We start from the raw sequence: 115,365 nt of genomic DNA, 5'->3' as shown, positions 1-115,365 counted from the left end.
TATATATATATATATATATATATATAAGAACCAATTTTTTGGGTCCATATTTTTAGAGATTGCAAGTTGTTTTGGATAACGGGTCATCCAAAAGTTTGCTTAGGGGACAAGTATTTGTGTCAACGTCCCAATGAAAAAAAAAACAAATAAAGCCAAAGATCCAATAACAATCATATGATAATATTAATGACACTATGATATAAATTTGTGGACCGTCACAGAATAACATGGTGCCACGTTCTGCTTTTGCCGTGGCCTCAACGTGTTTGCTTCACATCTTTATGATTTTCTTTTTGTTCTTTTTTTTTTGGTATTTTCATGTGATTACGTCTGCTTAGAAGCTTTCAGAAGATTGTAAATGAAAGGCCATTTCTTTGGCCTATGAATATTAGCAAATATAGTTTGTGGTTAAGGTCAAACCTACTCATGATTTTAGTTGTGAAGACAAATTAAACCAACAAAACCGAAAATAATTTTGTTGTTTCTAAAATTTACGGTTGATAAATATTTCATTTTTCTATTCATATTCCACGTTTGATCAAAGTTTTTACAAAAAATATATTATATTATCATTATTACTACGACAATATATTTTAATAGAAATTAAGATATATTTGATACTTTTTACCATTTATTTGAATATATTGTACATTTTTATATCCAATTCCCATGTAAAATCTTATCTCGAAGTCAGGATGAAAGCGGCGAGAGAATTTGCAATATGGGGGTGTTTGTGATAGTTTTACAAATTTAGGGAATATTCAATAAACTTTAAAAGTGTCCGTAGTAAACTAAAAAAGGCAGGAATTTTGGGCCTTGAAGTAATCCGTGGATCCCTAGATTGGGCTCAACTGAAAAATAACTGCAGTTTAAGCCTTTTTCTTTGTTGCTTCAATGAACCCTCTAGAAAAAGGCCCATAAGCTTCCGCCTAATCACCGGATTGCCATCTTCTTCTTCTTCTTCTTCTTCTTCCCAGAATCATTCGATGAGGAACAGCGGCGGCGGCGCAGAAGCAGAAGCAGAAGACGTTGTTTCGGAGGGAAGAATAGAATGGTTTTACTTACTTACAAGTGACAGCGGCAAAAAAAGCCATAGATTCTGATAAAGTTGCAGGAAAAACCTCAGATATCATTCAAAGCTACCTAATGATCAAATCCTTCATGGTTTCCGGAGAGAGACCAGACATGGAAATTAAGGTTTTTCTTGAATTTTCTCGATTGTTTTAGGCAAACTCAAATCACACGTCACAATCAGCAAAATGATTCGACGTTTTTTAGAATTTCTTTTTGGTTGAACTTTGAATATGGCAGATGGATCTTGATCTTCGAAGTCATCGTCTTGGTCGTCTCTGTCTCAGAGTAACTGGAGATCTGTTACTTGTGACTGAAGGACAAAACAGAGGGTAGTTGCCTGCAGTACAAGGAAGAAGAAGAATTTCTTAAGCTGCAAGAAAATCAGTTGTGTTCTTTCTTCATCTGTATATAAATTAATTTATTTATTTCTATAAACAGTTCCTGCTGTTATGGTCAAAGTCAACTCTGGTCCCTTTCTCGGCAGAAAATGAAGACGTGTGGGCCTCTATGCTTTTCTGCTTCCGGCGTACGTCAATGGCGATCAGATACTCTCTTTCCATGCTTTTTCCTATTCTCGGTAAAAGAGATACACCCAAATCCCAAAATCAGCCGACAAGTCTCACTACTGTCTAAGTATTCACATCCCGAAATTGGAGGATTCCCCTGAAATCTCGCGAGAACCTTCTCTGATCTTCAATGGTGGTAGCTTTGTTCTGCTCAATCTTCGCCTTCTTTGTAATCGTAGCCGGACTTCGTCGTCTTCTTCGATTTCGGCGGAGATTTCCTCAGCCTCCTCCTCCAGTACCGACCTCAGCTCCTCCATCGTCGTCGCCATCGCGATCTCTGTGGACTTACGACGTTTTTCTCAGCTTCAGAGGAGAAGACGTGCGGAAAGGTTTCCTCAGTCATCTCTTCAAAGCTCTCACCGACGACGGGATCCATGTCTTCCGCGACGACAAGGAACTCCAGAGAGGGAATTTCATCGGGCCGGGACTATTGGACGCGATCGAGGAGTCGCGATTCGCCATTGTCGTGCTCTCGGAGAACTACGCCAACTCTCGGTGGTGCTTGGAAGAGCTCTCGCACATCACCGAGTGCGCCGTGAAGAAACGCATCGGATTGATTCCGGTTTTCTATGGCATTAACCCGTCTGATGTGAAGAGGCAAAGCGGGAGCTTCGAGAGGGCCTTTGAGGAGCATGAACAGAGATTTGATCTCGAGACGGTGGAGAGATGGAGAAAAGCTTTCGCTCAAGTCGGGAAGATTTCCGGATGGGATTCCAGAAACTGGTGAGCGTAATCCTTCATCCTTTATCAAATTCTACGAAATGGGTACTCGTTTTCTTCTGTTAATGATCAGAAATTCCACTCTTGAATTCCGTACTCATGGCTTCTGAACTAGCCAGGGCAAGAAGTGTTGCGGCAGCTATGGCGTCCTCATCAACAGATTCTCCATTTTTGAGGATTTGAGGTCTGATTCTTGGCGTGTCTGATGCAGGAACGAGGAGTCAAAGCTTATCGAGGAACTGGTTCAAGATCTGTCGGATAGATTGTTCTTGCCGACATCAAGCGAGACAGGGGAATTAGTCGGAATGAGCTCCCACATGAGAAACATATATCCTCTGCTATGTTTCGACTCCGATGATGTCCGGATGGTAGGAATCTGGGGAATGGGCGGCATAGGTAAAACCACCATTGCAAAGTTTCTTCATAAACGCCTGATGGGTAAGTTTCACGGAGCTTGTTTATTAGAAAACGTGAAAGGAAAGTTTAAGCAACACGATCCCTCGCATTTACGGGAGAGGATCTTGTCGGAGATCTTTCGTAAGAAGGATCTGAACACTTGGGATGGGGATTCCGACGCGATGAAGCGAAGGCTTCAAGGCAAAAAGGTTCTTCTTGTGTTGGATGATGTCGATAACATAGAACAGATACAAGAACTGGCCAAAAGCTCGGAGTGGTTCGGACAAGGAAGCAGAATAATTATAACCACTAGGGACAAACGTGTTTTAGACCAGCATGATGTAGAACACATATATGAAGTCAATCCTCTGAGAACTACTCAGGCACTTCGGCTTTTCAGTAGGCACGCCTTTAAACAGCCACGCCCACTCGAAGATTTTAGAGAGCTCTCGATCGATGTTGTCGAGAGACTTGGAGGAATTCCATTAGCTCTTCGAGTCGTCGGTGCGTCTTTATATCGTCGGGACATATCCTACTGGGAAGACAAAGTACTTGTCCTGAAAAACAATCTCGATAACTCTGTCTTGAGGACATTGAGAGTAAGTTATGACGCACTGGACAAGCAAGAAAAGATGGTATTTCTTTACGTTGCATGTTGTTTCAATGGGGAGTATATGGATCGGGTTAGAAAAGTGCTAGACCTTTTCGTCGTGTCTTCTGGGCGCAGGCCGTTACCTTCGAGGCCGAGCATCATAACTCTGATGGAGAAATGTCTAATTAGCTGTTCGAGCAGAAAGAGGCTGTGGGTTCACGGCTTGCTCCAAGACATGGCCAAGGATGTAATCCGCGACGGAAATGACGACAAACCATGGAAACGCAAGATGCTGTGGGATTTCGACGATATCTACAGTGTATTCTCCGGAAACATGGTAGGGCACAAATTTCTTGTACTCATTCTTCTACTAGTGAATGTCTGTTAGTCTTGAACAGGATTTACGCTTTGTTAAGCAAGTTATTGCAGAATCTGTGAGTTTTTTGGATGATGAACAAATCCTCTCCAACTCGATCGAAGCTTCTCTCGTGCTCGTCTGTTTCTTCCTGTTCAGGTTTAGGCACCTCTTCCCGAGGCTTTCAACCCCGATTACTTGTTTCAACCTCGCCATCCTCTTGGAGCCGAGCGTCTATAATGCCAAAGGGTTTATTCTCTTCCATTGCTAGCATGATATGAGTTGCCAAAGGTCATTGCTCTTGTCGGTAAACTGGCACGACTGGAAGTACTCGGGATTTACATATCCCGGCAGTTCCTTGACAAGACAACCTTGTTCAAGAACCCTTTCCGAGCTGAAGTCTTCGGTGGCTTTCTCCAACTCTTTCGAGCTGAATATCTTCGTTTTCTCTGATAGTTTTGAAAGGAAAAATACATGGGAAGCAACACAACGGAGAGCTTATAAAAGAAAATCTGGAGAGAATTCTCTTAGATTGTTGTATTACTCAGAGAGCACCTTACAACTTTCAAGCCAAAGAAGGTCAAAACAATGAATGAAGAACCTCTTCGCCAAATTTCAAACGGTTATAAATAATCCAATCAAAGAAATAGCCAAATGGTCAGATTTTGCTGATTGAAAGAGCTTTGCATAAGGCCTACGGTTTTCGAGAGAATGCGCAATCTCAAACTGCTTAAATTTTACCAGAATCACTCTGTCGGAAAGAGAATGACTTCCATGCCAGATGGTCTCGACTATCTCCCTATGCTGAGATATCTTCACTGGGACGCTTACAGTCTGAAATCGTTGCCTTCTCGCTTTTGTATGATCTATCTGGTTGAGCTGAATCTCTCCAACAGTTCAGTCGAAACACTCTGGAATGGATCTCAGGTACCGATTCTATCCCTTTGCAGCAATCTTCAAGATGATTCTGCTAAAAGAAAAAAGAGAATCAGCTTTGATCCAATTTTTAATACCATGTAATAATGCTTTCTCGCCTTGCCGTTGTTTTGCCAAAAGGGTATGGACTGATCCTTCTTCTTCTATGTGGCAGGACCTTGAAAATTTAAGGCGTATGAATCTCACCAACTGTAGGAGCCTCGCCGAAATTCCAGACCTTTCGAAGGCGACGAATCTCGAGAGCTTGAAGCTGTCCAACTGCGAAAGCTTGGCCGAGCTCCCGTATTCTCTCGGGCATCTCAATAAGCTCGAGGAGCTGAAACTGAGAAACTGCAAGAACCTCAAGAATCTGCCGGATAACATCAACCTGAAATCCCTTAGGTTTCTCTACCTCGATGGATGCTCGGGTTTAAAAGAGTTTCCGTTCGTCTCCGAGAATATCGAGAAGTTGACTCTGAACGAGACTGCAATCGAAGAAGTGCCGCCGTCGATCGAGCGCCTCTCTCGCCTCTCAGAACTGCGGTTCACTGGATGCAAGAGACTGAAGAATCTCCCCGACACCATTGCTAATCTGGAGTCACTCGGACATCTCGGGCTTGCGAACTGTCCGAACGTCGAGTCGTTTCCGCAGGTAGGAAGAAACATAAGATGGCTGTACCTGAACGGAACAGCCATAGAGGAAGTGCCATCGACGATAGGGGAGAGATCTGAGCTTATTTACCTCAACATGTCGGGTTGCGAAAGGCTTGAAAACCTTCCTCCCGCGTTGAGGAAGCTGACGCAGCTGAAGTATCTGTACCTTCGCGGCTGCTCAAGAGTCACACAGGCTCCCGAGGTCGGGGGAACGGTGAAGGCGCTGGATCTGCACGGGACATCGATAGAGAGAAACCGTCCGTGGGTTGGGACTGGAGAAGAGGAGGAACATGAGATGCCCCGTTGTGAAGTGCCTGTCATAAGGCGGTTTTTCCTCCGGAATGTGAGGGAACACATCAAGAGGAAGAAATCCAGCAGATGAAAGAGTTGCCCCGCGCGCGGGCGAATCAACGGACAAAACAGTCTCCATAAAGCCCATGGGCCTTTTTAAATGGCCCTTTAATTATGACTTACCAATCAAATGGTACTGTTACTGGTACAGACAACTCATTTCGGTTAATAACCCAATAACTGTTTATATATGTACATATAAAAACCCAATGTTCATGATTTTTTTTATTACCCAAAAAACTGAATTCGAACAGAAGGAAACCTTTTTTTTTTCTTCAGAAAATAAGTATTTTATCAATAGAATCTAAAAAAATACCCATGATTATAATTTTTTAAAAATCCAAGAATGGTCCTGTCTAATAACTTATGGATCAAATCCAATAAATTTATCCACTCCACCGCGAATCCGACATTTACACTACAGTATGGCATTGCGAAATCCCTTCTTGTGTTGCAAATTCACGTTCTTTTTGGAGTTGTCTCATTGATAAAATGTGGTTGGTCAAGTTCCACGAAGCAACGCCCACTCCCACTGATATGTTCTTTTTTACCAATCGGTACGAGAAATGATTGAAACTTCTTCAGTACAAAGGAACATAAAACTATCAAAGAACCCTTAGATTCTGACTACTCCCCACTGTTTCTGTAGCTCCCAAATATGGCTGAATTTTGCATTCCCGTGAATCCCCAGAAAGCCCGAAAACATCCATCTCGGATTTTTTCGAGCTTTCTCATTCCCCGGGCCGAAACATTCGTTGTATTTATGTACACAGCTACTGCAAACTACATAATACAAGTGCTGAAAGTAGATTAGTCGTTGGAGATACTTAGCTGTGGTTTCGAAAACTTCCTCTTCTAGAAACACGAGTTGGATCGGCTGCAATTCAAGATTTGTAAGCTTTTTTTTAGCTCAGGAATGCGTAGACCAACGAGTATTAAAAGATTTATCTGATATTACCATGGCGTTGCTCACCATCGCCATCACCATTGTCATCATCATCATCATCATCATCATCATCACCGTTATTACTTGTGAAGAATGGTGTTAGGTAGTTCCTGTCTAGTTCTGTGAAGGAAGCGGCACTGCAGATACACGTAAGAATGGAATAAGTAAACATCTAAAGAGAGATGGTTTCATATGCTCTTCTCTTTCCACCCGGAGATTATATTACCTCTTATGGAACTCTCTTAGCTTTGTTCTGAACCCATTTCCCGAGGATGACACTTCATCGTCATACCGTGTCAAAGTGTAACGATTGTTCATCACTTCAAAGCCCTGAAAATACGCATCAGTGACAGGTAAGTTGAGGAGGAAATTAACATCACACACTGACTCTGCCTATGCAGAAACTATTTTCCCGTTTACTTACTTCACCAAGGGCAGCATCATGGTTATCGCCTACAACCTCTAGGGCTTCTAGCATTGTACCGGTAGATCCTCCAATTAGCAAAACCTGAATCAGTTCCAAGCCAACATAACAAGAACCATCAATATCCAACACAACAAAGCAAAGTGGACTAGAACCATCTCATCAGGAACCATTTCTTCTGGAGAAGGATAGATTACCGTCAGAACAACAATGGTTGTGGTTGCTGAGAATATGGTTTGGCCATGTCCTTCTGGGAGATCGTGAATAGATTGCAAAGCAAGCGCAAATGCCATAGCCCCTCGAAGTCCTACATAGTAATTCGCATGTATCACACATCAATTACAAGCAGGTACAGAAAAAAGATTATCTAAAAACTTGAACCAAGTAATGGTATCTTACCGCTGTACCAAAGTGCTTTTTGATGTTTAATTGGAATTTTCCTATGTGAAGGTCGCACCAAATTGACCAAATATGCACATCCAAAGACATTAGCGGCCCTGAACATACCGAATGATATGACTGTCAACAACTGGCACATCGCTTCTTAAAAATGAAGACTTAATAGTGATAATGTAAAGAGAGCAGAAAAGCAAACATGCCCACCTTGCAACTCCGATAAACAGCTGAGGTTAGTCACAAAGCAGATAAAGCAGGTTAAGGAATAAAAACAATTATAGGCAGTGAAGTAACGATTGAATCCTAGTACTCTGAAAAAATGAATGAGGATACAATGGAGAAAAATATGAACCCAAGATGTGACCAACTATGCCTTTCTATGGCAATATCAAAGCCCATGTAAATAAACCTGCAGAATTGAATGACAGAGTCAGGTATCATCACAACTGTTAGAAAAATCAAGTGTCGATACGCATGACTATAAGAAGTGGATGCTTACGTAAATGTCTCTGCGAGTGATGATATCAGATGAAAAAATGCAGAAACAAATCGTTGAGAATTTTCAGACAAGTTTGAGTAGGTGTAATGCTTCATGACCTGAAAAGGCCAGCAGTTCCTATCAGAGCACTTAAGTTTGACTGAGAATTATATAGCAGAATATCTATGTTATTAATGACTACTTACAATTCCAGTAAACAGAATAGATACAATGCCAGATAGGCCGACACCTTCAGCAAGCATGTACCTAGCACAAGTAGAAGGAAGTTCAATAAGAGAGAGAGACTGTACAAGTACAATCTCTAAAAGATTAAACTAAACGACACAAATAATGGCTAACATGGCGGAAAAATCAGCTATGGATTGCTTACGAGAAATATGGAAAAAGCACAAAGAGGCAGCACTCCAAGTTCTGCAGGCTGAGAAAAGAAGAAAAGCAAAGGGAGTCAGCGAAAGCCAGCGATTGGCATCCAAAATCAAGACATTGTCACTTACTTGTCAATATCTAGAGCAGCATACTTGAAAAGGTGCTTTGCATTAAGGCTAACAATTCAGCCAATGACACAGAATGTAAGTGAAGAAGATTTGATTGTGAAAAGAAACAGTGAAAAAAGGATATCAGAGCAGAAGTGAATCCAACTCCAACCCCTGCAGATTTCACATGAAATGCATTTCAATAATCCACGAAGATACACTTATAGAAATATATATAATAAATGGAAGCACATCATGAGGACGCTTAAAAGGGCAATTGACTTTCTTTTCTCGGGCTTGTTTAACTAGATTGAAACTTTCAGAAGAACTATAGGTTACACATTCTACATAAAGAATATTGTTACTGCATGATCAAACTCAAGCAATACCACACTATTTCAAGCCGATATAGAGCTAATAGAAACAGACCTGCAGATAACGAGCCAATAAATGTCTCGAGAAACCTGACTATCACGATAAGGAAGTTTTGCTCATATGAGTGGCTTCTCACCAAGGACATTGTCCTGCATCCCAGTGCACGAATTAGCTAAGAACATTACCATGTGATACAATCGAATTCTGAAGCCAAACATAAACTAGTTTACATACCTGTACAGGGATATTGCCATCTGTTAATCAAGTAACATGCCAAGGAGATAAAACACCATAAGATTGAATCTTTTCCTTTCTTACATATCCGATATCAGCACTGGGAAATATTTATTTAAAGACTACAACTTACAGCATCGTTTAAAACAGATTCCCCAAACACCAGTGCATACAAGTTCACATCTGTGCCAAGCTCCTGCAAGTTGACACTGTTATACATGATAACCGATACTACGACAAATATAAAATTCATGAAAACATATTGACTGAAGCCCACAGAACGTTCATAAAAAAACAGAACCATCCCAGAAAACAGTACCTGAAATATGGACAAGACAGTGACAGGATCTGTAGCTGAGATAAGCGAACCAAACATGAGACACTCAACTAATGGAAGTTTGTAGATGAGGTACATCGCACCGCCAAGGTACCTAAAACAGAAACAGAAGAAGAGAAAATCAGGAAACCGGAAAAAAGTGAACATATATATCCATTCAGAGATGTCAGAAAACTTACACCAGTAAGCCAGTAACAATGGAAGCTACAAAGGTTCCAAGGATGGCAAAGGTGACAATGGCCCCAAAATTGGAAAAGAAAGGTTTCTGCATCAAAAAAACCCAATGGTTACAAGAGCATTGTCACGAATATGAAAGCAAGCCTCTGATCTGAGATAGTAAAACTGCAAAAACAAAAGCCAGAGATGAGAGCAATTTGCACTTACGGGTTGTAGGCTGAACCCTGACTGAGTACAAACAAGTGCGTCAAGGAAAAAACCACATCTTTTTTGGGGATTATGAATGGATGACAATAACATAAGGGCCTAAGTAGAACGACACACAGATGCACATATTCATTCACATATGAACTGAAGTAGGATATAATATGATCGGTGGAAGCAGAAACAGAAAGAAGAATTCTTCATGGAAATTGAACCATGCCCTGGAAAGGAAATTAATCAAAAACGCGAAAAATGATTAGAAATTAAAAATACCAAAACATATATATATTAGGGTGTGTATACATACAAATGCAAAAAAAAAAAAAGCACCTTTGAGTTTCCAGGTCATGGAAGAACGGGTTAGAAAACTAGAAATAAAAACAAATGAGAATGTACTAAAACAAATTAAGAGCTTTCAAGAACCTTATGCTTGTCTCCGTGTTCGAAATGTTTGCTAAACCACCGACGATCAACCCTAAATTCCACGAATTTTGCAAGGAAACAGAATCAAAAGAAGATGAAGACCAAAGATGGAAGTGAAGACGATCACAATGCGAGCAAAGAAGAAGAAGAAGAACGAACCGATGAGAAGAGAGGCACTAGCTTCGGGAAGATAATAGAACTTGTGACGGCGAAGGACATGTCCGAGGACGAAGGAGAGCACGAGCATCATGATCTGCAGAAGAATCCCGACTCCGGCGGCCTGCTGCTGCTTCACCTGACCTTGAGGGTCGTGATCCGACGGCGAAATCTGCAGCTCTCCCAACACCGCCATTTCGGCGCCTCCAAAACAAATTCTAGGGTTTCTCTCACTGTTACTTGGTCTCGATTTCTCTCCTCCTTCTAGGTCTTCTACTTCGTCTTCGTTTCCGCAGAATCACGGAACTGAATTGATGAGAATTCTTCAAACTCGGAGATCAGTATGCTTTTTTTTTCTTAAAAAAAAAACTCAGAACGCGTTTTATAATTTATGGGCCTGATAAAACACTACCCAATAGGCTTGATATTTGTGGCCCATGTCATTTAATTCAGCCCAAATAAATTTTGTTACAGATAAAAAAAAAACCCATAAATATCATAGTTTTTTTAAATTATTTCGGGGCAACCAAACTACACCATTTTCTAAATTTTAAATTTAAGAACTCTATTTGCAGCTTTTGTAACCATAATTTGCTTAAAAACGTTAAAAGTTTTTCCATTTGAAATCATAAATTTTTCAAAATGGTTAATGTCATTTTCAATCAATAAAATAATTTTGTTAAAGTCTTCTTTTTTAAGTTACGATTGGTAAATTAAAATGAGTTGCCGTAATGTCGGAGACTTCTTTTTTGGCTGCATCGTACCCACCCGTTTTCAGCATGAGAATCGCCCAATAGAAGGCAGCCACGTGGCGTGTCCTAAACGGGGAGGAAATCCATATATCGAATGTGAATGTGATGTTATCCAACAGCGAAATTCATACATTTACAGAATCCGTCATCCATTGTTGTTCTCTTCTTCCCTCGGATAGAATCGGTTGCTTACAGTGATTATATGGGTCGTGAAAAATCATTTTAAAATAACATAATTATGTAATACAGAATTCTAAAAATATACCGAAACAATGAATTCGATGATTGCAATTAAAAAACACATGCAGGCATTTATCATTTGTATGTACCTTATTTTTATATCAAAGACAACTTTGAGTATGCTGAAGATGCACCACGCATTCGAAAAATCTCATCATTTCCTAAAGAATAAACCATTTTTTTCCTAGCCCCTTCATGTATATTGTGTCACTCCAGCGTAAAAAAAAACAATAACAACGGAAACATTATACAGTAATTGCCGAAATAAACCACTATAATATGATAGAATAAAATTGGTAAATGAAATTTTACCCAACTTTTATTTTTGTATCCAGGTACCTGGACTCACAAAGCCTCAGCTGTTGTTCTCTCCGGTTCTCACAGACAGGTTTTAAGGTGGTCGGAACCGTGCCCTCTTTCGCCGGCTTTGTAACCCGACACGACAGAAATCAGACCTGGAATGTGTACAGTTACAGGGTTAAGGATTCCTGTGTGGAAACGTTGAAAAGGATCAGAGAAAGACGAGTTTTAGAACCGAAGCTTTTACTTGGGCGTGTTCCGTTTTGTATTTCTGAAGTTCCTCCTGGACGCAGACTAGTCTAGGAAGACGACAAAAAACGAAGCTAAAAACCCGAAAAAAGCTAACGACTAACAACATATTCTTACAGGTGGATGATTTGACGAAATGTACCTCCATTGAAGGTCGGTGATTTCGTTGAGCAACTCTTTCTCCCTCTCGTTTGCTGCTTCGAGCTGAGAGATTCCACATAAAGAACAATTCCGTGTTAGTTCCCAGCGATAAGGTAATCTGAAGGACACATTTGAATGAAGAATGCACCAAAGGTTTTTAAAGGGACTGCATACAAATGATTTCTCTGTAGGAGGTAGGCTTGGTTGTTGTATACTTCCTGAGTCGATTGGACGACCATCTACCACGCAAGATAAAACAGAGATGTAAATCACTCGGGACGAAAATTTTCATAGGGACAGAAACAGAGATGTCGAGCGAACAATCGCATGAACCAACCTGTAGATTCTCTAGTGGCGAGTACCTTCATCATATGCAGGATGTTATCCTGTTTAAAACAGTATAAAATGTGCATTGAATGATACCGTTGTTAACAACAGTTACGAAGAAAAGAGAAGAATCCAAGCAAAAGGCATACCCTTTCCAAAATATTTGTCTGCAGAATAGGATAAACCAACTGGTACACGTATGAGGTTGCAAGATTCGGTGATGCGGCATCAGACCCTGAACCAGGCGAGGGATGTTGGCAGAGCACCTACATGACCCCGAAATGTTTGCCCTTAAAAAATCCCGGATGAACAGTAGCGGTAATAGACAGTTGCATTGAATCTACAGCTGATCATGCTGGCCTCAGAACTACTACCAACCTGCATGCTGTGACTCTTTTGTAGAATCGGAGAGGGAACCGCCTGAAAAAAATATATAATGTGAATACGAGAAAGCCAACCAGATGAACATTAAGGAGAATGAGACAAAATTCTTTTCCCACAAGTCACCTTGTCTATTTCAAGATTTTCTGAAGTTACTTTGAAACGTCCTCGTAGCTGCACAACTGGTGGCTTTGATTTGCCGTCAGATTCATCAATGGGCACTCCTGCCAACACCATCTTATTTGCTTAGAAACACGGGTCAGCAGGCATTAAAAGAATGAACTTCAAGACATATAGAAATCCCGGGGGTTAAACGCACCTGATGAGTTAGATGCTTTCACAGGCAGCTCTGTAAGCATTCCATCTCCTTCAAGCGTAGAGACTACTGCATTGCTGGTTGGGACATTCTGGATCTGGTCTCGTGCTTTATCTCTGAAGAATCACACATTAATTAAATATTTCAAAATCATGTGCACTGTATGTCATGTTATCGCTGAAGACCACTATTCAGCGTGTTTAAAGCCTTTTAGGAGGTGAGCATGTGATATAACGGTTAAGCAACAAGAGCTAGAAATTCAGATCAAACAAAACTTGAACTGTAGCTATGTGTTAGAAGACTAACTTTTCTTCTTTAATGGGAGCAGAATTGCTATCTGGTGAAACTGCACTGCCTGCTAAAACCACTGTTCCCAAATTGGAGGGAATTGATGCAGAATTTGAAGACTTCTCAGAGATTGCGTGCAAGCTCCCACCATTTGTATTGTTTACAGATTGATCGTCAAGACGAGGAGAAGAAAAGACGTAGTTATCATAACTGGGGCTGGCAAGGCTTGAATCATCATCAGATTTATCTGATCGGACCCTGATAAATCATAGTATTCTTTGTTCAGTCTAAGTTCAGTTCTAAATAGTTTCTAGTCATAAGAATGAGAATTCATGCCCACCTCGTCATACTTAGATTTCGGTCAATCAGGTGTTGAAGAGGTCTATTTGCGACATATTCATGATCTTCCTGCAGAGACAAGATTATAAGGAAATGTAAACGACCTTGAATAAATAACAAGCAAAGATAATAAATATTTCTAGCACCAAGCTCTGACAAACAAACATTTCTGAGCTACAAGAAGCCACCTGGGTCTCTGATTGCACATCCAGTGAATCTAGTGCCGGAAAATAACTTGAGCTACTGTTCTCAGCTAAGCAATCGTCAAAGTCCTGGATCTGATGAAAAATAAAATCATCAAGGTATGACATACGAAGAACTTTACTGTGACAGCTATATAAGGATTAGATGAGACCAAAGTTGTACCAGTGATGCCTGGGCTTTCATATCTTCAAGATTGAAATTCCACCCACTAATACCTCTTTTATATTCATTCTGCATGTTATTATGATAAGAGGTTACGGGCTAAATACATATGTATATCAAACAACAATGTGTACTTGGAATTCAAATCCAAATAAGAGTAAAAACAGGTTTCTCTTTCTAGTAACGAATAAGAATAAAATCAGAACTAGTAATGGAAAACATGAACCTGTGACAATTCCTCCTTCTCCCCATCTGGCATTTTCTTTTGTGCGAGCATATCTTCTTCCTTTCTCTACATTTGGAAAGTATAGCACCCATCAGTATAGCTATATGATGCCATGGGTAGTTTTAAAATAAAACCATGAACTCATAGTAGGTTCGATGGGTCTAACCTTTATAGCCTGCACGCGATCAACAAGATCTGGCAACCCCTCCAGAACTTTCCGCGCAATGTAATCGCTAGACCTTGCTTGTTTGAAAAAGGAATGCTTTAACAGCTTCTTAGCAGTGGGTCGTTTGGTAGGATCTTTAACCAGACAGCTGGCAATCATCTGCTTGAAAGACTGAAGAAAATACCAGGAAAAGAGACGAAGTTGGAATCATGATGGGCAACAATTCGTACCAGAACGTTAAATTTTCTAGTGGGAAACAAAAAATGGAGCGCTAAGGTTTCCATATGGAACATACCCTAGAAAACTTTCTATCTCTTTCATAATCCAGCCCAGGCGGTGCACTTTGCAAGGTCATAAGCAGAACCTGGAACCGCATCTTTGTTTTAGATTGGATATGTTTATGTGAATCTCTTTCATGTTGAAATGCAAAACTTATAAGGCCTATGAACCTTCATTGGTGGATACTTGGAAAAAGGAGCATGACCATGAGCAAGCTCTAAAGCGGTTATACCAAAAGACCAGATATCAGCCCTGAAAGGGAAGTTTAAAAATAAAGTGTACCGACTGTTATCCTTCCTAATCAATTAAAAAAAAAGTCGAATGAGATAAATCTGCATATGGGGGATAAATAACTTGAAGTCATAACCATGTAACTGCTCCATAACCTCTGGAGCCATCCTGTGTAAACGAGAATTTAAAAGATACAGTAGGTCATGAATATGAAGTCCGAATGTATACACAGTCGGCACACTTCACGGTAATAAGAAATCGAGTCAAGCCCTAATGAATTTGAAAGCACTTACCAGCAAGGTGTTCCCACGAATGTATTCCTTGTCCGTTGCCTATCACCTGAGTCAAAGAGGCAGGCAGATACACCAAAGTCTCCTAATTTGATTCCACCTCGAGCACCGATCAGAATATTACCAGCCTAAATGGATAAACATAATAAGATCATTGTGACCGAATAAAAAGAAAATGAAGATGGTGAACAAGTTCTATTACTGGAGGTTAGAATGAATCATTTGTCTCGCGATAACCAAAGTGTTTACAACAAAACTTCTCCAGTCATTCTGATAGTGAACATGGTTGGAGCATCATGCACAACTAAGATATAACACGAATTTAATAAATGCTAGCAGATAATTGAAAAAACACAGCATATCTGAAAGGATCAACAACTGACTTTCACATCCCGATGTATGAGGCCATGTTGATGAAGATACTCTAAGCCCTTCAAGGCTTCGCGCAATACTGTAGCTATAACAGCCTCCTCTAAACCATCTTGATACGCGGCTTTTAGTATATGAAGACAAGAACCACCAGACATGTATGGCATGACAACCCATAAGTTGTGATCACTAACAAAGGAGCAATGTGATTTCAGCAGATTGGGATGGTCAATCAGCATCATCGTCTGTGCTTCACGAGAAATGTTGTTCTGCGATAGAAAACGTATAAGAGCAGAAACCATATAAATTCAACAACTTGACGACGAAACTACCCTTAATTATCCAGAGGGTAAGGCAAGCAACAAGAATCACCAGATCACAGTTATCGCGTTCAAAATCAAGAATCTTGACTGCGACGATTTCATTGAACGGTATGCACAAAGCACGATGAACCGAAGCACTGACACCTTGCCCTACCGCCTCGTAAAGCGTGTAATGCTCCGGTCCGATCGGATATTTCTTCTTGTCCATCTTTCAGATCCCTGCCTCTCTACATTCAAAAGCAGGATTTCAAAACAAATACAAAATACGAATTTCCACAGCAACAAAATGGGAAAATGTACCTTCGAATTCCAAACAAACGATAAATCCAATGGCACTTTGACTTAAACGTACTCGCAGGACCTCATGCGTGGATATGGAGGGAAAAAGTACGATAGGGCGCACTAAAAGAGAAGCTTTTGGAATAACCTTTTTAGTGGACAAAAAGAGAAAGGAGAATCAGAGATTGCCTGGAATTCGGCGGAGACAACGCGGATGCAGCTGAGAAAAGATGCAGGAGTCCTAATGCCAATTCAGACGCTTCTACAAAGAAAATTCAAATACGTGATCTTGTCGAAATCATAAACAATAATTATACCTAAACAAAAAACCGAAAGAGGCGGGGGAGAAAAATCATCGAACAAAGGAAAAAAAGATTACGTGCGTGGAAAAGGAAAGAGATATATCGTGAGGACGAAGATGTTTGATGACGATCGTAACGTTTCCTCTGCTAGTTTGCGCACTTTCTATTCGAATTTTCCCGAGAAAATCATCGAAAAGAAAATGTGAGAAAGACAGAGAGAGATGCAGTCGGACAGAGCCGTCTCATAAAATTTTGGGGCCCGTACATATCATACTTTTAAATTATTAAAATATATTAATTTATATATTAAATAATAATAATATTTAAATATAATTAAAATAGTTTTTTTGTTGAGACTCCATACACATAATTATTAAAAATTACATTTAATAATATATATTATTAATAATTTTTAAAATAATTGAGGCCCTATATTTTTTGGGGCCCTGTTCGATCGCACCTTTTGCACGTGCTATTAGACGGCTCTGCAGTCGGATCGCCGCTCAAATCCCGCCACTTCAAGCCTTCATTTCTTTCCTTTTCTCTTCTTTTCAAATACGCTCCTGATTAATATAAAGCCAATATCAAACTTCAAAACAAATGCACAAATTTTAACCCACAAACGTTTCACGTCTTTTTTTTTCCAAATTCTTAAAAAATATGATTTTATCTAAAAATCTGAAAAAAATTATATTTTTATAAATTTCGAAATTCTTTTATTAATATGAAAATTGATAATAAATTATTTATATAAAATTTTCTCTAATGATTGTTTTTGAATAATTTAAAAATAAATTTAAATAAAAAAAAACTACAACTTTCAAAGTAATAACAAATACAGAAAACCATATAAACCGATCGGGCATAAGATAATAAATAGCTCGTGTGAGTGCCAGAGAATCATGTGATCAACGCACTCTTTTTCATTGCTGGTTAAGACCCAACATGATTATATATCCAAATAATTTTCACCACAAAGTAAGAGCTACAAGAACATAAAACAAAACGCCTCTAAAAAGGATTTTTTATGGAACGGCATGTGCAATATAAATGGACCTAAACCTAAATAATATCCTTTCGGCATATAAATGGACCTAAACCTGATACGCTTGGCTAAGGCCCAAAAAGGGCACATAGAGAGGCCCATTAAAAGCCCGATAAGTGTGTTTGTTAACACCGAGACAGACCGGCCCAACTAAGGCCCAATAGTGTCTTTGTTAGCTGGAAAAACCGCGTGCTCCGCCTCGAGCCGTGACCGAACGGAGATAGGTTTGCTCGGGGAGGCCGCTGGAGAGAGAACGCGTAGAGAGTCGTGCCGGCGGAGGAGAATTCCGACGAGATTCAAGGTTGTTTCGCCCATTTTGGGTGTCGGAGCAGTTAGAATCAGCTGCTGTTTCTTCAGATCTCTAGTTAAGCGTCAGCTCGTCTGTTTCACTGGTTCGTAATTTGTGTTCCTCTTTATTTGCTTCGATCTGTGTTGATTTCGTCCCGATGATATTTCTCCGTGTTTCGTTGGTTCTCATCATGGAATTTCTCTGCCATTGATCGTAAATTATAGTTAGTCTTTGAATTTCGTGGATTTTCTCTCCTCATGTCTCTCGGAAATTGTTTTTGGAAACTATGATTAGAGACCCAGCTTCATCGTAATGCCAATGAAGGATGTATGCTTTTGACGTCGGTAAACATCGTGGGAATCGATCAAAACGACATCTCATTTGCCACTCATATGCTGTTCTTGGGTCCTGTTTCTTCTCGCATTAGTGGCCTCACCTTGAAATTTCATCAGTCATGGTGGAAGATTGTTTGAACGATTTACCTCATTTAGATCTCATCCTGCCCACATCCTGACTTTTCAAACGGGTTTTCAAATGATTGTGTAACATTGCAGGTTTCCATCATGGTTCATGATGGGACCGTGTCTTCGCCGGTAAGAAGGTCCCAATCTATGAGGAAGCAGTATGAGTTGGGTAGCTGTTCGACGCTTGTCCAAAGGCATCGGTTCCTCCTAACGGCTCTGGTTCTATTGGTGTTCCTCTGTACCATTTATCTCTATTTCGCCATAACCATAGGCTCTAGGCACTCATGTACTGGATTGACCGGAAAAGACAAGGCAATTTGTCAACTTGAGCATGCCCGTTCCAGTGTCTCCAATGGGAAACTGAAATTCTTGTAAGAATGGCAATGGAGGCTGTAACCATTGTTCTTTGAGCCAACCATTCTTTCTCTGTATACATGTGTGTATGTGTTGGAATGATGAAATCAAATCATGCCCAGGAGCGTTCAATTCGTCTTGCATCTCGTTAAGATATTGAAATATTTGAGGCTTGATATAATCACGAATCTCAAGGTAGGGGTGGGCGTTTCGGGAAACGGTTCGGGTTTGGGACGGGAATTGATCGGTTCGATTCTTTCGGTTTTACAAAAATAGGTACCAATTGGTTTTTATATTGTATTCGGTTCGGTTCGGTTTCAGTATCAGTTCGGTTCGGTTCCGGGTTTTATTAAAAAAAGGATAGATTTTTTTAAAAAATATTCGGTTTTTCGGGATTTTTTTTTTGGTTTAATGTGATTGTTATATTACTACCAAAAAATAATCCGAAGGTTTACATGAATTTAACATGTACCACAGATCCCGAGAGATAATGATTCCTATTACAAGTGAACAAAAATAACGAAGACTTAAATCTCAGTCATAATACATAAGGCGATACCATTGTTGGAGTTGGAGGGGGTCATTTGATCCGGTAGAATCCGGCTTGTGCAAGGATATGAGTATGTTCCGCATTATCCTATCGATCTTGAACCGCAATTGTTGTGGCGAGTTTGCGACGTCTTTATGTGTCCGTCCATTACGTTCCTTCCAAATCTCGTATACTACTAGTTGCAAGAGAAGACTCTTGATTAGCTTTGTTGTCCGTTGGGTTGTCGTGAGATGTTGATTAATCCACGGCCCGGCGTCCACAACCACTCTAGGGGGAGAGTCTCCAAGATTTCCTGCAAGGGAGAGCCACACATCCGCACTATATTCGCAGCAAAAGAATAAGTGAGATAGGGTTTCAACTTCCTTCCGGCATAGTATGCATCGACTCGGCCCTTGTATCCCCCAGCGAGCCACTCTATCCGAAGTCGGTAGTCTTTGGTGAAGGACCTGCCATAAGAGGAATGCATGCCTGGGTATGGCTTTCTCAAACCATACCAGGCCAAACCATGAAACCGGAGCAGCCGGGGTTCTGATTTTGTCCCACGTAAGTCTTGAGACAAATGTCGGATGATAGTTGTCGTCATTCTTTCTCCAAAGCGGTTGGTCAGAGCCGTTGTCCGGGCTTGGGGGTTCCATTCTCGAGAGTATGGTCTGTAGTTGTTGAACCCGCTCGTTCCTTGCTCCTCGGATTAGCCAACTTCCCTCGTGGACTGCATCCTTAACTCTCGCTGTCTTCGGTAACCTCAGGAGGCGAGGTCCGACCATCCCGATGAACTCAATGAGAGGTCCAATCTCCAACCAACTGTCATACCAAAAGGATGCGTCTCCTCCATCTCCAAGCTGGATCCTAGTGAACTCCCTGGCTCGTTCCTTCAGCCGTAGCAACTTCTTCAAATTCCATGTTGCCCCGACGTTTTGTGGGCATTCCCAGTAAGTCCTCCCTTTGAAGACGTTTGCTCTGATCCATGCGACCCATATAGAACCTGCTTTACTCAAGAGCAACCATATTAGTTTTAACCGAAATACCGTGTTTTGTACCTCCATCCGCCGTAAGCCTAAACCCCCTTCACGCTTAGGTTTGCAAACCGTGTCCCATGCTATACGGTGGCTAGGTTTCTTTTCTGGTCCTTGTTGCCAAAGAAAGCTAGAGCAGAGGCTGTCGATCTCTTTTAGTAGAAATTTTGGAAGAACAAAAGTCATCGCCCAGGAGTTAACGATACCAAATATCACCGAGGTCACTAACTGGATCTTTCCTGCAGCTGAGAGGAATTTTGTTGTCCAACCATCAAGCTTGGCCCTAATCCTTTGCAATAACGGCTGAAAATCAGCTTTCGTTAGGCGCGATGGACTTAAAGGAACACCCAGGTAGCGCACGGGGAGGCATCCCAACCCAATACCGAAGGCCGCCGAGATAGATCTCTTCTCACCATCGGATAATCCCGCCAAGAACAGCTCTGATTTATCTGGGTTGATCCGTAGCCCCGAGATTACTCCAAACTCAGTTAGAATGTTCTGGACTTCGGACAACGATGATAGGTCTCCTTGGGTAAATATCATGACATCATCTGCGAATAAGAGATGAGTGATCATCAGATTAATACAGCGGTGGTGCAGGGATAGTCGTCCATCTGCAACAGATCTGTCCAATAGTCGAGTAAGAATCTCCATTGTCATGATGAAGAGATAGGGAGACAGGGGATCCCCTTGTCTTAATCCCTTTCGACCTTTAAAGTACCCCGTTAATTCTCCATTGATGGCCACCGAGAATTTAGGAGTTGTAATACATGTAGCAATCCACTTGACGAACACCGTCGGAAGATTAATGGCTCTCAAAAGTTGGATTATAGTTTTCCAATCTAGGGTGTCGAATGCCTTTCTTATATCTAGCTTTAGCATCACACTCTTCCTCGATGAAGTCCTGTTGTACTCTCGTATGATCTCCGATGCAAGCAAGACATTCTCAATCATCAATCTACCTTTGAGGAAAGCATTTTGATTATGAGAAACCATCTCTAGAGCTACGTGTCTAAGGCGACGTACAAGAATGGTGGAGATTATCTTGTAGATGGTATTGCAACAACTGATAGGACGGTACTCTGATAACCTCGTCGCTTCTGTCTTTTACGGGATCAGAACTATAGTGGTAGCATTAATCTGGCCTAATAGGTTCCCGGAGCGGAAGAAATCCCCAACAGCGCTTACCACTGCACCACCTACAATCTCCCAACTCTCGGTGTAGAACTCCTTGGGGTAGCCATCGGGCCCGGGAGCTTTATTGTCCGGTAAGGAGAAAACTACACTCTTGATCTCATTGTCGGATGGAATAGCGGCCAAGTCTATTGCTGAATTCCTGTCCCACCTGTACGAGACTAGACCCTGCAACCATGCTAGTGACGGAGTGCGAACACTTATGTCTCGTTCCCCAACAAGTCCAAGTAGAAGTTCAATGCATGCTCTTTAATCTGATTTCCCTGGTTCAGTCGATTTCCTTGGTCGTCTACTAGGAAGTGAATATGGTTCTTGGCTGCCCTTTCTGCTGCACAGTGGTGGAAGAAGGAAGTGAATACGGTTTTTCGGGATTTTTAAAGTTCGGTTCGGTTTCGGAAAAATTAGGTTCTCTAAAAATGGTACCGTTCAGAATTAAGAACGGTTTCGGATCGAGAAAAATACCGTTTTTTCGATTCGGTTCGGTTCCGAAGAACCGAAACGCCCAGCCCTAACTCATGGTGCGTTTTTTTTATGGATGTTCAAGGCTAATGCTCCAGGTGCAACACATCATGGCAAGGTACACATGCATGCATAGAGTGGTCGATCCGACACAAATGAGCATTTTTATAAGGCACCACAGAAATCAGAAAGTGCAAGAAACATTACTACCAAACACGCATTCTTTGTTTCTTTTTGTTCTTTTTAATTGAATCTTGAATCTATATATAGTTTTTTTATTTTTATATTGCCGTTATATCTTGTTCCTTTGTCCTCGCCGAGAAACCGCGTACGAATCGACCCCCCTCGAGACGTAACGGAACGAAGGAGAGATCGTATACATTCGGACCGGCGGAGGAAAATCCCGGCGAGATTTGAGGTTTCTTTGTCGGCCTTTGGGCAGCGGAGGAGCCAGAATCCGCTGTTCTTCTTCAGATCCGTAGCTGATCGGGAGCTGTTCTGTTTCCGCCGGTTCGTATCTTCTGCTCTTCTTTGTCTGATTCGTTCTGCGAGGATGATTTCATGACTGGGTTTGGTTTGTTTTTCTTTGGATCTCGCATTTGGAGTCAATTCTGGTTGAGTTTTTGAATCTCTCCAGCCACGGCTATGGAGACAGATTGGATTTTCACATCTGCTTTCTCTTTCTATGGAAAATGTTCAGATTCTCTAGAAAAATATGTCCTTTTTGCGGCTTTAGCTGTTGTTTCTATAACTCGTTTTCATCTTGAAATTCAGTTATCCGTTTAGAAAGGAATGTCGTGTAATGGTTTCATGATGAACACAGCTCAGAACTCACCTCCAACCCGTTGGATCTCTTGTCAAGACCCTTACTTTCTCGCAGGAGAAGGTCTTGTCTTCTGCACAAATGCTTACATTGAACTCAAAAACGCATGTGTCATTACAGGTTTCTTGATGCTCTGTCATGTCTTCGCCTGTAAGAAAGCCGCAATCTCTGATGAAGAAGCAGTGGGATGAGTTGGGAAGCTGTTCCAAGGTTGTTCAGAGACACCGCTTCCTCTTGACAGCTTTGTCTCTTCTCGCCTTCCTCTGTACCGTCTATCTCTATTTCGCCGTCACCTTAAGCGCGAGCCTTCCTTGTACGGGCCTCACCGGAAAAGACAAGGCAATGTGTGAGCTTGAACATGTCCAGAAGACCACAGCCTCCAAAGGGAAACTCAAGTTTTTGTAGAGTTTTAATCATTGTTCTTCTTGAACTTATCATTCTTTTTTTTTTGTGCTCTTTCTCTACACGATTTGCGTGTACTGAATGGCAGATAATATATACAACGGCGTTCTCTCTCTCTATATATATATCGTTTGAACTTTGAAGCTTCCTTGTTTGCAGGAGAGTGAACCCTTTTCGTCGTAAGCAAGTTATTGCAGAATCTGTGAGTTTTTTGGATGATGAACAAATCCTCTCCAACTCGATCGAAGCTTCTCTCGTGCTCGTCTGTTTCTTCCTGTTCAGGTTTAGGCACCTCTTCCCGAGGCTTTCAACCCCGATTACTTGTTTCAACCTCGCCATCCTCTTGGAGCCGAGCGTCTATAATGCCAAAGGGTTTATTCTCTTCCATTGCTAGCATGATATGAGTTGCCAAAGGTCATTGCTCTTGTCGGTAAACTGGCACGACTGGAAGTACTCGGGATTTACATATCCCGGCAGTTCCTTGACAAGACAACCTTGTTCAAGAACCCTTTCCGAGCTGAAGTCTTCGGTGGCTTTCTCCAACTCTTTCGAGCTGAATATCTTCGTTTTCTCTGATAGTTTTGAAAGGAAAAATACATGGGAAGCAACACAACGGAGAGCTTATAAAAGAAAATCTGGAGAGAATTCTCTTAGATTGTTGTATTACTCAGAGAGCACCTTACAACTTTCAAGCCAAAGAAGGTCAAAACAATGAATGAAGAACCTCTTCGCCAAATTTCAAACGGTTATAAATAATCCAATCAAAGAAATAGCCAAATGGTCAGATTTTGCTGATTCCTTGCTTGTCGTTGTCCATGCCATCCATTTCAACATCCTCGACGTTTCCTTCCGTCGCGGTTAATCGCTGCTGTAGCAGTAATCCCTCGTTACGGTTGAAGAGACCCTTCGCTCGGTTCATCTTCTTCTGCCTTCTGATAAACTTGTACAACCACCAGGCTCCAATGGCTGAAAGCAGTACGCCGAAACCTACACAAACACCAGCATAAACCATAAAAATGGCCCCCCAAAAAAAAATCACGGGCCTTTGCCTTTCTCATCGTGAATTCGAAAGCGAAAAACCAGATGACTTACCTAGAACGATCGGCCACGTTTTCTTGCCCTCGCACGTGTAGTATCCCTGATGGTTCACACACCTCTTTCCCCGACATGAATTGCGTACTTCTACCGTATTTTCCTCGCACTCATCGATATCTACCTCGAAGAACAATGGGATATTAATTTCATTTTACGGATCTTAGTTTGATTTCTCGAGGCTTTAGGATAGTGAATGAAGCATAAATAAAAAAATACCTCTGCATTCGCTTGAAAGATATGGGTTTCCTCTGTAACCATTGTTGCATCTGCAGCTTCTATAGCTACGCTCGGAATAGTAACCGTAAAAACAGATGCAACCCGTTTCGCTACTGTAACTTCCAGCTTCCGTCACGTTTAAGCAACCTTCGAAGGAGTTTTCAGACAGATTATCTGACATATCGACGAACCATCCTAACTCTACCACCGCTTGTCCCTTAGCATAGAGCAGTTCCGGCTGAGTTATGTTCGACGGGGAATATGTCTCGTCTGTTAAGAAGGCAACTCTGCAGGTCTTTCCCGTTATGTTACCATCGACCCTCTCTATTCTGACACCGATTAGCTGAAGACGAGCAGTTGGTATTTTTGCTTGGCAACATCTGTAACCATTGCAGCCCGTGTTTTGTCCTTTCGAGTCCAGCCCTTCATGGCAAATGGACTCACACCCTCCGATCTGTGGCTCGACATTCGTCATCACCGCCCTGTTGTTGCAACCGACGGCTACGAGGCTGTTACGGCCTGTGAGGAAGAAGGGACTGCCTGTTACGTTCAAAGTCGAGCTAGATTCTTCGCCATCAGAACAACCCGAGGAAGTTATCGGAGTTTTGATTCGCACCGATCCAAACTCGTAGGAAAAATCACCCCGAAGAGAAATATTCACCACTTCTCTGTTCATCCTGGAAAGGAACAGGACGGGATTTCCCGAGGTGTTGTTGCAAATGATTTCATACCACTCGCTGAGATAGCAACCCTTCCCGATTCCAAAGGGATACGGAATCGCTGTTTCTCCACAATGGCTCTGACAAAAACTCGAAATGGTGAGATCTTGAGCTGTCGTTGTTGTTGCTGCTGAGACATGGAACAGGAGAAGAGGCAGCAAAGAGAGTAAGATACACACTCTTCTCATGTTGCAGCTCTTTTGTAGTTTTTGTTTTTTGGTCTTCCGAGTTTTTTCTGAGCTACAGCACCAGTTTTTACGGGAAGAAAGCGAAGAAATGTCAAAACAATGTGTCAGTCGCCACTTTTGGACCTTTTCCTTTGCTGAAGTTTCCGTTGAAAACAAGTTTCATGGTGGAATATTCAGAGAAGATTATTATGCGTACGAGGCTACGAGCTCTGTTCTTATTGGTTTCTTTTCAGAGGACAAAAAGGTCTAACCATGTCTCCATCTTACGCTGAAACTAAAATTGGTAACGGTAGATTCTGAGGTTTTCTAGAAACCCTCTTCGAAATTTCAAATCTTGTGAAGTGAAATGATCAAATTAGAGAGATTCAGAGTTTTCTTAAAGCCAAGGACAAGAAGTCTACTTTCGTCCAGTCTTGGAACAACCAACGGTGAAAAGAACATACCCTCAAAAGAAAAAACCCATCTGAGATTGATGGAACAAGATTCGGAAGCAAGAAGATCATTGAGATGCAGAGATCGAATAGATGAGATCTGGGCATTACAGAGACCTTGTCTCTGTCTCAAGCAATCTGTCACTTTCTCATTTTCCAAGAGTGAATCTTTGTGTTATCTCAGCGGAGGAATCACGATAATAATATTTTATTTGTAAAATATCACGAGACTAATCACCAGTCGTGTCATCGTTGATACAGATCCTCCTCGCCAAAGATATGGATCAATGATCATGAAACGGGTCTCCTTCAATTTCAGAGCAATCGGCAGATGAACACTGGAGACAGTGGGAGAATAGCTCAGAGGGAAGGCGAAGGGTTTTTTACCCAAACAACCCACTTCGGTCGCATCTATTTCACCTGTACACCACCAAAAACATAACACATTTTTTTTCCTGTAAAAAGACAAAATTACCCTTAATGAATCACGATATTTATCCATTCAAAAACAACTTCGTTATTACGACTTCGTAATTAAGTCTAAATATAGTTACAATTGATTCTTAAAAAGGTGGCAAAAAAATTATCTGCCTTATTTTAGTTGTATATCAGTTATATGTTAGTCGTAATAAAGTCGCAAAAAATAAAATGAAAAGGGTATTTCGGACTTTTCCACCCGAAAAGTGGGTTAAAATTGAAAAAAAAAAATTTTTTTTTTTTTGGTGGTGTACATTGAAATAGATGTGAATGAAGTGGGTTATTTGGGAGATTTTCCCGAAGGCGAAAGACAAGGAGAGAAAACCCACTTTGCTAGTTTTCAACATATATTTTTTGTTCTATAAATATCGCACTTGCAAGTCATTTACACATTCAGACAAACAAATACAGAAGGGTAGAGAGAGAGAGAGACCATGGCGGGCGAACCTGCAAGGGAAGAGCACATTGACGTTCTGACCAAAACCGGAGAGAAGACTGGCGTCTCCAAACCCAGGCATGCGATACGAAAGATTCCTATTTGGCTTGTGTTTTCGTACTTTGACTATATAGTCGCGAAATCCTGTAAATCGATTCGTACAGAAGTAAATTGGGATGAGATATTTGGTCGAATCCTTGTCCCTACGGTGAAAGTTCCGGTCTTTGTCGGAAATTTCATCCTTTTTTTCCCTTTGATCTGATGCTTCTCGGACCCATCAACCAATCAAGCCCCATGAAGGGTTTTACTTCTGAGTTCAGACAAATAGCCAATGCACTTTCTGTCACAATCCATTTCTGGGTAAACATGCGGTAGAGGATTATAGACAACTATTCCTTATTGGCCAATCAGGCTTGTAAGCAGATAAACGACACTGAAAAGGGAATCGAGAAATTGAAAACACTCAACTAGAGTAGAGAAATTTGGTTCACTTGTTGCATTTATGAAAGGGTTCCTCAGCTTTTTATGGTGATGGTGTTTGATTGTCCTGTGAATAACCTATGCCATTTCTGATCTGTAACTGATAGGTGTTTTATTTTACTTGTACATGGCTTGTATGCTTTGCTTCCTTCTTGTCTTTGTTGTCCTGTGATATACACTCTTTTCATGTTGCACTCTTGTAGGGGAGATATTCATCGGGATGGAGATTACCACCGTGCAGTTCATGTCTGGATTTTCGTAGAGAGTACTCAAGAACTGCTCCTACAACGTCGGTCTGATAACAAAGATTCATGGCCAGGGCAGTGGGATATCTCCAGTGCTGGTCATATATCGGCTGGTGATTCGTCGCTCATATCCGCACAGTAAGTAAATCTAGTTTCTTCCATGCTTGTTCGCCTATATTTCGGATAAGAAATGAAAGGTCTTCCCTTTTTACAAAAATTTTTCGTGGTTTTGTTCAGGCGAGAGCTTCATGAGGAGCTAGGCATAAAGCTTCCAAAGGATGCCTTTGAAAAGATATTTGTTTTTCTCCAAGAATGGTTTGCACTTTCGATCTCTTTTCAAATGCTTTTCTAGATATATTCTCTCTTGTCATTGAAACCAGATAATGTCTTTACATATTTGTGGCCATATCAGGTAGAATAGGATTTAGTTAAATCACTGGGATCCATATCAGACGATTAATATTCTGCTTTCCTCTTCGTGACTGCACAGTGTCATTAATTATGGGAAATTCATCAATAACGAGTTCAACGACGTGTATCTGGTGACAGTTCTGCATCCAATTCCACTAGAGGCCTTTACTCTTCAGGTCAGAATTATCATTCCCTTGTGTAGCCGGAAGTTTATGTAACTAGAACGTTATGGAGTTTATCATAACCTTTCCATTATCTTAAATCATGTTTGTTATAGGAAGAGGAAGTCTCGGCTGTAAAATACATACCTTATGAAGAATACAGAAGCCTTCTGGCTAAGGAAGATCCTGCTTATGTGCCATATGATGTGGATGGAGACTATGGACATATATTTGACATAATCAGGAAGAGGTACATGTTTTGTTCCTTTCAGATGTATTTCATGATTTAGGGGTAACATAAATGAGAATTGTTCTTATTGTATCTTACATGGTTCGTTCTCCTGATTTTGATAAAGGTACCAAGTGAACACTGAGGCACGTAGTTTATCTCTGCAGAAGCAACTCCAGAGATATGCTCATGTCACCCTTGAAGCAAAGGTCTCAACTTTGGGATATTTCTCGTATATATTAGAGTTATTACGTAGATTCAGTATCTATTGATTAACTCCGTATTTTGAGATAACGTTTTTTTTCGTATTCGTATATCCAGTTGGCAGAACTTTCTGAGGGAGATCAAAAAGCGTTGGGTCTAATTGTTAAGGCTGCAAAAATTGTCGATGAGATATTCTCTGAGCAGGTTTTGTGGATCTGCACTCTTTAAGATATCTTCTGTTTTGTTTTGTGATTATAATGTTTTTACCATCGACTTCATGTCAATCGGGAAAAACGAAATGTTAATGCCACCCCTTGTTATGGCTTTCTCCTTGATCATTCTGACATGTTCTTATCCTTAATCAGGTTTGGTACAGCAATCCAGCTTTAAGAGATTGGCTGAAGGGGCATGCAAATGCATCGGATCTCGATAAACTAAAATGGGCATACTTCCTGATCAATAAGAATCCATGGTGATTATGATCTCACTTGTTTCAAGGAATGCTTTGATCACTATAATTTTTATTTGTGCAATGGGTTTGAACTAAACCATAAGACTGCATTCCCGGAATGGCGAAACTCATCCAAACTTCAAAAATGCTCTTTGTTTGTAGAAAAAAAAAACTATGTAGTACTATTACAATAGAAACGAGATTCTGGATACATGTATTCTGTATATAGAAAGGTAACACTAATTATACGAAATGTGCACTCAACATTCATATTTCCTGTAACATTTGTAGGTCTTCTCTCGATGAAAATGAAGCATTCTTGACTACTGCAGATTCAGCTGTAAAGTTGGCTCTTGACGCAACAAAGCCAATTGCTGGTTGGAAGGGCCTTGAATATAGAGTGGCATTTCCTGTGATCAAACCGCCTGGTGCTAACTTCTATCCTCCCGATATGGATAAAGCGGTACCCAACATATACTTGACTACCCAGAACAAAAAAATTGTCTTTCTTCCATTTTTTTTTTGTTCCTGCTCTTTCTTATAACCCGTAGCGATTGTGTTCTTAAAATCTTATAGGAATTCACGTTATGGCTCAACAGTCTCACGGAAGAGCAAAAACATGATGCCACCGGATTTTTCAGTGTTATAAGAAGGCGCAATGAATCTCATCCAGATTCTTCTCTATCTGCCCATCTCGCAGGCAGCACAAATGAAATGCCAGGCTCTGTTTCGGATCTTTATAGCATTCCATATTCGCAAATATATCGCCCTTTCCTCACAAAAGCTGCTGAACTATTGCACAAAGCCGCGGAACTAGCTAGTTCACCGAGGTATAGTGTTTTGTATTTTGCGGTAGCAAAACAAAAGAAAGGAAAAAAAAGAAAATTCACTCATCGAGCTCTTTAGTCTTTGACATGTTTTCTCGTTCCCTTATTATAGTTTGAAGAAGCTGCTACACAGCAAGGCCGATGCCTTTCTTTCAAATGATTACTATGAGTCGGATATCGCATGGATGGATTTGGTAAACCTATTTTGTAGACTATTTCTGCTCATAGATTAGCTGTTTGGCTTTGAGAAAAACTGCAAGAAATCGAGCACTGTTTGGAAGATGAGATAATTACTATTCTTCTTATGTAGGACTCGAAGTTGGATATTACTATTGGTCCCTATGAGACATATGAAGATGAACTTTTCGGGTATAAGGTAAATATCTTTCGCATTATTGTGATTCCATACTAAGATGCAACTCCCTTTGCATGAGAGATCTTTTTTTCTTTTTGTGTGTGTTTTCATCTAAGGCTACATTTGAAGCATTCATCGGAATTCGAGACGATAAAGCGACAGCCGATCTCAAACTCTTCGGTGACAATCTAAGGGTTGCTACTCTTTCCATAGCTTACTTCACAAAAAGTTGCAAACTTCTGTTTTTTTCTTCTCCGAGGCAAACCCTTTCTAACTTTTTTACAGCTATTGGAAGAAAATCTTCCACTTGACAACGTTTACAAATCGAAAGATGTATCTGCTGCTCCAATTCGGGTCATCCAGCTGATTTACAATGCAGGAGTAAGTTCCCCCTTGAATATCTCGAAATCTCCATACTCATTTTTGCAAGAAAAACTTTTGATTTTCCTTTGATGGTTAATTTGTAAAAATATCACTCCCAGGATGTAAAGGGCCCTCAAACTGTTGCTTACAACTTACCAAACGATGAACGGATTGTTAACGACCGAGGAACATCAATGGTTATGCTAAAAAATGTTCAAGAAGCAAAGTAATTTCATTTCTCGTCCTCCTCCATATTTGACCATGTTCATCATTTTGATCATGATGTTAACTTTAATTATCATTTCCTTTTCAGGTTTGAGCATATTCTTAAGCCTATAGCTGAAATCTGCATCGGCAAAGAACAGAGAAAGCTCGTTGATTTCGACTCTTTCTTCACACATACCATTTGTCATGAGTGCTGCCACGGGATCGGTCCTCATACCATCACACTTCCCGATGGCCGGACATCTACAGTAAGAAAGGTTAGTTTGTTTCTGCAGGCATCTCATAAGGCTTTTTCATTCACAGATCATGTACAATGAAAAAGTTTTCAAGTGTAATTTTTTTTTAATCTATTTTCTTTGAATTTCCGTTCCGTTTTTTTAAATCAAGGAACTGCAAGAACTCCATTCTGCCTTGGAAGAAGCAAAAGCGGATATAGTTGGTCTCTGGGCATTGAAGTTTCTCATCACCAAGGTCCATTGTCAATTTTACCGGTTTACAGAAACTTTTTACATCTAATTCCAACTTATATGAACTTGTACAATCTTGGAGAGTTGAATTCTCTCGCTTGGACCGACGTTTCTACTTCTACATGTGATTGACAGGGTTTGCTTTCAGAGGCTATGAAGGAGACCATGTATGTTTCCTTCCTAGCAGGGTGCTTCCGCTCTGTCCGGTTTGGCCTTACGGAAGCTCACGGGTAAATTACACAATTTTTTCGGTATTCTGATCTATCAACCTGTCTGTATAGCTGCTGATATTGTTATCTATGCTCTCTTTTTTTGCTGAAAACATGTCAGAAAAGGGCAAGCTCTGCAGTTCAACTGGTTGTACGAGAAGGGAGCCTTCGTTTTCCACCAAGATCAAACGTTCTCGGTTGATTTTGCAAAGGTATGCAAACGCTTGTTCTTAATGCGAGAACTTCCCACCTAATCCCGAGACCCTGAATCGTAAAATCTTGTTTATGTTCCAAAAGGTCGAAGGTGCAGTCGAGAGTCTAAGCCGTGAGATACTCACCATTCAAGCGAGAGGCGACAAAAATGCAGCATTGGCACTTCTTGAGAAGTACTGCACAATGACAGAGCCACTGAAAGCAGCCCTAGATAAGCTTGAAAGTGTCAAGGTACAATCTTTGCTCCACCCGTCTGATGAAATTTCTCTGGCGATTCCAAATGCTTCACGGTGATTTTTGTTTTTAATTCTTGGGTTTTTTTTTCAGGTGCCGGTTGATATAGCTCCCACATTTCCAATAGCGGAGTCATTGATGGACTGAGAGGTGCAGAGCCTAATCTCAAACTTGTCACTGTATCTGAATAAGCTGTTATGAATGATGAATAAAAAGCAAACTCTCTGAGTTTTGTTCTTTGTTTTTGTGGATGCAATTGTGGAATTCTGTACGGAGGGGACATCACTCAGGTTTCTTCTCTGTTAATGATTTGATGAACAACTCTGGTTTGGTTCTGTTGATTCGTTTCTGGTTTCTGGGTTTGTGGTAAAAGGCTTCTGAGTTTCATCACAATTATTCAAGAATATGGAGACTATTAAATTTGAATCCATTTTGTATTCCTAAAGCACTTATATATGAAATGATTTATGTTTTATTCCCACGGGTTACATGCATTCCATGCCGCTTCAAGAAGATGCTATCTGTTATATCTTAATCGCCGTTAATATTATGTTCCTTTCTTCAATCTGACGGCCAGTAGATGGGCAAATACGGAATTGTCGTGTACGCCGTCGCACTTAATCAGAACCTCTTTCAGTTTCGCTGTGAATTTGATAGCATCGGCGCTAAAGCTGAAATCTTCACGGGAAATCAAGAGCCGACATTCTTCCCAGAATTTGTGATCTATTTTTCTTTCCATCCAAACAGATGATCCCAATTTCCCATATGTAATTCGGAATACCTGATCATCAAGTTCCGGATAAAGGTACGATTTTGGGTTGGATAAATATGGGATCGGAGCTCAAGGATATGAACTCGAGTCCGCCGTCGAGCAAAGAGGAACGTCGGTTGCTCAAATCGGATTCCGACACCGCGGCTTCCATCGAAGAGCTCAACAAAAAGTTCGCGCCTTTCGCGAGGAATGATTTGTACGGGACGATGGGTCTGGGTCCTTTGCCGGTGATGGAGAAGATTAAAATCGCGGTGGCGATGGTGACGCTTGTTCCGGTACGGTTCGTCTTGGCGATGGCCGTTTTGCTTCTGTATTACTTGATATGTAGGGTTTGTACGCTGTTTTCGGCCCCGAATCGCGGGGCAGAGGAAGAGGAAGAAGAAGGCGGAGTTGTGGTCCAAGAAGATTATGCTCACATGGGAGGATGGAGAAGGGCTGTGATCGTCCGATGTGGGAGGTTTCTGTCTAGGGTTTTGCTCTTCGTGTTTGGATTCTATTGGATTCACGAGAGCTATCGAGATTCACCCATGGATTCTAAACCAAAAACATCTTCGGTATGTATAAATGCTGATAGTTGCACGGAGCAAAGATATCAGACATTGTTGTTAAAAAAAAAAAATCAAGCTTTCGAGCATTTATTGGTAGAATCTGTACTGCAAGAAAATTAGGCAGGAGAAAATAATCTAGGATGTTGTACAATTTATTGAGATGGGAAACATTCTGGTCTTTCCCTTTTTAATCCCTGTTCTGTTGTTGGTGAAACTGACTTTTAAGGTTTTGCTTCTACTGATCACTCATATGTTCCTCTATTCTTGCCATTGGCGGGCAGAATGACAAAGCTAAGGAACCTGAAAGATCGGGAGCTATCGTATCTAATCACGTGTCGTATCTGGACATTTTGTATCATATGTCCTCTTCTTTTCCGAGTTTCGTTGCTAAGGTTGGTTCACGAATTTTCAAATCTGGATGCTGTGTTTAAGTTCTTTTTCTCTGGAACTTTCTTGTTTTGATTCTCTCTAATGTGTTTTGGTATTAACTTTTCACCATTGTGCTCTATGATTTTTCTGCTGAAGAGATCAGTGGGCAAACTTCCTCTTGTTGGCCTCATCAGGTTGGTTGTGAATAACTCAGATTGAGATTTTTGTAGAAATCGATAGAAGTTATGGCAACTTCATTTTGTGTCAGCATTTTCTTTTGGTTTGATATTCGAAAGGATATGAGCTAGTTTTATAATTAGCTCAACATTTCTTTTTTAAGAACTTTCAAGATAAACTCTTATAGTACATCAACGTGTTTCATTTCTGCATTAACATTTTTAACACCTCTTTATATCATGCTCATTATCTCTTGACTCTTGTTTCCTTTCTCTGGCAGCAAATGTCTCGGTTGTGTCTACGTCCAGCGGGAAGCAAAATCACCCGATTTCAAGGGAGTATCTGGTATGTAATTCAGATGAAGTGAATTAAAACTAGTTGCCTACATGTTTCTGAGCACCAGAATATACTTGTTGTAACTAGTGAGTGTGTGCTTGCCTGATTTGTTGATCTTTCATGACCACTTTGATAGCCGCCTTCCCGTTAGCAGATTACAATTCAAATGTTCTGTCGATCTCAATTACTGCTCTAGATGTTCTTTAAAGTATATTTCTGATAGGTGTTTTGTTTTCACAGGCACTGTAAATGAAAGGGTCCGAGATGCGCATCAGAATAAGTCTGCTCCAACCATCATGCTTTTCCCAGGTTAACTTTGCCCTTAATCAATTTGCTCGCCACTGATACCACTAGACCACTAGAGAGGATCCCTTAATTTTCTTATATTGAATAGCTGACCGATACACGGGCTTTAAAGACAGAGTATATATACTTTGTTAGCAGGAAAATATATCTTATAAATTTGTTGGCCAGATGCATAGTTTGATCCTTAAACTTGTTGATTGGTTTCATTGCAGAAGGGACAACTACCAATGGAGACTACTTGCTTACATTCAAGACAGGTGCATTTTTGGCTGGGACTCCTGTTCTTCCAGTGATTCTTAAATATCCTTATAGCCGTTTCAGCCTTGCATGGGATACGATATCTGGGGTGAGGATCTTTTTTAACGAACCCATTGTTTCTTGAAGTTCATACCAGAAAATCAGCTAATGTTACAATTGTTCTGGTTCTTAACTTTCATTCATTCATGTACTTTGCAGGCACGGCATGTGATTTTTCTTCTCTGTCAGTTTGTAAACAAAATGGAGGCGATACACTTACCTGTATATTACCCGTCACAGGAAGAGAAAGATGACCCCAAACTCTATGCTAGTAATGTCCGGAGATTAATGGCAACAGAGGTATTTTTGCTGCAATGGGTTAAAGTAGAAGTATGACTGCTGTTTGTCTCTTTTTTTTGTCGATACCCACTTTGCTCTACTTATCTTGTGCCTGCAGGGTAACTTAATTCTGTCAGATTTGGGACTTAGTGACAAGCGGATATATCACGCGACTCTCAATGGTAATCTTAGTCTGCGTAGTGTTTTCCATCAGAAAGAAGAATGACATATCTAATTCAATGAATTTGCTCTCTGCCTGTCAAGTCTGTAATGTAGTGATTGTCAGAAAACCATGAGCTGTGATTCACGGGTCGGATCTCCGATAATAAAACAAAAACTAAACTTTGATAGACAAAAACAAAAGCTTCTCAGAAGCTTTTTTTTAACGTTGTGTTGTGTATATAGTTTCAATAGTCAAGAGAAGTCTATAGCCGGGAAGCAGGATGGATGGGACCTTGTGCTTGTGAATCTGAAGCATCTCTTTCATGTTCTGTCGTGCAGGTTTGTTATGCAAAAGCTAATATGGGTTCGATTTCTTCGACTGTATATTTCTTTTATTCATAGGCAAATACTTAGTAATACATATAGCAAGCGAAGCGTATTCATGATCCATATTATCCCGATATCATCATCGTCTCTGAAACGTGTATCGCCTCTCCCTCTGAGTCCTGATGAAGCATCTCTCCACGAACCCACCATTGGTTACCGCTTCTATTGTGGTTCTGCCGAGTCTCGTCTTGGCTGATAACTTCAATGTTAGAATTCACTAGTTGTGTCTGTCTGGATTCAAGAAGCAGAGGATGGTTTCACGTTTTTTGGGTATTTTTGGCGGCTGAAGAAGATGGGGTTTTATACAAGTTCTGTTCATTCAAACATTCCTTGTCTGAATATATATTACAGAATCGACTTGGTCTAAGAATGTCTCATTTTCTTGCCTTTTTTCCTGTCTTCTAACAGGAGGAAGACTCTATGACCAGAGTAGGTACATTAGGAGCTAACCTTGTCCTGTTCTCATTTTCGTTTCTTTGTTTTCCCCCATTTGGAAGAATGAGTTTGCAAAGGAATAAAACAGAAATCAAGAAGTCAAATCTTGACAAAGGTGGGGTTCTTCTGGTCCTTCATCTCCCATGGCCTCTTCTTCGTGTAACTTAGCATTTTCATCACCATGCCAACCTGCTCTTTTTCAACATCTCTCTCTCTCCCCCCAGCAGAAATGCGATAAAGAACACTGCAAAACGTATTCAAAGCCAAGCAAAAACTTGCGCGTGAGTTTTGTTTTTGTTAGAAGTCATTCTCCTCATCAAAAACATTTCAGTCCACTACTTGATCCCTTTTAACCATAGAAAATGGGCTAAAAGCCCATTTACCCTTTTTACCTTTTTAGCCCATAGAAAAATGGAACACCGCCTTAACATAACCAGGGCCCAACAAAAAAGTTCAAATGATTTCTCTCTGTCGTCATCGATCTCCTTCCTTGCGGACTCAGATCTCGTCGGGGGACTCTCGTTTAGGGTTTGCAGTAGAAATCAAGGGTTTTTATCTACTCCTTTCTGCTTTAGTGTGTTGTACGAAAAAATTGTTGCTTTTGATTTGCAATCGCTGTTAGGATTTTGGTTTTGTCCGAAATTTCATCCATGGGGAGACATGATAGTTCTTCAGAGGAGGACGAGAGAGTGAGAGCAAGAGATAGGAGGCGAAAAGAGAGAAGCCCAGATGATGATAACGAAGGTAGGCGATCTAAGATGGAGAGAGAGGAGAGCCGTCGGGGTAGGGTCTCAGGGGAAGAAGAAGAAGATAAGAGTTCACGTGGAGACAGGCGAGGAAGAGGGCGTGAGTTTGGTGATGAAGACGACGGAAGCAGAAAGATGAAGAGAGATGGGAGAGAAAGGGATGATGGTGAGAGGAGGGATAGAGAGAGAAGCCCGAGAGATGTGAGAGACAGACGTGACAGAGGAAGAAGCCGTAGGGACAATGTTAGGGCGGATACGTCTTCTGATGATGAGGAAGAGAGATGGCCGAGAAGGGAGAGAAGAGAACGTCCTCCTAGTTCTGACGAAGATGACGATGGAGAGAGAAGGAGAATAAATAAAGATGGTGGTAATGAGGTTATGGAAAGAGAGAGCAGGCGTAAGGATCAGGTTAGAGCAGATACTCCGTCTTCTGCTGAGGAAGAAGAGAGGAAAATGTCTAAGGATGCAGAAGAGAGGGAACGGATTCGTAAAGTCCATCGGGGTTCAGACGATGAAGAGGGTGAGCTTAAGGGAGATAGAAAAATGGAAACAGAAGAGATTGAGGATGGTGATGAGAGGAGAGAAAGAAATAGAAGCCCCCGAAATAGGGAGAAACATGATAGAGAGAAGAGTCGTAGGGGTAGGGTGAGAGCAGACACGCCTTCTGATGAAGAAGATGATAGGCGGAAACGTGGGAGAGAGAGACGAGAACGACAGGGAAAACGTAGAGATGATGAAGATGAGGAAGGTGAGATTAGGAGAGACAGAAAAGAGAGGGAATATATGAGACGTGTTGCTGATGAAGTTAAGAGAGATAGAAGGGAGAAAGACATGGCTGATGGGGATCGTCGTTCAGGACGAGATTCAGAGCGAGACAGTGATAAGAGACTTAGAGATGAAAAGGAGAGGAGACACAAAGATAGGTATGATGATCAAAAGGTCAATGAAAGAAAGGAAAGAAAGGAAGACGGCAGGAGTTCTAGGAAAAGAGAAGGGAGAGATGGTGCACGAGAAGAAGATTCAAAGCCCAAGGGTCAGGGGCAAGAAGCCAATGCAATTGATAACACCGTGGCTTTGGGAAGGAGTGGTGGAGTTTACATTCCTCCTTTCAAACTTGCCCGGATGATGAAGGAGGTCCAAGATAAGAGCAGTGTTGAATACCAGCGTCTAACATGGGATGCTCTTCGTAAAAGTATTAATGGGCTTGTGAATAAGGTGAATGCCAGCAACATCAAGAATATAATCCCGGAGCTTTTTGCAGAAAATCTCATCAGGGGAAGGGGCCTTTTCTGTCGTTCTTGCATGAAGTCTCAAATGGCATCACCTGGTTTCACTGATGTTTTTGCAGCACTAGTTGCAGTTGTCAATACAAAATTCCCTGAAGTAGGTGATCTTCTGCTAAGAAGGATTGTCTTACAGCTTAAAAGAGCTTACAAACGTAACGACAAGGTTTGTCTTTGTCTCCAATCTCTACAATGATTGAGAAGTATTGATCTATTTCGTAATTTGTTTATTTATGGATAAGATATATTACCTTTTGATTTTGCAGCCTCAATTACTTGCTGCTGTCAAATTCATAGCACATTTAGTAAACCAGCAAGTAGCTCACGAGATCATTGCTTTGGAGTTACTCACGGTGCTTCTAGAGAACCCGACTGATGACAGTGTTGAGGTAGCTGTTGGATTCGTGACAGAGTCTGGTGCAATGCTTCAGGACCTTTCACCAAAAGGATTGCATGGTCAGACTTTCTCCCTACATCCTTTTTTATATTGCTGTTTAACATTTGTTCTCTAGTTGCTACAGTTCTCATCTACTTCACCTAGTTCAGTGATTTGTGATTAGTCAGTTAGTGAAATAAGACTTTATTGCTTTTATCAAGTGTTAGCTCAGCATGATTAATTTGTGACGAAAATCACCTCGATATGGGTAGTGATATGTGTCAATGGTTTGCTGCTTACATTTGAAGATCTAGCCATTGATTCTCTTTTAGAAAATGTTATCATGTAGCTGTATATCTGTCGCTATATATTTCGTGCTGTAACATTCTTTTTTTCTTATATTCTTTCCGATTATTGGTTGTTGATACAGGGATCTTTGAGCGGTTTCGTGGTATTCTTCACGAGGGAGAGATAGATAAGAGAGTTCAGTTTCTGATTGAAGGATTATTTGCTATCAGGAAAGCAAAATTCCAGGTAAATAATTAGATTTGACTAAAATGGGTGTAATTTACATGCTTTTCTGTGTCCTCACAAATATCAAAATCCTCATCTAATATTTGTATAAATGCCCTTTTCTCAGGGTCACCCAGCTGTTCGCCCTGAATTGGATCTTGTGGAGCCAGAAGATCAATTGACACACGAGATCTCTCTCCAAGACGAGATAAATCCAGAGATTGCTCTTGGTATGTCTTTAATTTATACCTCAATTTACTCTTTTCCTGTGACATTTTGGGACAACTTTTAAACAACTATTATCTGATGTTGGTTTCTCTTCTCTTATTGTTTGCAGATATTTTCAAACCTGATCCTGACTTCATCGAGAGTGAAAAGAAGTATGAGGACCTGAAGAAGAGTATACTTGGTGATGAATCTGAGGATGAAGACGGATCCGATGATGATGGTTCTGGGGATGAAGAAGACGAGGAAGAGGAATCTGATGAAGAAGACGAAGAAGCTATGAAAATAAAAGATGAGACAGAGACTAATCTTGTGAATTTGAGGAGAACAATATATCTGACAATAATGTCCAGTGTTGACTTTGAGGAAGCAGGGCACAAGTTGCTCAAGATAAAACTAGAACCCGGTCAAGAGGTAATAATCCTACTAAACCCTATTAATCTTTTTTAGATAATGGATTATATTTTACTCTCTATCATTCTGTCCTTCATTAGCAATATCTGAGGCTCTGTTTCTCGTTTCTAGCTGTCTTTTGTTTCAAATTGTTTATGTTTTTTCATGATATGCTTTACTGTTGCACGTTATATTACCGACTTGCTTTTTGCATATTGAATTCAAACCTGAATTTGCAGATGGAGCTATGCATTATGCTTCTGGAATGTTGCAGTCAGGAGAGAACGTATCTGCGGTACTATGGACTTTTAGGGCAACGTTTCTGCATGATCAACAAAATTCATCAAGAGAATTTTGAGAAGTGTTTTGTTCAACAGTACTCCATGATCCATCGGCTCGAGACAAATAAGCTGAGGAATGTGGCTAAGTTTTTTGCTCATCTTCTGGGCACAGATGCTCTCCCTTGGCATGTCCTCGCTTACATTCGGTTAACTGAGGAAGACACCACTTCTTCCTCCCGTATTTTCATCAAAATACTTTTCCAGGTACGTAACTTTCTTCCCAATTCCGTTGAGAAATACTTTTTCAATCTCAACCATTTGATTTAGTACGAGAAATCACAGTTATCTGACTATAATTCCAGCTTGTGAACTGGTTGACTCGTTAGTACTATTACATCATATTTTGAAACTCTGCTGGGAAAGAAAAGGATCTTCCTTGAAATCTGCGGTGGATTCATGTGTTGTCGGATTTAGTGTTCATCTTGTTTACGTGTTTTATGACAGGAACTGTCAGAGCACTTGGGGATAAGGCTGCTGAACGAGAGACTTCAAGATCCGACAATGCAAGATTCTTTTGAATCTATCTTCCCCAAGGACAATCCGAAGAACACAAGATTCTCAATCAACTTCTTTACTTCCATTGGTCTTGGAGGCATCACAGAGAATCTTAGAGAATACCTCAAGAATATGCCCCGCCTTATCATGCAACAACAGAAACAAGAGGCTTCCGAATCTGAATCAGATTCCGAGTCAGAATCTGGATCTTCATCTGGCAGCTCTGGTTCTGAATCAGATACGGAATCTTCCAGTTCTGAGAGCGAGAGAGATGACAGGAAGAGGAAACGACGAAGAAGAGGCTGAGGGAGGCATCTTTCTAATTTTCACTGAAACTCTTGTTTCAAGCCAGTTGCTGTAATCCTACAAGTTTGCAGAACTATTGCTCTTTGGACTTCCTCTCAGTTTTGAAAAACTTCTGTATGAATTGTTAGAGCTGGAAAATTTGTTCAGTCTCTGGAGATCAGCTTTCTTGTCTGGTGGATGATGATGATGATGGTTCTAAGTCAAGACCATGTTCCTTTCCTTCAGATCTAGTAAGAAAACGATTGAATCAACACACAGGACATGTAAAGGAACATTGATGATGAACTTTTGACTTCCATGCAACAAAGGTAGCTGCATAGGCCGAAACGGCGATCACATAAACAAAACAGAACATCCGTCCGACAATTCTTCATTCCCAAGTTTCCATCTGAATTATTACAGTTACTTGTCTGAACAATCTTGTCGATGAGGCTGTGTATTCAAGTATTCAACAGAGATTACAAAATAAAAAAGAATATAATTTGTGACAGAAACCTTGGTTGCATGAACAATTCTAAGGACGTACAAATTCAGATTCTGCAAACTTCTCCAAAACTTTTGCAGACAAGAGAGCTCCATCTTTTTCTTCTGGGTATTGCCGTCGTGGTGAAAACTAGAACAAACACTGCATATGTTTTCTTCAGTCCTGTTTCATTACACAAACCTTAATCCATCGAGAATGTTCCGCTGCAGTATCTGAACGAATCACACAACACAAGAAAGGAGAAACAACTTTGTTAATTTTTTTCACGGATTAGATCAGAGGAAGATTTAAGGATTGGTTTGATGCAACGTAATATTCCAAGTAGTAGAAGTTAGTACCTGTTGCTGAATCTTTCGAGTGGCCAATCACCATATTTAGTTAGGTTCACTTCATTTTCTTTTTTAATAATGGTAAATATTTTAATATGAACAAAAATAATCTAGAAAAAAGAAAGCTCTAATTAACTTATTTTAAAAAAGAAAAACACAACATAAAATAAGGGGAAAAAGTGATCGAGAAAGACCACTTTCCCTCTCGTCAGCCGAGCGATCACCCATGCATTGTTCTTCGCCCTGATGCATATTTCCATGTCTTTCTCGGGCCTTTCCTTATCCTGTTTTGCTCTGCTCTTTTCTGAATCCACTTCTTCCCTGAGTTTGTTCAGTGCAAGCAACGATTCCTGTCATCCGACAAGCATATTAACGAAACGTGCTTTGTTTCTCAGCAGAGCACTGCAATGAATATAACTGTATGATGAAGAAGCTCCACCTTTGCCAAAGTTGCCACCTTTCCCGAAGGGGAAGCCCGGGAAACTTCCATGTCGTTATCAACGAGCAAGTAACGGTAGCCGCTGACATGGTAGGCATTCTCACCGCCCCACCCTTTTGAAAGCTTCTCTTCTACTTTTAGAATCTTTAGAGATGCCTGACAAAAAAACAAAAAAAGCCGAATTTTTTTTTCAGAGGGTCTGTTTCGAAGGAATTCATAAACTGTAAAGGAAGAGACCGAAGGTGGAGAAACTGACGTTTTCAACTATTTGCTGCTTCACCGCCAAGATTCCTTGCTCTCCATCGGAAATGGAAGTGGTAGGCACGAGAAGAACCAAGGTGAGACTTTTATACTGATAAGGGAGGAGATACACTCTCTGTTGATTCTGATGGAGCCAGATTGTCGGGACAGGACAATTCTGTGAACCAACAGTCTCGGTACCCCAAATTTCGGTTACAAGAAAACTGTCCTTCCCTTTGGACCATTTATCCTTCTGTAATGGCCTAATAACACGATGAGTGCTGTTACCATTTCCAGAAGGCATTGTATCACTTGAATTTACGGGTCCAGAAATAGCTTGAGATGAACCCGACCCCTTGCGTAGGTATGACCAAGAACTTGAACCAGATGACAGTGCATGTGCTGTTAGCCTCATAACAGAATATGTAAATATGCTGACAGTGTCATCCTGAAAAGAACAAGATATTCAGAGAAAAGGATTGAGGTCACTTGCTTTTGCATCCATTTAGTATAGATAGACCGAGATCAAGCAAGAATTTGACAAAAAATAAATAAAATGGGTCTCCCGATAACTCCGATAAACCTAGAATAACGGAAGAACAGAGAGAAAAAACATACAGCCGAGAGACTTGTAGACACCAGTAGGTCTTGAAATAAAATCAGGGATTGGCATCGTACAGTCCCAGCACATGATTCTAGCACTCCTACAAGAGACTGTTCATCCGAAAAATACAGGTCAGAAATACTAAAAATATTGAACTTCTGAATTATTTGCTACGAAGATTATCAGATTGAGAGAAGACGAACCTGAACTTCTAGTGCCACGTCCCTTCGTATGGTGAGCATCTGAACAGTACCTCGCTCCTTTAAGGATTCACGGAAAGATGGTAAGTGAAGTGTCTTCCCAGCAAAAAGATCTGCCTCAAAGAGAAAAAAAATAACCTTTCATAAGATATTACACATACATAAACTTGATCAAATGAGAGTAATTTGACACAACAACTTCATCATTTACCACAGCAGCAGATTTCCAGGGGAGACCGTTTTTGATATGCTGGCAAATTAGTAACATAGATGCATTGAAACTAGAACAGAATAAAACGTATACAGGAGAGCAAATGTCTATATGCTCAATTTGATCGGCCAACTCACCACTCAAATAGTCCATAATGAATGGATTCAGCTGTGACCGTGTAACCCCTCCAGTCGGTTCCTTTTCAAGTAATGCCCTAACCGGTCCATGAAACATCAAGAAGAGGGAATGCATTTCCTTAAGCACCTTCCTTAACGCATCAACCCTCCATATGGCTTCCGTGTCCTTATTTTTCTCTACTACCTGCAGGTTTCTTGATCTGATTTTGGTTGCTGATATGCATGGAATAAAGTGAAATATATATAGCGGAAAGAATAATTTCCGTAAGATCACATAGCTATACAACATCGTTTGAAAGACGAGGGTTTCAAGCTTTGTAACAGATCAAAGTAGATGAAGCCTTACCATCACCATCCATATATCAGGTTCTGCCTCATAGAAAACATGTGAATGCTTCTCAGCTTCTATTACCTCACAAGCTGCTTCCGGCGAGAAAAGTCTGCCAAAAATTCACACTATGCCGCTCAGATACCTAGGAACTCACACAGAATGTCAAGGCCTAACCAGATTTCCATAAGCCAAACTTGAATCATTGACCAAAATACATAACAGAAAACAAAAGAAATCTCTAACAAGCTGACCTTGTAAAGGTAATGAGCCCTTCACTGAGGCCGATAACCGATAGCTGAGACGAGAAGAGTAAATCGGGGGGATAGAAGAATAAAATCTTATCCAACTCCTGCCCTTCGGTTTGGCCTCGCCTCAAGTCAAACACGCAAAGTCGAAAGCTTTCACTGGGAGAGCTCATTGACGCCATCCCCATCCCTTCTACGAACTCATAACACCCAAACGTACAACCAAAGATATGCTTCATAAATCAAAGCAATACTTGGACTTGATCATTTCTACAACTGATTCATTTAGCTACTAATATTAAATTCACGACCAATATTGAGTTTCTGGGTCAGATTGAAGTTAGCAGACGCGCAACTCAACAATAGCTCACAAACCATGAGAATCATTCCTCGTACAGTCGGAAATTCGAGTAAAAACCCATAATCCGAGTAGAAAATCATAACTTGAGGGCTCAGAACATATCGTCAGGCAGCTAATTCGTCGTGTGTACACATGCATAATCGCAGAACCCATGAAAATTAAAAAGCGCAGCACCATGAGAAGTTGGAAAATTTATTACCTTGAGGTCGATTTCTCGAGCAAGACCGAAGAAGCTATCGACCTTCGGCGATTCCGACAATAGAAGATCAGAACGAGAAACAACAAAAAAAAAAGGCGAACTTCAAATGATTCCAAGCTCAGATTAACCAACCCTTCTCTCATTCAGGGCGAGAAAACATTTCGATTCAAGGGAAAAGTTTGTTCAGCAGAAAAATTCTGCTAATCTTTGGAGAGTAGGTAGGAGGAGGGAGAGAAGAGAACGGTGGGTCGCGAAATTTGGAGGGCAAACGGGTCGAACAATGAACCGGGTCGGGATCCGGAGAGATTTGGGTTGAGATCTGAAACGGGTCGGATTTGGGCAGATCTCTAGATTCTGCTTTTGCTTACGTGCTCTGTCTTTTTCATTTGTAATCGCACACGTTCTCCAAATCTCAAATCATTCGTTTTGGTTCATCAGATTCTTCCAAAAGTTTTGATTTTGATTCTTTATTTCTCTCTCTACAATTGCAAAATCGGTTTTTTTTGTTACAGTGGATGATACGATATTTACTGCTTAACCACTTCTTGGGAAAATAATATAAAAGGAAAATTTACGCCCAGTAATGTTGTTAATTGAAATTGATTTTTGCTAATCACACGGATCCTCGTACTAATTAAGCTTAGCGGTTAGATTAAATCGGTTAATATGAGTCTAAACCAAAACAAATTAGTTACGGGTCGGTTTGCATTTCCCCCACGAGGCCCATTTCGCATTTACTCGCAATCATACAGCTTTGCGTGGTGTTCGTCGTCTCCGTCGCTTCTTCTTCAGCCATATTCAGAACGAATTCGGGATTTCGAAATACTTTGGGTGATTCCCAGAAATCCGAGTCGATCAGTTGAGTCCAATCCTAGGGTTTCTTCATCGGCCTGATTCTCTCTCGTGCCTGCTTGGGATTGAGTTCAGTTCGAGTGATGAAACTCGTCCTCGCCCCGGAGGTGAATCCTGCTCTGAAATTTCAAATTTTTTTAGCTTTCTGGGCTTTTGCCTTCGTTTTTGATCCATCTGATTCTAGGTTTTGTTTTCTGTTGCAATCTGCAGCTGTTCGATTTGGTATCTGATGGGTATTACCGGGTCAGCAATCCCGAAATAGCTGCCGAAGTTCCGATTCTGTTGTAATCTGCGTCGTGTTTCTGTACGATTCTTCTTGTCTAATCTCTTTTTCATTTCTGAATTATCGGAAATCTTCGGTTCATGATCGGTGTCTGAGATTAGTTCGCAGTTTTCTGATCACAAATTGGTCTGGATAAAGGAAGAACCTTGAGATCGTTCTTGATACCCTATGTGATATAACGTGTTCTAACCGTTGAGTGAACTTTTGTAATGTAGCTGATTAAAGTTTGAATATCTAGAAATGTTGTAGATGTCTCCAGCAACTAGTTGCAGAAGTTATTGGCATAAGCTTCTCGTTGTGAATTTGATGTCCTAAATTAGCCTGCAAGTGATCACAAGTATATTCATCCGTCTGTTTATTCTGGATTCCAGTATCTGGAAATTGGCACCAATGGCTGAACTGAAAGAACGCCTGCTTCCTCCAAGACCCGCTTCAGCCATGAACCTGAGAGATTCGGTGTCAAGACCTTCTGCTTCTGGAAGACAACCTTTGCAAGGGCTTGATGTTTTGGGTCTCAAGAAGCGCGGACAAGGGCTTCGGTCATGGATTCGTGTCGATACTTCTGGCAACACCCAAGTCATCGAGGTCGACAAGTTCACAATGATGCGTCGGTGTGATTTGCCAGCCCGTGATTTACGGCTGCTTGATCCTCTGTTTGTGTATCCGTCAACCATCTTGGGCCGAGAGAAAGCTATTGTTGTGAACCTGGAGCAGATCCGTTGTATTATTACAGCGGACGAGGTTCTGCTCTTGAATTCCCTTGACAACTACGTGTTCCGGTATGTGGTTGAATTGCAGCAGAGACTAAAGACCAGTTCTGTCGGTGAGCTTTGGCAACAGGACAGCTCAGAACTGAGCAGGAGGAGGAACAAGAGTTTTGACAATGGTTTTGGGAATTCATCCCCTGATTATTTGCCTTTTGAGTTCAGAGCTCTTGAGGTTGCCTTAGAAGCTGCTTGTACCTTCCTTGATTCCCAGGTCAGTAACATAAACTGAAACTATAATTTAGAAGCTTCTGTTTTCAATGGGTTTTCTTCTCTGTTGTTTACAAAGGCATGCTGGTTTTACATTTGACATATGTGCAAATAACTCGATCGGCTTTTGTCCTTTTGTAAAGGCTTCTGAGTTGGAGATTGAGGCATATCCATTATTAGATGAGCTCACATCAAAGATCAGTACCTTAAACTTGGAACGTGTTCGTAGACTAAAAAGCAGACTTGTAGCTTTGACGAGAAGAGTTCAGAAGGTGCGTGATGAAATCGAGCAGCTAATGGATGATGATGGGGATATGGCAGAAATGTATCTGACAGAGAAGAAGAAAAGAATGGAAGGATCTTTTTACGGTGACCAGTCATTACTTGGGTACCGATCAAATGATTGTCTATCTGTTTCTGCACCAGTTTCTCCTGTCTCTTCTCCACCCGATTCTAGGAGACTCGAGAAAAGCTTGAGCATTGCGAGAAGCCGGCATGACAGTGCAAGGAGTTCAGAAGGTGCAACAGAGAATATAGAGGAGCTAGAGATGTTGCTGGAAGCTTATTTTGTTGTCATCGATAGCACTCTAAACAAGTTAACATCGGTACATAAACAGTTCATTCATTCATTACCTTTGCATCAGTTCTCTTTTCTACTGTTCTGAAGCAGTTAAATCATCTTTGTTTCTCTCTTACTTTTCAGTTAAAGGAGTACATCGATGATACCGAGGATTTTATTAACATTCAATTGGTACAAACTCTCTCTCTCTCACTCCTCATTTCAGTTTAATCTTAACCAAAGATCATGAACCAAAGACTGGATCTTTAAAATCCTACCTTAGTAGCTTGCTATTGAAAATGGGTAGAAGTTAGAGTTTGGGTAATTCTCTTCTGTGATGGATGTATTTTTTTTTGTTAAATTCTGTGATGAATGTTATCCAGACTGACGATACAAGATCGAAATATCGGGTTTGCAGGATAATGTTCGGAATCAGCTGATACAGTTCGAGCTGCTGCTGACTACTGCAACCTTCGTTGTAGCCATTTTCGGGGTCGTGGCTGGAATCTTTGGGATGAACTTCGAGATAGACTTATTCCACCAGAGAGATTCTTTCAAATGGGTTCTGATAATAACTGGTGTCTGCGGCCTCGTTATATTCTTGGCATTCGTCTGGTTCTTCAAGTACAGAAGACTCATGCCCCTGTAAAACAATTGATGCTCACAAACAGTGGCGATTGCTTTTATATTTTTCTTTTTGTTGTATTTCTATCTATTCTGCTTCACAGATGAAACATTAATTCGGAGAAAAAAAGAAGAAGAATATACATATATATGAGAAAGAAGCTCCAACTTGGGGCAGTTCATTCAAACTCAGTTTCCTGTGTTTGAGTTTCTTTACATAACATCTTGGTGGAGCTGTGTTAACTATAGCTGAGTATGTGACTATAGTTTATGCACAGAGAGCTTTTTATACATTGTTTTAGCAGTTGAGGGGATGGTCTTTCTCCTGGCTAAGCCAGAGCCAGAGAGGCTTCAAAGATGTGCATTTCATTTTTAACAGCCTCTGCATCAATATCTGCTAGCTTTCCTGTCTTTGATGCAACTATGATGCATTTCTTCTCTTCTGCCTCTGGTACGAACAGTTTCCCCTTCTCTTCCGAACAGAATAACCCGATGCTGCAGAGACAGAACACAAGAGGTCAGTTCTTGAAAACATTCAGATCATCTCCTAGAGTCATGGTCTTATGTTTTATAAACCTGGGTTTCTGCCGTGCGTTTGCTAGTTGTATTGCAGCTGTATTTGTTGCTATAACTCCAGCCGAGTCGTTGATCAGAGCAGCCAACTGGATCAAGCAAGCAATTCCGATTGTTTTTTGTTGTTTTCACTGACAAGAAGCAAATACAGATCATGATCAGGAGTAGTTACATACCTGGCCAGGTGTTGTGATGAACACTATAGCTGCATCGTCTCCGACTTCTTCTTCCACATTTTCCCTCTCTTTCTCGTGCGGAATCACGAAAACTGGCGTGAATCCCCTGTTTTCCGCCAAACGGGTATTTCAAGAATCATTGAAAAGTCGAAGTTTTCGTGTAATTTTCTGAAACACTTTAGAGGTTCTTTACCTGATACCCTTAGCTATTTCAGCCCATGCTTTGATAGGAAGCAAACTATCTGTATCTCCTCTAGATTGCATTGAAGCCTTTGAATCTGATTCTATCCCATGAATCACTATATACTTCCCTGTCTCTGCTCCAGCTTTTCGATATTTCTCAGCTACAACCTCCTTGACCTTTCTCGAGATTGATACCCTTAGTGGCTGGACCGGTGTCCTTGGAACGCTTCTGAATGGTCGTCCTAGCCAATCCACCATCTGATGGTACCTGCGCCATCCAAACTCGATTCAGACCCACAAAAAATGTTCGCGTTTTGGATTTGATTGGCTCACTCAGCAAGGGATCTTAGTGCTGACATGCTATAGCCTCCTTCTGAAAGGTTCATGCTTTCTGGAGTAAACGTCTTGGACAATAGCAGTCCGGCCCCTGCAGAGTTCACATTCGGGTAAATGTAACTGACCCTGTCACGAGCTGTCGTCATGAACAAGAACGATGCATGGCCTAACCCCGCCAGCTTGGTCGAAAGAACCATGTCATAGTACCTGTTCTGCAACATCCCAAACAAAAAAAGATAAGGGTCATATACAATGGAGGGTTTAGCTTTGGGACAGAAGCAATCCGACAAGAAACATAGATCCAAAAGCTACCGACTTTGAGAAGTCCGATCATGTCGGTGTATTCAGCGGGCTCAGGCCATTCATCATCTGGGTCATACACATTTGCCCACCTCACGTTCTTGTTCAACTCGTATGTCTGTTTTCCTCTATCAGACGCCAATATATCAATCTGAACTCCCGGATACCTTAAGCAACACCGTCCCGACATCAAAATTTTACCTCTTTCTCGCCGAATGGACAGAATTACAGTCCCGTAACTTACTTACCTGTCCTTGATCAACTGGATTGTGGGGAAAAACAGCAAGTTCTCGTACACGCCACCGGAGATTACGCAGCAACAGCGTCTAACATCTCCTCTGATCTTCAATGGCAACGAAGCAATCTCGACGGTATAACCCTGTGGAAACTTCAAGAACCCGTAAGGGTTATCTGGGTTATCCGGCGGTCTTGGATCCTCTTCTTGTTTCCCGTCGGCAAACAAGGAGCCGTACTCCATATTCGGGTCCTCGCCATCATCAAACGGGTCCAACCACGGGTTCTTCTTGGCATTGACAGAGACATCTAAAGGTTTTGGTTTTAGGGTCTGAAGGTTGAAGAAGACGAACGGTTTGGTTGAAAATGGCGGCGTTTTGAGGAATGGGGATATGGGTTTGGGTAACAGAGGGAGTGAAGCCATTGGAGGCTAAAGGGCGTTTCTTTTTCAGGGAGAAATGAAGTTGGGATTTCTGAATAAGCACAGAATGGAAGAGATAGCTCGGATAAGTGGGGCTCCCTTTTCTGGTTCCTTTTCCACCTCAAACAACTTCTGTTTTTTTTTTTCACTCTCACCAAAAAAAAAATCCACTTGTCATATATAGAGATAGCATTCAATTCTTGTTTTTTCACTAGGTAAATATATATGTTTCATACATTATATCTATATATGTATATATATAGAATGATGAAGAAGAGAACAGAAAAACATATGTATAGTCTTGGACAAACTACACTGAAGTCGATTTCGTTTGCAAGTTCATCATTGCTTGCGCGTGAAGCAAAGGAATCGATCTGGACAGTCGTAAGAACTGAATAGTACTGACATGAACCTAATCTAACAGAAAGTAACTAAAGATCTGTCCTATATATATGAACTATTTCTCTGCTGGGTTTTGTTGATACAATCTCCCTGAAACAGCTGCCGCAAGAGCTGCGGTGAATTTAGGATCTCTCGTCAAAGAAGAAGCCATCTGTTCCACCAAGTGTTTCCCAACTTCCGGGAGGTGGATTCTTGAGTTAGGGTTCTTGGTGTTACCACTGAGCTTCTCAGATTCGGTGAGATCAACGGTTATCAATGGCTCAGGCCCGTTGACTGCAGATGAAGCTGAAGCAATCGAGATATAGCGATTCAAACCGGCGTTTGCTTCCATCTGAGAAGGCATTGGATGGTTATGCTCTCCCTCGTAGGTTGCAACCAACACAGATTGGTCTTCTATGCTTCTCTGCACCTGAAACCCCATAGAGAAGATCGCAAATCAGATTGAGTTTAACCTAAAGTATGGCAACTTCGAATCTGAATTCAATGCATGTACCTTCTTTTTGACTGGACAACTCGGAGCAAAAGCGCATTTGAAGTAAGCTCTTGGAGAAGGGTTGTCCCTTGTGATCTTTTGTCCGTATTTCCTCCAATGGTACCCATCTTTCACAACCTAGAAATTTCACAATCTAATTCAGTATATTCAAAAATATAAACATCTCGATCAAAATCATAACCCATCAAATTTATCGGGCTAAAGCTCCCAACTTGTGGATCAACTCATCAAATCGAACAACATCTAATGTAAAAGTTTCCATCTTTAACCACTAAAAGACAAAAAAATCTGATGGGCTTACAAGGCTAGTATCAGAAGCTTCAGTCTTGTAATAAGCTCTAGAGACCTTCTCCTTGATGAAAGTATCTTCCCTCTGCTTCTTACACAACTCATCTTGTTCGGTGGAACTGCTCTCCGATAATCCGATGGCGTCGCGATCTTTCACCGGAGACTTGCGTTTCTTCGACGGACTCAGCTCTCTCTCCATGTTGCTGTTGCTGTTGTTGTTGTTGACGTAATCCATCAACTGGTTCTTCAAAGCGTCGTAGTTGCCGCACATCACAGTAAGCATCTGCGCGAGTTTCTTGTTCTCTGCGGTCACTCGGTTTAGTTCCTCGACCAAAGCACTCGTCTGCAAGACAACATATAAGGTTATAATAATCTTCACGTGTTATTGTTCTTTGTGGTATAAAAATCGAGTTCTTGGACATTGTAATCCAGGATCTTGGTCGGAAAACAAATGAAAAATACGTAAAGTCGATGAAAACATGAAATACCCACGAATTCTTTTACGATATCTTCAAACCAAATCCATAAGTTTTGTCAAAAGTATGGTATTGTATGATATATACAATTCGTCAACTGGGGAAATTGCAAGATAAACATACCGTGGCTTCATCTTGGACTTGCATACGATTTACACCGATGCTGAGATCCAAAGAAGTATCAACCCAAGACGAAGAATACTCCATCTACGTATAAAACTCGATCTAGGATCTCGCAGTTGTAGATCTCCCTCTTATGAGTGTGTATGTATGTGTGTGTGTGTGTATGTATGACTTCCAAAGCCGAAGGAAGAAGTTTTCAGATTCAGAGACTTGTGTTCTTTCCGTGAGAGATTGAAGAATAAATAGAAGAAGAGGAAACTCGGTGGAAAGAGAGGCAAAGGCAAAAGGCATGTGCTTTTCAATGTACATACATGCAATAAACCAATTAATGCATTATACTATATATGGACCCCCTTCGAGAAACTCTCTCATGGTGGGTCCACTTCTGTTACCCCATTGAAAATAATAATAAAATCATACCTAACACACATATACGACGGAAAGGTTTCAATACATAATTATGTATATGTAAGCGAATACTTGTTGATTTATTATTATTTTTTTGACATTTTGTTTGTCAACCCTTGAGTTATATATGACTGTTCCATCGATTCAATTTTTAGTTCCACGTTTTTCCTCCATGCATGAGATTTAACATTTATTTATCAATATTCCATTTATAATAATGTATGCATGTAGGGAATAAGTGTTGGGTGGTAACTAGATGTGCCCATTTTGATAATTACGGTGTCTATTCATATTTATTTTTCCCGAAACAAATATAATTACTCTATATATATTAGATATAATTATTTAGTACTGTAATTAATCGGTTTTTATAATAGTATTATATATTTAGGAATTGGGTCAATATCCCCATTATCTATTTTTTGTTTAGTAATTCGGAAGTTAACCTTCAATTACATCTCTCGTTGTATCGAAGAAGAAATATGAATGAATACTCATTTCTACGCTTGAATTTAAATCTGAATAAAAATATATTTTATATATTCTTTTATCACTAGGTCATTCAATCTTAGATTTATCTATTTAATTGGCGTGTCATTGTATTTCATAAATGATCTATATGATTGGAAATGGATGATCTTTAACTATAATTTATAAATAAAAGTAATATACCACGTGTTGTTAGAGTTTATATATATACATATATATAAGATTAAGGATAACGAGAGAAATGTGGGGTAATTAGTTAAGGATTATAATAGTGACTTCAAGTGTGCTAATGAAAGATTCTAAAGTAAAATAGTTGGGAGTGTAGAGTATAATAGTTTGCGGAACGTGGTTTTTGTGTCCGCGTCTGTTAGCTATAAATAATTCATCATTAAATAATAATTAATTTAATTAATATAAGTAATTTAGCCTTTTTGTGGTCAAAGTCAAGCCCACACGGCATTTCAAAAGCCACAGGAACATATTGACGTATTGGGATAATACGAATTTTATGGAAACCTAATTATTCCTTTTCCTCTCATATTCTACTTCGACTTCCATTTTTTTTTGTCTTTATATTTATTTATTAATTTATTTAGATATTTGTTGGGTTGGTCTTCAGCTCGAAGAGTTCCGAATTGACCCGATACGTCTTCTTCTCTATAATCTCGTCCTGTCTTGTCTTTTCTCTTTTTTTCATGAATTAAAAAATGTCTCCGCCACAAAAATATTACACTCCATAATTCCACCCAAGAAATTTACGTCATAATATATATATATATATATATATATATATATATATATATATAACAGAGTAAAATTCGTTCTCAAGTTCGAGTTTTCATTTATTCAATGACAATCACATGAATTTTTTCAATGTATATAATTAAATTAAAGATCCGTTAAATTTTTAGATTATAAAAAAATATAGAGTTTTGATTGAAATTTACTTAAATTATTGGGAATATATTGACTTTCTACTAAATATCATTTTAATTATCTTATCACATTTATTTTTATAAGAAAATAAATAGAAATTGAATACTTAAAATTTATCTAAAATAAAAAAAAATACTAAAGTGAGATATCAGAACCAAGGATCAAAACATTAACCTCTAACTATAATTATAGTAGTCAAAAACTTGTGGATTAATACTAATAAGATCATAGATATATAATTTCCAAAAGAAGGCGGCATTTATAGTTTATTTATAAGAGACTTAGAATGAGCAGCGGACCGATTTGACTTTTTCATGCATTAGTGAATATATAGATTCCTTTCACATCGATGACAAAGCAAACCCCTTACTAGGACATTTCGGTTTCCATTTGGGTTTGATTATTTCGGTTATAAAAAAATTATAATTATTTGGTTTTTATATATTTTTTTGGTTCGGTTCGGTTCGATTCGGGTTTGGTAAAAAAATTTATTTTTCAAAAAAATTATCGGGTTTTTTGGTTATTTTTTTATTCGGTTTGTTTCGGTTCGGTTTTGATTTTTTCGGGTTTACAGAAATCATAACTGTTCGGTTTTGATATCGGTTTTGGTTTGGATACAGTTATGTCTTATTCGATTATTCGGTTAATAACTCAAATGACCACCCCTACCCGACGACTCCAAATTCTCAAGATTTGTTCCCACACGATGTCGTATCCTCTCCTTTTTTTTTCAAACTTTAATTGGAACAATATTTCGACCTAATATGTTTTCCTTCAAAATTATATTTCAATTCGAAGTCATCCATATATGGTATAGTTTTAAATTGTTCTTTGTATTAAAACATGTCAATATTAGACAAACCCGTTTAATTAGTCTTTTTATGACGAACAACTTGATTGAAAATTATGCATACATTGATTGACCTTTTTTTTGTTATAAGTTTAAATTTTATATATACGAAAGCGGATCTATATATGCTGAAAGGAGAAGTGCAAGGCCCTATGAAATGTATTATATGAGATTTTGATAATACAAAATATAAAAAAAAAATTAGTTAACGTAAGAGAAACGACGTCCTTTTTTTTGTAAAGAAACGTCTTTTTTGCTAAATACTGAATGTGGGATTTGGAGATATATTTAAATAAAATATAGATATGATATATATGATGAATACCAAATTTGGAAAGAGTTTTATTAAAATTGGAAGGAGTTATATTTCTTTTCTTTTTTTGGTAAAGAGGAGTTATAATTCAATTAATTAGTAGAGAAATTATTCTCTTGTAAAATACAAAAAGATAATATAGGCTGATAAAGTTGTGTATTTTCAATAAAATCAAACTGGTGCATCGTACCATTAATATTTTCAATAATAAATTTATTTAGAACCGAGTGGTATGTACGTACATATATACAATAAAATATTTAGATTGAGAAAAATAATAAACGAAGAAACAAAAAATGGTCGGCGATGGAGTCAGTGACGATGAACTCTCACGTGTGGTACCCATTTTGGACAAAATTCAAGAATGCAACACTTACCATCCATTCACAATGCATTATATTAAAAAAAAAAGATTTGACTTGTTTGACCGTTGACCACATGACTCTGAAAAATATTACACGAGTGGTCGATTCGTTTCGGTCTATTTCCACCCACACGAAAAAACGGTCCATTACTAACGTATTAAACATATACTAAACTATAACATTGGCCACTGCGTTAGAAAACCACGAAATCGCTTATATTTCATGATAATTAAATAATATAAAATCATAAATAAATAAATACATACATACTTACATAATTATAATACGGCAGAACATAAAGTTCTGGTGATATCGTATGACTACCTGGTAGGTAAATGTTTTTGGGATCGCATGAAACCGCGTGGATCTTAAAGAACTTTTGTTGCAGAAATCTTGATTTTGCGTTATTACATGACACATATGGGATAAATCTTCTTTAAGGTTGTACCCTTTTGGAAAAACTTTGTATCATATATACTTTTCGATATGTTGTGTTATTACGCAAAAAATAAAACCATTTACCGATTATTTGTCCGATATATAAAAGCATGGGCATTTTATTATATATTGTAACCCATGATGATGATGATTGGATCATATGCATGCTGGCCATACTTTGAGCGAATTATAGAATTCAAATGACATGAAAATTAAGATTATGAATATATAATTTGTCCTACCACTGTAAATATAAATCAACTTTAACATATGGCATTTCAAATTATAGCACTAAATTACATATTTATATTCATGTTTAGTGTATGTGTGTGTGTGTGTGTGTATCGTTGTTGACGTGGTTTTGTTATGGATGTCCATGTCCAAGTTCATTGTACGACCATTATCTGAAAACCAGCGACCCATCCATGAATAATCTCGTGTCTGTTCAATTATTTTTTATTATTAATTTGACTTTGTAACTTTTTAGAATTGCCACGTTACAAAATCATAGATTTCATTGAAAAAGACACAGCGTCACGATGATCCGAAATTATTAAATCCAATCAGTTATTGGCTCAACTGGTTTATACAAGAACACAAAACTATTTCATTTTTTTTTTATTTTAAAAACCAAAATTTATTTAATAATTTTTTACACCGCACAATTTATGTTTTATTTTATACCTAGTAAAAGCTTCAAATTTTCAATGTGTAACAAAGAATACGGAGGAATAAATTATAACAATTGTTCAAATTTGTATGTAAAAATATTTATTTTATAAGCCCATGATTCGGATATTCCATCCGGTGTTTGAACAGTAGGAATTCGTGAAATACACGTTTTCTCCTCCATTTATTTATAATCGAATATAAACCAAAGGTTCGATGTAGGTTGCCGCTTCTTGTCATTTTCTTGAATTTTTTAATTTCTCGTAATGTATTTTATTATTTGGTCTGTTTGTTTTTTTTGGTTAAGAGGATCTTCTTTTCGGTAGCTGACCGACCAACAAAGAGGAGGCCAATTCATGGTTTGATCGAATTCTATGAATTTACTAGGCTGAATTATACCATTGACCAGTCGTGGATTGCAGTACTAAAAATAGATTGAAAACAAAAATAAATAGAAAACATGTATTTTAATAAATAAAACGAATAGAACGGGAATCAAATTGAAAATCGGTATAAAAAAACTACGGATAATATAACTTTTTATAAAATTTAATCTATAAATAAAATAAATGAAAACATAACCAAAAACCTAGATCTAAAATGTTGTCGGCCGAAGGCCCAAAGCTACAGAAAAAGGTACAAGAGCTCGAGCTTGCTACCCTTGGACAATTAGCATAACAAGTTTCCAAAAAAAATAATAATTATTGATATGTTGCATAACCGTGTTATCCCCTCAAAAAAATATTTAAATTAATCTTTAACTATATTTCAAATTACATTTAACAGGGAAAGGAAAACTCTCATTTTGGACAGTTTTGAAAGAGATGGCAAAGTTTGGTCTACTTGATTTTTTTTTAGAATTAACGTTTTTTTAGAATTTAAAGGAAATATTTTATTAAAAATGAATTTTAAATATCAAAATATAAAAACCATGAAATAATTGAAAGATAAAATTGATTTTCAAAAAAACATTAAAGATGAATTACAAGAAGATCACAAAACCTAATTTACAAAATCAGTCTTGAACCACAACAATTTGGAATCGCTATTAAAAACAACTCAACCAATCAACGTCAATTACTCGCATTCATCATTTTCTGACGTCAACATTGCAAACATTCATGAAGTTTGCCGAGTCGAGTTGCAGGTTCTGAGTTACTGTGCCGAGTTAATCCTAATTAAGAGACAAACAAAGACAGGTACTTCAGTTTCCAAAACTCGACAAGAATGATCTGAAACATAGACGAGAGTTGCAGGTTGGACGGTTCATCATGCCCCTAAACAGATATCCATACGATACTTTGCTAAGCTTATTTCGCAGATTCAGGCGCATGACCATAGATTGTACGGATGCATAAAGCATACGTTTCAGAACGTTGACATTAAAACAACCTTGCATATATATTGTATAATGCTAAGGATGTTTCAGGATATCAGCTTCTAAAGGCTAAGAAGACTCGATTTTAACGGCGTCTTGGTTGGATTGCTGGGGAGGTGGAAGGTGTCCCTTCTCCTGCAAGCTCTTGACAGTGTCGTAGAAGCATTGCTTGATCGGTGTGAACTCCATTCCCAAGTCTTTGATCTTCTGGTTCGTGAACTTGTACGGCTTCGCCCTCGGATTCTTCTCGTCCGAGCACCTGGCACATGGTAGCTTCACCGCTGAGTAAAATTTTCAAGGAGATATGAGAGACATATACACAAAGATCTGTCTATATATCTTTCTATGAGACCGGTCGATTATATTGATACCGGACCAGCCCGAATTGCTAAGAAAAGTTATGCAAATTCATGATATAGATAGAACGTATGCAGGTGGCAAAGACCCAAAATTTGGATCAAGAGATGAATCTAAATGCAGTACTCAACCATAAATTTCATATAGCGAAACATATTTTGTGAAACGGGATGCATGGTATGTTTCTTGTAGTTATAACATGATGTAAGAAGAACGAAAAAGTGACGTAAGCATAATAGAACGGTCCATGCAGATTTCACAACCGAGCATGGTTGATAAAAAATACGAGACATAAAATTTGTCAAATGGGAGGCCGAAGTACAAGCTTTACCTCCATTACAACAACTTTGTTTAATTATTTTATTTAAATAATATTGATACTTGAAATATAATCCAAAGGGATATATATATATATAGAGAACGTTATAAATTATAAATCATAGAACGTTATTTTCTCCTAAATTTACACGTCATGACAAGTGTAGAAGTGTAACTTCATAATCCGATATAATAATAAATAATATTACTTACTACTATAACAAGTTTTGTAAGACTAATAATGCAGGGTTGCTAAAACAACATATCAAGGACAAGAGCATGATGTGTTTAGAAGAGATACTTACTTGGTCGGAAGCGGATACTCAGGGAAATACTTGGCCAGTATCTCAACGACCTCCCCTTGGTGAAGCGCGCTCTCGGCCAGGATGTAACGGCCCGAAGCCGAGGGGGCCTCGAATACTAGAATGTGGGCCAAGGCCACGTCTCGGACGTCCACGTAAGCTTGGGTCGAGTTGGCATATGTCTTGGCTGAGCCGGTTAGGTACTTGAGGATATGAAAGAGACTGGCGTTAACCGTGGGCTGAAGCGGTGGCCCGTGGACCAGCACCGGGTTCAGCACCACGAGGTCCACGCCTTTCTCCTTTGCCTCCTCCCATGCCGCCCGCTCTGCCACCGTCTTCCCATAACGATACCAGTTCTGCCCAAATCTCTCTCTGTATTAGAACTTTCACGTAATCGTATTCCAGATAGAAATAGTGGGCATGGCCAATTCGACTAATAATTCAAACCGAATAACACGTAACCAAATCCGAATCGAATTCGATATAAAAATCAAAGAAGACGACCTTAGCGCTCTTGCAGAAGTCAAGATCACTCCAACAATTTTCGTCCACAACGGCATCAGGGTCACGGTTCGGGTCCACGTGGACGGCTGCGATGGAGGAGGTGGTGACCACACGCTTGACCTTGGCTTCGGCAGCCGCTCTGACGACGTACTTGGCTCCGTTCACTGCCGGCTCCAACATTTTTTCCTTTTAGCCATTCAAAAGCAAATAAAAGTAATTACATATAACTAGAACTAGAAATAAATGTTTTTATCAGACAAATCATTTACGCGAACTGAATACTAGAAGACAAAAAATGCAATAAAATTATACATTAATTACAAGTACGTTAACAGGAAGAAATTATTGAGCATATAATATTTTCCCAAACTCATGGGACTCGACTCTTTCAGAGTCAACGGTTTGACCCTACATATGCCACAATTTTCCTGCATTTTACTAACGTTTTTATTTTATCAAACATTTTATTATTTTTTATGTTTTAGTGTTTACATATATATATATATAAGAAAGTTACTTTCCCAAGAAAGTTTTTTTTGGTTAAATTCCCAAGAAAGTTCATTTTCCAGTTACTCAAATAACTTGAGCCTTGAGGTCGGATTCAATTACGTTATGTTTTACACCCTATTTGTTTTGGTTAAGTGTAAACCGAACCGGAATCTGCGCCATAACCAGCTATGACAGGTTTTCGGTAACCTTAGCCGAACTCGGGCAAGATTGTGTGGGTCCCACTTTTTCCACCTTTCTGTGAAAAGAATTGTTTTCTAGAAATCGAGGAAGAAGAGAAGAAGAAGCTTACGGGATCGTCGGTGATGGGAGAAGCAGTGTGGAAGACGCCATCGCAGCCTTCGATCGCCTCCTTGAGAGCACCGTAGTCCTCCAGATCCGCTCTGCACAGGATCAGCCTCTCCTTCGCTCCTTCGAGCTCTCTCAAATGGCTGTTCTTCGGATCATCTTCATCCACACACACATGCAAAACCCTAATGAGTCGATCCGGTTCAATTCGAGCTACACATGTATATGCATGTACGTGTATAAATACCTGGGTTGCGTACGGTTCCTCTGACGACGTAACCTCGCTCCAGGAGCAATTTGACGATCCAAGAGGCGATATATCCGCCGGCCCCGGTGACGCATACGGTTTTTCCGACCGGAGGAGAGACGCCGACGGGCATTGTCCGGCGATACGTAGAGAGACAGAAAGTATCCTAATGTGACGAACTGGGAAATTATGATGTACGGGTACGGAGTGTGTTGGTGTTTGTGTATATATAGAGACAGAGAAGGACGTTACCATGGTCACCTAGCCATGGTAAAGAGTTGGTGAAGCAAAAAAATATATGAGAAAAACAAAATTAAGAATTAATTAATTTTTAATCTTTTTTATAGAAAGTTCGTGGGGCTGGTGAAAGGATATGTTCTTTGAAATTTCTTTATGTGAAATTGTTGGGAATTTAATAATAATTCTAAAAATGGGAACAAGAGTACAATATTAACAACATTATCATAAATAATTTGTAAAAAAAACGGTGGTATATTCTTAATACTGTTTAATCTTATCCAGATATATAATTTTTTTTATAGGAAAGAAGAAAAACAAGGAGAAAGAATTAACCTTAACACAAAAATTCTGAAAAAAAAATAATCTCAGTTGTGAAATAACCATAATATTTGGATTCCGACATGTAATGCTGTTCGATGATTTACTGAGACTCGAGGTGCTTCCTCACCACATTGAGTGCGGTTGTCTCCTCACCATAGTCCTGTAAGATGAGAGACGACCAACCAAAAACCGACAAGTTAAAGATGGCAGAAAGAACAGTACAAGGATAGGATGGCAGTTAAGAGTGCAAGATTATATACCTTCACCACAATGCAGGAGCATCCAACAACTTTCCTGGCCCCGCCCTCCGAATCAATCTTGCATAGCTGCAGCCATAGTTGTAAACTCAAACCCAATTCACAGGGGAACTTTTCATAATCAGAGTATTAATTAATCATGTTTACCGATAACCACACGTTGAGTTTGTTTGGTTACTCTCACTTCCATGGGAAGGATGAGAACAAGGACCAACTAAACGCATCTCTATCATTACAAGGGAAACCCACATTTGCTGAAAGAGAGCTGAAGTTCAAAGACTTACACCGGCCCATTCACCGAGTGTTTTGGCATCTTGAACAGTTAGCAAGTTAATGTTGTGGTCGGTACAAAGTGCTTTGACAAGCTTGACGTAATCGGGTTGGTCACAACTTTCAGCCAACCCGATTAGGGCATAGCCATTTGAATTGGTTCGATTTTGATTTTTGTTGATAAAAATATTTATATTTTTAAGAAACTCAAGTTTTATTTTTATGTTTTATTTAATTCAGTTCAATTTTATTTGTTTTTCACTGGTTTGTAATTTTTTTTTCTTTTGAGATGGTAACATGTTTTTCTCACTAAAATTGGAATATTTTGAAGTCGAAATATTTGAAAATAATTGAAAGAATGTTAAGAAAAACGGAGAGCTGAAAGCAGGAGAAAAGAGCGTATACGATGGGAGTGAATACTAATATTTCTCTGTAATGTTTTTTTTTTTTTGTTCTATGGATATGGGATATATCTTTGGGTTAAGTTAGATTTTATTTCATATTGTAATTAAAAAAACGTATTCAATAAATACTGATGCGACAACGGAAGAAATGAGGCTCTAATAATCAGAAGCTGCTCTTGAGAGGGATATAATGAGACGCAGAATTGCAAAAAACAATCACACGGCACCACCAGAAGATACCCAACGAAAAGGGAAGAAAAATAAAAAGATCAATCCAAAGGGTTATGATACAGAGAGCATCAGAAGCATATAATTAAATAGGAGAATAATAATAATAATAATCATCTGAAATGGGTTTTCAGAGTGAACGACGTAAGAACCGCTGCTTGGTAGCATCATCCTCCCACTCAGCTCTCTCTGCCCAACTTCTCTCCACCCGCATCAATCGGATACCCTTCTTGGCGCTCTCAGAATCCAGGGGAAGCCTTCTCAGCTCCGGACAGTGCCATACCTCGATATGGTTGAGGTTTGGAAAAGGCAGAGTGCCCGGACAGATGCTCTTCAGCTTTTTCAATTGGAGCAGCTCAAGGCGTTCAAGTTTTTCAAAGGGCGTGATGGGTGGTTGCCCATTCCTAATAGCTTCCGCTTTTTCTCCGTTTATGATCTCCTCCACTTGCGGCGAGTCCCATACTACCAGTGAAACAAGATTTGGGGCAAACAACAGCCACGTCAGATCCTTCAGACTCCTGCAGTTGAATATCAAAACCTGGGAGAGGTTACTGAAGCGTGGGGTGGACAGACTGTCGTCAATGGGAACCTTTATCTCCCAGATATCAGAGTCTTCAATCTCAAGCCATCGTAGACTGCCCAAAGCTGCAGGGTCAAATACTAAAACTGATGCCGACGATCTTTCAATTCGTAATTGTCGAGTAATACTTGTCAAACGGCGGATGCCTAGAAATCTTTCCGCAGCCTCACCGTTTACAGTTATTGTCAAGTCTGCTAAATGCTCCAGCTGTTGTATTTCCTCCAGTAGCTGTAGATCGCACTTAACACCATACGAGAACAATCTCAGCACTTGCAGATTCCGCAGACTTGATATCCTCCATCCAATACCTGCCAAGCCGCACGTAAACTCTAAGTTCAAGTGTGTTAGCTCTCTCAGCTCTTGTAAACCAGCCGGTAACTGCTTAATCGCTGTAACAGATAAGTCGAGATATCGCAAGGAGGCTAGCTGCGATACTTCTTCTGGCAATTCCACAAGATTGTGGTTCCACGATAGTTCCAAGACCATAAGTTTCCGCATACCCCGAAAGAATTCGCCAGAAATCTTCTTCACTTTGTTTGTCTGGAGGAATAAGGTTGTAAGCTCAGGGCAGTTGGCATCTCCATCTATCTCCTCTATCTCATTATTCATCAGCGACATCTTTCTCACTTCTTTCCGGTTTTGGATGTCAGGAACCCGACGTAATCTCTCACGGGCTTTCACGATATAGCACTCTTCCCGCTTCCCACAGTCAGATGCTATCCAAAGGGCCATCTCACGAATCACATCATGCATTTTCGCACAATTTCCTGGATCATTGTCCATCAACAGATATGCAGAAATTAACGTACTGATTATATCATGACCCTCGTCAAGAGCTTTGTCTCTATCTCCGGAACCTTTTGTGTTTATATATCCTTCACATATCCAATAATCTATCAGCTGCTCTCTGTCTATTTTATGATCTTCCGGAAACAGAGCACAATACAGAAAGCACATTTTGACCTCTTCGTTCTCTAAGTGATCGTAGCTAAATCTCAGAATTTGAAGAATCTCACTTTTCATACCAGGAAACTTAGGGCTAGATGAATCCAGGACATTGATTGCATGACGCCATTGCTCTACCGAGTTTTTAGGAGCCATTGCCTTGCCAATGACGTTGAGCGCAAGTGGTAAATTACCGCATTTTTCAGCAACTTGTCTAGCAAGGTTGGGAATTTCTGGGTGACTCGTCAATGCCATTTCTCCGACTATCCTTTGAAACAAGTCCCACGCATCAACATCTGACAAACATTTAACTTCCATCTTGTCATCAGCATTCATCCGAATGCATATTTTCTCCGAACGAGTGGTGAACACTACTTTGTATTTATTTTCTTCGGTCGGAGATGGAACTCCTATCTCACTCAAATCTACTTCACTCCATAAATCATCCAAGAACAAAACGAATCTCTTTCCACTAAGAGCATTACGTATGTCGGAGCCCTTTGCCTGTTCACCAAAGCCTAATCTTGCCCCGATTTGCTTTTGGATACTCTCGATGGGTGAAACCCGAGACACCACGACCCAAATCACAATGTCGAATTCTTTTTCGACTTGGGAGAAGTTGTTATTGATGTGTTTAAGGAGGGTGGTCTTACCTACTCCCCCCATGCCGTAAAGCCCAAAGATGCCGACTTCATCTTTCATTAGACCATCCCAAGCCCTTTGCCTCAACGAGTCCAAACCGACTAGCTTGGATTGGATATCCTTTGTCTCCACCGTAGGTGTCGGAGGTTTGTCCACCAACCCATCGAAATCCCCTTCCTCTTTTTCAAGGCCTGCAATTTCTTTCAAATTCTTCTGCACCTTCTTGCCGTAATCATAACTGGATTTGAGCTTAGTGGAACAATATCCATACAAACACAGTCTGTCGAGTTCGGTCGCCTTTGCATCCAGCAGCTTTCCTACTTTGACTTCAATTTTTTCGACCCTCAAAAGCCATCCTCCAACTCGATTGCGCCGTACGAAACCTTTTTTTTCTTCGTCGGAGATCGTTCTCAAAACGTCGGCCCGTTTGTCTTTGAGCCTTTGGATCGCAGTCTCCAAATCTTCGACATGTTCGTTGAGATTGCTGATGTAACATTCCTGGCTACAAAGACATTGGGAGAGATGATTTCCCACGAGACCCCATAACACCTTGAATACAAACAAAAAATCCATCCTGGAAGAGAAATCTGAGATGGGTTTAGGGAATCAGAAAGGAGGACAGAAACGATGGAGGGACAGAGAGAGGAGCAGTAATCTCTCTTCGTACAAATGGCTAAAATAATAATACAACCTTAGAATTGCAAATGGCGCCACGACAGCTGTCTCCTACAACACCCCCTCCTAAGGGTGGGCAATTCGGTTCGGGAATTTAGTCCCGAACCGTACCAAACCGATTAATTCAGGAACGGTTCGGTTCGGTATTATATAAAAATACCGAACGGTACAAAATTTAAGATACCGAACGGTTCGGAAACGGTTCGGTTCGGTTTGGGAAATACCGAACGGTATTTCGGTATTTTTATTTTTTAATTAAAAAATATTTAATATTAATAATTAATTATGATAATTACTAAATATTAATAAATTGTTTACGTCATGTATTTAGATTTATGTTTATTTTATTTATTAATAATAATTAATAGTGATATTTATTTTGTTTAGTATTGTCAAAGTTCAATAAATTATTTATTTTTATTAATTTTGATTATATTTAATATAAGTTGTCTATATTTTATTTTATAAATATTTTATTTTTATCTCTTTTTATTTATTTTTTTATATTACAGATACTTTATTTTATTGGTAAAAAAAATTGATTTCTACATATTATATGATTTTTAAAACGTAATTTAAAGTTTTGATCATATTTATAGAAAATTTCAAAATTATTATGTTAAATTTCTTTACGGTTACATCAAATTTAAAACTTTTATTTTTGTTGTCTAAATTATTATGTTAGATTTTTTTATTTTTATACTATATGAATTATATGAACCGTCTCGAACCGTCCCGAACCGTTTTTATTTCGGTTCTTATTTGGTACTTATTTATTAGTACCGTTCCGTCCCGAACCGTCATAATACCGAACCGAACCGAACCGAATAATATACGGTACTAATTTGGTACAAATTTTATAATACCGAATAAAACGTTTCCGAACCGAACCGTTAAAATTCCGAACCGAATCCCGAAACGCCTACCCCTCTCAAATTTTAAAAGACACAATCACGTTGCCCATTTGACAAAGATGGTCACTTTTGTCAAAGATGAAGAAATTTTCCAAAAGAAAAAGAATAAAGTGAACCAAAGTCACTTTTGTCAAAAAAAAAAATGGTCACAATTGCAATTTTTTTTATTAATGTCGGTTCCATAATTTTTTGTTTTTATCTTACCTTTTTTCCTATATAAACGGCGTGAAAAGGGGATCTGTAATTATATATAAAATATAAATAAAATAACCCTATACTCTGTGAATTATTTACCGAAATATTTAAGATTTTTATTTTATTTCTATAGAGGGAAAATCCCAAAAATATTATCGAATTTGGAGACATATTAATATCGAACTTTTTAAACTTCGAAATTAAATATGAACTCGTCGATTTTGACATAAAAATTATTGAACTTGTAAATTTTAGACAAAAAATCGACTAAGGAGTGATCTGACCTGACGGATAACTCAACGTCTCGTAATCCGCCACGTCAAAAAAAATTTTAATTTAAAACAAAAATAAAAACAAAATAAAAACAAAAATAAAAATAAAAATAAAAATAAATAAATAAATATAAATTAAAGATAAAATTAAAATAAAAAATAAAATAAAAATATCAAAATGAAAAGTTATTAAAAAAACAAAAACAAAAACAAAAACAAAAATATACAATGTACAATGTGCAATATACAATATATATATATAAATATATATACATAAAATAGTAAATATTAAATGTAAATATTTATTAATATATACATATATGTATATATATACATATATATACATATGTATATATATATATTTAATAGTTACTATTTTATACATATATATATATATGTATATGTAAATTTTGAAATGTTTATTATATTTTTAGTTATTTTTAATGTAATTACAATTATTTTAATATATATATATAGTTGTGTATATATTGCATATATATTATATATTTTTCATATATCTATCTATATACATAAATACATATATATTTATACATGTATATATATATTCATATGAATTTGTAAATATAAGTATATATATATTTTTGTATATATGTATATATGTAATATTAAATATTAAATTTGTATATGTATAAATATATATATATATATGAATATATATAAAAATATACATATTTAATTTTTAATAATAATTTGCATATATATTGTATATTTTTTTGTTTTCATTTTTTATTTTAATTTTAATTTTATTTTTATTTTTTTAAAATTTTTTATTTTATTTTTTTTGTTATTTTTGTTATTTTTTTTATTTTTTATTTGATTTTATTTTTATTAATATTTTTATTTTAAATTAAAATTTTTTCTGACGTAGCAGATGACGAGGCATTCCGCCACGTCAGATCAACCGTTAGTCCATCTAACGTCGTTTAACGTCGATGAGATTTTCGTCAAAAATTTACAAATTCAATATTTTTTATGTCAAAATCGACGAGTTCATGTTTAATTTGAAAGTTTGAAAAGTTCGGTATTAATATGTCAGTTATCTCCAAGTTCAGCAATTTTTTTGGGATTTTTCCTTTTATCTATACCTAAACCATTTTGTTTTTGTTTTTTTTTATCTATTGACCTAAAAAAAATTCTAAAAATATATACATATTATAATATTTTTAAAATTTTTAGATCTTAATTATATTTTTCATCAAATATATAATTTTGTTGGTAATTTAACTTGTTTTTATATTTACAAATCTTGTCCATACAACTACAAATCTCAATCACATATATCCAATCGATTGATATACGGTTGTTATAAGATAAAAGATAATACTTTTATAAACCCATGAAAACGAAAAACAGATATTATGAAAATATAGATATTCGATTTGTGTTCACCTTTATTCAAGATTTTTACGGTATATATTTTAAAATTCTAAAACAAAAATTTAATGAAAACACAATATATAAAATAATATATAAAAATTGTAATCAATACAGATATAAATTATAACTAAAACAAAAAAGTAATTCCATCATTTTTCTTCAAATTCTTGATGTAAACTCCCTGCCCATATAGAAACTTGAAGACATGTCCCGCCGTGAACTTCCATAAAACCTTCAATGGCAAACACATATCCATCCTCGAAGAGCAATCAGAGATGGGCTGGAAGCAGCAGAAGAAAGAAAGCGAACGAGGGACAGACACAACACGAGTTGGAATCTCGTTTTTTGTACAAATGGCTGTTATAATACTACCTTATACTCTCAAATGGCGAGTTGACTCAGTTAATTCAACACAAAAAAATGGTGACATCGCATTCGGTATGCGCAGTTTCATCATAACACGTTAATGCCATATTATTACGAAATTACAAAGAAACAGTCATGTTGCCCATTGACGAATTCAGCCAATAGAAAAAGAATAAAGTGAACCAATGTCACTTTTGTCAAAAAAGTGGTCACAAATGGAACTTTTTATTTTTATTTTATAATTGTGGTTCCATTTAATTTTTGTTTTTATCTTACCTCCCTGCCTTTATAAACGGCGTGGATAGTGTATATAAATAAAAGGGATAATCGCATAAAAATAACCGAACTTTTACAAAAATTCCAAATAAATACCCGAACTATAAAATTGTCATATAAATACCTGAACTTTTCAAAACTCCCACATAAATACCCAAACTTTTAATTTTTTTCCAAATCAAACAAACGCAACTGTTGACTCAGCAAAAAACTGCTGACTCAGCAAAAAAAACTGTTGACTCAGCAAAAAACTGATGACTCAGCATTCAAAAATATTATTAAATATCTAAATATTCATCTACATATATTTAAATTAATATATACATATAAATTCACATATATATACTGAGTCAGCAGTTGCTTTTAACGACATTAACGGATGAGTGTTTGATTTGGAAAAAATTTAAAAGTTTGGGTATTTATGTGGGAGTTATGAAAAGTTCAGGTATTTATATGACAATTTTATAGTTCGAATATTTATGTGGGATTTTTGTAAAAATTCAGGTATTTTTATGCGATTATCCCTATATATATTGTGGTTATGTGTATATGTGTTTTATTAATTATAAATAATTTTATTTTTAATATATATATATATATATTTGTATATATATGTGAATTTATATGCAATATTAATTTAAATATTATGTAGATAAAAATTTGGATATTTAATAATATTTTTTTTGCTGAGTCAGCAGTTTTTTGCTGAGTCAACCAGATTTTTTTACCGAGTCAGCAGTTTTTTTGCTGAGTCAGCAGTTGCTTTTAACGACATTAACGGATGAGTGTTTGATTTGGAAAAAATTTAAAAGTTTGGGTATTTATGTGGGAGTTATGAAAAGTTCAGGTATTTATATGACAATTTTATAGTTCGAATATTTATGTGGGATTTTTGTAAAAATTCAGGTATTTTTATGCGATTATCCCTATATATATTGTGGTTATGTGTATATGTGTTTTATTAATTATAAATAATTTTATTTTTAATATATATATATATATATTTGTATATATATGTGTGAATTTATATGTATATATTAATTTAAATACATGTAGATGAATATTTGAATATTTAATAATATTTTTAAATGATGACAGCAGTTTTTTGTTGAGTCAGCAGTTTTTTTTGCTTAGTCAGCAGTTTTTTGCTGAGTCAGCAGTTGCATTTGTTTGATTTAGAAAACAAATAATTTTATTTTTAATATATATATATATATATTTGTATATATATGTGAATTTATATGCAATATTAATTTAAATATATGTAGATGAATATTTGAACATTTAATAATATTTTTGAATGATGAGTCAGCAGTTTTTTGCTGAGTCAGCAGTTTTTTTGCTGAGTCAGTAGTTTTTTGCTGAGTCAGCAGTTGCGTTTGTTTGATTTAAAAAAAATTTGGAAAGTGTGGGTATTTATGTGGGAGTTTTGAAAAGTTCAGGTATTTATATGACAATTTTATAGTTCGGGTATTTATTTGAGATTTTTGTAAAAATTCGGGTATTTTTATGTGATTACCCCTAAATAAAAATAACCCTACACTCTCTCTCTGGAGTTATTGACCAAAATATTTAAGATTTCTATTTTGTTTCTATCTATACCTAAACCGTTTTCACTTTTTATCTATTGGCTTTTAATTTTTTTTTTCCTAGAAATCTATACATATTATAATATTTGAAAAAAATTCACATTATTTTTGAATATATCTTAATTTTTTTCCCTATAAATCTATACATATTATAATATTTGAAAAATTTTCACATTATTTTTGAATAAAAATATATATGATTTGTTAGATGTTTGATTTATTTTTAGTTTTATAAGTCTTGTTTATGGAGATATAAATCATCTCTCAGTCATGTATATTTAACCGGTGGATATTCGGTTATTACGCGATAGAGAAAAAAAAATAATACTTGTATAAAAGCTGCCTCTTGCAATTATGGCAAAGAGAGAAGAGAAGTGATATTACGGGCATAACCTAATGTCACATAAACGCGGGTATTTGCTCAATTTTTGTTAATTATTATTGTGGGTTTCATTTAATTTTTGTTTATATCTTACCTTTTAATGATCACTACAATAGTTAAATGAAGAATATGAACGAACCAGACATAAAACATGGTATTCAATGAATAAAAAACCCAAATCATCAAAGAAGAGAAGCAAACACACGCAACAAGCTGATCAGAGAAAAAAAAAACCCTATACATTGGAAACGCGACCCATCAATCAGAAACAAAATCATAACTCGACAAAGTATCCAAAGTCGAAACACAACTCATCCAAGAAAACCAATAGTCTGTGGGCGAGCAGTTGGGGGCAAAACACTCAGAAGTTCACATATTGATTATTTTTCTGAGAGTTGTAGTTGGACAAAAGGGTTCAGTGAATTTTTCGATTATAAAAAAAACACAAAAGAAACCCTAGAAAAAGAATTTTTCCGCCAAAAAGAAGCAGAGAGTGTAATGAAAGCATAACAGAGCCCATAACCGAATCAGCAGACAGACGACCAAAGGAGGCTACGACAGGAAAGACACTTACCCAGACATATTGTCTCTTTCAAATGCCTTTGAATAAACGAAACAAATAATCAGAAGCTGCTAATCTCCCGAGAGACATGAAGAGATGCAGAAGAATTGCAAAAAAAGAGCGCCAAATGAAGATGAAAACAATCCAAACCCAACAGAGCTTCCACCGAAAAGGATCAATCCAAAGGGTTATGATACAGAGAGAGAGAGAGAGAGAGAGAGAGAGCCTGAAATAGAGATGGGGAAAAAGGTTCCTCCTCGCTTCACGATCGATCCTGATAGACGAACAAGGGTAAGAACCGCTCCCTTGCAGCATCATCCACCCACGCAACTCTCTCTGCCCATCTTCTCTCCGCGCGTATGCCTTGGAAACCCCTCCTGGCGCTCTCAGAATCCAGGGGTAGCCTTCTCAGCTCTGGACATTTGCTTATACTGATTTTCTTGAGGTTTGGAAAAGGAAGAGTGCCCGGGCAGATGCTCTTCAGCTTTTTCAATTGGAGCAGCTCAAGGCGTTCAAGTTTTTCAAAGGGCGTGATGGGTGGTTGCCCATTCCTAATGGCTTCCGCGCTTTCTCCGTTTATGATCTCCTCCACTTGCGACGAGTACCACACACCCAGAGACACAAGATTTGGGGCAAACAACAGCCACGTCAGATCCTTCAGTCTCTTGCATCCTAATATCATGACCTCGGAGAGGTTACGGAAGCATGGAGTGGACAGACTGTCGTCAATGGGAAGAATCGTCCTGCTTGCTAAATCTACCTTTATCTCCGAGATATCAGAGTCTGTAATCCCAAGCACTCGTAGGCTGCCCAAAGCTGTAGGGTCCAATACTAGAACTGATGCTGATAATTGATCAATTCCGAAGCGTCGAGTAATACTTGTCAAGCGGCGGATGCGTAGAAACCTCCCCACATCGTCACCATTCACACTTATTGTCAAGTATGCTAAATGCTCCAGCTGTTGTATTTCCTCCAATAGCTGTAGATCGCAACTAACGCCAGACCTCCACAATCTCAGCACTTGCAGATTCCGCAAGCTTGATATCCTCCATCCAATACCTTCCAAGTCGTTATGCTCTAAGTTCAAGTGTGTTAGCTTTCTCAGGTCTTGTAAACCAGCCGGTAACTGCTTAATCCCTGTCCATGCTAAGTTGAGATATTCCAAGGAGATTAGCTGCGTTATTTCTTCTGGAAAATCGGTAAGAGTCATGTTCTTCGAAAGATCCAAGACCACAAGTTTCGGCATACCTCGAAAGAATTCGCCAGAAATTTTCTTCACATTGTTTTTCTGGAGGAATAAGGTTGTAAGCTTACGGCAGTTGGCATCTCCGTCTATCTCCTCTATCTCATTACTCATCAGCGACATCCTTCTCACTTCTTCCCAATTTTGGATATTGGGAACCTGGCGTAATCTCTCACCGGCTTTCACGATATAGCATCCTTCATGCTGTCCACGTTTAGGTACTATCCAAAGGGCCATCTCACGAATCACGTCATGCATTTTCACCCTCTCTCCGGATTCATCGTCCATCAATAGACATGCGGAAACTAACGTACTGATTATATCATGACCCTCGTCAACAGCTTCGTCTCTGTCTCCGCGACATTTTGTTTTTATAATTCCTTCACATATCCAATAATCTATCAGCTGCTCTCTGTGTATTTCGAAATCTTCCGGAAACAGAGCACAATACAGAAAACCCATTTTGACCTCCTCACTCTCTAAGTGATCGTAGCTAAATCTCAGAATGGGAAGAATCTCGTTTCTCATACCTGTAAACTCATGGCTAGAAGAATTCAGAACACGGATGGCATGCCGCCATCGTTCTACCGTCTTTTTACTAGCCATGGCCTTGCCAATGATGTTGAGAGCAAGGGGCAACTCACCACATTTTCTAGCAATCTTTCTAGCAAGTTTGGGAATGTCTGGGTGACATTTCAATGCCATTTCTCCGACTTTACTTTGAAACAAGGCCCATGCATCATCCCATGACAGACATTTAACTTCCATATTGTCATCAGCCTCCATTCCAATGCATATTTCCTCCGAACGAGTGGTAAACACTACTTTGCATCCATTTTCTCTGGTCGGATGCAGAACTTTTATCTCGCTCAAATCCACTTCACTCCATAAATCATCCATGAACAAAACAAATCTCTTTCCACTGAGAGCATTGCATATGTCTGAGGCCTTCTCCTCTTGAGTTTTTCCTCTCCATTCATCGTCACGAAAGCCTAGTCTCTTCCTGATTTGCTCTTGGATACTGTCGATCGGTGAATCCCGAGACACCTCAGCCCAAATTACGACATCGAATTCGTTTTCGACGTGGGAGAAATTGTTATGGATATGTTTAAGGAGGGTGGTCTTGCCCACTCCCCCCATGCCGTAAAGCCCGAAGATTCCGACTTTCTCTTTCATCAGTCTCTCCCAAGCCCTTTCCATGAACGAGTCCAAGCCAACTACCGTGGATTGGATATCCTTTTTCTCCACCTTAGATGTCGGAGGTCTCACCGCCACGGCACCAAAATCTCGTTCCTCTGATTCAAGGCCTTCGATTTCTTTCAACTTCTTCGCCACCTCCTTACCGTAGTCATAACTGGATAATGGTTTGGTGGAACAGTATCCACACAAACACAGCCTGTCGATTTCGGTTGTACTTGCATCCAGCATCGTTCCCACTTGGATCTCAGCTGCTTCGACCCTCGAAAGCCATCCTCCAACTTGAGCGAGCCGTTGTAACCCTTTGTTTTCTTCGTCAGACACCCTTCTCTTAACGTCGTCCCGTTTGTCTTTGAGCCTCAGCATCGCGGCCTGCAGAGCTTCAACATTTTCTTTGAGACTGCTGATGTAAGATTCCTGGCCACAGAGACATTTGGAGAGACGACTCCCGAGATCCCATAACATCTCGAATAGAAAAAAGAACTCCATTGTGGAAGAGAAATCAGAGATGGGTTGAGAGCATCAGAAAGAAAGACAGAGATGAGGGACAGACAGAAACATGAGTGGTAGCCTCTCTTTGTACAAACAGCTAAAATAATAATTCAACCTTCCAGGACTTTTCAAAACGCAAGTGGTACCACGACAGCTGTCCCCGACAAACTCTTATAACCAATTTCCTCGTAACACCTTGACGAAATATTTTAAACTTTAAATTTTTCAAAGAAACGTTCATGTTGCACTTGCACAGGGGCAACTGCTCGAAATTACCCTTTAACTGTGACATGAATTTGTCTTGTACACCCCAAAAAACGTAAAAGGACTAGATATACTTAAAAACATAAAATAAAGTAAAAAAATCAAATACAGTATTAGGTGCTAGTTATCTATCAATCGCATGCATGTAACAAGAATCGTATACGTCGCTCTATCATTCTTTTTTTTTAAAAATGAATTTGAGGTTTGTTTGATGAAAGAAACTGGAATAATGAAAAATGTTGAAGCCAGAGGCTTGAGCAGCTCGACAAAGATGGAAACTTTCAGGCTTGTTTTTCACGAATCCATTCCACAAAGTTGTCGATAATCAATGGCCACGCAAGCTCGGGATTGTAGTTGGTCATGTCCGGGAAACTCATCTGTCGATAAGGGTAACAGGACCATCGATGGATCGGATGAAGCGAGCAAGCTTAAAAGCGACAGAACTACGGGATGTACCTCGTTGCAGAACCGGTAAAAGCCCATCCACTGGTCCATGTTTATGACTTTGTAATCACTTTGGATCTGCGTTAATGGAGAAAGAGAAAACATGGGAATGATAAGTTTGCACCTCGCAGAGAATTAGATAGAGAGATTCAGAACTTGTAAAGGGAAAGATGCAGTCTTTGAAGATAAAAAAGGTGATCCAAACCTTAAGATATTCGACAATGTAATCAACTTGGGCTCGGAACGTGGATCCCAGTACGATATCGAGGAGTTGGCAGATAGTTTCGATGTCTATGCTCTTTTGTTTTTTCTCTGCAACAGACAGTTAACCCAAAGGGTCACACAAGCACCAGAGGTGAAAACCAAGTATCTCATGCATTTTCACCCTGAAATGGAATCTCGTGGTACCTGTCAAGCAATATTGGAAGGCATACGCATAGAAATCCGCAAAATTTGACGGCCTTCTGACCTTAAAATCAATACGGACTTCCGTATAAGAGTATCAGTAAATCTCATTATACATTGCGAAAATAGAAAACCGAATATAGAAGCTCAAACCTCTTTCGCGAGCTCCAGAAGGGTTTTCTTCAATTTACTAATAGTATCGGCCCTCGATGCATTCAAGCCTCTTCTCCACTCCTACAAGTGCACAACAAGTTGAGATTTAAAAAAAAAAGGATCAAATCAATTAGTATGAACCTCAACTTAAATACAGCAGGAGACGTATACATCTCTTTGTCACTCAGAAATTAAGATCATGATCCTTGCCAGTGTAAAGTAACCTTGTTTCTCAGATTTCATTTTCCTGCCATGTGGAGTTAAAAAGGTAAAAGGATATGCAGCTGCACATAGAATCAACAAAAACATTAAAATTTTGACAGTATGCAACACATCCAAATCAGAGCATAATTCTTCGATTCCTTCCGGACGGTTCAGAAAATTAGAACCTGTTCCCGAACAACCAACAAAGGAAGAACGTATGCCTAGTTCTTCGATTCCTTATTCAAAGTTTTAGCACAAAAAAAGAGAGACTTGACATAGATTGCAATATATCCAAACTGCGGAAAGAACACGTGCCATCCCGTAGAATCCAAATCCGCTGAGTTTACATTGCGCGTTAAAGTACCTCGTTGAGAAATATGATTCATACAATAATGGATGCTTACTCAATCATGTTGGAAGACCTATTGGCATATTGGTAAAGCAAGTTATCTATTCGTTCCATCTCCTTGGATGAAAGCTTTACTCGAAGCTGGACCGACAACAACTAACATAAAGACGTAGCAAAGAAGAAGCAACAGCAAACTTCACCGGCACTGAGAAAGATAGAGAACACCATGACATAAGGAGCCTCCTGTTCAATAAGATTAAGCAGAGAAAAAAAATAACGAATCCATAAGTCAATTCCAAGGTTTGATTTCAAAAGTCAAATGCTAATTTTTGCCAACGTCAATTATCTTGGTTTCTCTTCATCATCACGAGCAACGAGTTTATCGGCTTATCGAAATTCACCTCAATTATGAATTTAAAGCTCAAAAGCACAAAGAAGTATAACACAGCGGAGCAGAACCAAAGTTTAATCTTGATTACATGAACCCTAAGCGAATTCCGATCGAGAATTCAAATGGATTAGGCAGAGAGATAAGAGACACATACCGGAGCGAAAAAGATCCGTGGCTGAAGATGCGATCAAACTGACGGTAGAAGGTTGACTCGATTTCTTCGATGCAGAACGACGCATCTGCACTAAGCCCAGAATTTAAGAGTCGATTTTTCGAATAAAACAACACAAGTGCATGCAAAAAACAAAGCGATAAACTAATCTTAACAAGAAAGAGTGAGAAGACAAGAAGAAACACCACGACAGAGGTCTACGAAGCCTCGAGCTTGAGAAATCTCAGAGACAAAGTGGCTGGTTTCTTCCAGGAGAGAGACGAAAAAGATGAGTTTCGCCGCCGGAGCATTTTTGAAGTGCGAGTTAGTGATCATCAACACATTTTTTTTGGCTTTTTTTTTCGTCTCTAGATTATAGATTTTCTTTATTTGATTACAAATTATACATTCTCAAAAAACAATAATAACAAATACCTTTCCATTTGTTTTTAAAAAAATATCCAAAATATTTTGTCAATGGTAAGAGAGATAGACAATGAGAAGAATTCTCAAAATTTAAAAGATTTTAAAGAAAAAAACATGACAGTATGGTAGGAACAAATAAAGGAAGGAATTTTATGAGAAAAGTAAATATGTTTTTTCCGAACATATAAAGATTAAGAAAAAGAGATAATAGGAGATAAATATATGAATTTTTATAAAATTTTTAAATAAATACTTAAAATATAAAATTTATAAATAAATATCTAAACTTTTTAAAATTTCTATATAAATATCCAAACTTTTAAAATTTTATCAAATAGAATAACTTTTGTTAACGTGAGTTATCATTTTTATAATTTAGATATTTATTTGAGAATTTTGTAAAAATTTACTTATGTATGATTATCTTTAAGAAAAATGATAAAAAAAGGTTAATAAAAGGAAAAAAAATATTGAACAAAGAAAGTAGGGTATAAAGAGAGATTTGTCCAACTGAAAGAAAATTAACGAAGTAGAGAGAGTGTTTGAGTCGTGTATAAAATTAAGGAAAAAACGTCTATATTTAGTTATATCAATATATATATATATATTGCGTATTTAATTACCAAATATCGTTAACAATAATGGGCCTCCGCTAAAACATAATATTGGGCTTTAAAAGCCCAATTAAACCTTTTGGCGGAATGCCGTCCGTACAATACAATGCGTCCGATGGACGCTCACCGTGCGTCAAGTCTTACGCTTAAGATCCTCCTCCGTTGGGCTTCTCCTCCTCTTTCACTGCAAACGTATCAAGTTTCCCTGTTCTTCTGAAATCGGATAGTGAAATCCCCATCGCCGTCGTAAATTTCATCTTGCTTCTCCCCCCCCCTCTCTGTCTGAATCTCGATCATTCTCTTCTTGAAGCTGATTTGATTTCTCTGTTTTTTCTTTGAGCTTTTGTCGTGTGACTGTTGCGTTCTGACGCGTTTCTCAACAGGTATCTGCTTTGGTTTTGGCTCTTGCAATGGCTACTTTTGGTTCTCCGGCTACTTCGAGTTCGAACCCCAACAAATCCTACGAGGTCTTGTTGCTTGCTTCTTCTGTTTTTTGTGTGTGTTTCCATGGCGATTTAGTTCTGGTTTGATGTGCCCGCTGAGATTACGTGTTAGAATGTAGTTTTAATCTCTGATAGTTGAAGGAGTTGGGTTTTCTATTTCAGTCGTTTCTTGTCGAGATGCTAATTGATCCGCTTATCTAATCGCTGATATTTAATCTTTGGCTGCTCTTGTTCTGGAATTGTTCCTTCCATCTGGATGGATTCCATTTTCTGCTTTCTATGGGTTGTTAGATTCTTGTAGCGAGTTTAAGTGGGTTACTTGCTTGTGGGATTCAATAAATCGAATCTTCCTTACTAAATCCTTGCATATGCTTAGTCTCGTTTTTTTGTACTCAGATTCTTAGAAATAAAAACTTCTTCGGTAGTGAACTTGTGATATATATTTACAGTGCCTTTTCACAACTATTTGCATTTGCCTGCAGGTAGCTCCATCTCCCGGCGACTCCATTTCAAGCTTAAGTTTTAGCCCGCGAGCCGATATACTTGTGGCAACTTCATGGGATAATCAGGTCCATGTCATTTCTTTTATTCCAAAGGCTCTTGTCCGACTTGTTATTTGTGCAAAAGAAATGTTCATAAGTGTTATCTGTTATCAGTTTATAAAGTTTTCTCTGTGGGATGTGCATTCAGTTTAGGTCTCCTAATCTATTGTCTGTGTTCTCTGTCCTTTTCACCATCTGATGGGGGCATATGTCATTTGCATATTTGTCTTTAATGGTGCAGGTGAGGTGTTGGGAAGTAGTCCGTAGCGGAACCAATATAACCAGTACTCCGAAAGCATCAATATCTCATGATCAACCGGTAAGAAGTCGTTACTTTGTGGCTTCCCATTTCCTGTTCTCTCTTTGCTCAAAATCTGGTGAGAGTATACATTTTTCTCCTTTCGTGGTGAAGGTGTTATGCTCTGCTTGGAAAGACGATGGAACAACAGTCTTTACAGGAGGATGTGACAAGCAAGCAAAGATGTGGCCCCTGTTGTCGGGTGCTCAACCTGTTACTGTCGCTATGCACGATGCTCCTATCAAAGAGATGGCTTGGATACCGGGAATGAATCTCCTGGTAACTGGAAGCTGGGATAAAACACTGAAGTAAGATTGTTTGTTATCTTCTATTTCCACGAAGATATTATGTGAATCAATTGTCATGCTGACTCTTTTTTCATTTAAATTGCTCTAGCTGACATCTAACTTTGCATACTGATTTCCCTGATGTAGATATTGGGACACAAGACAGCCCAATCCTGTTCACACCCAACAACTTCCAGAACGCTGCTACGCAATGACTGTAAAACATCCTCTGATGGTCGTCGGAACTGCAGACAGAAATCTGATTGTCTTCAATTTGCAGAATCCTCAGGTTATCTTTTCTTCTCGGGCAACAATTAATTAGCTTTTGCACTTGTGTTGCACCTTTGGGCAATAAGAGCTTTGAGCATTGCATGGTTCCAGGTATTTGTGAACAATTTAGCTCCACCAATGTGGGATTAATTGGTGGAACCTTCTTTAGTCTTACAAAGAATGAATCTCATTATCGTAATCATGAATTCCTTTTCTGACACATTTCTAGTTTTTTCTTTTAAAAAAATCTGAGTATCCTAAGTTCAATTATCGGAATACTGTAGACGGAGTTCAAGAGGATCTCCTCACCACTCAAATATCAAACGAGGTGTGTTGCTGCCTTCCCTGATCAGCAAGGCTTCTTGGTATGTGATCTTATATCTTTGCTTCGATTGTTTCTGATGTACTAACATTCAGCTAACCATTTTTTAGTGCTCTCTGTAATCAGGGTTTCAATTCCTAACACTTATCGAATACCAATTTCTTCCTTTTTAATCTTGTGAATGTCATATAAGATGATAATCTAGGACAGAATTTGTATGTTATAGGTTGTTTAAGAGGCAATCATTCTTTTTGATGATTGCCTCATCAGTTTCAGCTTCCTATCTTTCTGATAAAGTATAGCCCATATAACATGCAAATTGCTCTCCCTTCTTTATCTCTTTATATATCCTATTTCCGTTCACAACAAATTAATTCCGGGCAAAACAATGTGTATCTAATTATCTCACCAGGTTGGTTCAATTGAGGGAAGGGTTGGTGTTCATCACTTGGATGATTCACAACAGAGCAAAAACTTCACATTCAAATGCCACAGAGATGGCAATGAGATATACTCTGTGAACTCTCTGAATTTCCACCCGGTAAGCCTTATGGTTAAAGTTACACTGTACATTGGTGGGCCATTGACTTCATTTCCCATTGCGTTATTTCAGATACATGGCACATTTGCCACAGCCGGATCTGATGGCGCTTTCAATTTCTGGGACAAGGATAGCAAACAGAGGCTCAAGGTATTTACGGAATGCCATCTTCATTGCATCTGTACTTTCAATCATTTTTCCAGCTTCTTCGGTGTGCAATATCTTTTTCCCGGTCTTTATATTTTCAGGCCATGTCGAGGTGCAATCAGCCAATTCCCTGCAGTACATTCAACCATGATGGCTCAATATTTGCTTATGCGGTATGCATTTTGGGTGTTCTTTGTTATTTATTTATTTTTTTGTTACTGTGGGAGTGACTTAAAAAAACAAAACTGATAAAAAAAAGAAACCCATCTACATTCTACACACATAGACACCATTGGAGCATATAACAATTGCTGAACAATGTATTTAGAATAGAACTACAATTTCATTTGCTATTACTATTAGTTGCAAGATCAATAGGTATAATACTTAGGCTGTAAACTAGAGATGGCTTCACAAGCCATTTCCATTCATGCTGTTTTGTGCCTTTTGAGTTGTTATTTTGCATTTGCCTTGTACGTTTCATGACAACAACGCATATTAGGTGTGCTATGACTGGAGCAAAGGTGCAGAAAATCACAACCCGGCAACCGCCAAGTCCAACATCTTCTTACACCTCCCTCTGGTCTGTTTGTGTGTCTCTCTCTTTAGCACTAACCTTCACTCGATCACAGAATCATGACAAGAGACAATGAAACATCATGTTTTTGTTTGCTCAATGCAGGAAAGTGAAGTTAAAGCCAAGCCGAAAGTCGGAGCTTCGGGCAGAAAGTGAGTTCCCCCTGTCAGGGAACGGAGCTCTCTGAACTTTGGCATTGTATCGGTGCTTAGCTTTTTAGGATATCTGTTTTGAGTGTATCTGCTTTCTCTTGTAATATTTTCTCTCGTTAGGATCCGTAACGTAATTGCGTCAAAAGATGAATACGTTTTCAATGCTATAAATAGTCAGTATCTTCTTTTAAATTTAGAAAAATCATAATCATCGTTCGGATGATTCATCTAATTTTCAGCATCGAGCTCTTCATGTTATAAACAAGATCTTCATCTAACTCACACTATGCCACTAGACAAAGCTTAATCCAAGTGAAGGACCCATTTGCTTAAGATACCAGAGCGCTCCTTCGGCTGCATGCTCAGCCGCAGTTTTCTTGTTAGGCCGAGGGTCCCCAAAACACTCCAAAACAGTTGTACCCGAGTACCCTTTGATCTCGATCACAACTTTAAACGTAAACCTGGAAAGATGCCGAGATTATATCCATGCAACAACAGTAGCAAACCCTAAAAGACACAAGTGCATAAAACTATGTTCACTTACATTCTCATGTGGCATGGACCCTCGTCGCTGCAGCACTCGTACTCCGGTGGTTTCCAATGCCTTGCAGAACAAATGTTATGCAATTGTGATTTGGCTGATTCTCTCTTAGGTTCATCTGAACATTCACACAACAGAACCAACGAATTAAAGTGGCTGCAACGATTCCTGCGATACCCGAACCCTAGAGATAGATTTTCATCCTGTGAAGACCTGAACCCTAGAGATAGATTTTCATCCTGTGAAGAAAATGTCGAATCTTTCGTCGAGATTCCCATTAGGGGTCCCTTTAAAACCGTATAACATTAGCTCTTAATGCGACACTTGCACGACAAAGCAACAAATCCATCACTGAAATCATCATTCCATACTTGAAGTGCTTGGATTTTCAGGCTTGGAAAAACTGAAAAGGTCCATCCAATCACAATCACAGGAAAAGCCTAACAGGTGTGAGATCAGTGAAGTTAAAACAGGGAAAGAAGACACTACGAAAGCCAAAAAATCATCAAACTCCATCCTTTGATTGCTCATACCATGATTTAACCTAAACTAAGCTACATGCCAAGAAAAGTGTCGTACCTTCGATTCTGTGACTTGTGTTGCACACCAAACCTTTCTCTGGTTCTGGAACAAGCTTTCTGTCCTGAGCCATGTCTCTGCCTATTGTACTGTTAGGATCCATCTGTATAGTGGACAAAGAGGAGTTGCCATCATCTTCTTCAACTTCATTCCTCTTCCTTTCCCTCATGTCGCTTTTCCCTTCCAACCCCTGCTTTGCCCCACAAACTGGCACCATCCAAGTTTTGGGTTTCTGATAAATTAGAACAGATGCATGAAGGGAAACCAAATCAATTGGGCACAGAAAAAGAAAAACAAAATTCATTGAATCCGCTAGAATTCTGAAATGATGACATTGAAGAAGAAAAGAAATCATGGGACTCGTTAACAAAAAAAAAGAGTCATGGGATCAAAGTTGGGACATATTCCCTAACGAGTAACGAGATAAGAAAAAGCTGGTTCTTTTCCCTTTAAAGTCCACTAACCCATGACAAATTTCCAGTTCGTATACTGTAAATTGAAACGCGGTGATCAATCCGTACCAAAGTTTCTTCTTCTTTTTTTCACATCACAACATCCTTTAACCCTAACAACTCTCTTCTGGGTTTCTAGAGAGAGAGAGAGAGAGACCCAGGAATCGATTCGGAAAACGAGAGCACGGAAGAACAGGAATTTGGATTCCGTTCTTTGAATTCTTATTACCGCGCAAGAGATATCGGGGATGGACGATGGATCCAGAGGGGGTATATCTTTGAGGCTGATGAATGATTTTGATGGGTTTTTGCTCATACGCTTCGTCTCCTCCATCTTTCCCTCGGGTTCGTCGCTTCTCGCTTGGCCTGTTTGGGAACCGAGAAAGTGCAGGAAAATTAATTGTAGCGTGGAATGAGAGAGGCATGCAAATATCGACGGATAAGACGCTTTAATTCCTAGCCATTTCCATACGACGCTTGCAATCTAATGATCTATTCTATGCCCTTGTTATCTAACCAGAGGCCAAATCCCGCATTTGTCTGATATCTTTAAAAGTCAGTTTTTAGATTGCAATTGCTCCTGATCTCGGTTTCGGCCTAAAGGGTATTGGAATGTTTCCAATATTTCCGTTTAAAAATGTAATCTTTTCTTCTTTTCAGCAAAAAAATGTGATCTTTTTATTAAAAAAACAAGCATGGATCTTGTCCATTATACGTTTGTACACGTCGACCAAGAGCGTTGTATCAAACATGAACACACAAATAGCCCAAGAAAACAGTGAAACGAGAGCCAATTCTTCGTCTCCAAATTGGAAAACGTTGGCATTCGTGTCACGCGCTCAAGTAGCGAGTGTAGACACGAACATGGCATCGTGCAGACACGTGGTTTTTGTACTTTCGGGCCGAAGGATGACTACTTTTGCTGTAGCCAAGTGTGTGCGAGAATCCTTCAAGCCCAAGCCCCTAGGGTTTTTGCTATTATATTATTATTATTGTTGTTGTTTGGTTGAATATTATATTATTATAACTAATTTTACGAATCTATGATATATAAATATATGGATTGATATAAGAGAATAATATAATTTGCTTTAAATGATAACAATTCAGATCTGTTCGGGAGCAATTTTTTCCAGTCAATAATGTAAATGGTAAGATATCTGATATGGCACATACATTACATTAGTATAATATATAGTTATAAGCATATAAATATGTATACACCACCCTCAGTATGGGGCGCGTGTGGTCCAGACGCTTTCCAACTAATCCAAAACACTGCAACAGACGGTCTTTGCCACGTGTGTACCCTCAATGGGTCCCACTTTCATCAACAGAGGAGGAATAAAACGAAGGTTTAAAAACAAAAAAAAGGGGAAAGGAAATATAACAAATCCCAATCTTAACTGTGTGTGTATATAAAATCCGTCCACACTTTTGCCACACAGATTTTCTTCTTCCTCGCCACCATATCTCTCCTCTTCGCTTTCTCTCTCTACGACGACTGAGACCTATGACCAACGAAAACTGGATCGGCGCCGCCATGTCGGACGACGCGCTCGTGGTGGAGATCCTGCTCCGACTCCGCCACTCCGAGCCACCGGTTAAGAGCGGCGGAGTATCGGCTCCGACGCTGGACTGGAGGGTGCGTCAGAGGCGATCGAAGGCGGGGAAGAAGGGGGACCAAGCGCGTGCTAGCCCCACCACTCCGCTCTCTTGGAGCTGCGCCACCTCCTTCAGCGGCGGCGTCGAGGAGTCGAGTGGCGCCATAAAACCGCCAGAGACCGTTAGATCTAAGGTTTGTACCGTCGCTTCCTTCCCACGATTTCTCGATTGCTCGAAATTTGAATTTGGTATGACGAATATGCCCCTTGAGACGCTGCGTTTTACGCCTGGTCGGTGGCGTCTCGCCGCCGCTGGGAATAGAACCAGCGTCATTTTCTTGAGTTTCCTTTTTCGCGTAGTTTATGTCAATAATGCCCTCGATTGCACGTCCACTCCTCGTCGCGGTCATAAGGGTATTTACGTCATTTCGGATAGGGGATCGGCGGCTTCTCCGGTCCCGTAACCTTCCGCTTTCGATCGGCACTCCGATTCACGTTTGACCGAAATACCCCTGTAGTCGACTCTGCGGCTAATCTCTCCCAGAGAAAAAAAAAATCATCATTTCAAGTCTTTGTTTTTCTATCTTTCAACACACACGATGTCTCTCAGGTCAGCATGCGTGTCACCTCTCTATCTCTCTTACGAAAAGACCAAAAGACCCTCACGGAGGTGTTTTTGGTCATTTCACGGTTCGGATGGGAAACTGTCCGCTGAATTCAAGCCTCTTGTCGGGTTTATTTTCTTCTTTAAATAAAAAAAAATTTCCCATCAATGGTGGCGATTTTATTTTGCATGCGATGACGGAAACCACCCCTCCCAACAGGCAGGGGCATTTCGGGTAATTCAAGAAACACGCGTGGCGTTTTCATTACAAAATTGCTTATCATTATGATGTGGGGGTTTGCCTCTTTTATGGGTAGTGAGGCGTTTTCTTGGCGAATTAGGTCTCTCTTTCTCCGTTTGGGGTTTTGGTTGGGGGAGTTATCACCTGCTTCGCACCACACCGCATAGCATCGGTTGCTGACGTGTCATCTCTCCCCTCTCGACAGCTTGACCGCAATCTCCTTTTTCTGGTCAAAGCCCCCCCTCTCTCTCTCCCCTTTTGAGGGGATTGGTCCGTGGAGCTTGTGTTAGTGACAGTCTGTTGGGTTACCATATTGTTGGTGAGTGCTTTATGGTTTATGCTGACTTTTCTCGCTTCCTTCTACTGATTTTTTTTTATAATTATTTTCCTTCCTACCAAATTCGAACCCACAAGTTCGTCAACTAAACAACACATCAGTGGGATTTTTCGGGGTTTGATGAAAATCATTATTAAAAAAGTTAATGCAAACTGTATATAATAAGTTAAGGGTCGAGTTGTTATGTGGATAATACGTGACATACGCATGTTTAAAAGGATCACGTAGTATGAAACAGTTGAAGATGATTCAACGCGGTCACGCCTCTAGTCACGTGATCCTATTATTCTTTGAAATTGGGTGTGTCTCGATGTAGGGGAAATAAAGGGGGGCTAGCTGCTGTTCATATTGCTTTTTTGGCCTAAAGTGGTTGACCCAAAAGATTCTTTTTGTTGTTTCTTTTAAAAGCGTGATTAATTCTCAAGGACTTGGAATTTCAAAGATTTGATTTTTTTCCCCTTCCTCCAATGGGCAGCTTCAATAGATTATATGAGTATCTCTGCCCGATCCAATGATATCTTATCATTGATTCTTCTTTCCATGCTTGCGATCTTTGCTTTATGCCAAGTCTCTCCGTTTGATCTTGTGATATAATTGCATAAATGGACCTATATATACATGTTATGTATAGGGGGTTTGATGCTTCCTGTTTAGGTTTATTGCAAGTTGTGCCTAGTATCCCTTATACGTAAATGTGAGGATTGCGTGATTCATTTTAGCGTTTTTTTATTGTGTCTCAGAGATGGTAGGTTTAAGTAAATTCATTAACTAGTGTTGTTGGTAGGTTATGGTGCTCCCATGCCGAACGATTTTCTTGGATATTTTATTAGAATAGTTTCATCATCATCAGCATCAGCATCATCATAATCATCATCATGAGTTGTGCTATTAGTTTGGTGTGAAATTACTGTATCTTGAGCCCTGCTTTATTTGGTGGTGAATACCTTCTGTCACATTCTTGATATATAGTTTGGTGGTGTATGCAGATTTCTCGGATGATCAAAACAACCCCGTTCAAGAGATCGAGAAGGAAGAAGGTAAAAAAAAAAACTCAAAGCAGATCCTTTGCTACTATCCCTAATCGGTTATGTATCTACTGATGAAACCATGGTTATCTTTGTTTTCATATCATAATGTCATTGCTAATATCTCTTTAGTTAGCATGACTGTTTTCTCAAGTCTCAGTCCTTTGTTCCTTTCTGTTCTTCTCAGACACTGACTGAACTCAAAGAGGAGGAGAGTCTGCTCTTGAAAGAAAGAAATAGCCTGAGAAATGTACCTTCCCTTTTGCATTCTTCTGATAATACCCGAATCTGTATGCGAAACAGAGATGGATAGATATTCATTTATTGATCTTGTTCCTGTATCAGGAACTTGAAAGCGTCCAGGCTTTGCTTGAGCAACAAAGAGCGAGAAACAACGCTCTAAAGAAGTTGAAGGTGAACCCATCTTCCACATTATTAACTCGTAAACCTTTATGTATCATGGAGGATATATATAACTCTAATCCATCATCCATATGTATATATTCACAGGCTGAATCACAAGCCTCCGTCCCCTGCAAAGTCGCTGCAACGATGATGATGATGACACCCGCGTCCTCTTCACATCATATCTCATCATCAAAAAGAGAGGAATCCGACTCCGACATGAGAAAAGGTTCCTCATTTTCGCTACCCGACCTTAACATACCTCTTGATAACGACCCGAGCCTTGAAGTTCTCTGCGGAACCGCCTGCTAATGAAAATTGCCCCAAAACAAACGACCTTACCTTACCAAGCATCATTCTTTTTTGTTTTTCCATCTGCCGGAACAAGCCTGGTTCTATACCTACCAAAGAATCAGATGCATCATATGCTTTTAGCCCAATATATGCATTAACTGTAACTACGAATACATAGATACCGTACCTCAATCTCTCTGCCTGGATCATGTGGCTCTTCAGCAGCAGAAGAAGAAGAAGAAGAAGAAGATTTTCATGGAGTTGAGATGATTAGGGTTTAGGGTTGAGACTCTTCTAACATATCTTAGATTCAAAAGTAATATTTGGTGCTCTCTACCATGTATTCGTATAAAGATGAGATGTAATTACCTACATAGATTCAACTCTATCTTTTTCTTCATTTGTTGTTGTTTTTTCTTCTCTACTTTCTTTAATAGGAAATATTGCAAAGGTTACATTCGACTGCCGTATCTCCATTTTTCCAACGAGAGTGGAACCAAAATGTTGTCTGAATCTGTCTCTCTCTCTCTCTGTCTATAAAGTATCAACCCATCTCAAAAAATTGTGTTAAGTTTACTTAATACCTTGTTTCTTGAAGTGAAATCGAATCTCTCACATACTAAATGTATAAAGATATTATTAATAATATTAAAAAATTAACTTTTTTTCCAAATTGAACGAAATCCGAATGGAAACTAAACCAAAATCGAACAGCGGTTCAAGCGGTATTATTAAATATAATTTTTTTTTGTAATTGAATAAATATAGAAATCGAATCCCGAAAGTCACCCCAAGGTTAATCGGCAAAATATCCAAAATACCTTCCTTTTGCTAAAACTAATTCTACATATACCCTTCTTCAGTTGTGACCATGTGACAAAAAAAACGGTATGGTCACATGATGGTCACATTGGTCACAACGTTAAATTTATGATGATTTCACCATATGATTAGTGTGATATATAAGGTGTGATCATGATGATTTGATGTGATCACTATAAATTTAACGTTATGACCAATGTGACCATTATGTGATCAGACCGTTTTTTTGGTTACATGGTCACAATTGAAAGAGGGTATGTGCAGAAATAGTTTTAGTAAAAGGAGGGTATTTTGGATAATGACTCAGTTTAACCATTTGCTTTTGGGGTAAGCAAAATTGCTCATTTAATTAATCAACACGTATATATAAATATATGTGGAAAAATGCCTCTCAAAGAGCATAATATATTAAAATCTTGTTTTAAATTACAAAACGTGTGGTGTTAGATACACGCTCCACGGAGAAACCCTAACATTTTGATTTGCACAAACAGGAACAGCTACTTATGGACATGTACCGCATGCCTTTTGTCTTAAAGACATTACAAGAAATTAGAAACGGTAAACGCAGTCGCAGACCAAATGGCGTCTCTGGGCCACGTCACCCTCCGCCACCACGCGCCGCCGCCGGAGACAGGCATTCTCCGCCGTCGATTCGACCCGCAACTTAGGACCCATGTCAGATTCAACGGCAGGATCCGGGCGAGCGGCGCGTCGGTCGACGCGCTGTCGGAGGCCGTGAAAGTGGGCGAGAGCAAGGAGGTGATGGAGGCGGAGGGGAAGGTTCTTGTGGGTACGTACGCGCGTGCTCCGGTGGTGCTATCCAGTGGCAAAGGTTGTAAATTGTTCGACCTTGAGGGAAATGAGTACTTGGATTGCTCTTCTGGGATTGCTGTGAATGCCCTTGGCCATGGCGATCCTGATTGGCTTCGTGCTGTCACTGACCAAGCTTCTGTTCTTGCCCATGTCAGCAATCTCTACTACACAGTCCCTCAGGTTTGATTCCTCTATAAATGATATGATTCTGATGGGAAATCTCCCTCCTGCTTGTGTCCTTTATGCCATTTCAATGGAATTTCCTGTTTTTTGTTTTATGTTAGCTTCATCAATTCAGGAAAAAGCGCAGAACTTTTGTTCTTTTGATTCAGCTGTGTAGTGTGTACTATGTTGTGTTATATATTGAATGATATCGTCCTGCGTTTGGAATTTCACGGAATTACTTGCTGGTTGAGATGTTCACCAAATTGCATAGTGTAATGATCAGATGGATAATCATTGATTCAACTTCATTTCTGCACATGCCCTGTTTGTATAAAGGTTGCTACTTTTTCACATCACATGGATGTATTATTCAGATCTTGTTTTGGCCACACTTCAGAACAATTCTTCCTTCTTTCACATATTTTTCTTACCCTATTCTGTTTTCACAATATGGTAAAATATGAAACGGTTTTCGCTTCTGCAGATAGAACTGGCCAAACGCCTGGTGGCATGTTCTTTCGCCGACCGTGTCTTCTTCTGTAACTCTGGAACGGAAGCCAATGAAGCAGCCATCAAATTCGCGAGGAAGTTCCAGAGATTCAATCACCCTGACGAGAAGGAAGTTGCGACTAACTTCATCGCCTTTACGAATAGTTTCCATGGTAGAACCTTAGGAGCTCTTGCTCTGACAAGCAAGGAACAGTACAGAACTCCCTTTGAACCCATCATGCCTGGTGTCACCTTCTTGGAATATGGCAATGTTCAAGCCGCAACTGACCTAATCAGCTCGGGAAAGATTGCCGCAGTGTTTGTGGAACCTGTTCAAGGAGAAGGCGGTATATACACCGCTACAAAGGAGTTTCTTGAATCTCTCCGGTCTGCTTGTGATGCCGTGGGATCCCTTCTTGTCTTCGATGAGGTAAAAACATCGCTTTCTTCCTGAAAACCCGTATGACCCATCGGGCCAATTTAGAGATCATGCTATCGGTACTTCTTCATTGATCATTGCACGCACATATATTTAGCATTCTTCGAAACATTCTCTAAGAAATTGTGAATTTTATTTTTTGTCCCCATTTCTGGCAGGTTCAATGCGGATTGGGACGAACAGGCAATCTATGGGCATATGAATTATTCGGTGTGACTCCAGATATAATGACGCTGGCAAAGCCTCTAGCCGGTGGTCTTCCCATAGGAGCTGTGCTCGTAACCGAGAAAGTTGCGTCCGCCATAAAATACGGAGATCACGGAAGCACATTCGCAGGCAATCCCCTCGTCTGCAATGCAGCCATTGTGGTTCTCGACAAAATATCGAAACCCTCGTTCTTGGACAGTATCTCGAGCAAAGGCAGATACTTTAGGGACTTGTTGGAGAAGAAACTCGGAGGAAACCTGCATGTGAAGGAGGTACGAGGAAAGGGGCTCATCATCGGAATCGAGCTTGATGTTCCTGCAAACCCATTGGTGGATGCTTGTCGGAATTCTGGGCTTCTGATTCTGACGGCAGGGAAAGGCAACGTGGTGAGGCTTGTTCCGCCATTGATCATCTCCGAGGAGGAGATCGAACGTGCGGCTGAGATTATCGCCCAGAATATGCCTGCTCTTGATCACCAAGATTGATTGATGCATTACGACAGCAAGTGTAGCTTTTTTTTTTCCCTCATGGAGCTATGGTGTCCTACAATAATGGCGGTTCGAACGACAATGAGAAAACAGTGAATATATGTATCATTTTAAAGTGATTTGATCTGTGATCTCTTAATTCGTCAGTCGATTCATGAGGGAGTTGAGAAGTTTCAGTGTTGGAATTCGAGCAGTCGACTGAAAGAGGGAACTTTTACAGTTTTACTGGTTTGGTCAGTGAAACTAATGCTTGAAACAGAACAAGAAGCCGTTGCTGTAAGCTCTAAAACTGAAATCTCCTTGATGTTCTTCTGACAGCTCTTCCTTGCCCTAGTTGTCGCCGCCATTAGCAACTGTATATGTCGGGATTATTGGAGCAGCTTACACTGTCCTTTTACAGCATCACTCTTAACCGTCCGCCGCTCCTTCTGATCGTTAGGAACGTCTTTCAGACATAAACTTGGGGGATAATAAATGCAATCTGTTAGGTCTTGGAGTTCATAAATTGTAACTTATGAAAGTTAAATCTAACTTAGATTGTTACCGTGTCTTTTATTTTTTATTTTTATAATTCGAAAGTTTATCTATCTTCGATCCAATTATATTTTTCAAATTAAGAAAATATTTTTTATATCACAATTAAATTATACATCCAACAATCACTCGAACTTCCCATGAGATAAGGACACCTCTATTCTCTTCGATTAAATACATCGCTCGACCTACGGGAGTTCAAAATCTTGTGAATCAGAATGTAATAATATCATATAAATAGATAATTATGTTGTCTTTTAATTGAAGTAAATGTGAGAAATAATAAAATACTTATATTCCGTCAGCTTTATAAAAAAAATAACTAAAACCAAGGGACTTTTGGAAAGCAAATTAAAAAAAAAAAAAAAAAAAGAATAGTCGGCATCATGAGTAGTATAGGATGAAAACTATTTAAAGGATACGTGTGGAAATTGTTTGTCCACGTTATATTATTTTATAAATGTATGTTTGAATTTATTTTTTGGAAGAACGGTACGAGCGAGTAAACATTAAATGTTTTGTAATAAAAGAAATGTTTAATTTAATATCGTCGTATCCCCTGACAACCGACAACGTATCCCGAGAAATGGATTAGATTTTATCGCGAGGTGGGTGGAGGAGATATTGAATGATATCAAGATAGAGAGAGAAAAAGCCATTACGCTCCGTATCCGAACGTGTAAAGGCGGAAAGTGACCAATCGCCAACACTAATGTTCTTCACTTGCTAACAAGTCAACATGCATATATTTATCACTTTTTTCCTATTTATTATTATTATTATTATTATTATTATTACTACTCAATTTTGTTTGGTGGTGTAAATACATAAGGCAAATAAAATAAATTTAGATCTGAGTCATTTATTTCATACGGAACCAACTACTGTGAAAATGACCCAACTATATGCTAGAACTGAAGATAATATGTGTATATACATACATATACACTAAATTACATTTTCATACTTTGATTCTATATATAAATTTATGTGTATAAAAAACCTGCATTTTACTCTTTCTATGTTGTAATACCATCATTGTATAAATTTTGAGAATTAATAACAAAAAATATCTTAGTCTCCAAATATGTTAGATATGATGATTTTGAATAAAATTTCACTTCCAATATAAGTTCTTGATTTATATGGTATAATGGAATATAGTTTTTTTTTGGTAAGGATAATGGAATATAGTTTTGAATTAAAGAAACAATGTTTTAAAGAACCTATACATAATCATGAAATATTAATATTAATGATTTTATAAACGAGTTAATAGGATAATAATCTTCAATTTTTGGCTTTCAAAAATAACAAAAAACATGAAATAAAATAAAATAATAGTATTATCATTCAACGTTAATATCGATAATTGGAGGATGAGTTTCCTACGTAACTTTTCGTATCGCGAGATTACGACCTTAGCACTATAACGTAATCCGGAGTTTATTGTCTCTCGATATATCGCTTAATGGTAGACACCGTAATATTACAGAAACTCGAGGGTTAAGCTTTGTCGTGTCATGAGGGATCTCAGTCGACCCTGCGACGATGTGACGCAGCTACTTTACACACTTAATCGAATATTGACCGTTGGATTTCCTTCATCGTAGTCATTGGAGTAGATCGACGGTACTCCATTCTCAGTGTGAATCCACCGTGACACAGAGGATTATAGCTTGGTTGAGTACAGCTGGCAACTATAGATTCCGAACATATGAATTCGAGAAATTTAATCTGATAAGTCGTCTTCCTTGTTCTCACTGTACCTATGGATAAGTACACCTAGTTATCAACTCTACTTATTACAAGTAGAGAATCTTATTGTGTAATAGGTACTCCTGCTTATCAAATCCATTATCAGTCACCTTCTCTTATTAAAATCGCCATTTCTGCTAGGTTTCACTTCACGTCCCTATAAATACTTTGGAGAGAGAGAGAGAGGGGGGAAAAGAGTCCATCATCACCAATTTCTCCTTCAACTCTTTCGTCTCTGGAGAGAGAGAAACTTGGTCTTCCATCCGAAGATCGATCTTTTTCTTCATGGTAAATAAGCTTCACGATTCTGTGTCTCTGCCCCTTTTAATGGAATCTAGCTGTTTGGATTTATTCTAATTTATTTCAGATTTTTGTCGTAGCTTTTCTGGGTTTTGCTTTTTCCCCCCTTGTTAATAATTATTTTTGCTTCTCCTTTCATGGGGTTAAAAGATTCTCTTTAATAGCCATTTAATTCGCTCGCCAATACGAGAAAGACCTAAACTTCTGGATTGTTTTCTGCCTTTTGTTTTTATCTTAATTATCTGTCGAAATGGGGAGATATCTGGAGAAAATTTTCTGAAGACAGTTTAAAGATCCAGTTGCAGGTACCAATTTCGTGTCCCCTTTTTTAAACTGTTCCAATTTAGCCGAAATTTGAACCCATTTCAGCTGATTTCCGCCGTTTGCGTTTGTATTGGCCATTGATTTTTGTAGATCTGTTGATGGTTTTTGGTGGGTCTTCTGCATCTGAGTTGAAATAGTGTCGGAGTTACGAAACATGTCTTCTCTCAGTAGAGAGCTCGTGTTCTTGATCTTACAGTTTCTCGATGAGGAGAAGTTCAAAGAGACTGTTCACAAGTAAGTTGTGTTGTGTCCGGATTCTGCATTACACGCATTTCCGATCGAATTACTCAGGCTGAGATTTCAATTTCCCAAAATTTTTGCCCTGAACTTTACTAGCAGAGACGATTCCATATGTTTTATAATGTATCGCTTCCTTGATGAAAACAGGCTTGAACAAGAATCTGGGTTTTACTTCAATATGAGGTATTTTGAGGAAGAGGTGCAGAGTGGCAATTGGGATGAAGTGGAGAGATATCTCTCTGGATTCACGAAAGTGGACGATAACCGATATTCGATGAAAATATTCTTCGAGATCAGGAAGCAGAAGTATCTTGAGGCCTTGGATAAGTAAGTCATGGATTTTGTTGTTGTTTTTTTCCATTTATGATCAATGTAAACAACAAATGAAGACCTGTGTTTGAATTGTGATTTGCATGGTGTTTCTTATAGGCATGATCGTTCCAAAGCTGTGGATATTCTAATGAAGGATTTGAAAGTATTTTCTACCTTCAACGAAGAGCTTTTCAAGGAAATCACAAATCTCATGACATTAGATAACTTCCGGTGAGAAAATATCGGGTTTATGCAGTTTTTCCGGGTTTTAGCTGTAATTCAAACGAGAATGCAATGAATTAAATGTTTTGAAGTTGTTGAATCATAGGGAGAATGAACAGTTATCCAAGTACGGGGATACAAAGTCGGCTAGAGGTATCATGTTGGTGGAACTCAAGAAGCTTATTGAAGCGAATCCATTATTCCGCGATAAATTGCTGTTTCCTTCCCTCAGAAATTCAAGGCTGAGGACTCTGATCAACCAGAGGTGTGATTCGTTGTTCGTTATCACTATTTTTGTTCGATTCAAGTTTTTCGGCATCTTGTTTCAGTGTTTTACGTATGTAACCATTCAACTTCTTACAGCTTAAATTGGCAACATCAACTTTGCAAAAACCCGAGGCCGAATCCTGATATCAAAACCCTTTTCGTGGATCATTCGTGTGGCCCACAGAATGGTACGAGGGCACCATCGCCCGTGAACAATCCACTGCTTGGCTCGTTACCAAAACCCGGGGGATTTCCTCCTTTAGGTGCACATGGGGTATGCTAATCTCTACCTTATTTGGCGTTCACATTCATCACCTTCAAGAAACATGCTTTGACTTGTCTCTGTGACTTTAGCCTTTTCAGCCAATGCCTTCAACTGTTCCAACACCTCTCGCCGGTTGGATGTCTGGCCCTTCGACGGTCCCTCATCATCCTGCTGTGTCTGGGGGATTCATTGCTCTCGGCTCTCCATCTATCCCAGGTTCTTGCTTTATTGAATTTGTGTGTTGTCTTTATACATGTTATCTCTACGATGTGTCTCTTTTGCATGCTTTACCCATTCCATCTCCATGACCTTAAACTTAAAGTTTCACTTGTGATGTGCTTATGTCGAGATTTCTTTCGTGTTTTGATATAAGCTTCCTTGAAGCACCCGAGGACTCCAACGACGAATTCTTCTGTGGACTACCCATCCGGGGACTCTGACCATGTTTCCAAAAGAACAAGATCTATGGGGATCTCTGACGAGGTAATGCAATCCAAGTGAGATACATGTTTTTTCCCCCATCGACTTGTGTTTCCTTTTGTGGTGATTAGCTTGCTTGTTTTCTTTTCCTTTTGTGAGCAGGTGAATCTAGGTGTTAATATGTTGCCGATGACTTTTCCAGGGCAGGCCCCTGTTCATACTCCGGCTTTCAAAGCATCCGAGGACTTGCCCAAGACGGTTGCACGATCTTTGAGCCATGGCTCGTGTCCCATGAGCATGGATTTCCATCCATTAAGACAGACTCTACTACTCGGTATATTTCTTGATGCTGTGTATGCATTCCATGTAATCACCGGTTTCTAACTTGGAAAACTGCTTCTGTTGTGTTTTTTTCTTCTTCCAGTTGGTACAAATGTAGGGGATATCGGCCTGTGGGAAGTTGGTTCTAGGGAACGTCTAGTGCATAAGACGTTCAAAGTTTGGGACTTGAGTAAATGTTCAATGCCCCTGCAGGTTATTGTGCTGAGATATCTTTATGAAACCGACGACTGAATGTCGATAATCAGTGTTTATATTTGAATTGTCAGTGACCGAAAAGTTTTGATCTTCAGGCTGCTTTGGTGAAAGATCCTGCTGTTTCTGTCAACCGCGTGGTATGGAGTCCTGATGGTTCATTGTTCGGTGAGATTTCACATTTAAAATTTCGGCTATCTGGCTTAGGAAACCCTCCCAGGTTTTCCATAATTGCGAAAGACTGCCTTTTTTAGATCATAACGTTGTTGTTCTAAACTGCAGGAGTTGCTTACTCGAGGCATATCGTACAAATATACTCTTATCAAGGCGGTGATGACATGAGGCAACACCTTGAGGTGCGTCACCGGGTTACAAAAGCCCACAGGTCTTTTATTACAACGTTCTTTTTGGTTTACCGAATTGTGATGATCTCATCAGATGGATGCGCATGCCGGTGGCGTTAACGATATTGCATTCTCCACTCCAAACAAGCAACTCTGTGTAATAACGTGCGGAGATGACAAGACCATCAAGGTTCAGTCTTTGTTGTTTCATTTTCTGGTTCGGGTTTGATAGTCGGTAGACTGACTGGCCCCGGGCATTGTCAACTACAGGTTTGGGATGCGACCACAGGTGCGAAACGGTATATGTTTGAAGGCCACGAGGCTCCTGTATACTCTATCTGTCCTCACTACAAGGAAACCATTCAGGTATCGTCCTGTGCATATAGAGTGAATTTGAGCTTGGAACCACGTTTAAATTTATTCGGTTCAGTGTTCATTCAATCTCAATCCATGCCGCAGAATCATGACCTGTTTATAGATGCTTTAGTGCCTTTTTGTTATTGACTTGTCATTTGTTTTTCTTGTGCTCTAGTTCATCTTCTCAACAGCGCTCGATGGAAAAATAAAAGCATGGTTATATGATAATATGGGTTCTCGGGTTGACTACGATGCTCCTGGTCGGTGGTGCACGACGATGTCTTATAGTGCTGATGGAACTAGGTTAGAGTGATGATCTTAGCCGTTATTTGTCTAAGCCTGGTTCAGTTTTGTACCATGAGGCGAATAATAAAACTTAAAGATTTGAGCTTTTTTTTTATATGGAACAACCCTCTGCAGGCTTTTCTCTTGTGGAACGAGTAAAGAAGGGGAATCGTACATAGTGGAGTGGAACGAAAGTGAAGGAGCTGTTAAACGAACTTATCAAGGATTCAACAAGCGTTCCCTCGGAGTTGTACAGTTCGATACGACCAAGAACCGATATCTGGCTGCAGGTGACGACTTCTCCATTAAATTCTGGGATATGGATAGCGTTCAGCTCTTGACAGCCATTGATGCCGATGGAGGTCTCCAGGTCTGTTAAAAAAATTATCTAAAATTGGCATTTTTCGAGATATTTTCGGAGCTTTTGATTGAAGAGAATCGGAGGCTCTCCTCTATGTTATATAGGCAAGCCCGCGTATCCGGTTTAACAAGGAAGGTTCTCTCTTGGCTGTCTCTGCTAACGAAAATGTGATCAAGATTTTGGCAAATTCTGATGGTTTGAGGCTTCTCCAGACTTTCGAGAAAAGTTCAGCCGAATCCTCCAAGGTTTTGAAATCGGATCTTCAAACAAGCATTTTCTACTTTACGTTACCTATTAAAAGCTTCTTCTCTGAAACTACATTTTCCACGTTTTTTTTTTTCTTGCAGGCTGCAATTAACTCCATTGCAGCGACAACCGCTGCTACTACTAGTGCTGTGCTTACAGAGAGATCGGCTTCTGTGGTTTCCATACCGGGAATGGTGCGAGAGGTCTGTTTCTTCCCCTCGTTTGAAGGTTTTCTACGTTGAATTTTTCATATTCTCGGGTTTTGGGATTGAGCTTCATCATTTGTGTTTTTACAGAATGGAGAATCTCGAAATATGGTGGATATGAACCCGATGAATGTAGAAGAATCGAATGATAAGTCTAAGAAATTTAAGCTCACCGAAATCAACGAACCCTCTCAATGCCGGTCGCTAAGACTCCCCGAGAATCTGAGAGTTACCAAGGTATATACACACGTAAAAGCACATGCGCATGAATGTATTATGTATATATATGTGTATATATATGCACACATTTTCTGATCTTGTACGTTACCATACGGTCACGGCTTGATTCTGGTTTTTACAGATATCAAGACTGATTTTCACAAATTCGGGCAATGCTATCTTGGCTTTGTCATCAAACGCTATCCATCTGCTATGGAGGTGGCAGCGAAGTGAACACAACACAACTGGAAAGGTATATATATCTCGGAAAGCATTTTTCCGCAATCTGCCTTTACGATTTTACCAAAAAACAGACAGATATCTAAATATCTGTTCTTATCCTCTTTTTCGATCAAACTATATTTCGTCCGGAAAAGGCAACTGCCAGTGTACCGCCTCTGCAATGGCAACCACCGAGCGGAAACCTCATGACAAACGTCGTGTCTGAAACTAACCCTGAAGAAGCTGTACCGTGTTTTGCTTTATCCAAGAACGACTCGTACGTGATGTCGGCTTCTGGAGGAAAGATCTCCTTGTTTAACATGATGACATTTAAGGTAATATACTCGAGGATTATCGTTTTTTAGCTTTTCTGGTTTTCTGTATACATATCTGAAAATGTTAATGAGAATGAGCACAGACAATGGCTACGTTCATGCCGCCGCCGCCTGCTGCAACGTTTCTTGCTTTCCACCCTCAAGACAACAACATCATTGCCATCGGGATGGATGATAACACGATTCAGATTTACAACGTCCGTGTGGATGAGGTAAGAAAAACAGGAAAAAAAACTTCCGGAAATGGGTATGGCGTGAAGAAAGAAACGTCGTTAATATGAATTATGTTCTTCGGCTGGAGCAGGTTAAGAGCAAGCTCAGAGGTCATTCTAAGAGGATAACCGGCCTCGCCTTCTCTAACGTACTGAACGTTCTGGTTTCGTCTGGAGCAGATTCTCAGGTGCCTAAACCGTGTTTTCTCGTCGATTTTACGGGAAACCATCGTCTTATTATTATGGTTTTAACGGGTTTATCTTCTTCTTCTTATCAGATTTGCGTTTGGAACACGGATGGATGGGAGAAGCAGAAGAGCAAGGTTCTGCAACTTCCACTGGGAAGAACAGTGGCCACAGCACCATCAGACACTTGCGTTCAGTTCCATCAAGACCATGTTCACTTCCTGGTCGTGCACGAGACTCAACTTGCCATCTACGAAACTACCAAACTCGAATGCGTGAAACAGGTAACGTTCAGAATCTCTCTCTCTCTCTCCAATATTTGACGATCAATAACGATGTTTTTACGATCGGATTCAGTGGGTAGTGAGCGAATCATCAGCGCCAATAACGCATGCAACGTTCTCATGCGATAGCCAACTGATCTATGCGAGTTTCAAGGACGCAACAGTCTGCGTTTTCACCTCTTCAAACCTCAGGTTGCGTTGCCGAGTGAACCCGTCAGCTTATCTTCCTTCCAATCTGAGGTAACATAACAACGACCCGAACTGAATTCATTCAAGGAGGAGATCTTGAAACATATATGTATATAGGTTCTGACAAAACTTGTCTGAAAAATGCAGCAACTCGAATGTACATCCAGTGGTGATAGCTGCACATCCGCAGGAGCCAAACATGTTTGCGGAAGGTTTATCGGACGGAGGCGTCCACATATTCGAGCCGCTTGAGTCGGAAGGCGGATGGGGCGTCGCTCCTCCGGCCGAGAACGGCTCCGACCAGCCCCAGAGATGATGATCTTTGGAACCGAGTCGTCATCTTCTTCATCTCGTCTCTCTTTGTTTTTTTGCTTTCCTATACCTTATTTAAGGTAGATTGATTTAACATATACCTATAATCACTAATAAGATGACTGTCGTTAATGGAGGGATCCATGTAGGTCAAAAACAAAAACACAACAAAACTATATGTTTTTGGTATAAACTATCTTAAATATTTCTTTATTTAGAATATTCTTAATCTTATTTTTTTATTTTTTAATTCTCACTTGATTTTTTCCGCCTTCAATCGTCGATCCATTAAGTTTTAGTCTTTTTTGTTTTCAACGAAAAAATATCTAATAAGAAAATCTTTTAAGTTAGATTTTACTTAAATCAGCCTTTGAAATAAGCAATCTTCTATTTTCAAGAGATAAAAAATCGTAGATAAATATTTATTTTGACTAAGGTAATTTTTTTTGATAAATATAGTTTTAGAAATTGATTTGTGAAGAAGATAAACACCAAAGAATTAAGTCAAAACATCGTGTAAGATTAACGCGAATATTCATGCATACGACATCTATATTAATGTTGTGTTTTTATCTTGTATTTTTCGTCTTAGATGGTTAACATATATTATTGCATAAAATATTTTTGAATAAAATTAAGGGAAAAAAATCTTTCGAGCGAAAAATCTAATTCCACAAAAAAAAAAAAAAAAAAAAAAAAAAAAAAAAAAAAAAAAAACAAAAAAAAAAAAAAAAAAAAAAAAAAAAGCAAAAAAACAGGGTTTATGCGTGCTATATCCACAATCGTCATCTCCAGAGCTCTCGTATCCGAGTCTCGTTTCGTTCGCCTTAAACCCTGACAAAAAAAAAATGGCGACTCTCTCCAGACTAGACATAGCCACAACCTTCATCTCTTTCACTTCTCGCCGCGCCGGGACCGCCTTTAACCGTCGGTTCTCTTCCGCTGCTGTTCCGCTTTTTTCCCGGCGCAGGGGAGCCACCGTCACCGTTGAAACGACGCCATCTCCGTTCTATTCGGCGGTCGTCTATCCCGATCGTCGCCGGAGATATTTCTCTGCCTCTGCTTCTGCCTCTGCCTCCGCGACGGAGACCGAAGATTCCGGTGTTGCGACTAAGATTCCGCCCGACAACCGGATCCCCGCGACTATAATTACGGGATTTCTGGGTTCCGGCAAGGTGATGCCTAATGGTTTATATGACTAGGGTTCCTGAAATTTTCATGCTTTAGCGGAATGTTGTGCCCGAAATGGACACGAATTGGGTCGTTGAGTTCCCTGTTGAATCATGAATATGGCGTACGTTATTAATAATTCGATCAGTCTGTAGCAAAAAGAATCGTTGTTGAGTTATAAAGTTCTCAAATTTAGTTGATAGATTATGGTTTTTTGAAGTCGTATTGTCTTGTTTAGTGTTGCTGATGATGCTTGAGCTTTTTGTAATGAGCAGACAACATTGTTAAACCATATATTGACAGCAGAGCATGGGAAGCGCATAGCTGTGATTGAGAATGAGGTATGACTTCTAAATCGGCATTTGACTTCGTAATAAACCGATTTGAGATGATTTCTTAACCGTGGTGGTTGATTTCTGCTGAATGTGAATTTGCAGTTCGGTGAAGTAGACATTGATGGGTCGCTCGTCGCGGCTAAAGCTGCAGGAGCAGAGGATATAATTATGCTCAACAATGGCTGCCTCTGTTGCACAGTCAGAGGTGATCTTGTGAGGATGATTTCCGAGTTGGTCAAGACGAAGAAGGGAAATTTTGACCATATAGTCATTGAGACGACAGGTTGAGAACTAAACTACCATTTTATTTTCTAAGTAACCTTATTTGAACGTCATAAAGCTAAGGCCCGTAAAATATTCTTGTTTCCTTAGATAATCTCGGAGTGAAACTTATTATGTAATAATTTTCCTTTTCAGGTTTAGCCAACCCGGCCCCGATTATTCAGACGTTTTATGCGGAGGATGAAATTTTCAATGATGTCAAACTGGATGGTGTGGTCACTTTGGTTGATGCTAAGCATGCTCGATTGCATCTGGATGAGGTCAAGCCCAAAGGTGTCGTCAACGAGGCAGTGGAGCAAATAGCCTATGCAGATCGTATTATAGTCAATAAGGTACCGAAAACTTTTGTTTCTGCCCGTATTTGATGTAGATGCTTGTAAGAGGAATGGGAAGTTTTGGGTAATCTAGAGAGAATTTACCATGTTCATGAGATATGGATTAATCGTCTCTAATATAGTGCATGCTCATGAATGTACCATGGACACGGATGGTGTTGCTTCACCGGTTTCATTTCATCCCATATTGTTGAATAATGATAACCTAAGGGTTACAGAAGGATTTCCATTGACCAATGTGTATCGTTCTTTATGGAGATATTGTATATGCCGCTCTTGTTGTAAGAAGTAAGAACAAAGTGCTTCTACTTTTTTTGCAGACTGATCTTGTTGGCGAGCCAGAGATAACTTCAGTTGTGCAGCGGATAAAGGTTTGATTCTGCTTCTTCTGCATTTTCATTTCCGTCACCTTTTGTTTCTCCCGTTCTATTTTAAGTTGCTTGCTATGGTTATTTGCAGACTATCAACGGCATGGCGCACATGAAGCGGACAAAGTTCGGGAAAGTTGACTTGGATTATGTTCTTGGGATTGGAGGTTTTGATCTAGAAAGGTCTACTTCTTCCTCTTCTATATTGTTTTGCTGGTTGCCTAGTGTAGTTCTTGCATGGTTAGTCATGCGAAATGCTTTACCGGGATAATTTCCTAATATTCCCTTTTGTTTCTGCATGGGATTTCTTCCCAGAATTGAGAGCACTGTCAATGAAGATGAGAAGGAGGATCACGAGTGTCATGATCATCACCATCACCATGATCACGATCACAAACATGACCACCAGCACCACCATGAGCATGGTCATGAACATGGTAATTTTTTTTTGGTCGAGAACTGTGTGTGGTGGTGACGTAAAGAGAGCGTATTTTACGTGTACAACCGGCTGCATGCACACCAGTTGACCGAGATATTCTGGTTCAAGTCCTCACATCGTAAATTCATAACCTAATTAATAATCTGCTGCTTATAAAACTGCAGACCATCACAATGATCACCACTCTCATGATCATACTCATGACCCCGGTGTCTCTTCCGTTAGCTTAGTTTGCGAAGGAAGCTTAGACCTCGAAAAGGTATTATTCGACTATTCTGGTACATGATTATTTTCTCCGGAAAAAAAAAACTGTTTTCGCCTAAAGCTGGGTTCTCACAATCCTTCAGGCCAACATGTGGCTCGGGACGCTGTTGCTGGACCGCAGCGAGGATATCTACAGGATGAAGGGTCTCCTCTCTGTCCATGGCATGGACGAGAGATTCGTATTTCAGGTTATATTTTTAGATTTTTCACATACTTTCATCTCCCTGACAGACAAAAATCAAGCCAAGAAACATTATATTGGCATTCCTTAACAAGTTTTCTTATTATAATCAGTACTAGACCCCGGTCAAATAATCATTTATGATCTATATAAGCCTATGATTTAGGAGGCAAGAACTGTAATGGTAAAATTTTTAATAAAAAGATCATTTTGATTGCATAATTCGGTTTCGTGGATCGATTTGGTCGGTAAAGCAATATTAAGTGATTATTTTTTTTTTGTGATGTTGTGACAGGGAGTACATGACATATTCCAAGGATCACCCGACCGGTTATGGGGACAAGACGAACCGAGAATCAACAAGATCGTGTTTATCGGCAAGAACTTGAACAGGGAAGAATTAGACAATGGTTTTAAGGCTTGTTTGATTTGAAATTCCCAGTCAGGTTCCGTCTTAAATACCTTTTATGCGGCCGTAGTTCCCTAACATGGACAATGCACAATGGCAATTGATGACGCATGCATTTGTTTCCTAGTTGGCGTTCTTATCAATAATTCATACTATAACAATCCATTCGTCTTCACTGTCTTGATGATTTTTTTCCATTTACGGCCCCATGGATACAAGGTAAAATTGACTCAAGCGTCCTAAATTACATTGTGACTTGGCTGTTATTTCATGTATTTCATATAAAATCTTTCAATTTCTTTGTTTTGCATTCCCATTGTATTAGTATTTGAATCGGATTTCAGATGCTCAAGAATTGTATAACTTAGTTTATCATTAAATCTTTTGAGGTCGTTGTTGTTTAATATAAATTCTTTGTATAATCAAAATAATACCCCGCGATAATTTGAGTTTTTATATGCTTTTTACGTAAATATTCAACGTATATCACGTGTATATATTTATGCGGTTAGCGTGTTTTTTACGTAATTCATTATCACGATTATCACGTGTATCTCTTTACGTAGTTAACGTGTTTTTTACGTAATTATTCGATAATTATCAGGTTATATCGATTTAGATCAGTATCAAATTAATAATCATAGAACATCATTCTTTTATATATATATATATATATTGCAAGAAAGGATTTTTTTAATTTTTTATTTTTACACCATCAATGATTTAAGTGAATAAAATCTTCAATAAATTTAAAGATACATATTTTACTTCGAAAAGGGTCAAAACGCAATAAATTCAAGTCGCATTTCTTCTTGTTACCAGCTATAGAGAGACCAAACCAAGAAAAAAACCCTCAAAAATTTTCACTATATAAGCCACGAGATTTCCCTAGTTATACCACCCATCAAACCAAATCTACCACCTATAAACACACACATACACATATACATAGATCTCATATTTGTCTGCTCAAGACAATACTCTTGTTGTTCTCCTCCCTCTCCGACGTGTTTTTTCCCGGATCTTCTCCACCATATGGCCCATCTCGATTCCCTCCTTGGCCTTCTCTTCATGGTATTTTCAATCTCCACACTCAGATTCTTACGTGTCGAGTTTTTGGTTGGTTTCCACGTGTTTTGGTGATTGTTTACGGTTGAATTTACGTGGGTTCATCTCATTTTTGTCCGGATCTAATCGTATTATACACATCGTTGGTCGCATGAAAATGTTATGGTCTTAATTCTTCGATAGATCTGATAATATCAATTATTATATATAGATATTGGAATCTAATTTTCATATGTATACGTGTTGATACCAATGGATGGTCTTGTTGTATACACATCGATCATGGTTTATATATATTGATTTATACATATACAATGATACAGATGATGCCACCCTTTGATCTCAACCAGACAGCGGACCCTGCAGGCAACCGCCCCGACAAAGGAAAAGGGTATATGAATTTTTCTTTTTACCCTTTATCCATCTAATCTTTTTTTTAAAATATATTTACCAACACTTTTTACGTTCATTTTCGTGATAAAATGTGAATCTTTACATGGTTGTTAACACACACACGCACATATATATATATATATATGTATATGGTTTGGACATTAATTCTTGAGTAGAGTATTGGGAGATCCGATTGACCTTGAAGGAGGCGGTAGCGGTGGCGGTGGCGATAGCGGCAGCGGTAGCGGTGGCGCAAAGGATAAGGGTAAGGCCATAGCTATCGACGATGGCACAGAGCAGAAGGGAAATTATTTTGATCGGATGGACATTGACGATTTTGATTTAGAAGAATATGATGATGATGACATCGATTATGATGAGGAGACCAGTTCGGATGATGATGACGACGACGACGATGAGTTAGATGATGATGATTATGATTATGGGTTTCTAGAAGATTATGCGGAGGTCGATGCCGAGAAGAAAGACAAAGAGATGCAAGATTCTCATGAATCTCAAACCCCTCCTAAACCCGAAGGAGGTGATGCTTAGGAGTCTACTATATCCGTCATCATCATCACCATCCATCATCCATCATCCATCATCAATCATCCATCATCCATCATCCAATAGACCTCCCTTTTGGAATCTTGCATCATTTATGACTTATTAGTTATCTTTTTTAATAATTAAGAACTATATTATATCATCGTAGTAGTGTTTTATGTTTTTGTCCTTTTCGTGGTTCTTGAATTATATATGAGACATGCAAGATTTCCTTTCTTTTTGTCTTTGATTTATGAGATGGATGGATATTTCGTTCTTCTCTCTTCTTGATACTTTCATCTTCAACATATACATATGTGTATATGATAACCACCCAAAACAAAAATTCTTTTGTTTTCTTAACACTTTTCAATCTTCTTTATAAATTGAAATATGTCATTTTTGTGGCATACACTGTTGAAAAATATCACTTAATTTTAAGCATTTAGAGGACTAAATTTTGATCATAAGATAGTAATTGTTTTGATATAAATGGTAGAGAATCCAAAAATTTTAAAATATTAATCGATGGATTTGAACTAGGGTGTATATGGGTTGGGTAACCAAGCTATAGAAACCCGAATTCGAATACCTTAGATTATATACATCAAGGTCATGTTCGATTCCACTCGCGGGGAGAATGAGATGCAATTAATTAAGTGAATAAATGTTGATTCTAGATCCGAAAGATTTAAGTGGGTTGAAGATCTAGTGAACCTCTTGGTTATAAAAAAAAATAGATGATATACATCATCACATGATCTTGTATTCGTGTTGGCATGTGAATTCGAACAACAATATTCGAATCCAAATATTTTGAACTATTTTTTTAAGTTTGTAAACATGTGTCATTATACATATTTAAACTTATCTAAAATCATTTCAAACATATTTATATCCAAAACCATTACAAAAATTTACAAAATACATATTAATTATGTTTAGTACATCCTTTATATTTATTAAAATAAAATAACATTATACAATATCTAAAAAGCGCCATTTATTGTGAATAAATGTTATAAATTTATCTTTTAAAAAATATATTAAAAAAAAAGTTGAAGCTTGTTAATTTAATTTGAAATTCCCCGTCAGATTCTGTTTTTAAATTCCTATTATATGGCCATAGTTCCCTAACATGGGGGATATAATACAACAATGCACAATGACAATTGATGATGCATTTGCTTCCTTATTGGCATTCATACTATAATAATCTATTTGTCTGCATTATCTTGTGGATTTTTTTCCATTTAGGGTTCCATGTACATGGTAAAATTGACTCAGCCTCCTCAATAGCATTGTAACTTGGTTGCTGTCTCATGTATTTGATGTAAAATCTTTCAATGTCTTTATTTTGCATTTCCATTTTATTAAAATCAGATTTAGACACTCAAGAATTGTGTAAATCAGTTGATCATTAAATCTTTTGAGGTTCTTGTTGTTGTTTAATATAAATTCTATATATTATCAAATCATAACCCGCGGTAAGTAGAGATTTTTTACGTAGTTAACGTGTTTTTTACGTAATTATACAATGGTTATCACGTGTATATATTTTCGTAGTTAACGTGTTTTTTATGTAATTAATTATCATAATTATCACGTGTATTTTTTTATGTTGTAACGTGTTTTTTATATAATTATACGACTATTATCACATGTATATATTTCCGTAGTTTTTTTTTTTTTTTTGATAATCCGGAAGTTCACCGGACCTTTGGCCCAACTACATCTCCCAGAGAACCGAGGAAGCCCATGTGAATGCCCCTCCCCACGCTTGGGTTTGAACCCAGGGTGAGAGGATGCTTTGCATGTTCTCTCACCTATATTTCCGTAATTAACGTGTTTTTTTATATAATTATCACGATTATCACGTATATTGTTTTACGTATTAACGTGTTTTATTATATAATTATTCGATGATTATCACTATCAGGTTAGATATATATATATCAAATTTTATAATTTTGCGTATATACGTGTTGATACCAATGATCTTGTTGTACACACATCGATCATGGTTTGTATATATTTGTTTTTGTTTTTTTCCTTTATCCATGTCTCATTTTTCTAATATATTTACCAACATTTTTCGCAAAGTTCTGTACTTTATGGTCTCTCCATTCGATAAATGAAAAGCTTCAACACGTTTTTGTATGGCACTCCAACTTTGTCATGCCTATGTTGCATTGGAATCAGAAAGAAGTGGATGGCTTCTGCTTCCCCGCAGATATGGGCACAGAGAGAACGAGAAGCTTCAAATTCAGACAGAAGCAGAAGAGCAACAGAAGCACAAGTCTCAAAAATTCAGGATGTTTTTTTTGGGGGGGGGGGGGGGGAGGATTATCTCTGCTTAGTGCTTGCTAATAAGTTCTCTATGGACCCCCTTTAATTTATTATTTTCGATATAAATGAAAAATTATAAATTATCTATTTAATTAAATTCTTAATTAAAGCAGTTTAGAAAGAAATCCAAGTAGACCGACTTGGTCAGACGGGTCGAGGTCAAGAACAGTCGGTTACAACCCGACCCGAAAACATAATTCCTCCTCCCAGTTGGGTCACTAATCCTGGGGGGGTTTCTAGAATCTAAAACGGGAAAACATCTCCTTAACGAGCCCATCAAAAAAGGTTACCAGAGGGCCCTGAATCAACATTCTTCATCATCATCTTCTTCAAAGGTGGGGTTGAGTTCAGAAGATCTTGAAGAGGAGGCCACCATGGGTGGCGAAGAAGGGAGCAAAGACGAGAGACTCGACGGCCATGAGCTTGATGAGGATGTTCAAAGACGGACCGGATGTGTCCTTTAGTGGATCTCCAATGGTGTCTCCTATTACAGCCGCCTTGTGTGGCTCTGACCCCTTTGGCCCAAGGCTCTTCGCATGCTCCGATACCCCCGCCTGCTCGTATTTTCATACATATCCCATGTTTAACCAAATATCTCTTGGATATACGTTTTTTTATTTGAGCCTTTCAGGCACTACATACCTCAATGTACTTCTTGGCATTGTCCCAGGCACCACCAGTGTTAGATGCAGATATCGCAATCTGTAATAAAAGAGACCGCAGATTATGATGTTTTTGTACTAATCTCAGAAAATCTTGAGATCAAAGACCCATTTTTTCAAGTGATTATTACCTGGACTCCAGAAACAAGGGAGCCAGCCAGGACACCAGATAGGGTCTCGACGCCAAAGAGGGTTCCGACAATGAGAGGAGTGAGCATGACGAGGGCACCGGGTGGAAGCATCTCCTTGATGGATGCGTCGGTGGAGATCTTGACGCACGTGGCATAATCAGGTTTAGCAGTACCTTCCATGAGTCCCGGGATGGTGTTGAACTGTCTCCGCACTTCTTCGACCATCTTAAGAGCCGCACTTCCCACACTCTTCATTGTCATGGCAGAGAACCAGTACGGAAGCATGGCTCCCACCAGCAGTCCGATGAAAACTTTAGGGGTCAATACATCGACGGTTTGGATCGCTGCCCGGCTCACGAAGGCGCCAAAGAGTGCAAGAGACACGAGAGCAGCAGATCCGATGGCAAAACCCTGGAGACAAGACAACATACATGTCATGCATTTGATTGTAACTCATGCCATGTGAGGTTGAAGGGGTAGCAATCAAAAAGGTCATACCTTTCCAATGGCGGCAGTGGTGTTTCCGGCTGCATCAAGGGCATCGGTTCTTTCACGGATGCGGTGGCTCATGCCAGCCATCTCAGCAATACCCCCGGCATTGTCACTGATGGGACCGTAGGCATCAATTGCCAAACCAGTGGCAATGGTGCTGAGCATTCCAAGAGCAGCAACAGCAATGCCATACATTGCAGCAAAGCTGAAGCTAACAAAGATGCTGGCAGCAATAGCAAAGATCGGAATTATGACAGATTTGTATCCCAGAGCAAGTCCAAATATCACGTTGGTCGCTGCTCCAGTCCTGCATGAATCTGCGACATCTTGGACAGGGCTGCAAGAAAGGACGGACATAAGATGTAAGATTTGAAGCCAGATAAAAGTTGGTACTCTGATATTTCAGTCAAAGTATTACTCTTTACCTGTACGCATTGCTAGTGTAGTACTCAGTGACAAAACCAATGATGAGTCCAGCCCAAAGTCCAACACCAACACACAAGAATAGCTGCCTGGAACCCAAAATTAGCTCACAACTTAAGTTTGCTTCTTGTCAAAGAAACTCAAATATATGAACCACAATTTGAACAGACAAAATCATCCACCCAAATCTATTGCAAGTGTAAGGATCTTACCAGTTCTTCACGACTTTCTGCGTTCCGAAGTTGTAGATGGTGAAGGATGACGGCAACCCAACCCATGTCACTATAGCAATCCCTATAGTCATTATAGCGGTTGAGATGATGAGTTGCCATTTCAAAGCCGGTTCAATCTCCTTGACAGCCTTGATCTCGAAGAAGTCAGTTGCAAAGAGTGTTGTGATCAAACAAACCAAGATTCCCATCGAACTGATGAGCAACGGGTAGCACATGGCAGTAAAATCATGGTCCAATCCAAAAGATGAGATTGAAGCAACGACAAGAGCAGCACAAGATGATTCGGCGTATGAACCAAAGAGATCGGAGCCCATGCCGGCAATGTCTCCGACATTGTCACCAACATTATCAGCAATAACCTGTAACATAGCAGCTTCATGATGTTAACTTCTAAAAAAAGGAATCAACTGATGTAGTTTAAACTAAGGATACTATGCTTACAGCTGGATTTCTCGGGTCATCTTCTGGAATATTCCTCTCTACTTTCCCAACAAGGTCAGCACCCACATCCGCTGCCTTAGTGTAGATTCCACCACCAACCCTACCAAAGAGAGCCATGGACGACCCACCAAGACCATATCCAGTAATAGCCTCGAAAAGACCCTCCCAGTCATTGCCATAGTACAACTTGAAGAGATTTATAGCAATGTAGAGCACCAAAAGACCATTTGCTGCGAGAAGGAAACCCATCACAGCACCAGACCTGAATGCAGTAATGAATGCCTTTCCAACACCTTTCCTTGCTTCCAAGGTGGTTCTAGCATTGGCATATGTGGCAATCTTCATCCCGAGAAAGCCAGAGAGGAGAGAGGTCACGGCACCGAGTAAGAAGGAGATAGTGCTGAAGGCTGCAGTGGCGAGGGCAGGCTTGCACATTCTTGTTTTGTCATAAGTGCAAGGCTGGCTCTTACTGCTGAAGCCCTCCACAGAGCCAAGGAAAAGGAAGATAAGAATGGCAAAGCCAACCATGAAGGCTCCAACATATTTGTACTCAGTGAAAAGGAAAGAGGTTGCACCTGTTTCACACAATGACACACATAAGTTCAAAGGAGTTTGTGAGCTAAAGATACCAGAATACTAACACAGACAAATGATGTACTCATCAATTCTGAACCCGACAGAACCGAATATAATCCCATGAATAGTGTTTAGCTTCAATAACGTAATGCTCCAAACTCGAAATCCATTTTCCAGAGGCTGGCGTAATTTTGTAACTTGAGGTTAAAAAGCTCAACATTTCAAGATCCAAAAAGATCCTTAATCAAGAAACGCAGTACCATCTAGGACTACTAGCATAGAGAGTTCACCTCGAATATCACCGCATTTTAATAGACCCAAAAGGCGAAAACAAATATCTTTTACCTATCCGATATACAATAGGAAGTTCACTTGGAACATCGGTAACGCAGAATCGCGCCACCAAAAAAAAGATAGGTGTCACTCAGCCGTTAAAGTAACAAACTTTAAGACAAAACTATCAAGCAATCAAACACAATATGGACTTTAAAATTTGACAATGGAGTTTAAAGTAACAAACTTTAAGCCGAACCCATCATCAACACCCACACAAACACAAGATAAAAGTTCTTACAACTGAGAAAAACACAAACACTACTAATGACTAGTGAGTAAACCAACCATATACACAGCACATGCTTGTGTCTGAATTTGTGTGCACATAACAACCACTCGGAGAAAACAAAAGGTTCAAACCCCAGGGAAGTGAGTTTTAGATGCAGACGACCAAATCTAAGATTTTGAAATTCACTTTCCCACCAGCCAAACAGGCGATTTCAAAAATAATAACAGTTTTACCAAGGAGACAACGACCCAGAAACAGAGCAGATCTAAGAACAGAACCGTGAGATCTGATACTGTCTCGCGAAGCCTCACCTTCAGATATAGCGTTCTGTATCTCGGCGCACTTGGCAACAACGCTCTGGTCGTTGCCCCCTTCCTCTTCCTCGATGAGGTAGTCGTCATATCCGTTCTTGCCCTTGTTGGCTCCGCCGGACGACGAGCCTCCGTCGGTAGTAAGCTTCACGCGCGAGACAAGGAACCACTGGACGAGCGAGAACACGATCCCGATCACGGCGCACAACGGCACCACGACCTCCGTCCCAATCTCCGGTAACAACGCCACCTCAACCATCCCTCTCCGGCGTCCGTACACTCCTGAATCAGAGGAGAGAGAAAGCTGCACCGAGCGGATAGAAAGAAGGAGAGAGATGAAGTAGAAGAATGGCACTGAAGCTACTCGGTGAGATATCGTGTCGTCTTATAAGAGTGCTAATCGGATGCTCCAACGAGGAAGGAAGTTCAGAATTAGGTGCACCGTAGTGAAGGATCCTTTACCCTACAACCAATCAATCTCAACCGTTTAATCTATCCTCCCTTCAACCAACGGCTCTTAACGGATGGTTCTAAACGAGTGCATGGGTATCTTCAGCAGAGGATAACTACCGATAAATATCAGACACGACGTAGAGGTAACGCCTGAACCAATCGTCACCGTTCGTTGTAGGGCAAAAGGGACCACCACGTAGTGTAGAGCACTTATAGCCGTTGGATGAGAAGTACGCAATTAGCGCTAATGCAATTGGTAATCTTTTATCCTTTTTTATCAAAGATTATATACTATATTTAAATTTCCATTAATTACGTATTAATTAGGAGAAAGTGGGAAATTAATCGATCGTAAAATTAAGTCTAATGTTCTCTAATATCTTGAAGTATATCCATAACCAAACTCGTATTTATTTCATAAAATACATACAAAGCTTTTTTTGTTGAAAAAATATATACAAAGTTGATAATACTATCTATATATAAACATTGCAATATAATCTTTGATTATTGTCCGGGTAATTAGCGAATTAAGATGTAATGCGCCTTGACGTAGGTAACTAATAATACTCCAATAATAAATAAATAAAAGGATGAATTATATGCAGTTGAGGATAGAGTGACTATGACGTATTTTTATGTTTCTTTTGAATGGAGGAGTGCAACCCCCCTCGGATAATATTCTATTATTTTATCTTTTATTTATTTTTATTATTAAATTCTTTTGTTTTTATTTTGATTTTCCAGTTATATTTATTGTCTATTCGTTCAATTTTTATAATTATTTTCGGTGACCACCCATGCTTTATCTTCTTTCTTCTCGCCTATCTTTTGTAGGCTTCCAACAAATCAGGAAAAAATATTATGTAATGTAACTATTTATTTTATATGTGGCTAACATGCTTTTACAATATCTTTTGTCCCGTGGGTTCGAGTTCATGGGTTTTTTTTTTCACTTGTTTCTTTTTTTTTGGTAAATATATTTTTTTTGAAACATTAGGGAATCTCGTGACTACTTACCCTTACAAATGGAGACGAACTGGCCACCACCACGTCTAACGGTCTACAGACCTGGCCACCAGACGCGCCTAACGCTCGGACCGTAGTTAGACTTAGGCACATGCGGGTCAAACCCCAAACCCATGCGTACGAGCCTGCGACACACGCGTAGGAGGTAAATCAGCCGTAACTGGCAGACGACATGTGAGAGTTAAGGGGGCGGCAAGAAATCGAACTTCCCGAGCTCATGGCTACCCACCATACCCCTTAACCGACTCACCAGGGGTTTCCCTTTTTTTTCACTTGTTTCCTTTTATATGTTTTGATTCCGACTCATTGATATATTTATTTATATTATATTCATCTAATTTTGTTTTTCCATTATTGGGATGTGTCAATAACCTTAGTATGTATGATGGATCTTTCGAGCACAACGTTTAGATTATCGAGTTAGGCAGGCGTGAGAATATGAATAACATGCTTTTCAAGTGATAATATGCTCTGGTTAGCTTTTCATTTTTTGGCCTAAATATTCGCAAGAACCTTTTCTTTAATTTTTATATATTTGGTAATGTAATTGTAACCCTCGAGAATAATAGCGAAACTTCGGATACATAATTGATTACAAAAATAGTTTTTTTTCTCATGAAAATATGTTTTGATAAAATTTAAATGTTTTAGTGGACATATATTGGATAAAAAAAATTGTCATGGTTGATGATAAACGTAATATATAATTTTTTGTCAAAGATGATAAACGTAATATTAATACAAAGTATATATATATATATAGATGAGTGTGAGAATGATTCAAATAATTTGGTTGTTTTTGGATAATCGAGTGTGATGAACCAATAATATATATATATATATATATATATATATATATATACATAAAGTGATTGGAGTCTATAAAAAAGATTATATTATATATATTCATTTATTTGTAAGTATATATAGCTGTTTCTTTATAAAAAAAAGGTATATATAGCTGTTTCGTCGCCTATTTAAGCCTATTTAATGATTATATATATAATTACAAGGACGATGTGTGGAAAATGATTGATATGATTATCAAACACTGACTACTTAACAATTAACATTGAAAACAAGAAAGCTGTATAATTTAAAATAATAAAGTTGTGATGATTATCGAAGACAAAAACAAGTGACGGCTTGCACGATAATCCAGTTGATATTTTACTATTTATTTTTGTTAAAGTACTATTGTTATAGAAAAATATATTTTTTCACTGAAATTAAAGTATCATTCTACTAATATTTAACGGAGTACATATTAATTAATAGTTTACTTTAAAAAATTAATATAATATCGAGATACTTATAGATATTTTAAGACTTCTTTTTAGAGAATATATAAATTGAATTGTTGCATGGAATGATTAGAGATTACAAATATTGTTTCCGTACGAATATTGTTTTATTTGCTGTAACTTAAAGTCAAGTTAGAGAGGGAGGTCCCATTTCAAACGTTTCTGACCGTTCGATTGTTTGGTGTGATTATCCATCAGATCCAACGGTCCAGCTGTCTCCAATTTAACTCCTAACTCTGATTCGGATCCGTCACCGACAGACACATGTCCCCGTACTATAATTCCTTTTAGGTTTGTTTTGATGTCTTAAAAAAAAATCAAGTTTCCTACATAAAATATTTGTCTCACAAAATAAATATAAATCTATATATATTAATAAAGGAGTTTAAAGGATTGTGGTGAAGCCACATCAGCATCCACCTCATTATCTATGTAGCATTTTATTTTTAATTTTTCTATGTCATTTAAAAATTCATTAAACTAATGAGTAAATGTATATAAATAATTAATTAACAGTTTTAAAAAAACATGAAATAAATAATAAAAGTAGTGGAGGTAAATATACATTTATAATTTAAATGTAACGTATTATAGAGTGGGTTAAATTTAATAAAATATGTTAAGATTACGTTACAAAAAATAAATAATAAAAATAGTGGAGGTAAATATAATGAATTTTTTAAAGGTAACGTATTGTAGCATTTAAAAATTACAATATGAAACGGAAGATTTATGTGCGTGGTATTCATTACCCCACTATGAACCCGAGATCAATAATATATATATAAAATCGCGAGCAAGAAAAGATCACTGGCCACTTAACAACAATAAAAAATTTGCATCTCCATATGAGGACCCTAGCCACCCGAGTATCTGGGTTTCAAGATTTTTCAAGAGGAGGAGAGATGATTTCTATAATTTCTATAATTACAACACAAAAGTGTGGCGCATTCAAGATCAAGCGAGATTTCAAGAGAGAATCGAACGAAGCCACAATGAAAACTGAAATCCAGAGAGCCATACAAGTGCGGCGAGAGAGATAGTATCGGTTAGACAGCGACAGAATTGGACCGCCATGAAAAAAGGATCACATCCAGCTGGAAAATTCGTCGGGCACAGCCGCACAACCAAGAGAGGGAAGGAGAACATAGTGTTAATTAAGAAATTTCCTTTATATATGTGTGTATTATCTATATAGATATATACTATATATATATTTCATGTATATAATATATATCGTATATATGTATATACATGTATAACAATAAGAACACTAAAAAATCATTATATATCGATTCTATATTGTATCTATGTAAATATACTAATATTTACTCTTCTCCGTAAATATATGATTTTATAATAATTTATATTTTTTCTAGATAAAAAAATAATCCATATTAATACTAAATCTACATAGAATAAATGAATACTCCACAGTTTGGCTACACTTATCCATATCTTGGGTTTTGATCAAATTTTGTTATTTTATAAAAAAATTCTTGATCATTTTTTATCATTTTTGGATAAGAAAGAGAGAACAGCAGAGACAAAGGTGAGAAAGAGGTCCTTAGCCAAAGGAGCAAGACATGGTGGTGTAGGTTGCGTTAGAGAACGATATTGTGGTTAACATTTAAAGTAAAATTGTAAATAAAAATATAAACAATATATAAAAATATATGGTAAATAAGAAAATTTTCAAGAGACTAAAAACATGAGTTCAAAACAATCGTAACATGACTTTCCATGCCAAAAAATTTTCATATTCAATTTTTTAAATAAGAATTATATTAAAGATTTGAAATCAAAAACTAAATGACTAAATTTATGAAATAGTACATATTTAGAAACAAAAAAATAATTCTGATATATCAAAGAAAACAATGT

General features: G+C 38.8%; 26 protein-coding genes and 1 long non-coding RNA gene across 44 annotated transcripts; 13 read left to right on the top strand and 14 right to left on the bottom strand.

Annotated features, from left to right (window-relative positions):
- Positions 1-737: 737 nt before the first annotated feature.
- Positions 738-6,062, top strand: LOC104814016 (protein SUPPRESSOR OF npr1-1, CONSTITUTIVE 1-like). The gene is made up of 5 exons (XM_010541864.1): positions 738-1,197; positions 1,312-2,363; positions 2,572-3,727; positions 4,385-4,630; positions 4,794-6,062. Exons 2-5 carry the CDS (start codon positions 1,771-1,773, stop codon positions 5,652-5,654), a joined length of 2,856 nt encoding a protein of 951 aa, XP_010540166.1. The 5' UTR covers positions 738-1,197; positions 1,312-1,770; the 3' UTR covers positions 5,655-6,062.
- A 131-nt stretch (positions 6,063-6,193) lies between these two features.
- On the bottom strand, positions 6,194-10,596 carry LOC104813594 (sodium/hydrogen exchanger 6). Of its 2 annotated transcripts, none has more exons than XM_010541248.2 (22): positions 10,271-10,596; positions 10,112-10,163; positions 9,850-9,909; positions 9,692-9,716; positions 9,487-9,572; positions 9,290-9,401; positions 9,104-9,166; positions 8,971-8,990; positions 8,791-8,885; positions 8,507-8,535; positions 8,383-8,414; positions 8,259-8,306; positions 8,074-8,134; positions 7,889-7,986; positions 7,723-7,798; positions 7,597-7,616; positions 7,393-7,490; positions 7,191-7,300; positions 6,994-7,077; positions 6,796-6,899; positions 6,582-6,706; positions 6,194-6,500 (listed from the first exon to the last, which is right to left on the bottom strand). In XM_010541248.2, exons 1-22 carry the CDS (start codon positions 10,461-10,463, stop codon positions 6,451-6,453), a joined length of 1,641 nt encoding a protein of 546 aa, XP_010539550.1. In that variant the 5' UTR covers positions 10,464-10,596; the 3' UTR covers positions 6,194-6,450. The 2 variants fall into 2 exon arrangements, with proteins under 2 accessions (XP_010539550.1, XP_010539551.1); XM_010541249.2 differs by having other exon boundaries at positions 6,597-6,706.
- A 734-nt stretch (positions 10,597-11,330) lies between these two features.
- On the bottom strand, positions 11,331-16,676 carry LOC104813596 (serine/threonine-protein kinase BLUS1-like). Of its 7 annotated transcripts, XM_010541256.1 has the most exons (23): positions 16,509-16,675; positions 16,151-16,388; positions 15,900-16,077; positions 15,542-15,796; positions 15,162-15,286; positions 14,992-15,036; positions 14,808-14,889; positions 14,654-14,722; positions 14,359-14,529; positions 14,193-14,258; positions 13,967-14,035; positions 13,789-13,878; positions 13,602-13,669; positions 13,280-13,519; positions 12,977-13,089; positions 12,784-12,881; positions 12,655-12,696; positions 12,426-12,542; positions 12,287-12,335; positions 12,124-12,188; positions 11,951-12,012; positions 11,807-11,858; positions 11,331-11,714 (listed from the first exon to the last, which is right to left on the bottom strand). In XM_010541256.1, exons 3-23 carry the CDS (start codon positions 16,056-16,058, stop codon positions 11,709-11,711), a joined length of 2,043 nt encoding a protein of 680 aa, XP_010539558.1. In that variant the 5' UTR covers positions 16,059-16,077; positions 16,151-16,388; positions 16,509-16,675; the 3' UTR covers positions 11,331-11,708. The 7 variants fall into 7 exon arrangements, with proteins under 7 accessions (XP_010539558.1, XP_010539553.1, XP_010539552.1 ...); XM_010541251.1 differs by lacking the exon at positions 11,807-11,858 and having other exon boundaries at positions 16,151-16,391; positions 16,509-16,676; XM_010541250.1 differs by lacking the exon at positions 11,807-11,858 and having other exon boundaries at positions 16,509-16,676.
- Positions 16,677-17,692: 1,016 nt separating this feature from the next.
- On the top strand, positions 17,693-18,718 carry LOC104813597. 2 transcript variants are annotated; one of them, XM_010541259.1, is made up of 2 exons: positions 17,693-17,868; positions 18,320-18,718. In XM_010541259.1, the coding sequence occupies exon 2, from the start codon at positions 18,329-18,331 to the stop codon at positions 18,602-18,604; it is 276 nt and encodes a 91-aa protein (XP_010539561.1). In that variant the 5' UTR covers positions 17,693-17,868; positions 18,320-18,328; the 3' UTR covers positions 18,605-18,718. The 2 variants fall into 2 exon arrangements, with proteins under 2 accessions (XP_010539561.1, XP_019058093.1); XM_019202548.1 differs by lacking the exon at positions 17,693-17,868 and adding an exon at positions 17,875-18,222.
- A 3,461-nt stretch (positions 18,719-22,179) lies between these two features.
- On the top strand, positions 22,180-23,167 carry LOC104813598. The gene is made up of 2 exons (XR_002024182.1): positions 22,180-22,309; positions 22,743-23,167. It is a non-coding gene; the product is annotated as an uncharacterized LOC104813598 (long non-coding RNA).
- Positions 23,168-23,183: 16 nt separating this feature from the next.
- LOC104813599 (wall-associated receptor kinase-like 22) lies at positions 23,184-25,439 on the bottom strand. Its single transcript, XM_010541261.2, has 3 exons — positions 24,336-25,439; positions 24,117-24,236; positions 23,184-24,011 (listed from the first exon to the last, which is right to left on the bottom strand). Exons 1-3 carry the CDS (start codon positions 25,240-25,242, stop codon positions 23,806-23,808), a joined length of 1,233 nt encoding a protein of 410 aa, XP_010539563.1. The 5' UTR covers positions 25,243-25,439; the 3' UTR covers positions 23,184-23,805.
- A 1,098-nt stretch (positions 25,440-26,537) lies between these two features.
- LOC104813593 (nudix hydrolase 3) lies at positions 26,538-32,016 on the top strand. Its single transcript, XM_010541247.2, has 21 exons — positions 26,538-26,664; positions 27,270-27,449; positions 27,549-27,626; positions 27,802-27,898; positions 28,000-28,133; positions 28,240-28,321; positions 28,434-28,520; positions 28,682-28,788; positions 29,059-29,230; positions 29,344-29,597; positions 29,707-29,788; positions 29,905-29,970; positions 30,066-30,143; positions 30,235-30,330; positions 30,432-30,538; positions 30,626-30,794; positions 30,925-31,008; positions 31,140-31,234; positions 31,335-31,425; positions 31,511-31,657; positions 31,754-32,016. Exons 1-21 carry the CDS (start codon positions 26,585-26,587, stop codon positions 31,805-31,807), a joined length of 2,340 nt encoding a protein of 779 aa, XP_010539549.1. The 5' UTR covers positions 26,538-26,584; the 3' UTR covers positions 31,808-32,016.
- Positions 32,017-32,249: 233 nt separating this feature from the next.
- Positions 32,250-35,648, top strand: LOC104813592 (lysophospholipid acyltransferase LPEAT1-like). Of its 3 annotated transcripts, none has more exons than XM_010541246.2 (9): positions 32,250-32,986; positions 33,262-33,372; positions 33,506-33,543; positions 33,807-33,871; positions 34,103-34,171; positions 34,381-34,514; positions 34,625-34,765; positions 34,863-34,926; positions 35,246-35,648. In XM_010541246.2, the coding sequence occupies exons 1-9, from the start codon at positions 32,489-32,491 to the stop codon at positions 35,263-35,265; spliced, it is 1,140 nt and encodes a 379-aa protein (XP_010539548.1). In that variant the 5' UTR covers positions 32,250-32,488; the 3' UTR covers positions 35,266-35,648. The 3 variants fall into 3 exon arrangements, with proteins under 3 accessions (XP_010539548.1, XP_010539547.1, XP_010539546.1); XM_010541245.2 differs by lacking the exon at positions 35,246-35,648 and adding an exon at positions 35,150-35,233; XM_010541244.2 differs by lacking the exon at positions 35,246-35,648 and having other exon boundaries at positions 32,253-32,986; positions 34,863-35,130.
- Positions 35,649-36,187: 539 nt separating this feature from the next.
- On the top strand, positions 36,188-40,625 carry LOC104813591 (pre-mRNA-splicing factor CWC22 homolog). Its single transcript, XM_010541243.2, has 7 exons — positions 36,188-37,923; positions 38,024-38,213; positions 38,564-38,667; positions 38,774-38,876; positions 38,984-39,285; positions 39,504-39,809; positions 40,050-40,625. The coding sequence occupies exons 1-7, from the start codon at positions 36,379-36,381 to the stop codon at positions 40,404-40,406; spliced, it is 2,907 nt and encodes a 968-aa protein (XP_010539545.1). The 5' UTR covers positions 36,188-36,378; the 3' UTR covers positions 40,407-40,625.
- Positions 40,626-40,744: 119 nt separating this feature from the next.
- On the bottom strand, positions 40,745-44,180 carry LOC104814015 (vacuolar fusion protein CCZ1 homolog). Its single transcript, XM_010541863.1, has 10 exons — positions 43,633-44,180; positions 43,397-43,490; positions 43,051-43,234; positions 42,706-42,815; positions 42,517-42,612; positions 41,915-42,346; positions 41,659-41,814; positions 41,381-41,569; positions 41,229-41,329; positions 40,745-41,102 (listed from the first exon to the last, which is right to left on the bottom strand). The coding sequence occupies exons 1-10, from the start codon at positions 43,863-43,865 to the stop codon at positions 41,072-41,074; spliced, it is 1,626 nt and encodes a 541-aa protein (XP_010540165.1). The 5' UTR covers positions 43,866-44,180; the 3' UTR covers positions 40,745-41,071.
- Positions 44,181-44,899: 719 nt separating this feature from the next.
- LOC104813589 (magnesium transporter MRS2-1) lies at positions 44,900-47,670 on the top strand. Its single transcript, XM_010541240.1, has 6 exons — positions 44,900-45,145; positions 45,249-45,342; positions 45,693-46,299; positions 46,439-46,900; positions 46,999-47,046; positions 47,273-47,670. Exons 3-6 carry the CDS (start codon positions 45,712-45,714, stop codon positions 47,501-47,503), a joined length of 1,329 nt encoding a protein of 442 aa, XP_010539542.1. The 5' UTR covers positions 44,900-45,145; positions 45,249-45,342; positions 45,693-45,711; the 3' UTR covers positions 47,504-47,670.
- LOC104813590 (photosynthetic NDH subunit of subcomplex B 1, chloroplastic) lies at positions 47,630-49,768 on the bottom strand. Its single transcript, XM_010541242.1, has 7 exons — positions 49,295-49,768; positions 49,063-49,213; positions 48,768-48,958; positions 48,421-48,678; positions 48,228-48,333; positions 48,055-48,140; positions 47,630-47,973 (listed from the first exon to the last, which is right to left on the bottom strand). The coding sequence occupies exons 1-7, from the start codon at positions 49,702-49,704 to the stop codon at positions 47,808-47,810; spliced, it is 1,368 nt and encodes a 455-aa protein (XP_010539544.1). The 5' UTR covers positions 49,705-49,768; the 3' UTR covers positions 47,630-47,807.
- A 185-nt stretch (positions 49,769-49,953) lies between these two features.
- On the bottom strand, positions 49,954-51,738 carry LOC104813588 (probable WRKY transcription factor 40). Its single transcript, XM_010541239.2, has 4 exons — positions 51,484-51,738; positions 50,898-51,227; positions 50,597-50,713; positions 49,954-50,512 (listed from the first exon to the last, which is right to left on the bottom strand). Exons 1-4 carry the CDS (start codon positions 51,565-51,567, stop codon positions 50,159-50,161), a joined length of 885 nt encoding a protein of 294 aa, XP_010539541.1. The 5' UTR covers positions 51,568-51,738; the 3' UTR covers positions 49,954-50,158.
- A 5,214-nt stretch (positions 51,739-56,952) lies between these two features.
- Positions 56,953-60,220, bottom strand: LOC104813587 (cinnamoyl-CoA reductase 1-like). 2 transcript variants are annotated; one of them, XM_010541237.2, is made up of 5 exons: positions 59,853-60,220; positions 59,610-59,764; positions 58,811-58,996; positions 58,310-58,662; positions 56,953-57,610 (listed from the first exon to the last, which is right to left on the bottom strand). In XM_010541237.2, the coding sequence occupies exons 1-5, from the start codon at positions 59,983-59,985 to the stop codon at positions 57,415-57,417; spliced, it is 1,023 nt and encodes a 340-aa protein (XP_010539539.1). In that variant the 5' UTR covers positions 59,986-60,220; the 3' UTR covers positions 56,953-57,414. The 2 variants fall into 2 exon arrangements, with proteins under 2 accessions (XP_010539539.1, XP_010539540.1); XM_010541238.2 differs by having other exon boundaries at positions 56,954-57,588; positions 59,853-60,216.
- Positions 60,221-60,513: 293 nt separating this feature from the next.
- Positions 60,514-61,092, bottom strand: LOC104814014 (40S ribosomal protein S12-2-like; the record flags this gene model as incomplete). The annotated part of the gene is made up of 3 exons (XM_010541862.1): positions 60,514-60,573; positions 60,674-60,739; positions 60,955-61,092. Coding segments are annotated over 3 exons (264 nt in total), but the record flags the coding sequence as incomplete, so codon positions are not given.
- Positions 61,093-61,504: 412 nt separating this feature from the next.
- On the bottom strand, positions 61,505-64,414 carry LOC104813584 (probable disease resistance protein At5g63020). The gene has a single exon (XM_010541234.1). The coding sequence runs from the start codon at positions 64,310-64,312 to the stop codon at positions 61,703-61,705; it is 2,610 nt and encodes an 869-aa protein (XP_010539536.1). The 5' UTR covers positions 64,313-64,414; the 3' UTR covers positions 61,505-61,702.
- Positions 64,415-70,300: 5,886 nt separating this feature from the next.
- Positions 70,301-73,392, bottom strand: LOC104813585 (probable disease resistance protein At5g63020). 2 transcript variants are annotated; one of them, XM_010541235.2, is made up of 2 exons: positions 71,617-73,392; positions 70,301-71,514 (listed from the first exon to the last, which is right to left on the bottom strand). In XM_010541235.2, the coding sequence occupies exons 1-2, from the start codon at positions 73,295-73,297 to the stop codon at positions 70,631-70,633; spliced, it is 2,565 nt and encodes an 854-aa protein (XP_010539537.1). In that variant the 5' UTR covers positions 73,298-73,392; the 3' UTR covers positions 70,301-70,630. The 2 variants fall into 2 exon arrangements, with proteins under 2 accessions (XP_010539537.1, XP_010539538.1); XM_010541236.1 differs by having other exon boundaries at positions 70,301-71,505.
- A 260-nt stretch (positions 73,393-73,652) lies between these two features.
- Positions 73,653-74,805, bottom strand: LOC104813582 (DCN1-like protein 4; the record flags this gene model as incomplete). The annotated part of the gene is made up of 6 exons (XM_019202532.1): positions 73,653-73,941; positions 74,021-74,086; positions 74,214-74,320; positions 74,417-74,477; positions 74,567-74,647; positions 74,791-74,805. Coding segments are annotated over 6 exons (426 nt in total), but the record flags the coding sequence as incomplete, so codon positions are not given.
- A 303-nt stretch (positions 74,806-75,108) lies between these two features.
- Positions 75,109-76,038, bottom strand: LOC104813583. Its single transcript, XM_010541233.2, has 3 exons — positions 75,868-76,038; positions 75,665-75,749; positions 75,109-75,362 (listed from the first exon to the last, which is right to left on the bottom strand). The coding sequence occupies exons 1-3, from the start codon at positions 75,995-75,997 to the stop codon at positions 75,251-75,253; spliced, it is 327 nt and encodes a 108-aa protein (XP_010539535.1). The 5' UTR covers positions 75,998-76,038; the 3' UTR covers positions 75,109-75,250.
- A 799-nt stretch (positions 76,039-76,837) lies between these two features.
- Positions 76,838-80,472, top strand: LOC104813581 (protein RAE1). Of its 2 annotated transcripts, none has more exons than XM_010541229.1 (12): positions 76,838-76,947; positions 77,085-77,168; positions 77,627-77,713; positions 77,928-78,005; positions 78,099-78,292; positions 78,419-78,560; positions 78,826-78,906; positions 79,276-79,404; positions 79,477-79,554; positions 79,653-79,724; positions 80,054-80,134; positions 80,234-80,472. In XM_010541229.1, the coding sequence occupies exons 2-12, from the start codon at positions 77,112-77,114 to the stop codon at positions 80,282-80,284; spliced, it is 1,050 nt and encodes a 349-aa protein (XP_010539531.1). In that variant the 5' UTR covers positions 76,838-76,947; positions 77,085-77,111; the 3' UTR covers positions 80,285-80,472. The 2 variants fall into 2 exon arrangements, with proteins under 2 accessions (XP_010539531.1, XP_010539532.1); XM_010541230.2 differs by having other exon boundaries at positions 76,866-76,981.
- Positions 80,473-80,545: 73 nt separating this feature from the next.
- On the bottom strand, positions 80,546-82,442 carry LOC104813580 (ribonuclease 3-like protein 1). 3 transcript variants are annotated; one of them, XM_010541226.2, is made up of 4 exons: positions 82,082-82,442; positions 81,401-81,607; positions 80,825-80,939; positions 80,546-80,741 (listed from the first exon to the last, which is right to left on the bottom strand). In XM_010541226.2, exons 1-4 carry the CDS (start codon positions 82,275-82,277, stop codon positions 80,573-80,575), a joined length of 687 nt encoding a protein of 228 aa, XP_010539528.1. In that variant the 5' UTR covers positions 82,278-82,442; the 3' UTR covers positions 80,546-80,572. The 3 variants fall into 3 exon arrangements, with proteins under 3 accessions (XP_010539528.1, XP_010539529.1, XP_010539530.1); XM_010541227.2 differs by having other exon boundaries at positions 81,401-81,632; positions 82,082-82,281; XM_010541228.1 differs by lacking the exons at positions 80,546-80,741; positions 80,825-80,939 and adding an exon at positions 80,946-81,224.
- A 690-nt stretch (positions 82,443-83,132) lies between these two features.
- Positions 83,133-86,821, top strand: LOC104813579. Its single transcript, XM_010541225.1, has 5 exons — positions 83,133-83,650; positions 85,625-85,675; positions 85,851-85,913; positions 86,009-86,077; positions 86,174-86,821. The coding sequence occupies exons 1-5, from the start codon at positions 83,366-83,368 to the stop codon at positions 86,378-86,380; spliced, it is 675 nt and encodes a 224-aa protein (XP_010539527.1). The 5' UTR covers positions 83,133-83,365; the 3' UTR covers positions 86,381-86,821.
- An 890-nt stretch (positions 86,822-87,711) lies between these two features.
- On the top strand, positions 87,712-90,097 carry LOC104813578 (acetylornithine aminotransferase, chloroplastic/mitochondrial-like). The gene is made up of 3 exons (XM_010541223.1): positions 87,712-88,180; positions 88,650-89,084; positions 89,252-90,097. Exons 1-3 carry the CDS (start codon positions 87,767-87,769, stop codon positions 89,783-89,785), a joined length of 1,383 nt encoding a protein of 460 aa, XP_010539525.1. The 5' UTR covers positions 87,712-87,766; the 3' UTR covers positions 89,786-90,097.
- Positions 90,098-92,251: 2,154 nt separating this feature from the next.
- LOC104813577 (protein TOPLESS-like) lies at positions 92,252-98,873 on the top strand. Of its 3 annotated transcripts, none has more exons than XM_010541222.2 (27): positions 92,252-92,368; positions 92,680-92,685; positions 92,795-92,938; positions 93,092-93,271; positions 93,374-93,487; positions 93,585-93,743; positions 93,842-94,019; positions 94,100-94,226; positions 94,384-94,493; positions 94,593-94,764; positions 94,855-94,964; positions 95,063-95,132; positions 95,247-95,320; positions 95,403-95,498; positions 95,579-95,674; positions 95,841-95,968; positions 96,086-96,320; positions 96,416-96,556; positions 96,659-96,760; positions 96,854-97,000; positions 97,125-97,235; positions 97,360-97,539; positions 97,623-97,751; positions 97,844-97,939; positions 98,030-98,221; positions 98,295-98,461; positions 98,558-98,873. In XM_010541222.2, exons 3-27 carry the CDS (start codon positions 92,859-92,861, stop codon positions 98,724-98,726), a joined length of 3,363 nt encoding a protein of 1,120 aa, XP_010539524.1. In that variant the 5' UTR covers positions 92,252-92,368; positions 92,680-92,685; positions 92,795-92,858; the 3' UTR covers positions 98,727-98,873. The 3 variants fall into 3 exon arrangements, with proteins under 3 accessions (XP_010539524.1, XP_010539523.1, XP_010539522.1); XM_010541221.2 differs by having other exon boundaries at positions 92,674-92,685; XM_010541220.2 differs by having other exon boundaries at positions 92,639-92,685.
- Positions 98,874-99,510: 637 nt separating this feature from the next.
- Positions 99,511-102,776, top strand: LOC104813575 (COBW domain-containing protein 1). Its single transcript, XM_010541219.2, has 10 exons — positions 99,511-99,897; positions 100,168-100,233; positions 100,330-100,510; positions 100,645-100,841; positions 101,165-101,215; positions 101,304-101,395; positions 101,528-101,649; positions 101,816-101,910; positions 101,999-102,103; positions 102,392-102,776. Exons 1-10 carry the CDS (start codon positions 99,571-99,573, stop codon positions 102,527-102,529), a joined length of 1,374 nt encoding a protein of 457 aa, XP_010539521.1. The 5' UTR covers positions 99,511-99,570; the 3' UTR covers positions 102,530-102,776.
- Positions 102,777-103,433: 657 nt separating this feature from the next.
- On the top strand, positions 103,434-104,702 carry LOC104813574 (aspartate and glycine-rich protein-like). The gene is made up of 3 exons (XM_010541218.1): positions 103,434-103,579; positions 103,897-103,964; positions 104,143-104,702. The coding sequence occupies exons 1-3, from the start codon at positions 103,541-103,543 to the stop codon at positions 104,516-104,518; spliced, it is 483 nt and encodes a 160-aa protein (XP_010539520.1). The 5' UTR covers positions 103,434-103,540; the 3' UTR covers positions 104,519-104,702.
- A 2,403-nt stretch (positions 104,703-107,105) lies between these two features.
- LOC104813573 (pyrophosphate-energized vacuolar membrane proton pump 1-like) lies at positions 107,106-111,057 on the bottom strand. The gene is made up of 8 exons (XM_010541217.1): positions 110,696-111,057; positions 109,244-109,818; positions 108,782-109,161; positions 108,572-108,658; positions 108,153-108,483; positions 107,655-108,065; positions 107,504-107,563; positions 107,106-107,415 (listed from the first exon to the last, which is right to left on the bottom strand). Exons 1-8 carry the CDS (start codon positions 110,952-110,954, stop codon positions 107,209-107,211), a joined length of 2,310 nt encoding a protein of 769 aa, XP_010539519.1. The 5' UTR covers positions 110,955-111,057; the 3' UTR covers positions 107,106-107,208.
- Positions 111,058-115,365: the final 4,308 nt, after the last annotated feature.

The sequence above is a fragment of the Tarenaya hassleriana genome, unplaced genomic scaffold, assembly GCF_000463585.1.
Source record: "Tarenaya hassleriana unplaced genomic scaffold, ASM46358v1 Cleome20, whole genome shotgun sequence".
Classification (NCBI taxonomy): domain Eukaryota; kingdom Viridiplantae; phylum Streptophyta; class Magnoliopsida; order Brassicales; family Cleomaceae; genus Tarenaya; species Tarenaya hassleriana.
Note: the sequence above shows the minus strand (reverse complement) of the source record. Positions and strands in the feature narration are given on the sequence as shown.

What these genes read in the sequence shown, in the direction of transcription:
- LOC104814016 (XM_010541864.1), top strand. Translation starts at nt 1,771, where the DNA reads ATGGTGGTAGCTTTGTTCTGCTCAATCTTCGCCTTCTTTGTAATCGTA. An exon ending in GGATGGGATTCCAGAAACTG is followed by an intron (nt 2,364 to 2,571) that starts GTGAGCGTAATC and finishes TGTCTGATGCAG; the next exon opens with GAACGAGGAGTCAAAGCTTA. An exon ending in CACTCTGGAATGGATCTCAG is followed by an intron (nt 4,631 to 4,793) that starts GTACCGATTCTA and finishes TCTATGTGGCAG; the next exon opens with GACCTTGAAAATTTAAGGCG.
- LOC104813594 (XM_010541248.2), bottom strand. Translation starts at nt 10,463, where the DNA reads ATGGCGGTGTTGGGAGAGCTGCAGATTTCGCCGTCGGATCACGACCCT. An exon ending in CTGTCTTGTCCATATTTCAG is followed by an intron (nt 9,167 to 9,289) that starts GTACTGTTTTCT and finishes GTCAACTTGCAG; the next exon opens with GAGCTTGGCACAGATGTGAA. An exon ending in GTGCTTTTTCCATATTTCTC is followed by an intron (nt 8,135 to 8,258) that starts GTAAGCAATCCA and finishes TACTTGTGCTAG; the next exon opens with GTACATGCTTGCTGAAGGTG.
- LOC104813596 (XM_010541251.1), bottom strand. Translation starts at nt 16,058, where the DNA reads ATGGACAAGAAGAAATATCCGATCGGACCGGAGCATTACACGCTTTAC. An exon ending in AGAAGGAGGAATTGTCACAG is followed by an intron (nt 14,036 to 14,192) that starts GTTCATGTTTTC and finishes AATAACATGCAG; the next exon opens with AATGAATATAAAAGAGGTAT. An exon ending in AAAAGAGTCACAGCATGCAG is followed by an intron (nt 12,543 to 12,654) that starts GTTGGTAGTAGT and finishes GGGGTCATGTAG; the next exon opens with GTGCTCTGCCAACATCCCTC.
- LOC104813599 (XM_010541261.2), bottom strand. Translation starts at nt 25,242, where the DNA reads ATGAGAAGAGTGTGTATCTTACTCTCTTTGCTGCCTCTTCTCCTGTTC. An exon ending in TCTTTCAAGCGAATGCAGAG is followed by an intron (nt 24,237 to 24,335) that starts GTATTTTTTTAT and finishes TCTTCGAGGTAG; the next exon opens with ATATCGATGAGTGCGAGGAA. An exon ending in AACGTGGCCGATCGTTCTAG is followed by an intron (nt 24,012 to 24,116) that starts GTAAGTCATCTG and finishes GTGTTTGTGTAG; the next exon opens with GTTTCGGCGTACTGCTTTCA.
- LOC104813593 (XM_010541247.2), top strand. Translation starts at nt 26,585, where the DNA reads ATGGCGGGCGAACCTGCAAGGGAAGAGCACATTGACGTTCTGACCAAA. An exon ending in AAAAATGTTCAAGAAGCAAA is followed by an intron (nt 30,539 to 30,625) that starts GTAATTTCATTT and finishes TTTCCTTTTCAG; the next exon opens with GTTTGAGCATATTCTTAAGC. An exon ending in GGACATCTACAGTAAGAAAG is followed by an intron (nt 30,795 to 30,924) that starts GTTAGTTTGTTT and finishes TTTTAAATCAAG; the next exon opens with GAACTGCAAGAACTCCATTC.
- LOC104813592 (XM_010541244.2), top strand. Translation starts at nt 32,489, where the DNA reads ATGGGATCGGAGCTCAAGGATATGAACTCGAGTCCGCCGTCGAGCAAA. An exon ending in CGATTTCAAGGGAGTATCTG is followed by an intron (nt 33,872 to 34,102) that starts GTATGTAATTCA and finishes TTGTTTTCACAG; the next exon opens with GCACTGTAAATGAAAGGGTC. An exon ending in AACCATCATGCTTTTCCCAG is followed by an intron (nt 34,172 to 34,380) that starts GTTAACTTTGCC and finishes GTTTCATTGCAG; the next exon opens with AAGGGACAACTACCAATGGA.
- LOC104813591 (XM_010541243.2), top strand. Translation starts at nt 36,379, where the DNA reads ATGGGGAGACATGATAGTTCTTCAGAGGAGGACGAGAGAGTGAGAGCA. An exon ending in TCAGGAAAGCAAAATTCCAG is followed by an intron (nt 38,668 to 38,773) that starts GTAAATAATTAG and finishes CCCTTTTCTCAG; the next exon opens with GGTCACCCAGCTGTTCGCCC. An exon ending in TCATCAAAATACTTTTCCAG is followed by an intron (nt 39,810 to 40,049) that starts GTACGTAACTTT and finishes GTTTTATGACAG; the next exon opens with GAACTGTCAGAGCACTTGGG.
- LOC104814015 (XM_010541863.1), bottom strand. Translation starts at nt 43,865, where the DNA reads ATGAAGCATATCTTTGGTTGTACGTTTGGGTGTTATGAGTTCGTAGAA. An exon ending in AGCAGCAAATAGTTGAAAAC is followed by an intron (nt 41,815 to 41,914) that starts GTCAGTTTCTCC and finishes TTTTTTTGTCAG; the next exon opens with GCATCTCTAAAGATTCTAAA. An exon ending in ACTTTTTCCCCTTATTTTAT is followed by an intron (nt 41,330 to 41,380) that starts GTTGTGTTTTTC and finishes TCTTTTTTCTAG; the next exon opens with ATTATTTTTGTTCATATTAA.
- LOC104813589 (XM_010541240.1), top strand. Translation starts at nt 45,712, where the DNA reads ATGGCTGAACTGAAAGAACGCCTGCTTCCTCCAAGACCCGCTTCAGCC. An exon ending in GTACCTTCCTTGATTCCCAG is followed by an intron (nt 46,300 to 46,438) that starts GTCAGTAACATA and finishes CCTTTTGTAAAG; the next exon opens with GCTTCTGAGTTGGAGATTGA. An exon ending in ATTTTATTAACATTCAATTG is followed by an intron (nt 47,047 to 47,272) that starts GTACAAACTCTC and finishes TCGGGTTTGCAG; the next exon opens with GATAATGTTCGGAATCAGCT.
- LOC104813590 (XM_010541242.1), bottom strand. Translation starts at nt 49,704, where the DNA reads ATGGCTTCACTCCCTCTGTTACCCAAACCCATATCCCCATTCCTCAAA. An exon ending in ATCCAGTTGATCAAGGACAG is followed by an intron (nt 49,214 to 49,294) that starts GTAAGTAAGTTA and finishes GTGTTGCTTAAG; the next exon opens with GTATCCGGGAGTTCAGATTG. An exon ending in AACGCACGGCAGAAACCCAG is followed by an intron (nt 47,974 to 48,054) that starts GTTTATAAAACA and finishes CTGTCTCTGCAG; the next exon opens with CATCGGGTTATTCTGTTCGG.
- LOC104813588 (XM_010541239.2), bottom strand. Translation starts at nt 51,567, where the DNA reads ATGGAGTATTCTTCGTCTTGGGTTGATACTTCTTTGGATCTCAGCATC. An exon ending in AAGTCCAAGATGAAGCCACG is followed by an intron (nt 51,228 to 51,483) that starts GTATGTTTATCT and finishes GTTGTCTTGCAG; the next exon opens with ACGAGTGCTTTGGTCGAGGA. An exon ending in AAGCTTCTGATACTAGCCTT is followed by an intron (nt 50,714 to 50,897) that starts GTAAGCCCATCA and finishes TGAAATTTCTAG; the next exon opens with GTTGTGAAAGATGGGTACCA.
- LOC104813587 (XM_010541237.2), bottom strand. Translation starts at nt 59,985, where the DNA reads ATGCCCGTCGGCGTCTCTCCTCCGGTCGGAAAAACCGTATGCGTCACC. An exon ending in AGGAACCGTACGCAACCCAG is followed by an intron (nt 59,765 to 59,852) that starts GTATTTATACAC and finishes GTGTGGATGAAG; the next exon opens with ATGATCCGAAGAACAGCCAT. An exon ending in GAGTATCCGCTTCCGACCAA is followed by an intron (nt 57,611 to 58,309) that starts GTAAGTATCTCT and finishes AATTTTACTCAG; the next exon opens with CGGTGAAGCTACCATGTGCC.
- LOC104813584 (XM_010541234.1), bottom strand. Translation starts at nt 64,312, where the DNA reads ATGGATTTTTTGTTTGTATTCAAGGTGTTATGGGGTCTCGTGGGAAAT.
- LOC104813585 (XM_010541235.2), bottom strand. Translation starts at nt 73,297, where the DNA reads ATGGAGTTCTTTTTTCTATTCGAGATGTTATGGGATCTCGGGAGTCGT. An exon ending in TTCTGGCGAATTCTTTCGAG is followed by an intron (nt 71,515 to 71,616) that starts GTATGCCGAAAC and finishes ATCTCAACTTAG; the next exon opens with CATGGACAGGGATTAAGCAG.
- LOC104813583 (XM_010541233.2), bottom strand. Translation starts at nt 75,997, where the DNA reads ATGATCACTAACTCGCACTTCAAAAATGCTCCGGCGGCGAAACTCATC. An exon ending in CTTCGTAGACCTCTGTCGTG is followed by an intron (nt 75,750 to 75,867) that starts GTGTTTCTTCTT and finishes GGCTTAGTGCAG; the next exon opens with ATGCGTCGTTCTGCATCGAA. An exon ending in CACGGATCTTTTTCGCTCCG is followed by an intron (nt 75,363 to 75,664) that starts GTATGTGTCTCT and finishes CTTATTGAACAG; the next exon opens with GAGGCTCCTTATGTCATGGT.
- LOC104813581 (XM_010541229.1), top strand. Translation starts at nt 77,112, where the DNA reads ATGGCTACTTTTGGTTCTCCGGCTACTTCGAGTTCGAACCCCAACAAA. An exon ending in CAACTTCATGGGATAATCAG is followed by an intron (nt 77,714 to 77,927) that starts GTCCATGTCATT and finishes TTAATGGTGCAG; the next exon opens with GTGAGGTGTTGGGAAGTAGT. An exon ending in ATAGCAAACAGAGGCTCAAG is followed by an intron (nt 79,555 to 79,652) that starts GTATTTACGGAA and finishes TTATATTTTCAG; the next exon opens with GCCATGTCGAGGTGCAATCA.
- LOC104813580 (XM_010541226.2), bottom strand. Translation starts at nt 82,277, where the DNA reads ATGCCTCTCTCATTCCACGCTACAATTAATTTTCCTGCACTTTCTCGG. An exon ending in TCCCCGATATCTCTTGCGCG is followed by an intron (nt 81,608 to 82,081) that starts GTAATAAGAATT and finishes GGATGGTGCCAG; the next exon opens with TTTGTGGGGCAAAGCAGGGG. An exon ending in GGTCCATGCCACATGAGAAT is followed by an intron (nt 80,742 to 80,824) that starts GTAAGTGAACAT and finishes GCATCTTTCCAG; the next exon opens with GTTTACGTTTAAAGTTGTGA.
- LOC104813579 (XM_010541225.1), top strand. Translation starts at nt 83,366, where the DNA reads ATGACCAACGAAAACTGGATCGGCGCCGCCATGTCGGACGACGCGCTC. An exon ending in AAAGAAATAGCCTGAGAAAT is followed by an intron (nt 85,914 to 86,008) that starts GTACCTTCCCTT and finishes TTCCTGTATCAG; the next exon opens with GAACTTGAAAGCGTCCAGGC. An exon ending in ACGCTCTAAAGAAGTTGAAG is followed by an intron (nt 86,078 to 86,173) that starts GTGAACCCATCT and finishes ATATATTCACAG; the next exon opens with GCTGAATCACAAGCCTCCGT.
- LOC104813578 (XM_010541223.1), top strand. Translation starts at nt 87,767, where the DNA reads ATGGCGTCTCTGGGCCACGTCACCCTCCGCCACCACGCGCCGCCGCCG. An exon ending in TCTACTACACAGTCCCTCAG is followed by an intron (nt 88,181 to 88,649) that starts GTTTGATTCCTC and finishes TCGCTTCTGCAG; the next exon opens with ATAGAACTGGCCAAACGCCT. An exon ending in CCCTTCTTGTCTTCGATGAG is followed by an intron (nt 89,085 to 89,251) that starts GTAAAAACATCG and finishes CATTTCTGGCAG; the next exon opens with GTTCAATGCGGATTGGGACG.
- LOC104813577 (XM_010541222.2), top strand. Translation starts at nt 92,859, where the DNA reads ATGTCTTCTCTCAGTAGAGAGCTCGTGTTCTTGATCTTACAGTTTCTC. An exon ending in AAGACAGACTCTACTACTCG is followed by an intron (nt 94,765 to 94,854) that starts GTATATTTCTTG and finishes TTCTTCTTCCAG; the next exon opens with TTGGTACAAATGTAGGGGAT. An exon ending in ATGCCGATGGAGGTCTCCAG is followed by an intron (nt 96,321 to 96,415) that starts GTCTGTTAAAAA and finishes TATGTTATATAG; the next exon opens with GCAAGCCCGCGTATCCGGTT.
- LOC104813575 (XM_010541219.2), top strand. Translation starts at nt 99,571, where the DNA reads ATGGCGACTCTCTCCAGACTAGACATAGCCACAACCTTCATCTCTTTC. An exon ending in TAGCTGTGATTGAGAATGAG is followed by an intron (nt 100,234 to 100,329) that starts GTATGACTTCTA and finishes GTGAATTTGCAG; the next exon opens with TTCGGTGAAGTAGACATTGA. An exon ending in ATCGTATTATAGTCAATAAG is followed by an intron (nt 100,842 to 101,164) that starts GTACCGAAAACT and finishes CTTTTTTTGCAG; the next exon opens with ACTGATCTTGTTGGCGAGCC.
- LOC104813574 (XM_010541218.1), top strand. Translation starts at nt 103,541, where the DNA reads ATGGCCCATCTCGATTCCCTCCTTGGCCTTCTCTTCATG. An exon ending in TCCTTGGCCTTCTCTTCATG is followed by an intron (nt 103,580 to 103,896) that starts GTATTTTCAATC and finishes ACAATGATACAG; the next exon opens with ATGATGCCACCCTTTGATCT. An exon ending in CGCCCCGACAAAGGAAAAGG is followed by an intron (nt 103,965 to 104,142) that starts GTATATGAATTT and finishes ATTCTTGAGTAG; the next exon opens with AGTATTGGGAGATCCGATTG.
- LOC104813573 (XM_010541217.1), bottom strand. Translation starts at nt 110,954, where the DNA reads ATGGTTGAGGTGGCGTTGTTACCGGAGATTGGGACGGAGGTCGTGGTG. An exon ending in ATGACCCGAGAAATCCAGCT is followed by an intron (nt 109,162 to 109,243) that starts GTAAGCATAGTA and finishes GCTATGTTACAG; the next exon opens with GTTATTGCTGATAATGTTGG. An exon ending in TACACTAGCAATGCGTACAG is followed by an intron (nt 108,484 to 108,571) that starts GTAAAGAGTAAT and finishes CCTTTCTTGCAG; the next exon opens with CCCTGTCCAAGATGTCGCAG.